Here is a 131,242-nt window from a genome sequence, read left to right as displayed (position 1 = left end):
CCTTTGTCGGCCTCTCATCCGAAATGTACTTGATCTGTCGATTTGAAACTTGGCACGAATATTCACAAGGCATTTAACTTTCCACTCACTTTGACCCCACCGACCTAACCCCAGGCATTGTGACGTCACATTTATGCGAAAACTACCTTTATTCAAACAATCGCTAGGTGACGCACTTCTATGGGGGTGCAACGCGGGGGGGTGCAAGCTGGAGGGGAAGGATAGGCCTTTCCAACAATGTCTCGATCGCCCTTCTGCGATCTCAACTTTGGCTGCAGCGAGGTCGAGAATTTGTGGTCATGAAAGTATACCAGGTGCCGACATAGGCTTTTCCGTTCTTAACTCGGCCGCTTGAAGCGGGTCGAGCTTCGTCGAGGTGCACCCCTTTGTCGGCCTCTCATCCGAAATGTACTTGATCTGTCGATTTGAAACTTGGCACGAATATTCACAAGGCATTTAACTTTCCACTCACTTTGACCCCACCGACCTAACCCCAGGCATTGTGACGTCACATTTATGCGAAAACTACCTTTATTCAAACAATCGCTAGGTGACGCACTTCTATGGGGGTGCAACGCGGGGGGGTGCAAGCTGGAGGGGAAGGATAGGCCTTTCCAACAATGTCTCGATCGCCCTTCTGCGATCTCAACTTTGGCTGCAGCGAGGTCGAGAATTTGTGGTCATGAAAGTATACCAGGTGCCGACATAGGCTTTTCCGTTCTTAACTCGGCCGCTTGAAGCGGGTCGAGCTTCGTCGAGGTGCACCCCTTTGTCGGCCTCTCATCCGAAATGTACTTGATCTGTCGATTTGAAACTTGGCACGAATATTCACAAGGCATTTAACTTTCCACTCACTTTGACCCCACCGACCTAACCCCAGGCATTGTGACGTCACATTTATGCGAAAACTACCTTTATTCAAACAATCGCTAGGTGACGCACTTCTATGGGGGTGCAACGCGGGGGGGTGCAAGCTGGAGGGGAAGGATAGGCCTTTCCAACAATGTCTCGATCGCCCTTCTGCGATCTCAACTTTGGCTGCAGCGAGGTCGAGAATTTGTGGTCATGAAAGTATACCAGGTGCCGACATAGGCTTTTCCGTTCTTAACTCGGCCGCTTGAAGCGGGTCGAGCTTCGTCGAGGTGCACCCCTTTGTCGGCCTCTCATCCGAAATGTACTTGATCTGTCGATTTGAAACTTGGCACGAATATTCACAAGGCATTTAACTTTCCACTCACTTTGACCCCACCGACCTAACCCCAGGCATTGTGACGTCACATTTATGCGAAAACTACCTTTATTCAAACAATCGCTAGGTGACGCACTTCTATGGGGGTGCAACGCGGGGGGGTGCAAGCTGGAGGGGAAGGATAGGCCTTTCCAACAATGTCTCGATCGCCCTTCTGCGATCTCAACTTTGGCTGCAGCGAGGTCGAGAATTTGTGGTCATGAAAGTATACCAGGTGCCGACATAGGCTTTTCCGTTCTTAACTCGGCCGCTTGAAGCGGGTCGAGCTTCGTCGAGGTGCACCCCTTTGTCGGCCTCTCATCCGAAATGTACTTGATCTGTCGATTTGAAACTTGGCACGAATATTCACAAGGCATTTAACTTTCCACTCACTTTGACCCCACCGACCTAACCCCAGGCATTGTGACGTCACATTTATGCGAAAACTACCTTTATTCAAACAATCGCTAGGTGACGCACTTCTATGGGGGTGCAACGCGGGGGGGTGCAAGCTGGAGGGGAAGGATAGGCCTTTCCAACAATGTCTCGATCGCCCTTCTGCGATCTCAACTTTGGCTGCAGCGAGGTCGAGAATTTGTGGTCATGAAAGTATACCAGGTGCCGACATAGGCTTTTCCGTTCTTAACTCGGCCGCTTGAAGCGGGTCGAGCTTCGTCGAGGTGCACCCCTTTGTCGGCCTCTCATCCGAAATGTACTTGATCTGTCGATTTGAAACTTGGCACGAATATTCACAAGGCATTTAACTTTCCACTCACTTTGACCCCACCGACCTAACCCCAGGCATTGTGACGTCACATTTATGCGAAAACTACCTTTATTCAAACAATCGCTAGGTGACGCACTTCTATGGGGGTGCAACGCGGGGGGGTGCAAGCTGGAGGGGAAGGATAGGCCTTTCCAACAATGTCTCGATCGCCCTTCTGCGATCTCAACTTTGGCTGCAGCGAGGTCGAGAATTTGTGGTCATGAAAGTATACCAGGTGCCGACATAGGCTTTTCCGTTCTTAACTCGGCCGCTTGAAGCGGGTCGAGCTTCGTCGAGGTGCACCCCTTTGTCGGCCTCTCATCCGAAATGTACTTGATCTGTCGATTTGAAACTTGGCACGAATATTCACAAGGCATTTAACTTTCCACTCACTTTGACCCCACCGACCTAACCCCAGGCATTGTGACGTCACATTTATGCGAAAACTACCTTTATTCAAACAATCGCTAGGTGACGCACTTCTATGGGGGTGCAACGCGGGGGGGTGCAAGCTGGAGGGGAAGGATAGGCCTTTCCAACAATGTCTCGATCGCCCTTCTGCGATCTCAACTTTGGCTGCAGCGAGGTCGAGAATTTGTGGTCATGAAAGTATACCAGGTGCCGACATAGGCTTTTCCGTTCTTAACTCGGCCGCTTGAAGCGGGTCGAGCTTCGTCGAGGTGCACCCCTTTGTCGGCCTCTCATCCGAAATGTACTTGATCTGTCGATTTGAAACTTGGCACGAATATTCACAAGGCATTTAACTTTCCACTCACTTTGACCCCACCGACCTAACCCCAGGCATTGTGACGTCACATTTATGCGAAAACTACCTTTATTCAAACAATCGCTAGGTGACGCACTTCTATGGGGGTGCAACGCGGGGGGGTGCAAGCTGGAGGGGAAGGATAGGCCTTTCCAACAATGTCTCGATCGCCCTTCTGCGATCTCAACTTTGGCTGCAGCGAGGTCGAGAATTTGTGGTCATGAAAGTATACCAGGTGCCGACATAGGCTTTTCCGTTCTTAACTCGGCCGCTTGAAGCGGGTCGAGCTTCGTCGAGGTGCACCCCTTTGTCGGCCTCTCATCCGAAATGTACTTGATCTGTCGATTTGAAACTTGGCACGAATATTCACAAGGCATTTAACTTTCCACTCACTTTGACCCCACCGACCTAACCCCAGGCATTGTGACGTCACATTTATGCGAAAACTACCTTTATTCAAACAATCGCTAGGTGACGCACTTCTATGGGGGTGCAACGCGGGGGGGTGCAAGCTGGAGGGGAAGGATAGGCCTTTCCAACAATGTCTCGATCGCCCTTCTGCGATCTCAACTTTGGCTGCAGCGAGGTCGAGAATTTGTGGTCATGAAAGTATACCAGGTGCCGACATAGGCTTTTCCGTTCTTAACTCGGCCGCTTGAAGCGGGTCGAGCTTCGTCGAGGTGCACCCCTTTGTCGGCCTCTCATCCGAAATGTACTTGATCTGTCGATTTGAAACTTGGCACGAATATTCACAAGGCATTTAACTTTCCACTCACTTTGACCCCACCGACCTAACCCCAGGCATTGTGACGTCACATTTATGCGAAAACTACCTTTATTCAAACAATCGCTAGGTGACGCACTTCTATGGGGGTGCAACGCGGGGGGGTGCAAGCTGGAGGGGAAGGATAGGCCTTTCCAACAATGTCTCGATCGCCCTTCTGCGATCTCAACTTTGGCTGCAGCGAGGTCGAGAATTTGTGGTCATGAAAGTATACCAGGTGCCGACATAGGCTTTTCCGTTCTTAACTCGGCCGCTTGAAGCGGGTCGAGCTTCGTCGAGGTGCACCCCTTTGTCGGCCTCTCATCCGAAATGTACTTGATCTGTCGATTTGAAACTTGGCACGAATATTCACAAGGCATTTAACTTTCCACTCACTTTGACCCCACCGACCTAACCCCAGGCATTGTGACGTCACATTTATGCGAAAACTACCTTTATTCAAACAATCGCTAGGTGACGCACTTCTATGGGGGTGCAACGCGGGGGGGTGCAAGCTGGAGGGGAAGGATAGGCCTTTCCAACAATGTCTCGATCGCCCTTCTGCGATCTCAACTTTGGCTGCAGCGAGGTCGAGAATTTGTGGTCATGAAAGTATACCAGGTGCCGACATAGGCTTTTCCGTTCTTAACTCGGCCGCTTGAAGCGGGTCGAGCTTCGTCGAGGTGCACCCCTTTGTCGGCCTCTCATCCGAAATGTACTTGATCTGTCGATTTGAAACTTGGCACGAATATTCACAAGGCATTTAACTTTCCACTCACTTTGACCCCACCGACCTAACCCCAGGCATTGTGACGTCACATTTATGCGAAAACTACCTTTATTCAAACAATCGCTAGGTGACGCACTTCTATGGGGGTGCAACGCGGGGGGGTGCAAGCTGGAGGGGAAGGATAGGCCTTTCCAACAATGTCTCGATCGCCCTTCTGCGATCTCAACTTTGGCTGCAGCGAGGTCGAGAATTTGTGGTCATGAAAGTATACCAGGTGCCGACATAGGCTTTTCCGTTCTTAACTCGGCCGCTTGAAGCGGGTCGAGCTTCGTCGAGGTGCACCCCTTTGTCGGCCTCTCATCCGAAATGTACTTGATCTGTCGATTTGAAACTTGGCACGAATATTCACAAGGCATTTAACTTTCCACTCACTTTGACCCCACCGACCTAACCCCAGGCATTGTGACGTCACATTTATGCGAAAACTACCTTTATTCAAACAATCGCTAGGTGACGCACTTCTATGGGGGTGCAACGCGGGGGGGTGCAAGCTGGAGGGGAAGGATAGGCCTTTCCAACAATGTCTCGATCGCCCTTCTGCGATCTCAACTTTGGCTGCAGCGAGGTCGAGAATTTGTGGTCATGAAAGTATACCAGGTGCCGACATAGGCTTTTCCGTTCTTAACTCGGCCGCTTGAAGCGGGTCGAGCTTCGTCGAGGTGCACCCCTTTGTCGGCCTCTCATCCGAAATGTACTTGATCTGTCGATTTGAAACTTGGCACGAATATTCACAAGGCATTTAACTTTCCACTCACTTTGACCCCACCGACCTAACCCCAGGCATTGTGACGTCACATTTATGCGAAAACTACCTTTATTCAAACAATCGCTAGGTGACGCACTTCTATGGGGGTGCAACGCGGGGGGGTGCAAGCTGGAGGGGAAGGATAGGCCTTTCCAACAATGTCTCGATCGCCCTTCTGCGATCTCAACTTTGGCTGCAGCGAGGTCGAGAATTTGTGGTCATGAAAGTATACCAGGTGCCGACATAGGCTTTTCCGTTCTTAACTCGGCCGCTTGAAGCGGGTCGAGCTTCGTCGAGGTGCACCCCTTTGTCGGCCTCTCATCCGAAATGTACTTGATCTGTCGATTTGAAACTTGGCACGAATATTCACAAGGCATTTAACTTTCCACTCACTTTGACCCCACCGACCTAACCCCAGGCATTGTGACGTCACATTTATGCGAAAACTACCTTTATTCAAACAATCGCTAGGTGACGCACTTCTATGGGGGTGCAACGCGGGGGGGTGCAAGCTGGAGGGGAAGGATAGGCCTTTCCAACAATGTCTCGATCGCCCTTCTGCGATCTCAACTTTGGCTGCAGCGAGGTCGAGAATTTGTGGTCATGAAAGTATACCAGGTGCCGACATAGGCTTTTCCGTTCTTAACTCGGCCGCTTGAAGCGGGTCGAGCTTCGTCGAGGTGCACCCCTTTGTCGGCCTCTCATCCGAAATGTACTTGATCTGTCGATTTGAAACTTGGCACGAATATTCACAAGGCATTTAACTTTCCACTCACTTTGACCCCACCGACCTAACCCCAGGCATTGTGACGTCACATTTATGCGAAAACTACCTTTATTCAAACAATCGCTAGGTGACGCACTTCTATGGGGGTGCAACGCGGGGGGGTGCAAGCTGGAGGGGAAGGATAGGCCTTTCCAACAATGTCTCGATCGCCCTTCTGCGATCTCAACTTTGGCTGCAGCGAGGTCGAGAATTTGTGGTCATGAAAGTATACCAGGTGCCGACATAGGCTTTTCCGTTCTTAACTCGGCCGCTTGAAGCGGGTCGAGCTTCGTCGAGGTGCACCCCTTTGTCGGCCTCTCATCCGAAATGTACTTGATCTGTCGATTTGAAACTTGGCACGAATATTCACAAGGCATTTAACTTTCCACTCACTTTGACCCCACCGACCTAACCCCAGGCATTGTGACGTCACATTTATGCGAAAACTACCTTTATTCAAACAATCGCTAGGTGACGCACTTCTATGGGGGTGCAACGCGGGGGGGTGCAAGCTGGAGGGGAAGGATAGGCCTTTCCAACAATGTCTCGATCGCCCTTCTGCGATCTCAACTTTGGCTGCAGCGAGGTCGAGAATTTGTGGTCATGAAAGTATACCAGGTGCCGACATAGGCTTTTCCGTTCTTAACTCGGCCGCTTGAAGCGGGTCGAGCTTCGTCGAGGTGCACCCCTTTGTCGGCCTCTCATCCGAAATGTACTTGATCTGTCGATTTGAAACTTGGCACGAATATTCACAAGGCATTTAACTTTCCACTCACTTTGACCCCACCGACCTAACCCCAGGCATTGTGACGTCACATTTATGCGAAAACTACCTTTATTCAAACAATCGCTAGGTGACGCACTTCTATGGGGGTGCAACGCGGGGGGGTGCAAGCTGGAGGGGAAGGATAGGCCTTTCCAACAATGTCTCGATCGCCCTTCTGCGATCTCAACTTTGGCTGCAGCGAGGTCGAGAATTTGTGGTCATGAAAGTATACCAGGTGCCGACATAGGCTTTTCCGTTCTTAACTCGGCCGCTTGAAGCGGGTCGAGCTTCGTCGAGGTGCACCCCTTTGTCGGCCTCTCATCCGAAATGTACTTGATCTGTCGATTTGAAACTTGGCACGAATATTCACAAGGCATTTAACTTTCCACTCACTTTGACCCCACCGACCTAACCCCAGGCATTGTGACGTCACATTTATGCGAAAACTACCTTTATTCAAACAATCGCTAGGTGACGCACTTCTATGGGGGTGCAACGCGGGGGGGTGCAAGCTGGAGGGGAAGGATAGGCCTTTCCAACAATGTCTCGATCGCCCTTCTGCGATCTCAACTTTGGCTGCAGCGAGGTCGAGAATTTGTGGTCATGAAAGTATACCAGGTGCCGACATAGGCTTTTCCGTTCTTAACTCGGCCGCTTGAAGCGGGTCGAGCTTCGTCGAGGTGCACCCCTTTGTCGGCCTCTCATCCGAAATGTACTTGATCTGTCGATTTGAAACTTGGCACGAATATTCACAAGGCATTTAACTTTCCACTCACTTTGACCCCACCGACCTAACCCCAGGCATTGTGACGTCACATTTATGCGAAAACTACCTTTATTCAAACAATCGCTAGGTGACGCACTTCTATGGGGGTGCAACGCGGGGGGGTGCAAGCTGGAGGGGAAGGATAGGCCTTTCCAACAATGTCTCGATCGCCCTTCTGCGATCTCAACTTTGGCTGCAGCGAGGTCGAGAATTTGTGGTCATGAAAGTATACCAGGTGCCGACATAGGCTTTTCCGTTCTTAACTCGGCCGCTTGAAGCGGGTCGAGCTTCGTCGAGGTGCACCCCTTTGTCGGCCTCTCATCCGAAATGTACTTGATCTGTCGATTTGAAACTTGGCACGAATATTCACAAGGCATTTAACTTTCCACTCACTTTGACCCCACCGACCTAACCCCAGGCATTGTGACGTCACATTTATGCGAAAACTACCTTTATTCAAACAATCGCTAGGTGACGCACTTCTATGGGGGTGCAACGCGGGGGGGTGCAAGCTGGAGGGGAAGGATAGGCCTTTCCAACAATGTCTCGATCGCCCTTCTGCGATCTCAACTTTGGCTGCAGCGAGGTCGAGAATTTGTGGTCATGAAAGTATACCAGGTGCCGACATAGGCTTTTCCGTTCTTAACTCGGCCGCTTGAAGCGGGTCGAGCTTCGTCGAGGTGCACCCCTTTGTCGGCCTCTCATCCGAAATGTACTTGATCTGTCGATTTGAAACTTGGCACGAATATTCACAAGGCATTTAACTTTCCACTCACTTTGACCCCACCGACCTAACCCCAGGCATTGTGACGTCACATTTATGCGAAAACTACCTTTATTCAAACAATCGCTAGGTGACGCACTTCTATGGGGGTGCAACGCGGGGGGGTGCAAGCTGGAGGGGAAGGATAGGCCTTTCCAACAATGTCTCGATCGCCCTTCTGCGATCTCAACTTTGGCTGCAGCCAGCACCAGAACTACTGGCCATTTCCTGATCGTACGAAACGATGTTAGTTTTGCAATCTTCTGCTCATTGGATTTATGTTATTAAAAGGAACCCAATATCGTCATAATTCGGATAAACATAGAAATCAGCATACTGAATACGTTTTCTTCAATGTTTTAAACATTTTAGGGTGTTTTAAATTTATAGGATGTTCAAAAACGTTAGGTTATTGCAAGAACAACGCCAACAACCAATGTAAAAATGATTGTGATTGATTTTCTCAAATGATTCACCCTTTCTACAAACTAAAAATTGTTTGTCATTGTACCTAAGTGAGAAAGCGCAGGTCATCGGCGAGCGAGAGGTGTTTTGCATTAGCGAGTAAGTTTAGACGTTGAATATATGTAGTTAGCGTGACCCGATTGACGTAATTTTTTGCATGACGTCATCCAAAGCCTTGATGACGTCACACACCAATTTTCAGCTTTCTGCGATGTGTATTTCGTAAAGTGTGAAATTTTCGTCGGGCGAAAGGGAAAATGTGTGACGTCACAGTGACGTCATTATGTGCGTGACGTATCCGTACTATGACGTAGTTGATCATATGTAAAAGTCATTGGTGTATGTACAGGCAGGACGTAGTTATGACGTTGGGTCATGAAAGTATACCAGACCCTTTTGTTGATAATGTATATGATATTCTTGTACCGGAGGTCAGATTTGAGTTTGACCATTAACTAACGGTAACGTCTAGAATTGCACGCCCACTTAGCCCAGCCCATGTGGACGTGGTATAATTTGCCGGACTTTTTTGAAAATGCAGATGGTTACGGCTTTTGTAAATAACATTAGAATCTGCTGTCAGATACCCAGCAGGTTTATAGTTTTAGTCGGCAACCATTAAATATGTTTATATTTTGGATTGTATTATATTTTTTCATTTACAGTGGTTTTGTTTTACATACCAGATAATATATGTACACAAAAAAGCTTAAAATTCTATGTTGCTGCTTATGTTCACAATTCATGGTTCCTATTTTGCCTGTGTCTTCAAGCAATCCAGATAAGAACCAAAACCTGTGGCTACATTCATTTCCTACCATACAAAAAACTTCACAACATTTTTTCACAAAATCTTATTATTTTCCCACTTTAAAACACCAGTACAAGAAGTGCAACAAGGACAGAAGATTGATATATATAATTAAGGAGAATTTTTGGGGCAAAACATTTTGTGTCAACTTTATGAGATGATGTAGCATAAAGAATTGGCAAAACCTCAATTAATTTGTGCATATGCAGGATTATACTAACAAAAATATATCTTTAGGGCAAGAATAATGTTTAAGATAAATTAGTAAAGCAAATCTAATTCTGCTTCTCAATCACAAACCAAAAGAACAAAATATCACAATGCTATGTACACAGTCAACGGTTGGAACATGAATATTAATTTCCTGTACAAAACAAACACAAAACATTTCCTTTACACAATGCAAAATCCGGGTTCTAAAGCACAATGAAAAATTTCACAGCAAAACAAAGAAAATCAACGCGAGTCAGCTACAATTTGATAGTTCTATCATCTAAAACACAGCACACAGTATGAAACATTAGGTCTTTTACAATAGGCAATTTAAGCAAGATGGAATCACAGTAAAATAAAAGTCATAACAACGATTGTAAAAATACATTATAATATTTAAAACACATCACAATTTCCAAATAAAGACACAGCATTATTCTAAAAAACTGTAGATTTCCAAGGCACCAAACTGTATGTATGTTTTCCAAAAACAAGTATAGCACATTTAACTTTAAAAGTAACTGATACAATGCAATATAGCAAAATCAACACTTTTCAACCACAGGCAAAATGTTAAGTTTCCTAACACATCTTGTGTAATAAATACGGCAGTACTAACGCGTGTATAAGCAAGACACAGATGTAACATAAACTGTTGTGCATAATAATAGAGATAAAGCTATGGAGGTATAGACAGACCAGAGGAAGTACTTTGCTTGAAGACTAGAGGAAGTGGCATGATTTGTTATAACTGCTAGCTTTGCCAACAAAAGCTTGTTGAAATGCAGTTGGTGAGCAAAATGCGAGACTTGGCAAGCAATTACCAAGACACATTGATGTACCGAACCATACAAATTTAGGGTAAAAGCGAAATAAACATTAACTATATACTACAAAAAAAACTTGCATTATGTAGCACAGACACAGACTTTCACTTATATAAGGCTTAAACTAATAACAACAAAGTAAAATCCTACTAAACACGAACAAAAACTGGAATATTTCCAATTTCTGCCTTATAGTTTTTAATCCACTTGCTGTACTTTATGTCAAATGACTGACTGGTCAAAATGTCTTTCCAAATTCCAGGTGGAAGGTAAATATCTCTTTTTGTTGCATCCATCTCGAGTATTGGTGCAACACATAAGTCAGTTCCTATCATAAACTGGTCATCAAGTAATAGAATCCTCTGTTTTTCATCGGCGTTGGTTCGTTGGTTGAGTGCGTTTGGGGCCATCCACATTGGGGTCAAAACAGGTTTTGTGCTGTTGGTTTCAGCTTCAAGAAAGGCTTTTTCAAAAATGCCATGCACAGTTGTGCTGTTCCGAAGATCAGTATATTTTTGTATCATTTCTGTGAGCTCATCGACATTCATTCCTGCATTAATCATTGTGTTGTAGTCCCAAGGAATATGCATGACTGGAAAAAATGCTACCAACTGTATCCATCGAATAAAACCATTCTGTACAGCCTCTGGTCTCATATGTTTTAAGGCTTCATGCAATGGACATGGGAAAGTTGGAATAAAGAATGGATAGCCACCCAGCCCAGCTGCCAGTGCAGAAGAAACAGTTTCTTTCATGCTTTGTGATGGACTTAACAACACAAACTGATGCCTAATCTGTGAGTCATAAGCCACATCAGTCACTGTACATCTACCAATTTTAAATGCAACATCGGCATAAAGAGTGGAAAAGTGTCCAGGGTTGTGCAGAGGTCTTGAGAGTCGGTAATGGTTAGGAATCCAGGTTGACTGTCCATAAAACATATGGAAGTAATCCACAGGTGCTCTAGTGTTGAAGTTAGTTATTTCGTTAATAAACCAGGATGAGGCATTTTCATTGGTAAGATCAATCACACCTGGAAACAAGGTTTTCTCATGTGTAGTAAGTCGAGTAAGTGAAGGTACAGATTGGTCTTCATCGAATATAAGATAACCACTCATTGCAGCCTTGTTAAAGTGCTTTGTATCATAGTTGACAAATGGAGTAAAAGGTAGCATTATCTTAAAACCCGATTTCTTGGCCACAGAAGTAAAATTATCCATTGATACTTCAACATCATTTCGTAAAACAAAGTCTCCCAGCTTGTCATAAACTTGTGCAATATCACTCAAATGAACGGTGCCCCCAAATTTTCTTAAGGATTGTAAGTGTGCCTCAATTGATGGTGTAGCAAAATCATTGTCATGAATTATAATGTTCCACAAAGGCTTTTCGACCAACCAAGAACATTGACTATGTAATGTTGAAGGCAAATCACTTGGCTTGATACTTCCAATAATACTCTTTTCCACATCACCTTCAAAGTATGCACCATCATTAGTCATGTCTTGAAAGTATTCTGGAACTGTGTGTTTTTGACTTAAAGGCTTAATAAAATGCTCAATGGTCTCCTGATGAGCTGCGTGCAAGCTATCTCCGACACAGACCATGTAATCCATATGAAAGCCATCATTGTCATGGTGCAAACTCTGGTGTGAGTCGTCAGGAGCAGATGATAGGCATATTTGTGGGTTTGTTCCATTTTTGCAGACTTGTTCACTGACCCTTACTGCATGGTGTGTGCTGGCTTTAATCACCACACCAGTTGAAGAAATCCACATTGGCTCAATTACTGATCCACCTTTGTTCTGGAGTATCGTTCCGAAAGGGTTTTTGACCGAAAATCCACCAGGTATATATTGAAGCATCGGGTCATCGCATGAATCCATATTGGCATGTGGGTATGTAATGTAGTTGTGAGCCCCAAACCAAACTACCTTATCATCAGGTGCTACAGTTAGATCTACACAATCCACTGGGGTGGTCGTTGACTGCATTTTCCATTCTACTTTAATGCAGTGCATTTTATCAATGTCATCCTCGTCGCCAAAGCCGAATGCCGTTAAGGACAGGGATGTGTTTTTATGTGCCCAATGCAGACATGAACTGGTTTCAGATGGCTCGTTGCAAGCATGCATGTACTGCAAATCACCAGACACAGCACCCTTGCTATCAAGCAAAAACTCGGCAGCCAGATTGCCTTGTTTGTCAAGTACGGACATATATCTTGTTTCAGCATTAAACTTTGCTACTTTGCGATACTTGTCCCTGATTTCTAGAAAGTGTTGAAGATTGTAGAAGTGCCACACAAGAAGCAACACAGTAATGATGATGCATGCAAGGATGATAAGCAAAGCCCGTACACGCCACCTTTGGGACCTCTTTCGGCGTTGCTCACTGGGTTCCTCTTTGTCACTGCAATAAAAAAGCAAAGAAGATCATAAACATGAATTGGTAAATCTCTAACATTTATTATACTTTACAGTATGAAATTATTAACTGAACAAAAAAAAACAGCTAACTAAAGTATTTAAAAAGTTTAAATAGGTAAACACATTTTGGAAGTATTGAATGGCACAAACTGCATGTGCTTTGAACCGAAAAATATGTAAAACACATTTTACTAACTTTGATTGATGGGAGCTTGTGTCATTATTTGTTGACGAAGGTGGAAATCGAAACTCTAAGTGAGCTCTTCCTCCATTTATCTCCTCACCAATCTCTCCATCTTCTGTAAAAAATTATACAATTTTTTAACTGTAGATAAATTTGCTTAATAATGTGCTGTTTGGACCAAACTTAAAAAACAGGGGATATTAGCAGCAGACAGTGTAGATTTGTTTGATCTGTAATAGTTACATTAGTGCAACTGACTGGTGTCAAGGTATTGGCAGCATAGTCATGTGCCAGTCTGCAGAGTGTGGTTTGTTGTTGTTGGAAGTCACATGGTGAAAGGCAATCTCTCAGCCTGCCTGTTTAAGGCCACAGTTGGACATAACCACAGATAAATAAGTTTCGAAAGCAGGCAACATTTGGATTTGGCTAAGCATAGCATGTACGAGTTACCGCTAATTACTGCTACCACTTAAAACTTACCACTTTCAATCAGATTCATGTCATCCCGATTTGCACTGGACAGCGAAGAAAACTTAACCATGCTTGAACCCGACTTGCCTGGGGCCATTTCGGCAAATAACTCTTTCCAGGTTTTGCGGTAAGACTTGCTGAATCATCAAAACACAAAAACCTCGTGTAACAAAACAACTATTGTGACGCAGCTGCCTGTCTGTTCGAATTTCGAATGACATTGAGAGTGGATGACCGCTCTGTAAATATCGGGACTTGGAAACTTTCCAAAATAATAACTATTGTACCTTAATGTTGTGTATTAAATTTCTCTCACATACACTGACTCAACGGCCTCAGACATATATCGAGTTGCAACAATACACCAATGTTTACATGCACTATTTTTAGTTCCCCCTAGCGATGTTGGTACAGGGTCATTCGTGTCGAAGCATTAATTAATGCCTATTTAAATCAGTCTACCATGATTACTACCAACTTAGACCTTATTGATTTGTCACAGCAGGAACAAACGACTTTAGCATGTAGGCGTTGACCCTGCAAGCTGGTGAACAGACCAATGCGGCATTATGGCAGGAAACACAAATTCAAATTTGCGGTTAGTTATCCTTAAACAGCAGCAGCTGCACCTTCTCAATACGACGTGAGACTGTACAATGAAAATGCCATTATAATCGATTTTTATTTTTCAGACACATTTTATTGTTTATTTTCTACAGACAGAATTTTATTGTTAACAGGAGAAAATACAGCGTAGATTGCACAACGCAACACCTACAACCTAGAATTCGCCCATTTTTACCTCTGATGGCTGTTTGTATTGTAGGCTATAAGCTTTATATCACAGCTCTGTATAAATACTCGACCATATTATAGACAAAGAAAGAAATAAGCAAACAGCGGAAACACACCATAAATATATATTTGGCACTTTTTTACACGCAAATAAAAACAACAAAAATCACAGGCAATGAGCATTAAATTTTAATTTTTATGGGACTAGCAGCAACTTTCGGTAGGCTACGGACCTCGTCCACACGCAAGATGTCATTTCTACTTAGGCAGTTATGTACATTGCGCTTTGCAAGTGAAATAGCCATGTCCACCTGCCTCAGCCAAGCCTTGTCCTTGAACGTACTGGCCACAATCATACACTGGATGGCGCTGTCGCGCGAATCCGTTCCTCGGTATTTTTCGAATTTCCCCAGAGTAACGAGAATCGGGTTTGGCACACGGGAACTGACATGGAAGAATGGGCGAAGTGTGTTTTCCACGCTGACGGCTGGAAGGGATATAGCGCCCTCTATCAGCTTCGTTCGACGAGACGGCTGTCCCTTGCCTGTGAAAAAATTTGCATCAAAAGGACAGGAAATGGTGCGCAGTAAAGATTATCTGCATGAATTGTTGCGAGCAGGGCATTGAGCTTGAGGGTTTTTCACTTCGGACTTGGAGTTGCGGTTTTCACAGGCAAAACATGGGCATGTCCAGCGCTCTGGTTTTAATAGCTACTTTGTAACAATGCCATTTGTTGGACTTTTTAAGGTATGGTATCCGAGAACCAAGTGTCCCCTTGCAATCAAAGTGAACATACCCGGCACTACATTCTCGGGTATGGATTCCACTCGACCATACCTACTTGTAACAAATGCTAACAGGCGGATTACCGACGTTAGGGAAACGTAAATTACTTTTGCGACTTATCAACATGCGGGCTTGGTTTTTGGTCGAAAACGTTATATATCTGCAGGTGATTAAAACTGCTCCAAATCACACAAAGTTATATTTCTCCCTAGGGGTTTAAATATAGCTTAACTCATGTAGTTTAGATAATGTGCCAAAGGAATAATGTACAAAATGCTAAACTAACTGAAATGCTGTGTATTATGATCGCTTTTAGGCCTGCTGTATTCTATCCTTAGCCATAGAAACACAATCAACTAGTTGTAGGGGTACACGCTCAATGATGGGTTTTACATAATTAAGTAATCATCACATGGTTGAGTTACCTTCGCGAATAGATGGCAACTGCTTGCTATGACCTGGTTTTGGGGTTTGAATGAACGAACTCGTCTCAGTGTTTTCGTCATCATCAGGGGTTGTCTCTTCAACGTCACGTGATGAAAAACGGAAGCGTCGCGAAAAAGCTGTACACCATGAAACGTCTCATGTTAAATATTTCAAGTATCAACAGTACACTCATTAGTACGCCAGACCCAAGGCGTTACATCGAATCCACCGGCCACCAAGCACTCACCCCCATATGGCAAGGCGTAGGCTAGGAGAATCACAACCACCGTATGCTGCACATGTCAGCTTCGTAGTAAGGGTTTGCCGGATTGACCGTGATAGTTAAGATGAACATTAATTCACAACTGGGAGCAGCCCTAAAGCGTCTATGCCAGTGGTTCTCAAACTGTGGTACGCCGGAACTTTTTAGGTGGTACGCGAGTAGCTTTCTGTGATACGTAATTTAGGGACATTCTTTTGAAATTGCTAAATATGCTAGTCAGGAAAAAAATGACCCAGTAGTTAGTGCAACCGCCTTACAATCAGAAGGTTGGTTGTTCTAATCCCAGTATATGCAGACCAGCGATCACGGCACACTCAAAGCACATTTTAATTAGAATAGGGTTTACCTGTGTTGGAAAGATTTGGAAAGCGATTTGTTCCAAAGGCTGTTGCGCTGTTGGAGCTTGTTGAATGTTTCCATTCGCGTCTTGGACTTTGCGCAGAGTCCTTAGCAAAAATACAACTTGGATAACCTTTATAATGGACGCATTTGTTTGTTAAGATTCAGACACAAACAAACAACTTTGATGTTATACAAATCACTATTGGAAAGGTATGTCGGTGTAGCTGTTGTTGAAAGTATAGGTTTTGGTTCAAAATTGACGGCAAAAAACTGTTAAACATATATTATTATACTTTGAGCTATTTAAGCAAAATATAAAACTTCAATGTCCTATTTTTTTTCATGAACGGAAACGTTCTGCAATAAAGTTGATTAACTTATTATTAAAGTTACATTGCACAGCAAATTCCTAAAAAACAACTTAGTTCTGAACGCTACCTTGGGCACAATTTGCGACGAACTTATCGTATGACTTCGATGGCGTCGTCTTTTCGGCTTGGCCATCGCCGGGAGACCCAGGCCAGCATCGGTCGCCAGTTGGGACAAATACAGGAGCTCACTGACCTTTGCCCTCGATTGCAGGGGACTTTCCCCGAACCCGTTGACGATCACGCCATGTCCGATAGTGGCGGCTGGCTACATTTAAATACACAGGGAGAAATAGTTAAGACACATTAGCAAGGTTTCATTTGTTGTTGGGAAGGGGAGTTTAGAGCATTTAAACTAAGGATACAAAACTAAACCACATAGTTGAATTTATTAATCAGAAACGATTGGAATATTGGCAATTTAAATGTGTTTTCTCCTTCGCTATAAATTCTATGCAATAGGGCCCCAATGTTAACATGAAAGTCTAATAGTCCCATTATCATACAAGTCTAAGATTGAAATCGACAATCGCATGAAAATTTTGTTGTTGCTTGGAAACTAGAAGATGTTGATGCTGATTGCAGAGTATAGTGGCGTTTTGTTTCTGTATGTTTTTTAGAGAAGCCCGTCTCGATATGACTAATTTTCCAGTACGTCTATTCACGGCTCCCGACGCTATGAAAGAGTATCCAATCACGTGATTTTGCAGCGATGGATAAATGTTTCAGCAATTTGATCTCTTATTGTCTTGACGAGTGTCGATTACTTACAACACGCGGTTCCGCAACGGTTGAAAACAAACATGTGGCGAACAAACACACAAGGGTTTACTTTTACAAATCATGATAAATCTAATCAACTCCACGCTTCTGGCTGAATGAATTTGAAACGTGAGAGCAGATGTCGAAGTATATGCTATCACATATAGCGGTATATGCTGGCCTCGTTACCTCAAAGTTTGACCAGGTTATGGGCTTTTATGTCGGTGAAATTATTTGATCAAATGCACCCGTTTTTTATGTGATTAATGTAATAAAACATGCGCATTCAAAAAAATGTTCTTAGGTCCATCAAACATATGGTTAGAAATTTGAAAGTTTTAAGTAGTTGCTGGAGGCTCTTTTTTGCCCAACCTGTTTATGGTTACCCTATACTGGGTTATTAAATACAGCTACAATACAGTTTATTTTGCTCACCTTTTTTTTTTTTCACGGGGTTCGAACCCAGGACTCTCCCGGGGACGAATCCCGATCAGGATTTTTTATGTCTGTATATGGGTCAGGCGCGCCGGACCATTCGGCCAAGTTCCTGCCCTTATTTTGCTCACCTTGTATGGTCTGCGTTTAAGCGAGCTCAAATACGCCCCCTGCTGGACGAGCACTTTCTCTCTAGCTCTCTCGCACCACTTTCTCGACTTGATGACGATTGTGACCGGCAAGGTGACGTTATTTTCTGTGTGACTGCTGTACAGTTTTGAGGTAAGATAAAGAACGCAGTCGGTTTGTCCGTGTCTGAAAAAAGCAAAAAAATCATAAGGTAGAATGAACTTGGACTTGAGTATATTTCGCTTGGTGAAAGAACGCATAGCAACACAATGCACTAAAACACTCACCATGCCGGAAATTTTGGGGGCACAATCGGGGGATCGTGACTAAACGCGCTGCAGCTACACCGTGTAAAACTTATGTGTAATATCTTGTAAGTTTAAGTAAGGCTATTGATTTATCTAACGTGGGTTAAAATGTTTACAACAAATACCTCGGCTCTTTTAATATAAAGGGCTCACACCAATTAATCACATCTTAGATATTTTTTTGATAATATTGCACACAAACGAAAACTACATCAACTTTGAACTTAAATTTACCTGCACCCCACTTGAATGGGATTGTGGCCTCTTCCGTCTTTGCTTACCAGGCAGCATATATTATTCTGCACAAAAATCTTGAGAACGTTCAGCATTCCACATTCCGCGGCTTCGTGAACTGGACATTTCCATGTGTCGACGTGTGCGGATGCCTACAAATATATCATTAACATATTGATTGTAGTGTGCGTTTGTGCAGCCTTTTGTTGGAATTTAAAGTCTAAAAAGGCTTCCACAACCTTTCATACGTCGGTCTATTAGTGAAAACGTATTAAACAAACTAAGTCGAAATATAGGTGTAGGGAATAAAAACTTACACGACTCCAAAGTTTGGCTGGGTGTTGACCGACCGGCTCTTCAGGCTTAACGGCTCCCAATTTCGGATTGATCAAGGAGTTGGCTAGATCCACGTATCCGAAATGTGCAGCGATATAACATGCCACACGAAACTGGTATCTCGCAATCTGTAAACGCAACATAAAAATCCATAGTTGTCGGCCACGTGTCCTTATCGGTTAGTGTGTTATGGGCCGAATAAACCTGTCTTGCATATTTTGTGGCCAAATATGAAGCAGTTCGTTTAAAATTAATCTTCTTCACTTAGGGCTGCATTTGACAATTTTGTGAAAACGAGTTTTTAATGGTTAAGTTTGCAAAGACATAAATCCAAATGAACTAAAGCATATAGTTAATTTGATTACACAATTCACACACGATTTTCTATTGACTAGCTTATTAAATGTGTTGCAACAAACTTTAATTTACCTGTTCATCTGAAGATGCGTTTCTCAATACTTTCTTAGTGTGGCCTTGCGTCGCAGCCATTAGCAGGGCGCTCCATCCATCCCATACATGCAAGTACAATGTGTCACCTAAATCGACTTTGTATTTCTCAAGTGTATGCGTGTCGAACAGCTCCTAAAAGTACAGTTAAATACGAAAACAAACTGAAAAAGTCGGCAACGGTGTTTACAACAAAAGGAAATCACATAACATCAACTTTGTGTCAAATGTTTTGGACTATGGTATAAACAATGCTGCATTACATTTTTGTATAACCAGGTGTAATTTTTTTAGTTGATGCTGCGTCACCTTGTAATAATGTAAAAATTGTAACTGTATGGGTGTTTGGGATAAAAAAGGAGCTCAATGCTAAGGTCAAACGCAATATTCACCACGCCATTGGAAGTGCAAAGACGAAAGACAGAAACTGGCAAACCGGTTTTCACTGATACTTTGTTTCTAAGTTCACTGACGTACGTCTTAGCCGGATCCAGCTGGTCCCGAATTACTATGATTTCTCTGAAAAAGATTATACAAACTGCATCTTCAAAAAACATTTAACGCTGCTGGGAGAAATATGGATTTAAGTTTAGTTTGCCAAGGAAGCTCTAGTTTTAATTATTAAAAGACTCCTGCTGTGTGACTATCTTTTTTCCTTTTTGCCTATTTATCATTATTTCTGTACACGGGTGGCTGACTCGATGACCTATATGGTCCCTTCGCCATCCACCAGTTGCTTGCCTATTATATTTTATTTGCATGCAATAAACGCGTACGCAACTGAAAATAAAACGATGATGATGATGATGAAGGCAGACTTTATTTCACTTTCATCCAATCTCTATACTTTTGTTATCAATTGTAATTTATGAACATAAACTGAATTAACAATAAATTTCCATGTTAACATTTGCATTCAAGAGTTTTTAAACATTTGCTTATGGAGGCTTTGTACTTACTCGTTAAAGGTGCAGTCAATGTGTAGAACTGGTTTATCTGAATCTTTCAACGCACTCTTCACAGTTGAACCAGATGTGATACCGATGTCAGAACATACCCATGAATCATGCAAAACTGCCCCAGCATAGGTCAACTGAAGTATCTTGTCTTCAACGTGTGACGAATTAAGCTAAAACAAAATAAACCTCAAAGTTTAAATAAGACAAAAACAAAACAATACTCCAGTGTACACTTTCAGCTAGTCACTATTTTTATATGACGTCACAAAAGCACATAGAGAAGATTAGGCGGTCAGTTTCGAAACAAAAAAATAGAACACTTTTCTGTGAATTTTGAGGCTATTACATTTCTGTGAAAAAGATTTATTTTAAATGCTTGACAGGTCAGAACAAGTTTTTGCACAGATGTGGCTCTTACCTTGAAATGATCACGCAAAACGGTTTTAACATCTCCTACTGTTTGGCCCGGCTGTACATCCAACGGCAAACGTACATCCTCGAATGCAACAAAAATTCGCATAGTTTTGAACCCACAAAACAAACAAACTTATATAAACAGCAAATTGGCTGTATAAGTGAATGCAATAAAAGTATACTGTTGACAGGTAAATAAACGTGTGTTGTACAAACTGCTAAGATGAACATAAATAACTGGAATCAGCCCTGAAGCGTTCGTATAGCCAAGCGATAAATGGATATACTCAATTGAAAAACATAAAGTGTTGCCTTATGCCTTTTGCTTATGGAAATGCGTAGGATACCGCCTTGATTCGATATAACGCCGATAATTGACCTGACATAGGCCTACTATATATACATATAAATGTTTGGCTTATAGTCTAAAGCTGACTTTGACTTGGGAAACCAATTTCGGAGATTTTTAGTTTATTTTACAAACACTGTTAATTCAACATAAGCTTTTACCGTCCTAACTTACTAATTTCGGTACCAAATATCAGCAATAACGCCAGATTTGTTGTCTGGCGAAATCTTTCAACGCCTATCCTCGCCGGAACTGCCTATTTACCTTACGAAGGTCGTCGATCCAAGTCTGTATCATTTTATCTTTTGTACGAAACTCTTTTGTATAGATAACCTTGCGGCCCTTAGTGGTTTAGCTGGTCTTTATGTACGCCATACGTATTACGTGGGCGATATTGTTGCTACAAGTCAAAGTTGCTGTGTGATTAGGGCCTACATGGCTGGTGTGCTCATATGTCGTTACGTATAGGCCTACATTTGTTATAACAATTGTTAATCTTACACACCACCAAGGTGGGCCTACAGTTAATCTACCCATTATGTTTGTTCGTCTGTAGCCATTTGAGACAGTCGTATATTAAAACAACGAATAACTAACAAGGTTATTACCTCTGCAAACATCTTGAACGCAAATCTTAACTCAAATCGATCCTGTATTTTCCTGGGACTCATTACACAACCTATCTAAGCTTGTTTTACACATCGTGCCTTGTCAGCTAATGTTTGCTTTCCTACAAACACCCGCGCGTCGCAAAGCGATTTAAATCCCTCCCACCGAAGTTGTTTAGGCTTGTATAGTGACGAAGGTGACACTAGTAACAAACGCGATTCCCCGACAAAGTTTCATATTTGAAACACGAAACCTTGCGTTCTATTGTTCTGCATATACAACCTAAACAGTATCCTTTACCTCGTCGCGCTTTGCAGCCCCCAGTTCTTTGATAGCTTGAAATTGGCTGGAATAGGCATGAATGTGTGTTTATTTTTGTTTGTCACTTTGCAAAGTTCAACTGCAACAAAGTTTAAGCATCTTGGTCCCGGTTTTGCAAGTGAGGATTCTTAAAATTGTTGTTTAAATTTTGGTGTGCAAATAAATCGATTGTGGCGTGGAAAATGGTTTGTAATGTGTTTGTTGAGAACCTAAAAACCGACATAGCGGTTGTATGAGTTAGGTTGAGTTTATTTCGCTTGGTGAAAGAACACATAGCGACACAATTGCACTAAAAACAATCACCAAGCCGGAAATAGCTGCGCAACGTTGAGACGTTATGGGGCGCAAATCATGATTAAACGTATGTTTTGTCTCCTTCAGTTTAAAAATACTGTTGCTACTTTTTTAAACACCGGTGAGGGGCGAAATTATTACGAAAAAATAACTTTTACCTTAAAAAATATTGGCACAGTACATTACTAAAAATACAAGCATCACTAAAAATTATGCAGAAATTTGTGTGGATAATTTTTTCAGCAAATATATCCAGGCCACGTGATCGTCGCGCATGCGCAGTGAACGTTCTTCACCAAGCCGCTGGGAAAAATATCCGAAAGTGGTGTGGTCGCTTTACGGGTTTGCTGCATCTTTTTGTGTGGATTTAGCTGCCATAAGTAAAGTACAAGTACTATTATGATTTACTGAACTATTTGATATATAATACTACAAGTTTTTGAGATGTGGAGCAATAGCGGTGAAAAGTGGCAAAGACACAAAAGGAAGGTTTGAGTGCAAAATGGCTGAAATTATTTAGACGAAAATTTAGAAAAATGTACAAATACTACCAACAACATATGTTAAGAACACCTTTATTTAAGTCTTTCTTCTAAAAAGTAACCAATCTTTTGTTAAACGTCCTACACATTATTGTACAAACAGAAATATGTTGGGTGCTCAAAACTATTAAGAAAGATTGTGCAGAACTGTGATGGTCAAGTCTGTGTGCTTCTTGAGATTTTGTAGTTTCAAAACATCTTTTACTTTTTCATTAAAACCTTAGATGTCACTGAAAAGTTTATTTGTGGTCTAAGAACACAAGACTTGAGAAATACTTAAATTAGTATTTGGATTTCTGGAAACTAGAAAAAAAAACAGGTTATTAACAGTGTTCAAATTAAACCTTCAAAAAATATGCCACAACTTTGTTATTTAAACAATAACTTTTATAACCTTTTATTACAACACATTTGCATTTTTGCAATGATAGTCATTTACTGGCAAACAAATGTGTCAAAAAGTCAAAGCAGGTGGCAATCTTAAGGCATGTTTTGTTGCTCTTTGACCAGTAAGTTTGTTAAAAAGAAAAATCGTTTCTTGGTTTTCTCAAGATTTTATGTACAAAAAATGCCATACAAAAATATACAAACTAACCTAAACCACCTACTTGCTGCCTAATGACCCAAATATTTCAATTTTAGTAGTTAAGTTTGTTATGCTCAGTAAAACAACCAAACATCACATACCAGAAATTGATTTTACTCAATGCCAACGGTTAAAAGTCATAGGAAATGTAAAAAGGTTACAAATCCAAATATGCTCTTTAAACAAAAACAGACACATGGCAGGAAAATTGGGAAAACAAGGAAACTCAATCCTGGGTAATCGATCCAGCTAACGGGAAATAAGTGGACATCAAACAATGTTACTGTGTCAGCGTATTATATTTGGTTTAGTTACAACAGCGGTCTCATAAAATGTGATGTTAAATGGCTGAATGGCGGCACATAGATTTATACACAAAATAATGCAGTACCTTAGTTCGAAGTGCATATGTGTACAGGTGTTAAATGTAAATAAGCACTGGTGCTAAACAAAAAAAGACAAAAGATATAAAAATTTGAATAAGGTTTATCAAAGGCATAAGTTGTTTTTTGAACATTACAAATAACACATGGTCTATTCTATTTGATGTTTAGTCGCAATATTGGCTTTACAATTCTAATGACCCTTAAAACAAGGGTTCTTCAAACTTTTTAGCGAAATCGCCCCCCTTTGATATTGATATGGGCGGTTACTAACCGCCGGTTAGATTCACCCAGCAACACAAAAGCTTCACTTCACAGTTAAAACCTACTTTAATTGCTACTACAACATGCAGGATCTATTTCTGGTAATTCTAATGCAGCTAAGGAATATTTGTTACATCATAGGCAAGATAATATTATACGATTATGCGCAAACAATCGCCTTCTGTTGTTAAAAATAATGGGGCATTACTCGGCAGAGGAGAAACCTGTACATTCCACATCAACTTGCAATGGATTTACCAAATTAAATGTTACAAATACTTGCAGTTTGGGAAGCGCCGGTGGCTTATAGGAAGTGTAAAAGCAAAACCAACTTGAGGGTAAGCTTGTTACCGTTGTATTTAAAAAGTATGGCCCGTCACCATACATAGCCTGAATAAAGTGTCCCTTGTGGCAAGTTATATGTCCAACCTTGCTCACAAAAAAATAAAACAATCGCCAGCAAACACAATGTATTCAAATAGCAACATGTTCAAGCTAAAGCGCCTTGGTCCCGTGTGTTTGCAAGACGAATAAAATCTGCTTGTAAGGGAAAGTTCGCTGAGTCTCACAGTTCTTGTTCATATTTAATGTTGAAAGCCCCCCTTTAAAGTCACCCCCCCCCCAACTCAAAATTGTCACCATCGCCCCTTCGGTGAACGAAATCGTTGAAGAACCCAGCTTTAAACGCACACTTATAGATCAGGGGTCTCAAACGGCATTGAGGGCCAAATACAAACTTTTAAGTAGGGCAAGGGCCACACTACGAAAATTTGTTACAGTGTAACATGACAACAAACATAGTGCATGATTAAAAAGGGAAATGTTCATTAATGCCATTAGCTTTATTAAAAAACAATATTGTAATAAATAACAAACAAATATACAATGTAGAAAAGTGAAAGAGCAAACTGTGCTTTTTTGCTTTGTGTGGAAACTGGCATAACACAACAATGAAAAAAATATGATGCAACAATTGCAATTGCTGATTTTAAGGGCGCTATTTCGAACATGCCATTAAAACATTGCATATACGACTACCAGAAAACACTTGAAGTGCCGCGTGTTTGAGACCCCTGTTGTAGATGTTCCCTGGCAATAATGGCTTTGGACTTAGTGGAAATTAGAAATTGCATTTAATAATTAGGATTATGCATAATATGCGAGAAGTGCACTGTTGTATTGGCAAAATACACTGGGTTAAGTTAATTATTCCTCTGATGTATAGCAAATTATGGGATTTACAAAAACAACTGGCCAAGTAGTATTTACAGTATTAGGGCAATTCGATCCAAATGAAGTTTCAAACAATCCAACTTTGGCACTAAAACATAGTGAAATTTTTGGGGAGAATGGTTTTAAAGTGTATTCTACTCATGAAGTGGTTTCATAATACATTTTAAAAAGCAACAAATCCTTGAATACATTGTTGTGAACTGATTCTATTTACATTCACAAAGACTTGCATAAACACTGGTATACCAGTGACACAAATTCATTGTAAATAATAAATACTTAATGGTGTTCTGCTATATAGTACTGTACATAGAAGCAGAATGTGAAACATATACTGCAGTTTTAAAATTTAATTTATGGCTAAAACAGAAACACACACGTTTGATAAACATGTAAATCACAAAGCCCACTAAACCCTTTTTTCAACATATTGTAATTTAATATTTAGTCTGTGCACAGGAAATAAATGAGTTACCATTATTTAACACTTAAAGGCAATATATATTTCTCTGTGGGTCCAAATGTGCTGTGTATCAGTTCCAATGAGATGTATAAATAGCAATTGTTAAGCCAACTATCACATGCCAAAATTTGTTATTGGTGTTTACTGTTCGAGCCTTCTTGTGCAAGATTGACAACTGTTTTATTGGTTTGATTGCTGTGGGTGTATTAATGAACATGTATTTGAGATTCATAAGCAGAAATCACTTACTTCAGGAACTAGTTGTGATTTTGTTTCGTGTAGTTGTTTTTGTAAAAACAGTCAAAAAATGCTTTTGGATTGTTTTATTTTTCATCTGTTTATTAGTACTTTTGCCAGTGATTGTCAAATACAGGGTTTCGAGTTTATCTGGACAGAGAATGCCCCGCACTGCCAGTCATTTTGCTCTCCAGGGCCCTGTGGTGGGATATCAAAGTGTTTATTTAAAAAAATCGAATGTACCAAAAGTCAGCAGTTCATTGCAAGTTTAATGTAAAAGGTTGATCACACACAAAAAACTTTTGCATGATACTGAAAATTGGTATGTGCAGCACTAAAAACTCATTGTACCATGCTAATTCAAAGTAGCTTGGCTGACAAATATCAACAAATGTTTAAAACTTTTTCTAAAGGCAAGAAACTGAAAAATATTGTTGTGAAAATTTCAGCCGAAGTTCAAAAGAACTGCCACAAAAGCATTGAGAAAATACTTTTCCCAACACCGTTTGACAGAAATCTAACTTTCCATCACATTACATGAAGGAAGTTGCAAATGTGCGATATTTGGGTGAAAACAAATTCACATTAAAAGTGAGAAATGCATTGGCAGATGGGCTTTATAAGGAATATTCTATAAACAACCAATTTACTTTTACATGACCAACAGCTGTTGAAAGAAGGCACAAATGTGGTCGCACAACCTTTTTCGCAGCAACGTGTGACCCGGTCTATTACGTCACAGTTGTTTCGTCACTTGTCAACAAAGGCAGGTCGCAGTGCTCGAAATGAGTTCTACCAGCGCTGCTTCGGTAATCGCTGCTAAATACATTTCAACACATATATTTACAAAGAGAAGCAAAATAAACGAAATTTTGTCAATTGCAGTGCAGTATTGCAAAGACAACCTGGAATGCAATGTTGTCGTTAAAACCTACTTCGTTTAACTTTCGCAAGCGTGAACCATAAACTTGTGAAGGGCGAACTGTACGTGAAAACAATCACGCCAATAACCCATTAACACATACGCACATGTTCTGATAATCGTTCCCAAAGCGAGTACAACATACAACTGCAAAATGGCTGCTTCAAAGATACGACATTGCGATCCGGGGTTGTGCTTCTGACATATTCAATTGGAAAAAATGTTATGTTCAGATTTGCCAAACAGTAACAAAAAAACACTGACAAAGTCACGTTGGAAAATAGATTGTTGACGACATTCTCTTTCCGCAACGCTGGCTAGATAGGTTAAGCAACTATGTTTTTCGCAAAAGTGAAGACCACCTTAACGTAAAACCTATGTGAAGACAAATGACCCAAAAGCAAATCCGATGAAAACAATTGGTAATCTCATTTCGAACCCTGCGATTGATGAATCGTGCGTCAAAACCCACGTGGCGGGAGATACAAACACTGTTGTGACCATAAACTTTTTTATGTTTCTTTTGTGCAAAGCATGTTGTTGTACAAACGTTTATTTTGTAAACGATACTTTAAAGTTACGGACTGCAAAATTATTCAAAACAAATACACAATTCAGCTTTTTGTTCACAAAATGTGAATTTTTCCCACATTTCCTGTATTGAGTTAAAACAACAAAAACACATTTTTTCAAATTCACTGCAAGGTTAATATGGATCGCCATTTTCAACTTTCAACTGATTTTTTACAGTGGTTTTTTTTACAGTGACATTATAAGGGATATATTGCTGCGCAAATGATACACTTGTGATAAGCCCTTCAATCATGCAAAGTTATTTTGGTGCTGCTGACAAACATGTCAAATTGGATGATTACATTTGTGATTTGAACCTGGACATAACAGATGGAGGTTATACTTGCATTCCACAAAGCAGTGATGGATTTTCATATATGTGGGGAGGGGTTAAAGCAACACATGGCATTAGGTAACTTTTTTCAAGATACGTAAGAGTTAAATGTTTTATTTCTAGTGATTAAAGGCATTACATATGTTTGGAGCTATGTTATTCGATCTTTAAAGGCACCATTGGTTTACCAGACTGAATACACTCCTGTCATCTCTTAGAACTAACAATTCAAATTTGGATAAAATATATGAAGGGCAACCAGACACTTCAGTCACTATCATACTTGTTTCTTCTACAAGGCAATAAACCATAACAACATTTTGGGGAGTCCTAGTGGACCACATATTTTAGAATCAGTCCTCGGTAAAATAAATTCAACTGTATTTTGCTCAGAAAAATCCTTTTGATGCATGAAATAATAGTGGAAGCATAAAATGTTGTAAGACCAATTGTGTTAAACCTTGAATATATAACAAACACTGGCATTATTTTTGGTAACTTGGGCTAATGGTTTGTCTCGATTTTAAGTTGCAAATAATTTAACTTTCCAGGTCGGGGAAAGTGTGCTATGAGGTAAAAGTGGCAGACTATTGTGAAGCAACTAACAAAGACCCCACAGACACATATGTTGCGAGAGTGGGCTGGTCAACAGATAGCGCCACCTTGCAACTGGGAGAAGACAAAAATTCATTTGGGTTTGGTGGGACTGGTAAAAAGTCTGCAAACAGGAAGTTTTTAAATTATGGAAGAAGATATGAAAAAGGTTTGTGTTTAAAAAAAATGTTGATTACAATTTTGTGGTTGTTTGTTTTGAGGCTGTTATTTAGTGTTAGAGTACTAATTATGGTAGTTGATGTCGAACTTTTCAGAATAGGTTTTAAGTTACGCTGATGACAACAAAATTTGTGTCAAGTGCAAACCACACAATTCCTACATTTATTCTGCCACATTAAAGTACCACAGTGCTGCACATATCAATAAGCAAAATGGTTTTCTTTTGTTCAGGTGATGTTGTTGGGTGCTACCTTGCAATGGAGAATGGATGGGTTGACATATCATATAGTGTCAATGGCCGTTATTGTGGCAGTGCTTTTAAAATTCGATGGATGACAGATGAGGTATAAACTGGAATGCGTAGAGAAATTGTTATTCTGTATTACTTCTTGAAATCAGAATTGTTTTTGCCCTTTGTTTACACAATTTTAATGAAAAAGGTGGGGAAAAATTAACTTTTGTTTTCCCTAGGCATTGTTTCCTCATGTATTGACAAAGAACTGCAAACTTGAGACTAACTTTGGACAAGCACCTCACCCTTACTTCTCGCTACAGCCAGGATACAAACTAATTGACCACATTCCTGTAGAGCTCAGAATTCCTGGCGTCCGAGCTCCACTGACACAAAGAGAATGTGAAGTTATCATGATGGTTGGTCTACCAGGTGTTGGTAAGTACCCTAATCCTGAATCATTTATTGCATAAAAAATGTCCTTTTTTGCTTTTACCCAATTCTTTGAACCATAATTCGGACCTTTTATTTTTCACAAGAAAAAATGTAATCTGTTTTTGATTTGAATGCAGGAAAAAGTACATGGGCCATGAACTATGCTAAAATACACCCGAGCAAGAAGTATGTTGTATTAGGAACAGATTCAATAATCGACAAAATGAGAGTAATGGGTTTACCGAGAAAAAACAACTTCACAGGTAAAATATTTTTGAATATACACTATAGCTAGCAATATAATCTTTAACTTAATCCTTCAATATAAAACATGTATGTTTAGGTCGTTGGGATGTTTTAATCAAACAAGCCTCCGAGTGCTTTAACATGTTGCTGAAAAAAGCTTCAAATTTGCCAAGGAATCTGATTTTGGACCAAACCAATGTTTATGCTTCTGCCCGGCGTCGGAAAGTAAAACAGTATAGAGAAAAGGGATATATAGTAAGTTTTGTTCACTCCAACAATAAAGTGAAATACTGAAGAAGTTAAAGATGATAAAAAATACGAAGAAGTTTTTTTAGCCCTTCACATTTTAAACGTTGTGAAATGACCTGATTTCTTCTTTATAAGATTATTGCTTGTGACGGATAATCACCTACAGTTTGTGCATATAAACGGATAATGTGTGCAGACAAATGAGGGCTATTTTTTTTTATTAGGTGAATGCCATGGTGTTGGTCCCACGGGATGAAGACATGATAAGAAGATCACAACAACGAACTGTTGAAGAGGGCAAAGAGGTCCCAGAAGCTGCTGTTCTGGATATGAAAGCTAACTTTTCACTGCCAGATGAGAAAGAGCAATTATTTGATAATATCACATTCCTGGAACTGCAACGACCAGATGCTCAACAGATTGTGGAACAGTACAACAGGTATATATATATAAATGCTCGTAAAAGGCATCTGTAGTTTTCAAACCAGACTTTCTTGTACAAGTCATTTTTTTCGAATTGTTTTCTATTTACAACATCATTTTATTAAAAACCATCGTTTTTCAATGTTGTGCTCCTATTCCTGACTTGTTGATTGTTGAAGTGCAACTGTGTGGCTGAACTTTCAAAACAAAAAACGAAAATTAACTTAGTATCTTTGACTGCTGCTGCATGTTTAGCAATGCTGATAGCTGTATAATTTACATTGATTTAGGGAAGCTATGAATCGAGGTCACCACAGCAACCAGCAAAGAGGAGGAATTAATCAAAACCAAGCACAAAGGAACCAATATGATAGAATGTCAGCAACTAGGTATGTTGTTGTGCAGCTCCTTGCATGATTGTTATTTTACTACTTACTATGTTATAGTTTGGACAAATCTTACTCAACGCCGTCTCCTCATGGACCTCCACGAACTCCACAATCCAATCCAAGAAGTTCAATGGATCGTTCCTACGGCGAGAGGTACTCATCAAATTATATTGATATGTGATAATTAGAAGTTTCTCTGCCAACGGTTATATGAAAAGTGTTATTTATTTATACAGACCTTTGGGTGCAGAGGATAGGCATTCTGGTAGTCAGGAACGCAAAAGTGTCCCACAATTTTCAAGATGGGAAAATGAACAAGACACGAAAATGTAAATTTTTTTTCAAATTGAACAAGACACAAAAATAACATTTTTTTCAATTTTTTGTGCCATTTCATGAGCATTTTATTTTTCTTATTTTCTGTTTGTAAAATAGTTTCTTTGCAATTAAAGGCACATGTTACTCAAATTGTTTCCAAGTTCTTGTACTGACAAGCATTCCTTTTTATACAGTGGAGTAAAAAGGACAGAGCCACCGGGGATGGAACCTCCAGAAAAATATAGAAGATCTGCTGGCCCTCCTACTAACACTGGGTATGCAGAGCGAAACCCACAAATTCAAAGACATGAAGCTGGCATGGGCTACCAACAAAAGCAGCAGCAACAACAAGCATTTACTGACAAATGGAATGAACAGGTATACATTTGTTTTGTTGTGATATTACATGTTACTTTGATTTTGCATGTAGTATTTTTGGATTTTCACAGTGGAGAGTAATATTTACAATTACTATCTCCCAAAACATCCATCTCTAACACTGTTTCAATACATCTTTGTGTCACAGTACATCTACATTATTATGTAGCATAAGTTTTGTATCTATTTGTCTTGTGTCTATGTATCTATTTAACTATTTGTGCCGTGCTTTCCAGGTGTCCAGACCCAATGACCCAAATTCAGGCCATCAGAGACAATTTGCTGGACAACAGAGTGCTGAGGTAAATGAAAGTTTGTGTCTAAGTCAATGGCAGCATAAGAAAAACATCTCAAATTGGTATCAATGTGTGAAACAAAACCACCATCTGTCATTTGCTGTATTAGATACCACCACAAAAACAAACTCCAGTCCGGCAAACTCGATGGGGACCAGAAAGAGACACACCACCGAACAAACCAGTTCCCCAACATCCTTCAAATATGAAGACAGAGTATGATGATTATGGCTATTCACAGCAAGCCAGGTCCTTACCAAATTGTCTTGTCTTCAGGGTCATTCCATGTCAAAAGTCCCAGAAAAATGGCAAAAGTTAACCCACCCTCTCAGATTTTCTTCAAATTTCATGTCCATGCAGCTAGTTACACTGATTTCAACAAAAAAATTTTTTTTGAAATCTATCAATGTTTCACGAAGTTATGACATTTTGAAAATATGTCAAATATGTGATCACTGCAGCGACGCGCATCAATGCTTTTTGATAATACCGTGTTTAAAATGTTGTATTTCTTTCTAATTTGTATATTGTGGTCATTTTGATTGGTTAGGTGAACCTTTAGGTCAGGGGTGTGCAACCTTTTTCGTCGGTGGGCCATATAACCAATTTCGGACATCAAGCGAGGGCCACACAATTTTTTTCATGCACCGTATTTACACGTTTTTTACCCTACTGTTGGTACAGCTTGCATTATAATATCATGTAGATATTATTTCCAGACCGCTGCGTTTTGTTTTATTTTGCTTTTAAAATCAACTTTAAAATGTTAGGTGCAAGTAAGTTTCGTCGCCTTTCACAACAAAGTCATTGTTAACTAGACAAAGAGTCACATTTGGTATAGAAACGCAACAAGCACCTAGTGCGCATAGAATACCGTAAGTCTGAATGAATTAAGTTCCATGCGCTGGTTTAGCTTATTCTTGTTACGTATAGCAACTAAGAAGATTTACTAAAAAGCTAGCCGTTTTTTTTTTTCTAAAATGTGCATTTTACTTGCTCTGAATCAGAGTGTTGTTGAGGGCCACACTAAACGGCTTAGCGGGCCGGATTGTGGCCCGCGGGCCGCGGGTTGCACACCCCTGCTTTAGGTCATTCTCAATCACCTTGTTACAGTTTTTCATGTTTTTGAAATATGGGTCAGTAATTAAAGGGGGTTCAGTTTGGGGGTATGCGAATGTGCATTCATGCGTAACGACAACTTTAAAAGCTCATATCTTGAAGTGCACACTAGCTAGAAAGTTAAGTAATGGCTTAAATGAAAGCTCTTACTGAGTACTTTCCTTGTTCTTAATTTTATGATGCTTCTCTGTAATTTGTTTGAAGCAGGGTCATAATAAAACACAGGTTCATTTTTCGGATATTTTTGTGATACTGCTTCTATTATCTATACTTTATGTGCCCTAATTTGTGATTAAAAGTTGTTAAGATGCAAAAGTTTAGTGTAGGTGTCTCACTGGATACTTAATGCCACAAAAAGACATATCCAACACAAAAACAAGGTGTTTTACCAATTGACTCTCTAAGAGGTGAAGAGCAAATGCTTCTGAATATTCGAGTTGCTGCTGATAAGGGTAATGAATGTTGTTTGGAGAACGGATGTATTTTCCACAAGTACAATTACATTAGTTGGTACCCTTCCTTGCAGAAGAAGTGTTGTGATCCTTTTCAAGTTCACAGTTAACCAGTCAAAAATCGTAATATACGTCCTATCACTTGGGAATATTACCCAAAATATAAAAATTACAAGACCAACCTGACACTAAAGATGAAGACAAAATGAAAATAAAATCTTTTGACAACATTATCTCTAAAATGAAAAAAATTAAGAACAGTGGCAGTACGATAGCAGAAAAAATACAAGTCCCCACAATGATACCCAAGCAACTGGTCAAGAGAAAAGACTACCTTAAACGGAAAATCACACCTTTTCAATGTTTAAATTGTAATTTTTATATTTTGGGTAATATTCCCAAGTGATAGGACGTATATTACGTTTTTTGACTGGTTAACTGTGAACTTGAAAAGGATCACAGCACTTCTTCTGCAAGGAAGGGTACCAACCAATGTAATTGTGCTTGTGGAAAATACATCCGTTCTCCAAACAACATTCATTACCCTTATCAGCAGCAACTCGAATATTCAGAAGCATTTGCTCTTCATCTGTTAGAGAGTCAATTGGTAAAACACCTTGTTTTTGTGTTGGATATGTCTTTTTGTGGCATTAAGTATCCAGTGAGACACCTACACTAAACTTTTGCATCTTAACAACTTTTAATCACAAATTAGGGCACATAAAGTATAGATAATAGAAGCAGTATCACAAAAATATCCGAAAAATGAACCTGTGTTTTATTATGACCCTGCTTCAAACAAATTACAGAGAAGCATCATAAAATTAAGAACAAGGAAAGTACTCAGTAAGAGCTTTCATTTAAGCCATTACTTAACTTTCTAGCTAGTGTGCACTTCAAGATATGAGCTTTTAAAGTTGTCGTTACGCATGAATGCACATTCGCATACCCCCAAACTGAACCCCCTTTAATTACTGACCCATATTTCAAAAACATGAAAAACTGTAATAAGGTGATTGAGAATGACCTAAAAGTTCACCTAACCAACCAAAATGACCACAATATACAAATTAGAAAGAAATACAACATTTTAAACACAGTATTATCAAAAAGCAATGATGCGCGTCGCTGCAGTGATCACATATTTGACATATTTTCAAAATGTCATAACTTCGTGAAACATTGATAGATTTCAAAAATTTTTTTTTGTTGAAATCAGTGTAACTAGCTGCATTCACATTTTAAATTTGATAAAAATCTGAGAGGGTGGGTGACATGGAATGACCCTTCAATACAATTAGATATTGTTTTGCTGAGCACTGAACAACTCATGTTGAATCCTTTGGAGTCTCGGGCTATTATGAAGTCACCGTGATTGAGGCACTAATATATTCAGCAATCTTTATGTGTTGTTTAGCAAGGGTCAGTTAATGTTCAATTCTGAGCATAAAAAACTTAGGTACTCTGCTACTGGCTTGGATTTCCTTATCTCTGGCAAACAAGTTTCTGTGCTTGGGTCAGTTTAAATTAATGACACAACTAAATCAAGTTCAAGTGTTACAATGCATTTTAACTATAAATTCCAGAACAAAATAGTTGGTTGCAGCATTCCTCTATAGTTGATAAATGAATTCTGCTTAGCATTACAAATGATTTTAGTCTTTGTTTAGTTCATCCAGGCCCTGTACAAGTCTGTAATTACTTGCAGGCAACCCAGAGAGCAACAAGGGCATCAAATGGGCAATCAGGAATCAAGGGCTGGTAGAGATGGAAACCAACAAAGGGTATTCATTTTTATGTCTAAACACTTGTTTATTCTGCATAAAAATGGTAATCTTTTCAGCTGTTTTGGAAAACAAGACAGTGGCCTGAAAAGACTGCACTATATAAGAAAATAACAATTATTGCTCACCTAAAAACTAATTATTAAAGAAAAATATTGTTGGTTATACCCAGTGTTTTTTTTAAGGTGTTAAATTTCTCCAGCGGTTTCCCAAAATTTGCCAGTAGCCTAATAAATAATTCCTTTAAGCAAATATGGCTATTTTTTGGTATTTGAATGAAACACTTGCGGTCTCTTAAAACTACTTAGCGGTCACCCAAACCAAACCTTAAAAAAACCTTGGTTATACCAAATATTAACAGGGAACCTCGAATGATAGCCTGCTCTCATTCAAACAAACTTTTTTGTTATTAGTTACATGCAAAACTTGGCTCCATTACAGGGCTATTATGAATCACCACAATCAGTTGCCAAAACTGAACCAAGAAACGATGACAATAGGTTTCCAAATAGAGACCAGCGTCAACCATATCCACCACAAAACATGTCAAGAGATTCTAGTTTTAATCGGGGTAGGGGAAATGTTGGAAATGACAGCTACAATGATTCGTGGGAACAAGATGATCGTCCACGACAACCTCCGAGACCAACTCAAAACTTTCAGCAAAATCAAGGTAATTATTTTTTGTAAAAAATACTCTGTTTTCAATATACAACTAGAAAGCACACATAAATATATAGCAGGGGTGGGCCAAACGGAGCCAGAACCCAAGTCCTGTTATTGATGCTGTAGTGCTCGGCCAAGCAGTTGCACCTACTGGCCCGTGCATTAAATTTGCATATTCATGTCCTGCTAACATACGAACCTAGTGTTCGAAAGGGTATCCAAAAACAAAAATAGCCGATTTTCAATGAGGTAGATGGTGAAAAAATGCTGCCTTCTTGGGCTTAGTACACCATTGGTGACTGAAGGGATCTTTGTATATATATTGCTTTACCCGGAACATATTTGCATTACTCCATCTAACGGTGGTTTACACAACTTAGCTGACATATTCTCCACATTCTCAAAAATACTGTATAAATCCCTTTAAAAATTACCAGCTTATGGATAGGGTTCCTGGTTAAGTACTAAATTTGTGGTAACGTTTTGGTGCTCTGGGCCTGTTTAGGCCAAGTATTAATTCAAATGTTAACCCCAAACAATTTGTTTGCTGAATGCAAATCTACCACAAGGATTTCATAGCCACAATAAGCTCATTTCTAACTGGGGATGACCATGGTCAATTAAATATTGTGTTGTTAAAATTTGAATAAAATGTAACATAAATTTTGCATGACAAATCATTGAGTTAATGTGTATGGATTTAGTGCATTGTTCTTAGCTCAGTTTTAATTCGCTTATTTTGTAGGTCAAAGGTTACAGGAACCACCAAGACAGGATTCCTACAGGGGCGATTATCAACAAAACAATCAACAATATCCAAAACAGGAACAATATGATGAAACTTATGAGCAGTATGACTGGCCACAACAATCTAGTAAAACATCTTTACTAATTTTTATGTTGTGCCACTTTGGGAACATTTTCATGCTACCCTTAAAAACATCACAAATATGTCTTTTGAAACAAATTAGACTACAGTAAAATAACTGAAAGGGCAAACATGTTTGTCATTACCAGTTAATTTATTTTGTTCATTTTCATTGTTTAGTGAATTGAACAAACTATAAATAATTTTTTGTGTGTGTACCTATATACCCTATTTGTTCAGATGTAAAGCAGGAACCAAATTATGATCAATCATATGAAGACCCACACTACAATGAAGGTTTTGGAACACAACAATATCATGGTGATGATTACAATGAATGGAATAATTCACCTGCAAGGTAACTTTTAGAAAACAGTTTTCTATTGAAATATGCAAATAGTACAATACTGTATTGTCATGCAATAAAATCAGTGTTGTTAAATCAATAAGAATAGCCACCCCAGTGTTTATGTTTTGACACTCATACCCCACCTTCTAATAAGAGTTCCTGCCACATACTGTTTAGTAACTGCAGCAAGTTTACCTCCTATGCACCAATTGTGTCCTCAATTTTGCAGTGCTTCATAACTTTAAAAGCAAGTAAAATTTTTAAGGCAAAAATAAATTCTTTCTCTGAGCCAAATAAACTCGACTCAAACAAAATTTTTGTTTAAGTGTTGATACAAATGAAAGGTATAATCATTGTTGAATTTTCTTCCCACTTTATAAATCCTAAAAAAACACTTGCAGGAACCAAAATGTACCACAAAGACAGAAGTTCCAAGGTGTACCAGGTCATGGTTCACAAGGTGATTATGGCCAGCAAAATCACGGCCGAGTTGATGAAGGTGATTTTCAACAAGGCAGAGCACCACAAGGTCAAGGTCGCTTACCTGCTGGTCGGCCTGGACCACAAAACAGACCACAATATGACCAACAGTTTGACCAACCCAATAATAGGTAGGAAAACATGCAGCATAAATAAAAAGTTGACGTTTTCAGACAAAATCGGTCTTCCTGAATGTTAAAAAAACACATTCATAAAATTATAAAAGCAGTAATACAGAAAACAGCTTTGGCATTGTTTAATCTGTTCTTTTATTTGTAAAAATGTATAATTTTTTTATAGACCCCTGAACAGCAGGCCACCAATGCGTGACAACAGGCCTCCATTACAAGAGTCACCTTACAATGCTTCAACCACACAACAGCGTGACCTAAATCCACAATCATTTGACGATCAAGGGCCACCACAAAGACGAAAACCACTCCTGGAAGCCCCACCAGACCGCAAACCTCATCTTAATGAACCTAACTTTGACAGAAACAATGGCCGCAGAGCTGGCCCAAACGGACAAGGAAATGATTTTGCACAAAACATGCACAATGATCGTGAGCCACAGTTTAGTGGTAGAGAACGTGACAATCAGTATGACAACTGGAGTGAAAAACAAGGGCCTTATTCCTTTGAGCAAGGCAATGCTCAAATTGATTTAAGTGCTGATGACAAAAAACAACTGCAGTTTTTTGAACAGCAGCAGTCAATGCTCGGTGGCAACCGACAAACTCCACTAAATGATAAGCGTAACTTAAAACCACATGATCCTGTCGAGCCACGTCAAGAAGCAAGAAGAAGTGGAAGAGATGAGATCCGAGGTGAGAGATCTGGAAGACAGGAGAGTGAAAGAAATTCGAGGGACCGATCTTACAATCGTGATGGGGATAGGCCCAGAAGAGAAGACAGAGGGAATCGGGATGAAAGAAGAACCAGGGATGAAGAAGGAAACCGGTCCGATTCGAGATCTAGAGATGATCGTGGATCAAGGGATCAAAGAAGAGATCGAGAAGATTCAAGATCGAGAAGAGTAGATAGAAACAGAGATGAAGCAAGGGTTAAACGTGAAGACAGAAGAGAACGGAGCTCCTCAGCATCCAGAAGAAGTGACAGAAGATCACCAGAGCGAAGATCCCCAAGAAGATCAGATCCAGGTAGAGGAGGGCCAAACAGAAGACCAATTAATGAAGAGCAAAAACCTCCACAGCTTCCTGGTGGAGGAGTACCCCAATTAAATTTTACACCCAAAAATGAACCCCCATTTGCATCAAGACCAGGAGTCCCTAAAGATTTAAGAGCTGGTGATATGAAGCCAGGTCTGCACAGTAGGTTTTGAGCTTTTATATGTGTTCTTTTCATCTAAGTATGTTTTCTTTAAACCGTTAACAGTGTAAATTTGGGAAGCATGTTAACAAAACACCTAGTTTTTGACTAATATATTCTATTTTAACAACAGAGCCTGGTGCAGATCCCGCTACTATTTCCAAACTGGCCAGTGTTGATTTTGATAAATTGAAAGCTAGCTTGGCGAACATTCGCAAAAGCCAACAGCCAGAGGTAAAAACAAAAAATCTGGTGTACCACTTGTGCACTTTTTATGTATTACGATTGTATTAATGCTATTGATGGCTTCTTTAGGTTGAATCTGAGTGGATAGACCCCAATTTTGGCAGTGGTGTTCCAAACGAAGGTGGATTGGAAGGTTTGTGAAAGTGGCTTACCTAATATTCTTCACTACGTCTTTCTGCCATTGAATGTAAAACTAACACAACAAAAAATCTCATGCTATAAATAGTAACATGTATACTTTATCTAAGTTCAGTTGTATTGTAAAGGAACTTGTATTAGAATACTGATGAGACTTTGGTAACTAATACAACGTTATGTTTTGTATTAACTTCTACAGACATGGATATTGATGAGCCTGTCAGGCAAAATCGACCTATGCCACCAGGGGGTCGCATGCCATTTGCCCCAAGAATAAGGCCTGGGGGCGCACCAAGGGGTCCACTTTTACGAACTCCAGGGCCCATGGGTAGGGGACAACCAAGGGGTCTACCTCGACCTGTAAGACCCCAGTTTAGGTATGATTTAAGTTTGTGTAACTATCAGTTGTAAATTTGTGCATAAATGCTGTCTTTTTTGCAGAGGTCCACCACCTGATATGCATTCAAATGATATGGGTCCAAGAAAAACTCTTCTAGGTCTGTATTCTTTAAATGAGGATTTTTGGACAAAAAAATTCACATCCTTTAAATCAGTGGTTTTTAAATCAGTGTCAAAAGTTTTATTATGTCACTATACACAAGATAATTCCATTCAAGTGCTACGGCACTGCATGGGCAAACGGACATCAAAATAGGCTATAAAATTGGATAATACACAGTTGCTAATACCAGGTGAAGCGCATCAGAATAGTGTAACTTTAATAAGATAACCGATTTGTGTATGAAAACCCAAATCACAAGCAAGCTTAGACTCTTTCGCATGGCCCAACGTGAGAGTTTCATCTGTTATAATAAGAAGAAAAAAGCATTTTTGGAAGGGGTGCGCAAGTTACATTTCGTTGTTATTATGGGTTGCAAGATAAAAAAGTTGCGATCCACTGCTTTAAATGCTTGTTTCAAAATCATTGTTAGTTTTTGATTTTTAAAGTGCTGTTACGCTACTTTTTTGATTTAAAATTCAAATGGCTTGAAAAATCCCAAACACTGCTAATAATGAAAAATTTATTTGTTTACCAGCTACTCCTGGAGACGAACCTATACACGATGAGCAAAGTTTTGGGGATAGTTTGGGTATGGGTGATTTTCCTCCACTTGACCATGGAGTTCCCCCACCAAGAATGGGTCATCCAGGTAGGATTTTTAGGGGTCCTGGAGGCCCAAGGCCAAGGATGCGAGGATTTCCTGGAGGAATGCGATTTAGAGGTAAGTAGTTTTCTATACATGCAGAAGTAGTGACAAAAAGCTGTTTGTCTAGTTTTGGGTGGCAACATTCTGTTTTGGTTTACAGGGCCAATACCACAAAATGGGCCACCAGGAATGAGAATGAGAGGAAGAGGGATGCGGCCCCCGAGACCCCGCTTTGGACCTGTGTAAATACAGGTGAGATCCGATACCTTGACTTGTTTATCTGTTTTTCAGATTTTAGGTTTACTTCTGGGATTCAACTTGCTCCAGGTCCAAAACACAAACCACAAAAAACAATTTATTAGTGCTGGAATAAAGGAAATTCAAAAATTATATCTTTTGAAAAAGAAAATGTCTCCTGTTTACTTGCAAACATGCCATGTACAAACCAACATCACCATTTAATTAAATTTCACATAACACTCACTTGATACACTTTTGAAACAGTGACTTGTTCAATCTAACAATATTCAAAAATTACCACAAAAAAATCATTTGTCCCTTACTTCAAAAACAGGTGAATGCCTTGGCTGATAGGATTTGCATATCTCAAAGTACTGTATTGCTTCTCTGTGTTGACAAACCAGTTACTGCTCTACCAAACATTTTATGGGGAGGATGATCATATATAGAACATTTTACTCCAAATTGATCCTTGGGCGGGCAGTTAAAAAAAAACAGAAAACAATACTTGCTGCTGTTATGAGTTACAACTGGAAATACGAACATTTCCAAAGTAAATAGGTGTTTGGACCTATTGGAAGTTTAGCTGTTCAAAGTATGAAACATACCAACTGATATGCATTATATTCAATCCTACAGGTAACATAATACCAAATAACACTATTTATTATTCAAATTGTGTTTTTCAAAAAAACTCTGCTAGATTATAAAAGCTTACTTGCACTCTAAGAAAACATGCAGTTTAGTTTTAAAATGCACACAATATTTAAATCAGAATACTGCTTTTATAACAAAACATCAAATGAAAATGGCAGGTGATTGCTGACCACAAGTCATATTGAAAACCACGTTGGAAATATGCAATCAACTGGTCAAAAAAGTCACAGAAAAACTTTTTGTGACTGACCTGATTGTGTTGGAGTTTAAAATTAATAGTACTGTTTTGGAACCAGTCTCAAAGTGTCTGTTAGGTCATTTCACGAGTCTTGTACCTATGCATTATGACTATGGAGTTCAAAAGTATGAATATTAAAGTATATAAATCCTGAATTCCAAAAACAGTGTAACATTATTTAAACACAACAAAAAAAGACACAAGCAAGAATTTAAAAAATACATTTATTGTTGAAATATTTTAATACAATTGCCCTTCCAAAAACTTTTTGTGCTGAAAGCCCACTGCTTTATTAATGTATAAAACTGGGCTTTGTGGTTGTTAAAAACTATATCGACCGTAAAATCGCAATCATAAATGAATGACACAAACACAAAATTCATATTTGGAAAAGTAGGATGGTAAGTAAACTTTTTCTGATTTGTCTCATTTTTAATGCATGTTGTTACATACTGCATAAATTTTGCAATAATTTATCAATAAAAAACATTAAAAGTGAATTTAGGGTAAAAGTTTTATTAACAGAGAGCTCTTGCCAGGCCTGTTTACTTCACAATTTGTTTGTTTGTCTTCCTGGAGCTAACCAAATATGCTTTGCACAAAACTTAACAACCAAAGTTAAACAAAAAAGCACTCCTGTTTAAGGTTCCACAAAATAGTTAAAATGCCTTGCAAAAGTATGGTGAAATGATGTAACTGTTTGACTTTTTATTAGGCTTTTAATAAAATATGTTGAAATTTACAGTTTTACATGTCAAAGATTATGTTCATTATTAACACACTTTTGTTTTGATGGGTATTGTAAGAGGATGGCAATTGGACTTGTTTAATCACTGATAAAATATTACAAAAGTACTGCAGTTTCAAATTTTAGTTACCATGAAAGTTAGTATGCATATGTATAATGTTGTGTCCATATGGGAGGAACTTTATAAGTCCCAAACTAAATTTAATACAGCATATTTTCTTCAGTTGAAGAGCCAAGAGGTACGCACACATGTATGCCTCTTTTAAAACACTCCTTCAAAAAACTTACGGGGATGTTCAAAAACGAGCACAAAGCTGTAAATTGATGTTGACTGTTCCTGTGAAAAAGGCTTGTGGAGCAGAAACCACAGTGTTGCAAATTTGGGGATTCAACAAACGTTTTTGTTTCACAAACAATTACACAAAGATCATCGTGGATCATTCAGTTTTATGACAAATACAAGTTCGAATTTTGTGAAGCGTTGGTGTTTGTTACACGAGAAATGATGTTTATGCGAATTGGCATAGACCAGTCCTTCCTGTTATTCTCCTTCGTGCTGTGTTGAGCTGACTTGCACGCTCTGGCTTGACTTTTGCTAACATGTATTTTAGTTAGGAAGTCCAAAACGCTCTTCAACGCTGTTTTATCTGCACACAAAACTACAAAATTGAGTGGGAAATTTTTTTAGTAGAACCTTAATTGAGTTTATTTGTTTTGCTTGGAAAAAACACGGTTCACATTTTCAAAACCACCAAGCAACGAGTTTTAATGCGCTTTAAATTGCATCAAGCGTATCTGATTGCAACCCGGACCGTTTCAGCTCAAGGCAGAATCAATAAGTTCTTACTACATATTTTACCAATAGCTTTTAAATCTGACACACACTTATTCAAAGCGTTGCAGCGAAATGAATCAAAGTTCATGTGACTTTTCTAGCCTTGCCATGTGGGGAATGCTTGGTGGCCGGCTAATTTGGTATGACGCCTTCAGTAGACCTGGCGTACTATGGTTTTATATGAGTGTGTCGTGATTGCTGGCATGCCTGAACGTTTTTGGGTTGATACTACATTATCTCAGTTATAAATGTAACAGATCATAAGTTCCTTTAAAAGCGCCCTATGACGGTTAAACCATTTAAGCTAACGTTTTGCGTTCAAAGTTGGCGAAGAGTTCAGGCCAACTGGCGGTAGGAATCAAATTTGACAGTTTTTGACATAATGGTTGGAATTACAGTGGAATTTTTTTTTGCGTAGTCGATCACATGCCCAACGATGCGCTGCACTAAGGCCTATAATAGTATGATCAGTTGCATAAAGTTATGCTGTTTTTGGTGAAGCTAAAATGAGTTGGTGCAACCGCCCAATATCATTTTGGTTCTGCATTTTAATACAAATAAAGGTCGATCTAGTTTATAACTAGTTTTAGTCCAGAAATATCTCGCATCAGCATTAATTACCACAGGTTTTTTTATGGTTGATCAATATATAATAAGCATAACTTTCGCCTTAATCGGCATTTATTTTCAAAAAGTAATAATTTTTGTGTATAGATCATTAAGGTATATATGGTGGAGCTGTGCGCTTCACGGCACCCAGTTCCATGACGTTCTGCATTTGTGCGCATGCGCCCTTGGAAAAGCTACATGCTGATGGGCGAAATAGCAGTTGGGTTGCTTTGGCTTGGGCAGCTCCTCGAATTACGTAACGGTAGTTGTGTTGTACGTCTACTGTGCTCTAAAGCAAAACCCGTGTACCTTACTCTTAATATCGACAATGAGTACGGTTAAGTAGTTCTTTTTCAAGATTTAAAGCTCTTTGTTTAAGAGATAATTCTTGTAGCCTAGCGCTGTGACTGCATTACTTCAGGTGGGTTTTTCCAGTTATCATTTAACTAATAAGTGCGAAAAAAATGGGATAAAACACTTTTTAATCCAAATATGTCAGACAGGAATGAGCAACAACACAGTTTAATTTTATATAGGACCAATGAAAAAGTGGTTGTGTTGTTGTGAAGTTAAATGCCTTACTGAAATTCAGGCAACATCAAATGCAGAACAAACAACTAAACAGAAACATCTCAAATGGACAACTGAGGATCTTGTCGACATCTCTAAACACCACCGTGAAACCGATTACTGCCAACTTTGCCGTGTGCTGCACCGAACCAATGTGGACAACATATTTTATCCAGTATATCAATCGCAATTAAGGGACATACCTCTCTTCGGACTGCCATCAAAACCTCGAATCGTATCGTCACAATGGTAAAACCACACAAACCCACTGATGTATTTTTTACAGTGCGGGTGAACCTTTGTAGGCGAAATCATCTGGATTGTTTCCTCCTCATCCAGGGACAAAATATCCGCAAGCATTGGGTCTAATCCAGTGGTTCTCAAACTTTTTTATTGTCGGGGCCAAATGGTATTTTCTAAGTGTGTAAGGAGCCGCAAAAAAAACGAAACCTTGAGAAAATCACTAAATAAGATGACTTTGAAAGCTAAAATAGCAATGTTTGGTGGTTTTCTGAGGTCTGGTGCGAGCCGCAAAATAAGTAGTTGGGAGCCGCATGCGGCCCCGAAAACCGAGTTTGAGAACCACTGGTCTAATCTTATTAGATCGTGACATTGTCACCATATATTTCTTTGCTGTTTAACTCGGTCAACATATAGCTCCTACACTATCTTCTTGGGTTTGATAGGATTGTTTGTTATTATATTAACCATTTCTTGAACAGTTTATGCTGGTAACAGTACAAGTCAGCAAATATTTGCCAATACGCCGAACTCCAAGTTGAACGTACGCCTCACCAAACAACGTTAAGAGCAATGAAATCCTCTTTTGCACACTATAGGTACAATATGCTTACAATGGTGGTTCAATAACACGATTTATTCATTGTTCCTTTTGAAATCTTAACCTTTGCAACGTAGCCCAATCCTTTAGCCTACTTGTATTTGATGTTTGTAACGTTCTTCCAGTTGCTTTGCCTACTTTACATGGCCCTAAACAGTGCCGGATTAAGGGTCTGTTGGCCTGTAGGCACTTTTTATAAGAGGCCCGAAAATCAGGGTTCCCAACTAAAAAATTTGAATTATCAGTGTTGCAAATCAAAAAAGTGGCCTGGATTTTTGACTGGCCTGTAGGCACATGCCTACTTTGCCTAATGGTTAATCCAGCACTGGCTCCAAATCGCATTGTTCATCATGGCTACTTTTAGAAGTCACTTAAAATATCAGGTAAAGTAATGTATAGGCCAGTGGTTCCCAACCTTTTTTCGACATGACCGAAAAAATCCCAAAATTTGGTTTGTGGTTTCTCGCGACCCTTGGACATGCATTCTTACTATTTTGTTTGTATGTTTGTCTGCAAATCAGGAAAGCTTTTCAAAAATTACTACGGCAGTCAAATATGATTCATTTTCTTTTCAACTAAACATTTCCATTTTGCCCGAACTTTAGATCAGCCAGACCACGCTCAACAGTGAGGTAACACTACTCTTATGACGTCACAAACCGAATTAACTATTATCGCGCCAAATTATCTTGAAATTATGTTTGGGCAACAAGTTAAACCCATTTAAAATAAAAAAAGCTAAAAACGAAGTCAAAAAGTAGATTCTTTTAGTGTCACAAAAATAGGCTACCCAACACAATTTTTAGGCGACCCATAGGTTGGGAACCCTGGCCCGGAGCCCTTATAGACTACTGTTTGTAAACCACAGCGCAAAAAAAAACAATTTTCATGACGTGTCGTATTTACAGAGAAAAGGAAAGCCTGAAGTTCGATTACTTTGGACGGCGTCCTTGTATCACCGAACTTTAGTAGGAAACGAAACTATTTTACTACAAGTTAAACAACGAAGGTTTAGATACGATTGCTCAAACACCAAATGAGCTTTAATGCTACGTTACAATTTACCCATTAGTAGTAAACGCATTTAAGATTTGAAGACAATATTTCGTATTAATTTTGATGTCTTTTTTTAAAATGTAAGGTGACCCATAACATTTAGTGTTTATTAGAGGATCTTTTCCGCAAACAGTAGACATCTTATGTCGAAGCAACAGTGCATTCTGATTAGGAAGCACTGTTGCTTCGTCTGATTTCTGATTAGGAAGCACTGTTGCTTCGTCAATTATTCGTAAGGTGACTAAAGTTCACTATACGCTTTGTCTCAAGAAAATCAACAATCTAAAATCTGCTATTCTATGCCAAAAAGATAATGTAGCGAATAACCCAAAAGTTGCGCTGCCTTTTAATTGGTAGAGAGCGCAACTCTATGCTCCCAGACAGCACAAGAGGGGCTACTATAACGGCCTAGAACCTTTTTTTAACAACTCCAAGGCACGAAGTGCCAAAATAACGAATTCTTACAATAGGGCAATAGCAGCAAGACGAGCACCAGTGCAAAAGCAGTTCCTGCAAATATGTAGTACTTTAGTTAAGGCAACAGACAAAAAATTATCAGTAAAGTTGACTCTTACCGAACTATTACAGTAACATTCAAAGTGATCGGTAGATTTTAAGTTCTGCAAATATAGCATCAATTTCAATACATATCAGCAAACCACACTAGTAACAAACTGCGAGACTTTGAGCAACAAAGCTTACAGGAAAAATACAGTTATTTACAGCAGGGCTTCTCAAACTGTGGGTCGCGACCCCAATTGGGGTCGCCATATATTATTTTGGGGATCGCGAAACATTATGCGTTATCATGCCAGTCACAAACAATGGCATACGTGCGTACATTTATTATTGAAACATCATTCCTGTGTATAGGCTATACCAGGGGCGCACAACCAGCGGCCGTGAACATGTTTATTAGAATACCTGTACTGGTGGCCGTGACGTAAATAAAAACTCTTTTGCCAAATATTTTGATTTTTAAACTGCTCTAAACACAATTTGTGAAACTTAAAAGAATATTACCAGCCTAGTAGCCGTATGCGCCAGACTTTTTATGCCTATTGTGTGCAAACAATGCGAAAAAGCAGATACCACAAGAGTCACAATATAGATTATGACGTCATAAAAGCTAAGACTGTCAATTAGAAATTAATTTAGACTTTTAATTTTTTTAAAAACACAAGCAAGCAGGCGGCCGTTGGTGAAATAAAGATCTGTAATGCGGCCGTCACAGCGAAAATGTTGTGCACCCCTGGGCTTTACCCATCAAGGGGCCGCGTAGAAATTTCTGTTTTAAAATGGGGTCGCAGAGCAAGAAAGTTTGAGTAGCCCTGATTTACAGCAACGACACGTTGGATGATGACGGTGGAATACATGATCCCAAAATGTACAAAACACACATTGGACGACCGGCAACAGTTCATTTAGCACAAATTTCCTATTCGTTACCGAAGAAACAAACATAACTGGTCAATTATACAACACAACATCCAGTCGCTAATAAACAAGAGGCAGCCACGCTTACAAGACGTGACTTCAGTAAAACAATGCCAAGGTTGTGACATCATAACCACTGATTGTGTGATAGATTATGTCATCAGGTTGCACGACATTGCGCCATACAAGTGAGTTAAGGCTACTGGCGGGAAACATAGAAAAACATAATAGTAGGTACAATGGCGACGTAGCACCCAATGAAATTTGCGTATGTGTGGCATCAAAATAATCGAATGCACTAAGTGTGTATTTTACGTTGAAAAAGTGCTCAAATTGATAAAAAAATACGCAATGAGAGTAAGTTCATTATATAAGAGCTGATTGCTTTACAATATAACTTTGGCGGTCACCGCTCAGTTTAAACTTTAAACTTAAACTTTAAAGACAGTTAAAAACATTCTAAACATGCAAACAAATATGCATTTTTACGTCCTTTTGGTTTTCTTTATTCATACCTGCATAATTAGATTTCATGATAAGATTTTCCCAAATCATTTTACTACGAAACTTTATCGCTTATCAATGTTTATCTTTGCGAAATGGGTTTTTTAGGCAACCCGAGTTTTCCGTCCCATAATACCATTTTGCAAGTGACGGTACGATTCGAGGTTTTGAAGGCAGTCCGAAGAGAGGTATGTCACTTAACTGCGATTGATATACTGGACTAAATATGTTGTCCACGTTGATTCCGTGCAGTACACGACAAAGTTGACAATAATTGGTTTCACGGTGGTTTTCAGGGATGTCGACAAGATCCTCAGTTGTCCATTTTAGATATTCCTTGTATGCTGTGTCGTTTTTATCCAAATACCTGCATGTAAGGATTCCAACATTTTTTTCTGACTTTTTCATGGAAGCAAAAAGATAACAGAATAAACAAAAATCAGTTAAGGTGAACATAAATTTATTAAAAATGGAATTGATCTTTAAGCTCATTACTGCGTTTCATACATACTTTGTACGACAGTAAAGGACTATATAAAACTATTAGTACGTGGCATGCGACTCCATCAATTAACTGGGGCGTTTTTGAGACATTAATGCGCAGCTAAGTTCATGATATGTAGAAATTGGAAGTGTGAATGTGAATGTGGATCATTTCCAAGAAATTTATACAAATGGAGTAGGACTTAGGATCCAAGATGCTCTTTCCACAACACTTACTTTAAATATTCCACAAGTTTATTGGGCGTCGAAAAATCCTTGGCATAAATGAATGAGTTCGGCGGGGCAACTGCCTCATAGTCATCGCGGGACGGTCCTATGACCACTGGGACGGCTCCACTAATCAGTCCATTGTAGAAAAACTTTTCAGTTATATAATCCCTACAATTCCAACTGTTTTCCAATGCAAAATAAAACTTGTACTTTGAGTACTCAAATTTTGATTGTCGGTTTTTAAAACAACCTCCACCCAATACTATATCATCCAGTCCGTCGTTGATTAAAGATTTAACATATTCCATCCGGTCAATTGCACCACGAGTGAACCCACAGTTGGATACTGCCCATATAGAAAGATTGGTTTTCTGCTTCACAAAAGCATTAAGCTGGTCTGTGGACATCTTTTTTCCACCACGACTTTTCCATACACTGAATGCATTACCATAGGAGGCATAGATGTCTGCATCCCGTCTAAATAAAAAATACGGTAAAGGATAACAGCGAAACGTTTGCATTGTTGGCTCGACGAGTTGTAAACGGGCCTGAAACTGCTTGGAGCCCGAACCCCGCCCGAACCGAATCCTTTTCGAGAAGACAGTTAGGCTCGAAGGTTTGATTGACAGGCCTATACACTGAATCCTCAGAAAAGACCAAAACAACCAACACAATAGACAATTGGGCTTAAACAAGGCTTTTTCGGCTGTTTGACATTAGGACATGTCAAGCAACTGACTAAACTAGCTAGGTAAATTTATTGAAAAAAAATCCTGACACAGAGTGTAAAGACAGGCCTGAAACAAGTCCGAACCCGGCTCGAACCCGGCTAGAACCCGTCCCGAACCCATCCCGCAACCGGCCCGAACCCGGCCCGAAAAGTCCTGCCCGACTTACATCTCTGTGCGACATAGACTAAAGACGTTGGTTAAAAAGTATTGTTCAAATACACGAGCCCAGCAGTCGCTGTACCTGTAGTTCATTGTCATGTTAAAAACATTGTCACATTCGGTCAGTTTCATCCCGCGATGCTCCCGCAAAGCTATTGGCGATTCCTTACTAAGCCCAACGTAATATTGATCCAATCTCCTGCATATGGAAACATTAGAACTCTTATTGTTTTAAAATAAAACCCGACCAAGTTATCAACTGTGTGAAGTATATTGTAATTCACGAGTCAGCAGAGACTTAGTACGATAGATGGAGACAAAAGTCGCATATAACAACAGGCTGAAACTGTAGTCTGAAGTCATCTACCGAATTACAATTCATAATTACATTTTCAGAGTCAGATGAAAAATATTTCTGATAAGACGAAACGTTGTAATGTTGTATAAGTTTTCCTTTTTATTCAACCGGCAAATATAAACAAAATATCTGACGTTTCGACGTCTCATACGGGGTGTTTTCATCAGGGTAATGTAGCCACCCAACACAGTCGTTCTTATAACACCAAACGGGTGAAGACGAAAGGCACAAAAACAATGACATTACCCTGATGAAGACGCTGTATAAGACGTAGAAACGCAGATGATTTGTTTATATTTGCCGGTTGAACAAAAAGGAAATTTTATGCAATATGCCTGGCAACAGCACAATATATATATTCGTTGCACTGTTTTATTAAAATGTTATAGATTTGGTTCTTACAGTATTGCTATAGCGGTTGGTTTGAAAAATAGTACTCGTTTAGTTTGCAGGCTTTTCCATACCTTGTTGCAGGCATTGTGGTAAGTTGCAATTCGTGAAAGTGAAATACAACAGCTTTTGCGTTTGTTTCATCGATCTGTAAAATTGCAATCAATTGTAATTGCTTATTGCTGTAATGCGCTATTTCTTTTCAACATTACTGTACACTTTTGATAACGGAAAGTATTGCTTCGTTAGTGTCGCAATTGTCAGAAAAATTTTTCCATTGTGCACGTACCTTCGTTCTGCCCAGCGTGAGTTGGCAATTTCCGCACTCGTACGGCAGAGAATCAAATTCAACTTTTTCGCCAAATGGTGCATACCAATTTATAATTATAATCTGGAAATCAAATTAACAAACAGGCGGATGATTATATAATGTATAAGTTAGGGTTATGCCTAAATTTCCATTGGTATTGTTAAAAAGTAAACAGTATAAGGTGTTACATGTTGAAAACTTTAATAGTTTTTTTTTGCTTGTTAGTAGGTATAGCCTACTTTGTTAGTTGCATTTTTTAGGGCCTCATCTAATGGATCTTGCTCTGTTGAAAAGTTGTGTGAAACCCATTGAACGGAATTCGTTGAGTGTATGACCTATACAACAAAACACAGCATAATAGCAAAATAAAAAGTATCAAGAATTAGTTAGTGAGCCGACCACTGAAAACTTAATTAAAAAAAGATTAAAGCATCAAGCCAATAATTGTTAAGCTGCAGACAGTGCACAGTGTTTGCCGTTGTATGACTATACACTAGCTGAATAGCTACAACATAGCAGGGTTTAATTAAGATTATTTGTATCCACAACAGTTTGTGCACATTTTTGCACATTTACTCACGTTTTTAAAGTTCCATTTTCCTTCCATAGCTAGTTTTGTGTATACAAGCACTGCAGCAGTCAGCAGAATCGAAAGAAACACCAATTTAAAACGACAAAATTCCATCTTGTTCTAGCGGTCTAGCTATGTACAGCTATTTCAACGGTTAACAGCAACGATCCGCAATACTACTGGTTCGTTATTTCCAATGTAAGTGACTGCTGGCAACTGATTGAACATGTGTCTTTTAAACTATTAAGCTACACCATCCAGCTACACGCCCAAACAAAGGGTCTACAAAAATTGTCTGTAGGTAAGCAAAAATAAAGAAATCGCAAAAAAGCTTATATTCAACTTAGTCTACATTACGGGAGCCACAAATTGACGTTCGGTGCTTATTGGGTCCTCTTTTTACTGTTCACATATCTATTGACTGCGACTATTTAATTAAACACTCGGTATTTGCTAGCTTTTACACATAGAAAACTGAAGAGCGAATAGCCTACAAAGTGTACAAAGTTCTGAACCGAAATATTGCAGTAGCAAATAAAGAAAAACTGTTATCCTGTTTATATGGTTCGTTAATACGACGTAACTGACTTCGATACTGTTTCGTGCAGTAGGTCTATGTTTTACCTAACAAGTTGCTCAAACTTAAAAACTTTTGAAACAAATGCTAAAGATTTCATCACAAACCATATCTAAATGTTTTGTACCCTATCTGTTGTGTTAAACCCTTTTTTCGCGTTTTTATTGACACAGAAACCGCTCTACTCGTTGTCAAAATTTACTTACAGTCTAGGCTACGTGAGGCAAAATCTATCAAACGTGGCTTATGTATAACGACAATGAATACACACCACTATATCTGTTTAAAGTTTAACGAACGCGCCAATGCCTCAGGTATAAACGCGTTTGTTCCCAATTCGCTTGCGTTTTATTACTAGTCAATTGCTTTTATCGGTAACTTTTTCTGTTGTGCGGCACCTAGTTGCGTCCCTTCTGTGTCTTTCATTTTATCTGACGATGCCACGAGAAACTGTCGTAACGTTGTAATTTTTTACACTTAAACTCCTGCCAGAACAGTCGTGTGTGTAAAAATCTCTTCCAGAATTTTAAACTAACAATCTTACAAAGTCAAACAACCATAGAAATACAAACCGCAACTTAAGGCAAAAACACTATTGAGACAAATTATTGTAGAGGTAATGAATAAAATAGAAAGATTATAAGAGGTTTTTATGATACAGTCAATACTTGACATCTTTGCGTCAAAACTCTCAAACTTTTATTGTGGCATATGAGAAATATAGTATTGTGCTCCGATTAATATACATTGGTCTTGTTACGAGTTTAGAATAATTTACATCAGGTAATGTATACAGATCACCAACTTTTTAAATCTTTTTGCAATAGTATTGGGGTATTTTGTCAGGTTGGCTCATTCCAGCCACCCTAAATCCATCCGTTTATCCCATGTTGTATATTACACAGGCTCTTGGTTGGTTGCACAATAAAAAATATACCTATGGTAGTTTGTGTGTGCCATAGTTGTAGGGAAAGAAAATTACTTCTTTCGAAAATGAAATCATGTTGCAGATTTGAAAATTGCTAAGAAAGCGTAACAAAAAATATCTAACAGGGGCAAGTTCTGTAAATGAAGCGGAATTAGCTTATCGCTCTATGAGTTCCGAACTACGCCAGGTATTCACGCAGGTGTTTATTTTGCTCAAACTGCTTTTGGTGTGACCTGTCAGCTCGGTGAATGCGAGCGGAGTTTTTCAACACTTCGGCGTCTAAAAACATGGCTGAGAAGCACGACTACCCAGGTTCGCTTAAATCATCTAGCTGTTTGTCACGTGCATTTAGATTTACTCGATCAAGTACGGGTTAAAGAAATCACTGAAGAGTTTGTTGCTGTTTCGGAAATTTGTCGAAAATTGTTTGGACATATTTGACAACAAAACTGATTATGTGTCATAGATTTTTTCGTTTTTCGTGTCATAGATTTTTTTTACTCTTTAAGTTTGCTGCAAAGGTTTCGAGGCAACGCATTATCTATTGTAAAATAAAGTATGTTTCGTGACGTCATGACTTCCCCAATCGAGGTGACGTCATCTACTCACAGCCGTCATAGGTCCCCTTTTTAAATCTTTATGCAATAGTATTGGTGTATTTTGTCAGGTTACCTCATTCCATCCACCCTAAATCGATCCGTTTATCCCATCCCAATCAGAAATTTATCATAATCCACAGATAAATCAGGATAGACACTTGTTTATACCCCTGAAATTTGACATCGGCCTTTTGATGACCCACACTTGTATTACGCATTGCGCGAACACGATTACCCTTGGATGTTCCGGACTTAATGATGGTAACGTTAAGATAATCCTTACATGTCCCAAGCCTAAACATGATTACCCTTGGATGTTCCGGACTTAATGATGGTAAAATTAAGATAAATCTTACATGTCCCATGCCTAGACATATCTTTACAGACCTCTTTACCTTGACACATGCAAAAACAGAACACAAAACATTTATGTTTCATCTTGTATTGGTAAGAAGAGTTGAATTTCAACCAATGCATGTACCAAATTCTGGACACCGCAATGGGAACACTGCAGCTACACTGGTAGGGAAGCAGCACGTAGTGCGCGCCCCCCATCCTAATCTCCCGCCCTGGACAGCACTTGCTTAGTTCAACTAATACATGTCACACCTTAGAAGACATCATTGAGTAACAGACTTGCCGAAAAGCAGCTGCCTTCATTTTGCAATTTGGTAATACTTCATGCACAAAACATTTTATTTCAGGCAGTTTTACTTTTGAAAAACAAAACAACAACTTACTCAAACAAGTGATGTATGTCATGGTTTTTGAAACATATTTTGGTGCGCTTTCGGTTCTCCCCCGGACCTGACCAGAAAAACTTTGAAACTAGGGATTTTGTCATTATTTCTCTGACAAAGATTCTCAAAGTTGCCCGCAGAGATATGCACTCAACTTTTTTGGCAAAGTACACCACATCCTGTATTCATTAAAAAATACATTCATTAAAAGGTAAATAAAGGTATGTTCAATTAGCATCAACACTTAACTGTAATCTTTTAAATGTTTTCCAAAAGTTCAGCCTCACATGTAGCAGGTGGGGGCAAAGAAAATAACTTAATGGGTTGGACATCATTCGCTGACAACTGTTTAGACAAAACTCGGAAATCTTCAGACAGAATTGTAACTTTGGCTTACTGCTGTACGATTTTTGCACGCACCTTTCATAAGTACCTACAAACATAACTTTGTAAACCTCAAGAACCATCATCCAAAAAAAACACATACTTGCTTGACACAAAACTTCGCAAGGGCATGACATCCAATCAGGCTGAGGTTCTATGCCATTTTTTGCCATCATCTGTATATTCCCTAGGTTTGTAGGGGAAGGACACACTGTTTTGGTACAATATCATTTGTGCCATTGGTAAACTTTACACATAGATAGTTTTTCATTTTGTTTTGTTATTACTTAAACCTGCAAAATATTAGACACAACACATTAAATGGCATGTACCAGTTCTAGTGCCACTTGATTTTTTTTAAATGGTAGTAACATACATTTAACAATGCTACAGTCCACCTTTAAAATATTAAAATTTTCTTTTAACTTTGACACTTTATGGATACCCACAAAACTTTATGGATACCCACAATTCAGAGTTTATGGGAAATTAAAAAAAATGTGATATGCACATGTAGTATTTACCAACAAAGTACACATCAGCTTGAAACACAAAAATATCACAAACTTTGCAAATATTGGAACCAATTTTTACAGTTGAAGCAATCGAATTCCGTTTAATTACAAAATAGTTGTGCATAAAACTTTTTAAATGTTTAATGTTGTGCTTACAAGAGATGGTTACTAGGGGTGAAGCATATACAGGGCAATGTTGTTTAAGCATATCAGATGTGGCAAGAATGTTTTTGTTCTGATTAAAAGCATAGTGAGCTACTTGCTGCAAAGGTCTAAACCCTGACTTCACAGAACTCTTTAAGAAAACCAAGTAACTTTCAAAAGAAAAGCAATTACACAAATCAAGTGATCCAAAAGTTAAATAATCATCAGGCAAATGTAGCAAGCTATGAACATTGTATGTGATAAAACTTTTACCATACAATTTTTCACTCTCCACAACAAAAGTGTTTAGAAGTTCACGACATTGTACAACATACTCATGATTGACATTTGAAGTCAGTGAAATTCTAATTGCAACAGACAAATGAAGGAAGTGTTTAAATTTTTTGAGCTCAACACAGACTCTTTTTTCAAAACAACACAACCTACATATAAAAGAAATAATCGATACTCAGATGCTTTCCAATAAGCCAAATCAGAGAGTACTCTTAACTTTCGATTAAATTCAGTGGGTATGTGTTTTCGTAAGGAGGATATGTCTTCACACATTGTTTTAATTGATGCTGGAGCCAGTTTCGCCTGAACATGTCTGCAAAAAAAAAGAATTTGATTTTTTATAACTATCAGTATCAGAGCAAGAAATTTATACCTAGCAACACCTTTCCACCGACATAAAAGTCTCTTCATAACTCCAAGGCACACTAAGTGCATGTAATCTAGTGGAAAGTGTGTCACCATTTTAACAGAATCACTTTAAATACTGCATCCTTTGTGGTGGTTTTTGTCAGTTTGATTTATAAAATCAGTGTCTGATCTCAGTTTTCCAGTGCTTCCAGTAAAACAAACATGTCCACTGTGATATTCACCATGGATAGTATACCTTTCACAACTAGCAAAGCCAGAATGATATTTAACACATTTGAGAGCTGCACGGGCTGGTGCATCACAAACATACACACCGTTATTAACCATTTTAAAAAAACCTCATTGTGAATAAACTTCTGTGTTTTTAACATTTCCAAGTCTTGCAAATTTTATTTAAGAAATTCATCAACTGGAGGCATTTCCCTGTTGCAGGACTTATTGGTGCAATAAATGCCTGCACACAATGGCCTCATTGGAAGACCAAATACAGAAACTAATATTGGGTACAGCTTGTAGTCTGGAGACCCTTCAAACAATGGAAGTCCATCAATGTTCACCAGAAGAAAATACTGCTCTTTTTTGTACATACTAACCAAAACTGTCTTAATGATGTTAACCAATTTGGCATGTGTATATATTCGCCTCTGCCAATGCTGTGAGTTACTAAATTTGGACTAAAGGTACCAATGTTGAATAAGAAAGCGGCAATGATTCGTCAAATTTGTGCAAAGCTTGTAGCAAGTTAGTAACAGCTGACTTTGGTACATTTATTTCAGTAAGAACCCATCCTGCAATTGCTGTGGCTAATTATAACTTTTCATTGTTTTCAACAGTAATACCTTTTAATTCTTCCTGCTCATCATGCGATACCTCGGAGTCTGAACTGCCGACATCCACAGAACTAACGGTTGAGACGTTTAGGTCGCAATCACTGTCAGTATCGCTGCTAGAAAAGCTTTCGAAGTCCTGCGTTTCGTTTTCTGCAACATCTTGGCTTAATGTTTTGTTAAGCAAACGACGATTCCATTTTTGCTATCTTGAAAGTTGATTATAAGGTTTGTTAAAGGTCCTTCCAGTCTTCTATTTCGGCATTTTTGGACACAGCAGCACTAAAACTCCTTCTTTCTCAAAATGTCACAATTTGCCGTCAACACGAGTCGAAAAGTCGAAAAGATTAGCCTATCACAATCAAGTATTTTCTCACGTGATTTTGTCAACCAATCAAACAGTGGGACGTTGTTTGCGTCTCAAAGACACAATATGAGCAAGGTTGTTTTCCACACAAACTTTTTCCACACAAAGAAGTCTCAAAATAATACCTAATTGGTGTTTTTTTATGTGTAGAGTCTATCGAAACTAACTTAAACGTAATCGGACCGCCTTTACCAAAAACGTCATTTTCGTCACACAAACGTGAGTTGCAGGTACGGCTAAAACAAAATGTTGATTTCATATGACCAAAAAACGTGCCATCTTAACGCACCAAGTTAGTTTACTTTTTTTTCGTCACATGAAACTGAGAAATGTCAAATAATCAAACTCATAAGCTCCTCGGCAGTTTTAAATCCAGGCCCTACTAGTGTTTTGCGAGTACTTTAAAATTGAAGTTTTATAAAATTTAACAAATAATACATTACCAACATTGCAGTTTAAGTACGGAGTCAAAACAAACCTTTTTTTTCTCAGAATAATAAATCTGGCCATACTTAAAAGATCATTAACTTGGCCATAACAAAGCATACGTAAACCGCACTAGTTATATCTGTGTTATTTGTCAGGCTATTGTCCACTTGGCCAGGTGCGCTATAATCCAGGTATAAACCGGTCAAATCAACAGTTGGCCGGTGATAAGCCAGCATTTTTGATTGGGATGTTGTACATTACACAGGCTCTTGGTTGATTGCACAATAAAAAAATATACCTGTGGTAGCTTGTGTGTGCCATAGCTGTAGGGAAAGAAAATTACTACTTTAGAAAATGAAATCATGTTGCAGATTTGAAAATCGATAAGAAAACATAACAAAAAATATCTAATAATGTACAAAAAATGAGTTTTCTAATTTCTGTACGATTTACAAACCTTCTTAGCAAGAAGATACAGGGCAATAATTGAGTGAACGTTTCGGCAGTTTCTGGTGGCATCATCAGCTAAAATGAAAGCCACAGAAGATAGGCAACTTGGTGCCACACAACAGAAAAAGTTACAGATAAAAGCAATTAACTAGTAATAAAACGCAAGCGGTTTGGGGACAAACGCGTTTATTCCTGAACTTGAGGCATTGACGCGTTCGTTCCCAAGTTCGTTTCATTAAACAGATATAGTGGTGTGTATTCATTTTCTTTGTACTTGAACCACGTTTTTATAGGTTTTGCCTCACGTGTATAGGTTTTGCCTAGACTGTCTTAACGGTTTTGACTATTAAGCTTTTTTGCAATTTCTTTATTTTCGCTTACCAACAGACAATTTTTGTAGACCTTTTGTTTGGGCGTGCAGCTGGATGATAGTTTACTAGTTTAAAAGACACATTTTCAGTTACTAGTCACTTACATTGGAAATAACAAACCAGAAATATTGCGAATCGTTTACAGTTGAAATAGCTGTACATAGCTAGACCGCTAGAACAAGATGGAATTTTGTCGTTTTAAGTGGTTGTTTCTTTTGATTCTGCTGACTGCTACAGTGCTTGTTTACATAAAACTAGCTATGGAAGAAAAATGGAACTTTAAAAACGTGAGTAAATGTGCAAAAATGTGCTCAAACTTTTGTGGATGCAAATAATCTTAATTAAATTCCGTTATGTAAGTTTTTGGCTATAGTGTATAGTCATACAACGGCAAACAGGGTGCACTGTCTGCAGCTTAACATTTATTGGCTTGATGCTTTAACCTTTGTTTAATTAAGTTTTGAGTGGTCGGCTACCTAATTAATTCTTGATATTTGTGTTTTTGTATATTTTTTGTATATCATTTTGCTATGTGCTGTGTTTTGTTGTAGGCCAGACACTCAACGAATTCCGTTCAATGGGTTTCACACAACTTTTCAACAGAGCAAGATCCATTAGATGAGGCCCTAAAGAATGCAACTAACAAAGTAGGCTATACCTACAAACAAGCAAAAAAACTATTAAAGTTTTCAATTTTAAAAATGTTGCGCTTTGGATTTTTTGACATGTAACACCTTATACTGTTTACTTTTTAACAATAACAACGGAACTTTAGGCCGAACCCTAATTTATACATTTTAAGCTGTTTGGTAATTGGTTCGTTCTACTCCAGGGGTTCTTAACCAGGGGGTGCACGCACTCTCAAGGTGTGCGATAACCGTTCCTAGGGGGTGCGGGGATGCTGAATCATTAAGGTTGGTTAGGTCTATTCTGCTTAAATACAAAAACCCAGGGTGGTGCGAAAATTGGTTGGTGATTTGAAAGGGGTGCAGCAAGAAACACGTGTACAGGTTATGAACCACTGTTCTACACTATTATGTATTCAACCGCTTGTTTGTTTAATTTTATTTTCAGATCATAATTATAATTTGGGATGCACCATTTGGCAAAAAAGTTCAATTTGGCAAAAAAATTGAATTTGATTCCATGCCGTATGAGTGCGGCAATTGCCAAGTCACACTGAACAGAACAAAGGTATATGCACGTTGAAAGAATTTCACTGACAAATGTGACACTAACAAAACAACTTTATCTAACGTACTGCACAGTAATGTTAAACAAAATAGCGGCTTAATACAGCAATAAGCAAGTATACAATTAATCGAAATATTTACAGATCAATGAAAAAAACGCAAAAGCTGTTGTATTTCACTTTAACGAATTGAAACCTACCAGAATGCCCGCAACAAGGTAAGAAAAAAAACCAGCAAACTAAACGAGTACTATTTTTAAACCAGCCGCTTTAGGACTACTAATTAGAACCAACACTATAACATTTTCATCAGGGTAATGTCATTGTTTTTACGCCTGTCTCTTTTTCGTCTTCACCCGTTTGGTGTTATAAGAACGACCGTGAGGGTAGCTGACATTACCCTGATGAAGACGCATCGTAAGAGACGTCGAAACGTCAGATTTTGTTTATATTTGCCGGTTGAATAAAAAGGGAAGGTTATGAAACAATACAACGTTTGGTCTAATCAGAAATATTTTTCAGCTGATTTTGAAAATGTAATTATGATTCGGAATTCGGTTGATGACTTCAGTGTTGTTAATATTTCAGTCTGTTATTATATGCGACTGTTGTCTTCACCTGTCGTAATGAGACTCTGGTGACTCGTGATTTACAATATACTACACAGTTTATAAATTGGTCGGGTTTTATTCCAAAACAATAAGAGCTCTAACGTTTCCCTATGCAGAAGATTGGATCAATATTACGTTTGGCGTTGTATGGAATCACCAATAGCTGTGCGGGAGCCTCGCCGGATGAAACTGACCGAATATGACAATGTTTTTAACATGACAATGAACTACAGGTTACGCGACTGCTGGGCTCGTGTGTTTGAAGAATGCATTTTAACCAACGACCTTAGTCTATGTCGCTAGCCATTAGGTTATAGTATTTTTGTCTACATTAAATATGGAAAGGATCTCAAAATATGTACGTGTATATAGACCTGCCCATCCACAAACAGGGTAGTAGAAATCCGGAAGTCTATGCGCGAGTTTGAAAATTATGAATTTATTTCAACGTTTTTCGATATTGCATCTGAGATTTTAATTTGTTTCCAGTTTCTAAGTTTAAACCATCGCTTCGCAAAGGCACGTTACAAACTTTGTACACAACAGTGTAAACGTTTCGCTATTATTCTTTTTCGTATTTTTTATTTAGACGGGATGCAGACATTTATGTCCCCTATGGCAATGTATTCAGTACATGGAAAACACGTGGTGGAAAAAAGTTGTCCACTAACGAGATTGATGCTTTTGTGAAGCAAAAAACACATCTTTCTATATGGGTAGCATCGAACTGTGGGTACACGCGTGGTTCAAAAGACCGAATGGAATATGTTAAATCCTTAATCAACGACGGGCTGGATGATATAGTATTGGGTGGACGTTGTTTTAAAAACCGACAACCAAAATTTGAGTACTCAAAGTACAAGTTTTATTTTTCATTGGAAAACAGTTGGAATTGTAGGGATTATATAACTGAAAAGTTTTTCTACAATGGACTGATTAGTGGGGCCGTCCCAGTAGTCATAGGACCGTCCCGCGATGACTATGAGGCAGTTGCCCCGCCGAACTCATTCATTTATGCCAAGGATTTTTCATCGCCCAAGAAACTTGTGGAATATTTAAAGTAAGTGTTGTGAAAAGGGCATCTTGGATCCCAAGTCCTATTCCATTTACATGAATTTCTTTAAAAATGATTTACGGTTACACTTCCGATTTCTATAACTGCGCATTATAATTGTTTTTGTTTACAACATGTCTCAAAAACGCCCCAGTTAATTATTGGAGTCGCATGTTACCTAATTGTTTGATAGTCATTTACTGTCGTACAAAGTATGTATGAAACGCAGTAATGAGCTTAAAGATCAATTCAATTTTTAATAAATTTATGATCACCCCACCTGATTTTTGTTTATTCTGTTATCCTTTTGATTACATGAAAAAGTCAGCAAAAAATTTTGGTATCCTTATACATGCAGGTATTTGGATAAAAACGACACAGCATACAAGGAATATCTAAAATGGACAACTAAGGATCTTGTCGACATCCCTGAACACCACCGTGAAACCGATTATTGTCAACTTTGTCGTGTACTGCACGGAATCAACGTGGACAACATATTTAGTCCAGTATATCAATCGCAGTTAAGTGACATACCTCTCTTCGGACTGCCTTCAAAACCTCGAATCGTACCGTCACTTGCAAAATGGTTTTATGGAACGGAAAACTCGGGTTGCTTAAAAAATCCCTTTCCTTAAGATAAACAATGATAAGAGATAAAGTTTCGTAGTAAAATTGTTTGGGGAAATCTGATAATCCTGGTATGAACAAAGAAAACCAAAAAGACGTATAAATGCATATTTGTTTGCATTTGGAATGTTTTTAACTTTCTTTAAACTGAGGGGTAACCGGAAAGTTATATTGTAAAGCAATCAGCTTTTATATGATTAACCTACTTTCATTGCGTATTTTCTCATAAATTTGAGCACTTTTTTCTCGTAACCCGCTGTTTTTCTCGTAACCGTTCTGTTGTGCGTTTTAAATTGAAACCAGTCTTGTGCATAAAAGCAATCTTTAAAAGTGCTATTTTGATTTGTTTTTGTGTTCTTACCAGAACGATCCGGCATTTATAAATTCAGAACCATTTGGTTAGCGGTTTTATTCTGGAACCAGAATACGTAATTCGAATTATTTTTTTGGGGGATTAAAATTTTAAAACTTTGCCTTGGTTTGTAAACCGTGGCTTTCTCGGCCTGCAATCATTTTATAAAGTATTGGTATTAATGTATGTTTCTCCGGCTTTAGAAAACTTTGCACTTTATACATCATTGTAATATTTGTTGCAAGCCTTACAAGTTCAACCCTCTTCGGTTCTGCCCTGCAACAAGTCCCAAACATTCCGGCTTCACCGCAAGCTCAAGTTTTACAGTCGACTATTTTTACCTCTCCTACTGTCACAACGGCGAAAACTACATGCGCTTTTTTAAATATCCTGTTTTTTTTACAAATCATAGAAAAGTCTGCTATCGTAAAAGTCACAAGACTTACCAAATGTCATGAGATAAATTTGAACAATTTTCAATGCATGTTTAAATCTTGGTACTAAGTGCATTCGATTACTATGCGGCACATATACGCACAAACTTCATTGGGTGGTACGGGGGTCGACTAAAAGCCTGTCTGCCTGACTGGACTGACTGGACTGACTTCAGCGAGAGTCTTTCACAAAATATTTTTGTGCTGACTTTCGAGATTGTTGCGAATGAGGATGTCCTGACTGCGGAGAGCGTCATCAGAGAAGGGACGACTTGGGTGATTGTCGATTGGTAACTGCCCGACTGCAATGTAGAAGGCCTAAAGTTTGTTATGTCGATTACAGAAGGCCTGACTGCGTAAAGCGTCATCAGGGAAGGCCTGACATGTGTGATTGTCGATTGGGAAAGGCCTGACTACAATATAGAAGGCCTGACTTTAGTGATTGTCGATTGGGAAAGGCCTGAGTGCAATATAAAAACCTGACTTGGGCGATTGTCGATTGTAAAAGGCCTTACTGCAATATAGAAGGCGTGACTTTCGTGAAAGGCCCGACTGCGCAAAGCGTCATCAAAGAAGGCCTGACTGTAGTGATTTTCGATTGGGAATAGCCTGAGTGCAATATAAAAGGCCTGACTTGGGTGATTGTCGCTTGGGAAAGGTCTGAATTTTGTGACTGACTGACTTTGTGTGTTATAGTATGATATTTTTAATTTTCCAATTAATTTGCCATTATATTTGCAAGACTTGTTTCGTACTATGGGGTTGTCGGTGTGGACTTTGACCCCACACAATTGCGTATAGGCAATGAGGCACCACACCATCCCTATTATGGATTTAATATCAAAAACAACCCTTTATTGTCTGTGTTTTTCTTTAAGATTAGAAAGTGAATTACCTCTTTGTATACCTTATAAGGGCCAAAAAGCTTTGAGGTTGAAAAATAAATTTGACTTTAATACAATAATGTGATACTATCTATGACTGTTTTTTTTGGCAACGTTTATACTCTAAAAAAACTCCAATACAGAAAAAAAGCGAAGCAACGGTTTTGTGGTTCTGACACCCAACGCACCGCATGTCACAGAAATTTTTGGCGGTTGATTGCGGAAAAATTAATTGCGTTTTCCTGTAATCATCTATCCAAACATTTACTGTATACAACAGGTTTTCTAAATTATCGCATGCAGTACAACCTTTCCAAAATCGAGATGTTCATGCCACAGTACTGACAAGTGTGTTTCCACATTTACGCGGTAGACATGGCAATCGGAGTTTCACTTTTAGTCGGCGTATCTCCGGCCTAGTGTTGATTTGACCAGTTTATGCCTGGATCAGATCACACTCGGCCATGTGGACCTAATTTAGCGATTGTCGGAGATAATTTAGGCGGTTTTAAGCTTGGTTTGTTATGCGTGGCCACCTGAAAGATTTTTTAAGCATGCTCTTTTTCAATTTTGTCTTAAATTTCAATAGTGTTCAATTTAACCTGCGTTAAAATGTGGTGTATGTTTTGAAACGCTTGGCAAAATGCATGTAAGCGCTTGGCAAAATGCATGGATATTAAAACGGCCGGGGCTCGTTTCAGTTTGATCATAGGACATCTCATATCTGATGTGACGAAAAAATCAAAATGTAGTGCGTTAAAATGGCGTCGTTTTTTTTGGTGAAATTAATAAATTATATCACCATTTGGTTCAAGCTGCAGCAGGAACTGACTTTCGGAGGAAGAAAAGCGCAATGTTTTTTAATAGCTGTTGGGTAACGTTGAAACAAATTTAAAAAGACTGTACAGTTTATCACATAAAGGCAGCGCCAAGTTGTTGTTTGGAAACTTTGAAAACTTTGTGTGCAACCACACTCTTGTCCAAATTGTTCCTTTGTGACGTTAAACAACGTCCTATTGTGTAATTGGTTGACGAAATCACGTGAGTGTGTATTTGAATATGACAGGCTAATTATATGCGACTTGTGCCTCGTGTTTATTACAAAGTTTGGCAGTTGGAGTGAGACGTGTTACAGTGTCACTGTTATGACTTTTTCGAAACCTTGTCAGCAACTGTTAAGACAGCTTGAATGGAATTGACGTTTGCTATACAACAATGGCGAACAGTGTAGTCTGTGATATTAAAGGAATTATTTAGAATCTTCAAGCATAAAACGTACCAGCATAGGTTTGGGAAACCGTGATGTACACCGTCTGTTATAAGTGGTAAGTTCTTTTTTGTATGTTCAAGTTCTTTTAACTAACTGTGTTGAAACAAAATAGACTAAAATAGTTGTTGTGTGTGTAATAAGTTGCAGAATTAGGACGTCTACTTTTCAGCAAGTCGGTTGGGCCTTTTATTTTTCTCATCACATGTGTAAGTGTTAGAAGTCTGAACTAACTTGCAGTCATTCTGTTTACAGATGTTTTATCACACTGTGAGCAAGAGCTGGGGAATGGAATGAGGACGTGCACTACGGCCATCACTGACATTGAATTAAAAGATTAAAAGCGAAAATGTTCTTTTTAATACAAAGTGTACGAAATAAATATGTTGTGTCATTTTTGCCATGCGCCGAGGTAAAGAAATATGTAAATTTCTCGTGTTTAGGCTTGGGACATGTAAGGGTAATCTTAATTTTAACATGTTTATATTTGGAACAGCCAAGTGTTATCGTACTTGCGCAGTACATAATGCAAGTGTGGGCCATCAAAAGGCCGAAGTCAAATTTCAGGGGTATAAACAAGTATCTATCCCAATTTTATCCATGGACTATAACAACTGCCCATGTATGACTGATCGATAATTTAAAGATAAATCAAACTTGGGGTAGTGATAAATTTCTGATTGGGTTTGTTACGCAAACGGTCTAGAAGAGGCGAGAGAAAGTCTGGGAGAAAAAAAAACGAGAACCAGAGATTATGATTACGACACCATCCCTGCTCCGGATTCTACCCTTCCGACACCCCATTATTCAACGCCTGTCGAAGATAAAATAAATTCTATATAAAAGAGTATAAAAATAAAAGAGTTCAGTATAAGCCAGCGAAAAGTCCGGCAGCCTCTCCTATTCTCAAGAAAAAAAAGTTATGGTGGACAAAATGACACCAATGCTCTTTTATTGGACAAGCCTCAAACAAAACCTCATTTTTCCACAATAAACAACCAAAGCTTATAGGATTCAGCTGACAAATCAAAATGTTTCAGATGTCCCTCAAAAAAACTGAAAACTGACTACTTTGGAACAGTACAGAGCTGGTTAAAACAGCAAAATGGATAGATGACTACTCAAAAGAAATCTGCATTACAGAATTTATTAACGAGTCAACTCACAATGCCTTAGTTGTAGCATCCCACATGTTCACTGCTACGGAACATAATCGTTTAGACTGCATCATTGGATTTATTCAGCGATATGTCCCGCTTAATCGAGTTATCTTCTTTTTTTCCGTTTGTCACAAATTCTGCCATTGGTTGCTTCAGTGGCAATTGTCCAAACACAACAGATTTACCTGTTTGATTCTATGTCGAGAACGTCATCCACAGGGATAAAAAACATCGGTCAAACAGTTTTGAGATTCATAAAATCGTTTTATACTGCCGCTGGACTTCTGCATGGCATGGTTTCCTGGTCCGTCATTCGCTTTACCTTCGCACCCCAACAGACCTGTTGTCTGTTGATTGTGATTTGATTGTGACATTCATGTCATTGTCAATGCCTATTGTATTTTATCATAATGCCCACTTGCAGGTTTTTTTTTGAGGTTTGGTTTGGGTGACCGTTAAGTAGTTTTAAGAGACCGCAAGTGTTTCATTTAAATACCAAAAAATAGCCATATTTGCTTAAACGGGAATTTTGGGAAACCGCTGGAGAAATTTGGGGGACCGTTTCGGTCCCCCAAAACACCTTAAAAAAACACTGCCCACTTGCCTCATTCGATTCAACTTGTGCATGGGTTGGGGGTGGGAATCTTTTCTAGTCAACATCGGCCAATCGTCAAGTTTGTAGCAAAGGAGAAAAAACGAATTTTGGGGGCAATAACTGTGATAATGTTTGAGCCCAAGGTGCTGAAATTGTTGTATATTAACATGCTAAACCATTAATCGCGTTTTGTTGGTAAAGGTCATCATTAAATCGGAGCAATTTTTCTTAGGCGACTTCATCGCTGTATTAGTGGCTGGTCTAAATGATCAGCGCCTTGGTGTAAAGAAGGTCTTACGTAAAAGGAGATGTGATACATACATGTGCTGAGTGTGCCGAAGATGGATTCACTCAACATGCGAAGAAGTTTCGTCCGTGTCATTATACTATGTGTGTAAATTATGCAATTAATCTTTCCCAAAACCGGCCACAGCACCTTCAATAAATACCTTTCGTTTTGTGTTGACCAGTTGTTTAATGCAAGCAGTAGGTGGTTGCGAATTACCTTTTTATTTGCTCATATAATATTTAGAATACACTGCTCTAATTTATAAAACGATAAACGACACGTTAATGCATTACTACACAAAGCCTTTCCGCTTATTTTCTGCGCAGTCAGACCTCTCCCAATTGACAATCACCCAAGTCAGGCCTATTTTCAGTCGGGACGTTTCCAATTGACAATCACCAAAGTCAGGCTTTCTCTGATGACGCTCTGCGCAGTCAGGCCTTCCTCAATCGTTGTTTCCAAACATCTCAGACACAATAGGGTTTATGTTTCTCCAAAAATCAAAATTTGTGTCTGGAAAAATTGTGTCTGGAAAAATTCCACTGGAAATGTTTCAGTCTCTTCCCAAACCCTTAAACTTTATGACACTACTGCAAGATTACAATACAGACATTTTTGACAGCAAATACACTACGAAGGGATTGGAATCACATTAAATATTTAATGTGTTTCCTGTTGTACTTGCACCATATATATTTTGTAATCATTTCTGACACATAGCCTTTGATATGCTGCACATTTTAAACTTAAACAACTTTAAAGTTGTTTTTTCATCTTGTAAATGCACAATCTGTTATAATAGGCTCACCAAACATGGTGATACATTGAACAAAAACTACAGAATATCTGGTTGACATTATGGTGCAATTGTATTTGCTGCCTTTATTCGTGTTTAGCAAGAATTTAAGTGTTGGTGAAAAGTGTTGTGTATGCGTGTTTTTACAGAAAATTGCTTATTGAGTGGAATAAAAACAATATGAATATCTTATGATTCTGACTGAAATAGTACATAAACAGGCAACTCATTTGGGTATTTATATACTTGTCCACCTTAACTGCGATGTCTTAAATGCATTTATATGCACATGTATCTTTTTAAAATATTGGAATTTTGTTGAGAGTTTATAGTTTGAGAATTCACAACATTATTTTTTTTTATTTATTTTTTTTATTTTAAAATCTGCAGCAAGTTCAAATCTGCAACATTTCATTATTTTAAAATTTATTCCACACATGTTGGTTGTAAACTGAAAAGGGTAGATTAAATGAGCTAAAAAATTTGAGCTTACCCAGATAACATATATTTGTTGGCAAAACGTTGGGTGAACATCAAATTTTAATCGGGCCAACTAGTCGGGTTACCGTTGGGTAAACGTCTAAATGCTCGTTGGTTCCTCGACGGCGAAACTGTCAGGCCAACCAGTCCCCTACGTAATCCCCAACCGTATTACTCATCGGGCCAATTTTTACCCATCGTTGGCCCAATGCTTTCACCAACGTCCTTTCTACAATGGTTCAACGTTTGTTCTGCACACGGTTTTCTGCTTACAAACAGCACCACACACTTCGCACAATAACAATTTCTGTATTAAAACGAAGTAACGAATGTAGGAAGATGGAAATTGTTATTTTGAGAGTAACTGGGCTTCCCATTTCTTTCTTTTCCTCTCTTTGCGGCCTCCGTCGCGGTCTTTTGCGAAACGTAGCCAGTCTGCAGTAACTGCGTTGATATCGGCATCCGTTGCACTGGCGGTGATGTGATTTCGACGCACCGCTCCTGTAAAAATATTTATGTTATTATGCAACCTCCAGGTGGGTTACCTCCCGAAAAAATAAAATTTTTCACTGAATTTTGTTCTATAAATGTATGATTGTGACAATAGAATATGTGGCATTAAAGTTTAAAGATATTCGAAATGGTTTACTACACTCTTCTAGCAGCAGGCCTTGCAAAGTATGAGCCAGGGCATTTTGTAGTCACTACAAATATTACCAGCTAAAGCATATTTACCCTTTCTGTAATGTAATCATTTCTGTGGACCCCCTTGTACAATTACCCTGTGCTAGAAACGAAATCCTAACTTTTGGAGGTTTTCCAATCCTAGGGTGGGAACCACTGATATGTGAGGTAAGTGTCAAACTTACTTTGAATTATTTCATTGAGTCCAAGAAGGGTAAATGCATGTTTTTTTCCTTTGCCTTTCATGTTGAACTGCAAAGCCAGTTTATTGCTTACACAATGCACCAAGATATGTCTTACAGTTGTGCTGATGTCCTTTCCACCAATACTGCCCAAATATTGTACCTGTTAGATACAACAATAAGAAATCATTACCAAAAAAAGTCAATCACCCATTTTCATTATGGAAATTATTGTACACAACACCCACCTTTTTCACACACAAAAGCTGACTCACTCCTATACTTCATAAATTAACCTAACAAGTGTAAAGCCTTTTGTAATTAAATTTATTCTTACCAGGTTATTTTGAACTGTTTTGTCTTTGTCTTTTAAAACATCTTCGAAGTGTTGCAAAGATTCCATGTCATTTAGTGGAAACGACACATTTGATGGCAACTTTATCGGGTTAGAAGGGTTCTGGGAGTTGTTTTGAAGTACAGCCAACACATTTGCCAGTTGCAGTTTCACATGTTCAATGCCACATAGAATTTGTTTTTGAACAGCTAATAATAGAAAAACTTTAAGTACAAAATACAACTGCATAAACAAAAATACATACATGTGGAAGTATTTTGGGACGCATAAGTTTTTTCAGAAAAGGAGTCATCATTGGAAAATTCAAATGAATCATCAATTCGCTAAAAAAACAAAAATAATCAAAAATGTGTCAAGAAATATATATATATATATATATACACAAACTTTCGTAAGTACCATAGAAAGACCTTTAAATCAGTCGCTGTATATTATCATTTAACAAAATTAATGCATTTCTAACAAGCAACCTGATATTTAAAAATGATGTTGCTCTGGTACTTCCTGCAGTGACAAATTTATAGCCTTTAATTATTCATTCTTTCACTGTACTTGGAAGGAGATTAATTATTTTGGCAACATATAATATTACCCAATAACTGTACATGGAAATTCAGTTTTAACCACACCAGATTTTGTAAATATGTTTGAAAACATGACACACCTGATCACTTTCCAAAAGTTTACGCTTCAATTCTTCTGGATTCTGAGCACTTGAGGTACGTATCAAGGGTGGTGGTAAAGGTGCAGATTGAGTTCTTTTTTTAGAAGGGGGAGATGAGTCATCACTATCAGAGTCAAAATCAGCATAACGAGCCACTGGTCTAAAAATAAAACTAATGATAAACATGGACTGTATGAAAAACTTTCGTTAAAATGATCTGTGATACTTTTTCAATTTTTTCATAGGTTAACATTCAAGATAACTAACAAACCTTTTTATCCGCTTCTTTGACACTTCAGAATCAGAAATATCTGATGTTTGAAGATCTGAGACTTCTTCTGCTTGGCGCAATTTTTCTCGGGCCTTCAAGTATGAATCTAGTCATTGCAGTTTTGTAAGTATACATACAAAACAACAAGCATGCAAGCACAAATGAAATACCTGTTTTGTACATTACCCTTTTTACAGTGCATGAAGTCCAAGTTGAATCAGCATCTACATGGTTTTTGACACACTTTGCAATTTTTAAACTGTTCCTATATGGCGGCCAATAACATAGCTTCTCATTTTCCCTCAGCCACCCCAAAGGTATTATTTCAATCATTGAACAACCACTCTCATCATTTTCTCCAGAAAACTCTACTACAGCATACATGACTATAAATAACCTGTAGATGAAATAAGTTTAACAATGTTCTTCAAATACAACAAAGCCATGCTTATGTGGCAACAATACACATTTGCTTTCAACTTCTGACAACATACACACATATAGCTTTTCATGAAGATCACATACAAAATATGTGCCAAATGTTTTAGAGCTGGTAGGATAGGAATAAAACTCAACAGCATGTTCAAACTTTTTGTATACTAACAAAATTGCATTTTGGTCTTCCAAGGAAACCAAAATGTTGAATATTTTTATAATCTGTCCCTTAAGTTTAAAGCAATTGTTGCCATTACTCACAGAAATTGCAAAAATTGGCAATTGCAACTTCCGGTACTGCAGAAATCCATTGCCAAAAGATTGTGGCAAAGGCCCAGATTTATGTAAGTGATGAAAAGAAATCCGTTTTTTACTTCTGTCAGAAACAGACATAAAATCTTCTGACAACCTTCTTAACACTTGTTGCAAAGGATACTTGGGCTTTCGCACCATGCGTTTCAATTTTTGCAAATAATTTTCAAAAGGAAAAGATGCAAAATTGTCCAGTGCACCATAGGTTTTAACATCATTACAAATATGCAACAAACCATGAACATTATACACCAAATTTTCACATCCATATAACTGAGTAAAATGTTTTACAAATAAATTTAACAAGTTGTTGGCATAATCACACCAACTTTTACACAAAACAGGACTTCGCAAAATAAATATCGCTACATGCAAAAGCATAAAATTTTTGTAAACATTATTATCCAAAACACTTCTTAAAACAATTGGTCCAGTATACAACAGAAATTGGCGAAACTCAGTAGCTTTCCATCTGTCACATTCATTTAAACCCCTAGGTTTTCGAGCAAACTCAGATGGTATAAAACTTCGCAAACCAAGCAATGAAGCTGAGATGGCCTTTACCTGTGAACAACTAATGCGAGTTGTTAAAGGTCCATGACACCAAAGGCCAATTAGGTGTCTTGTCACACCCAAGCATATTAAATGCATGTAATCAAGAGGAAAGTTAGACACTAGTCCAACATTAAGTGATAAAAAAGGAGATACAGATAAATGATGCTCATCATCTTCCATATCAGCAAAGGTCTTGTCAGTACGCAAGGGAGCATTAAAATCAGGATAAGTCATTCGATGATTATTATAATGTCCATGTTGGGTGCATTTGTCACAACCTGCATAGCCATTGTGTTGCTTGATGCACTTTATTAAAGATCGGTCAGGAGAATCACAGATAACAGAAGATAGTTTGACACTAAAATGTTGTTTGTCACAAGTCAAACCCTTTTCTTCAATGGATTTCATTTCAGCAATAAATTCTTCCAGATATTGCTGAACCGGCTTTGGCTTACAAGGTCCATAAAAAAGACCTATTAGAAAAGGACTTGCATATGAAAGATTAGTAATCATTCCCAAAGTTGGCCAAAATTGACTGTTTGTGCTTTTGAACAAAGGCAAGCCATCAATGTTTATTTGTATCAAAAATATTTTTTCTGGGAAAGTTGAAAGCTTACTCAATTCCTTTAAAATACAATTCTCCACACCAAAATGATAGTACTCGCCACCGCAAATTGCCTTCACATCATAAGTTGTGGCTGTTTAAAGCAATGTGCGGGGATCCTTTGGCAAAAATGGATGAGCAACCCTTAAAATACACAAAAGAGAAGACAAGGAAGCATGAGAAATTCTATTAGAAGTAGCCCATGTTGCTAATTCAGCTTTCATATTTAAACAGCTTTCAGAAGAATTGTCATCCTCATCATCACTACTGTCAATACTAAAACAGTTGTCTTGTGTTTCACAAAAAGTTACATCATTACTTGTAACACAATTTAAATCCAAAACATCAATGTTCACCGTCTCATAACTGCTGTGTTCCTTGATAACTGGTTGCTCTTTCTGGGAGTCAAGTTCCGACACCAACTTCCTGACGTTCCGTTTTACTTGACGTCGAATTGTCCACTGTGATTTTACTTTTAACTTAAGCGGCATTTTTAACACTACAGCGTTCTAATAAACGCGAATCTGTAAAAACATTTTTACGTGTAGGCCACCGACGACACTACCAGTCTCTGTCTTTTTTGGCGGGCTTTTGGTCATGTGACTCTGATACGTCATCACAAACATTCGGGCAGGCAATTTTAAGGTTTTCCCGCCAAAACCTAGACGCCAGAGTAATTGGAAAGGTATGGGTTGTAAGGTTGCCAAAGTAAGTTGTTGTAAACTGACATGGGATAAATCGAATGATATTATTGTAAACAAACGTACGTCCCATATAGCTCACTTCCTTATAACTGCGAACCAGCCCCTTTGTGCCTACGTTGGCGTTGCTTTTTTAAACCAACGGTTGGGCTTCGGACCGAACGCCAACATAGGTGATGAAAATATAAATAATTGGTTAAGATTCAAAACAAACAAAACGATTATGCATTTGTCTAACCAAACGTCTTGCTAATAAATTTAAAGAAACCAGGCTGTATTTACTGAAAAATCAATGCGCCAATGATGGGCCAAACACCAAGAGCCAACGCCAACGAAAAATATGTTGGCCAACGGTCTGCCAACAAAGTCTTGCTATCTGGGTACTAGATTTATGGTGTTTAACATAAGCAAAATAATGTGGAACCGACTACAAAAAACTTTAAAACAGTCACATTTTAGCCCCAAGACGTTGGTGACAATTAAAAACAGCAGTTTCGATCAGCACAAGGTGATGCTAAATGAAGTATCACATCTTGTTGTGCGCAGGAAATAGCCATTCTTGTTGGATTTATGTCTTAAATATAGATGAACGCACGTAAACTATTTATATTGCACAATGAAACATGTATTACCACTCAGTAATGATTTATTTCACCACTAACCTAATAACGTATTCCCAGCACACCTACACTAATACACATCACAGTCAGTCCACTCATATTTATTGGTTATTACACACTGGAATACATGGGACCTATTAAACAACAAATCATATATGCAAATTCGCTATAAAATTGCTTAAAACAAGATGTATTTACATTTTTTCACTCTCTCTCTATTGCCCACAATGCATTTTTGGGGCTTCCTTGAGCAGCCGCCATTACGCTTTAATTTGCTTCAAAAATCATCTAACCGTTCAATGGAGTAGCGCAATCCATTGTTTATAGAGATCAGTGCTTGTATGGCGCAATATTGTCAACCTGGTGACATTTCTACTGTATCACAGTCGGTGCTTGTCATGTCAAAACCTGCATTGTTTTACTGAAGTCACGTATTGTAGACGTGGCTGCCTCGTGTTGATAAGCGACTGGATGTTGTAGTCTCTACATGTAGAGGCAGCATGCTTTAATAATTGACCAGTTATGTTTGTTTCTTCGATAACGGATAGCAGCAAATTTGTGCTAACTGAACTGTTGACGGTCGTCCAATGCGTGATTTGGACATTTTGGGACCACGAATTCCACCGTCGTCAGCCAACGTGCTGTTGCCGTAAATAACTGTATTTTTCCTGTAAGCTTTGTTGCTCAAAGTCTCGCAGTTTGTTACTAGTGTGGTTTGCTGATATGTGTTGAATTTGATGCTATATTTGCAGAACTTAAATCTACTGGTCGCTTGGAATGTTACTGTGACTCTGGTCTGATAATAGTTTGGTAAGAGTCAACTTTACTGATAAATTTTTGTCTGCTGCCTTAACTAAAGTAGTACATATTTGCAGAAACCGCTTTTGCCCTTGTGCTCGTTTTGCTGCTATTGCCTTAATGTAAGAATTCGTTAATTGGCTCTTGGTGCCTTGGAGTTATTAAGTGCGAGAAAAGGTTCTGGGAATTTAAGCGTTCGCCCCTGCTGTGCTGTCTGGACGCGTAAAGTTACTCTCTCTACCAATTAAAGGCAGCGCAACATTGGGTTTCTTGGCTACGTTATGTTTTTGGCATGGAATAGCAGATTTTAGGTTGCTGATTTTCTTCACAAAGCCGATAATGAATTCTTACATTAGGGCAATAGCAGCAAGACAAAGCCTACAATGAACTTTGGTCACCTTACGAATAATTGACGACGCAACAGTGCTTCCTACAGTAGGCTATCTTTATTTTTGCTTACCTGCAGACAATTTTTGTAGGCCCTTTGTTTGGGCGTGCAGCTGGATGATAGTTTACTAGTTTGAAAGACACGTGTTCAATCGGTTGTCAGTCACTTACATTGGAAATAACGAACCTGTAGTATTGCGAATCGTTGCTGTTAACCGTTGAAATAGCTGTAGCTAGACCGCTAAAACAAGATGGAATTTAGTCGTTTTAAGTGGCTGTTTCTTTTGATTCTGCTCCCGACTGCAGTGCTTGTTTACATGAAACTAGCAGTGGAAGAAAAATGGAACTTTGAAAACGTGAGTAAATGTACAAAAATGTGCACAAAGTGTTGTGAATACAAATAATCTTAAGCTAAACCCTGCTATGTGAGCTATTTGGCTAGTGTAGCCATACAAAGGCAAACGGTGCGCACTGTATGCAGCATATCATTTATTGCAATCAAGTCAAGTCAAGATTTTATTTGCATTGTCACATCAGAGACTACTAAGCAGAGACTGCACACTGCGATTTTTATTGAGATCCGTTCCGCTTCAACGCGACCAGTAAGATTGCGGCGTTTACAATGGAAAAGGATAGGAAAAAGTTGTGTTGTCGTCTGCTTTTTCGTGTTTACGTGAAGCGTAGGCTTTTGAAATAAATTTTATTGATTGGTACATCAACTTGACTACTTCTGAAAACATATTGAAGAAAGAAACTTTCCGAAGGCGGAAAAAAAACGACACAGGTGGCGATTGAATGTACGAAATTTGCTACCAAATTTTCGGATGTGCATGTATGACAAAAATGAACCATTGCCAACATCTATAGATTATATTTGCGAAAAGAGATGTAATACGAATTGCTGGGAGCTCCAAATGTTCTCAAAAGAATGTAACTAAATTTTAAAATCTGTCATGTATAAATAAAGACCATGCTATGCCCAACACATTTAAACTGCAATAAATTTTATCACATTGCCTTTTGTTCTGGTACTTGTTTTTTTTTAAATATCAATTCAAGCAGCTCAAACTAACCAACCTCATAGGTGTTGATTCCAGCTATATTATTTTGATGATTATCAGGATGAAATTGGAAACAGCGTATGTTCTCAAAGGAATGGCACAAAATTTTAAAATCAGTCATCATCAACTAAAGACCATGTCAGGCCTTACACATTTAATGTAATCATTTTTTTCATTTCGCTTTTGTTCTGGTAGTTGTGTTGTTTTATCAATTTAACATTTTTACACAAAAGTGATTTTAGATGTTGTTTTTGCAGCTTAAACTATCCAATCTCATAGGTGTTGATCCCTGATATTTTAGTTTGATGATCAGGATGAAACTGGAAATAGTATCATGCATTATTTAATCGATATTGCCATCAATTTTAATATACAATTTTTGAGGCATTTGACAAGCTTTATAATATTGCATTTAAAATACAATTAAGGCTGGACTGTTTTCAAATCAACTGCCTACTTTTTTATGTGTGTTTTATTTATTCAATCATTAAAGCAAACTTTTTTGAATTTTTGTACATTGTTCAGTCATATATTTCATCTATTGTTTATCTTTGAATTGTGACATTTTCATTTGCATGAGTCAGTGTCATTTTTTTAAGCAACCACTGCATCTGCATGTAATTTTATTTTCTCTACCAGCTAAAATCTTCCTCTGTTAAGCCTTCACACAAATACCACTTAGTAAACAAATGTATTGTTTAGCAGCAAAAATAAAAAAAGTATAAAAGATACACTTTGGAATTGTCTATATCTGAACTTTGAAGTAGCAAGGTGCATACAAATCTAGTTTGTTACAAAACATAACAGAAACTGCTGATTTAATAGTAACAATAAACTTGTGTTTTGGTTTCACATTTGATGAGTTTAAGCATGTTGCTGTGGTGACGCAACTCCATCTTCTTAAGTTAGAGCCTATCAACAACTTATTACCATTCTAAAGTCACTGTATTCTAGGAAAAAATCACCACAACATTAGTTTCAAAAGAAAAGTTTTACCACAGCCCTTTTAAGTTCAGTTCAACAATATTAAGACAAATAAATCGTTTGGGAGTAGTGTATTTCAGTCAATACATTGTTAGTATAGGAGAAAGCTGTCGAGAAAAACCTGCAGCGCAACTTTAAACTAACCTATAGCCAATTTTGACCGAAAACATGTGGTCATATCAGAAATCTCGCATTCTACCACTACCTTGGGCCTGCATTTCCATGGGCTGGATGGGTGTTTTACCTTTATATCTTTTAAAAAGTATTCTAGTTTGTTTAACAACCATTAATATCCGATTTAAAAGCCTACGTTTCGCGTAAACACGAAAAAACAGACGACAACACCACTTTTTCCTATCCTTTTCCATTGTAAACGCTGAAATCTTAGTGGTCGCGTTCAAGCGGAACCGATCTTAATACTTGCAGAGAACATTTTTATTTTTAAAACACAAATGAAGTTTAATAAGTATCAGATTAAAATACCTAAAAATCAGATTAATTAATTCAAACTTATATGCAAAATTTTAGTTCGATCCGTTACGTACGTATTGGCAAAGATATCGCTCCATTTATGTCGTCGCTAAATGGGCGGTGTTCAGTCTCTGCTTAGTAGTCTCTGGTCACATCTTTATCACAGTTCCATTGTTGAACAGTTAAGTAGACAGCAAGGATATCGAAAAAAACCGTGGGTTATGGAGACAAGTGATTGGCTCGATGCTTTAACCTTTGTTCAATTAAGTTTTGAGTGGTCGGCTCCCTTATTAAGTCTTGATATTTGTGTTTTTGTACACTTTTTCATTTTGCTATATGCTGTGTTTTGTTGTAGGCCAGACACTCAACGAATTCCGTTCAATGGGTTTCACACAACTTTTCAAAAGAGCAAGATCTTTTAGATGAGGCCCTAAAAAATGCAACTAACAAAGTAGGCTATACCTAGAAACGAGCAAAAAAAAATTAAAGTTTTCAATTTTAAAAATGTTACGCTTGGATTTTTTGACATGGAACATCTTATACTGTTTACTTTTTAACAATAACAACGGAAATTTAGGCCGAACCCTAATTTATACATTTTAAGCAGTTTGGTAACTGGTTCATTCTACTCCAGGGGTTCTTAACCAGGGATGCACGCACCCTCAAAGTGTGCGATAACCGTTCCTAGGGGGTGCGGGGATGCTGAATCATTAAGGTTGGTTAGGTCTATTCTGCTTAAATACAAAAACCCTGGGGGTGCGAAAATTGGTTGGTGAGTTGAAAGGGGTGCAGCAAGGAACACATGTTAAGAACCACTGTTTTACACTATTATGTATTCACCCGCTTGTTTGTTTAATTTGATTTTTAGATCATAATTATAATTTGGGATGCACCATTTGGCAGAAAAGTTCAATTTGGCAAAAAAATTGAATTTGATTCCATGCCGTATGAGTGCGGCAATTGCCAAGTCACACTGGACAGAACGAAGGTACGTGCACATTGAAAAGAATTTCACTAATATTTGTGACACTAACAAAACAACACTTTCCGTTGTCAAAAATGTACAGTAATGTTGAAAAGAAATAGCGCATTACAGCAATAAGCAATTACAATTGATTGCATTTTTTACAGATCGATGAAACAAACGCAAAAGCTGTTGTATTTCACTTTAACGAATTGAAACTTACCAGAATGCCTGCAACAAGGTATGGAAAAGCCTGCAAACTAAACGAGTACTATATTTTAAACCAGCCGCTTTAGCAATGCTAATTAGAACCAACACTATAACATTTTCATCAGGGTAATGTCATTGTTTTTACGCCTGTCTCTTTTTCGTCTTCACCCGTTTGGTGTTATAAGAACGACCGTGAGGGTAGCTGACATTACCCTGATAAAGACACCCCGTATGAGACTTCGAAACGTCAGATGTTTTGTTTATATTTGCCGGTTGAATAAAAAGGGAAGGTTATACAACATTACAACGTTTGGTCTAATCAGAAATATTTTTCATCTGACTCTGAAAATGTAATTATGATTTGGAATTCGGTAGATGACTTCAGTGTTGTTAATTTTTCGGTCCGTTATTATATGCGACTGTTGTCTCCACCTGTCGTACTGAGTATCTGGTGACTGGTGATTTACAATATACTACACACAGTTTATAATTTGGTCGGGTTTTATTCCAAAACCATAAGGGTTCTAATATTTCCCTATGTAGGAGATTGGATCAATATTACGTTTGGCGTTGTATGGAATCGCCAATAGCTGTGCGGGAGCCTCGCCGGATGAAACTGACCGAATATGACAATGTTTTTAACATGACAATGAACTACAGGTACAGCGACTGCTATAGATATAAGCTCGTGTGTTTGAACAATGCATTTTAACCAACGTTTTCATTCTATGTCTTAGTCTATGCAAACCATTGTGATATAGTATTTTATGTCCATTAAATATGGAAAGGATTTCAAAATATGTACGTGTATATAGACCTGGCCATCCAAAAACTGGGTAATAGAAATCTGAAGTCTATGCGCGAGTTTGAAAATTATCAATTCATTTCAACGTTTTTCGATGTTGCATCTGAGATTTTAATTTGTTTCCAGTTTCTAAGTTTAAACCATCGCTTCGCAAAGGCACGCTACAAACTTTGTAGCCAACAGTGCAAACGTTTCGCTATTATCCTTTTCCGTCTTTTTTATTTAGACGGGATGCAGACATCTATGTCCCCTATGGCAATGTATTCAGTACATGGAAAAGACGTGGTGAAAAAAAGTTGTCCGCAAACGAGCTTGATGCTTTTGTGAAGCAGAAAACCAATCTTTCTATTTGGGTTGTATCGAACTGTGGACTCACCCGTGGTGCAAAATACCGGATGGAATATGTTAAATCTTTAATCAACGACGGGCTGGATGATATAGTATTGGGTGGAGATTGTTTTAAAAACCGACAACCAAAATTTGAGTACTCAAAGTACAAGTTTTATTTTGCATTGGAAAACAGTTGGAATTGTAGGGATTATATAACTGAAAAGTTTTTCTACAATGGACTGATTAGTGGAGCCGTCCCAGTGGTCATAGGACCGTCCCGCGATGACTATGAGGCAGTTGCCCCGCCGAACTCATTCATTTATGCCAAGGATTTTTCAACGCCCAAGAAACTTTTGGAATATTTAAAGTAAGTGTTCTGAAAAGAGCATCACTCTGGATCCTAAGTCCTAATCCATTTATATGAATATCTTTGAAATGGTCGGACATTACGATCCACATTTACACTTCCGATTTCTGCTTATCATGCCCTTAGCTGCGGATTAAAATTGTTTTTGTTTTAAAACTGTCTCAAACACGCCCCAGTCAATTGTTGGAGTCGCATGTTACTTAATTGTTTGATAGTCATTTACTGTCGTACAAAGTATGTATAAAACGCAGTAATGAGCTTAAAGATCAATTCCATTTTTAATAAATTTATGTGCACTTTTACCGATTTTTTTTTAATTCAGTTATCTTTTTGATTACATGAAAAAGTCAGCCAAAAATTTTGGTATCCTTATACATGCAGGTATTTGGATAAAAACGACACAGCATACAAGGAATATCTAAAATGGACAACTGAGGATCTTGTCATCCCTGAACACCACCGTGAAATCGATTATTGTCAACTTTGTCGTGTACTGCACGGAATTAACATCGACAACATATTTAATCCAGTATATCAATCGCAGTTAAGGGACATACCTCTCTTCGGACTGCCTACAAAACCTCGAATCGTACCGTCACTTGCAAAATGGTTTTATGGGACGGAAAACTCGGGTTGCCTAAAAACGCCCTTTCCTTAAGATAAACAATGATAGAGATAAAGTTTCGTAGTAAAATCGTTTGGGAAATCTGATAATCCTGGTATGAACAAAGAAAACCAAAAAAAAGGAAAAATGCATATTTGTTTGCATGTTTGGAATGTTTTTTAACTTTCTTTAAACTGAGCGGTAACCGAAAAGTTATATTGTAAAGCAATCAGTTCTTATATAACGAACTTACTCTCATTGCGTATTTTCTCATAAATTTGAGCACTTTTTCCTCGTAACCAGCTCTTTTTGATTTTGATGGAAACTGTTTTGTTGTGCGTTTTAAATTTAATGCAATTTTTAAAAGTGCCATTTTGATTTGTTTTTGTTTTCTCAACAGAACGATCCGGCATTTATAAATTCAGAACCATTTGGTCAGCAGTTTTATTCTGGAACCAGAATCCGTAATTCGAATTATGTTTTTTTTGGATTAAAATTTTACTTTCGAGATTATTGCGACTGAGGATGTCCTGACTGCGGAGAGCGTCATCAGAGAAGGCCCGACTTGGGTGATTGTCGATTGGTAACGGCCCGACTGCAATGTAGAAGGCCTAAATTTTGTAATGTCGATTACAGAAGGCCTGACTGCGTAAAGCGTCATCAGGGAAGGCCTGACATGTGTGATTGTCGATTGGGAAAGGCCTGACTACAATGTAGAATGCCTGACTTTCGTGATTGTCGATTGGGAAAGGTCCGACTGCGTAAAGTGTCATCAAAGAAGACCTGACTGTAGTGATTTTCGATTGGGAATAGCCTGACTGCAATATAAAAGGCCTGACTTGGGTGATTGTCGGTTGGGAAAGGTCTGAATTTTGTGACTGACTGACTGTCGTATTGTGTGTTATAGTATGATATGTTTAATTTTCCATTTAATTTGCCATTATATTTGCAAGACTTGTTTCGTACTATGGTCTCATCTGTGTGGACTTTGACCCCTCACAATTGCGTACAGGCAATGAGGCCACACCATCCCTATCATGGATTCAATATCAAAAGCAACCCTTTGTTGTCTGTGTTTTCCTTCAAGATTACAAAGCGAAGTACCTCTTTGCTGGTGATGGAAAGAATTGTCGCGTTAATAATTTTTTAATTGACTAAAGCGAATATATTCCGCCGCACTTCAAACATACACAGTCACTGCGATTTCAGCAAAATTGCCTGCAATGGCACCTAAAATTCTGTTCCAATTTTCCTTACTGGTTAAAGTTTTTTTGGTATTGCTAATTGCACTATCTATGACTGTTTTTTTTGCAACTTTTGTACTCTAAAAAAACTCCAATACAGAAAAAAAGCGAAGCAACGGTTTTGTGGTTCTGACACCCAACGCACCGCATGTCACAGAAATTTTTGGCGGTTGATTGCGTTAAAATTAATGGCGTTTTCCTGTCATCTTCTATCCAAACATTTACAGTATACAACAGGTTTTCTAAATTATCGCATGCAGTACAACCTTTCCAAAATCGAGATGTTCATGCCACAGTACTGACAAGTGTTTCCACATTTACGCGGTAGATATGGCAAGAGATTCACTTAGGGACAAAAAAACCTATTCTCTTTCCATGTTGCGCAAACGGTCTAGAAAAGGCGAGGGAAAGTTTGGGAGAAAAAAAACGAGAACCAGAGATTATGATTACGACACCATCCCTGCTCCGGATTCTTTACCCTTCCGACTCCCCATTAATTAACGCCTGTAAAGAAAAAATTGTTGCCTGTAATTCTGTTTAGCAAGAATTTAAGTGTAGGTGAAAAGTGTTGCGCATGCGTGTTTTTGCAGAAAATTGCTTATTAAGTGGAATAAAAACAATATCTTATGATTCTGACTGAATAGTACATGAACAAGCAACTCATTTGGGTAGTTATACTTGTCCACCCTAACTGCTATGATGTCTTAAATGCATTTATATGCACATGTATCTCTTTGAGATATTGGAATTTTGTTGAGAGTTTATAGTGTGAGGATTCACAACATTATAACGAAAATTTATTCCACACATGTTGGTTGCAAACCGAATAGGGTAGATTAAATGAGCTTAAAAATGTGAGCTTACTGGATTTATGGTGTTTAACATACAAAGCAAAATAATGTGGAACCGACTACAAAAAACTTTTAAACAGTCACATTTTAGCCCCAAGACTTTGGTGACAATCAAAAACAGCAGTTTCGATCAGCACAAGTTGATGCTAAATGAAGTATCACATCGTCTTGTGTGAAGGAAAGAGCCATTCTACTTGGATTTATGTCTTAAATATAGATGAACGCACGTAAACTATTTATATTGCACAATGGAACATGTATTACCTCTCAGTAATGATTTATTTCACCACTAACCTAATAACGTATTCCCAGCACACCTACACTAATACACATCACAGTCAATCTACGCATATTTATTGGTTATCACACACTGGAATACATGCGTCCTATTAAACTACAAATCATATCTGCAAAAATCGCTAAGAAATTGCTTAAAACAAGATTTATTGACGATTTTCCACTCTCTCCCCATTGTCCGCAATGCATTTTTGGGGCTTGATCCTTGAGCAGCCGTCATTACCCTTCAATTTGCTTCAAAAATCACCCAACCGTTCAATGGAGTAGCGCAATCCATTGTTTATAGCAGTGGTTCTCAAACTTTTTTGTGCGCGACCCAAATCTGAGCTTTATGAACATGTTGCGACCCAAGCCTCAAACATCAAAATGTGTATTTTTTATTTCTTGTTACTTACGAATACCTACTTGTCGTTGAACGCTAACTGTTACATTCCATGTTTAGTTTCGCATGATTTATAACCTCCTATCATTCCCCGTGCTAACACGTTACAATCGCCGAGTGCGTAACAGAATATTGGAAGCCTATGGTCTGTATGTTGTAATGATTGGCTCATTTTGCCGAACAACGTGGTCGAGTGAGGCTGTATTTCGCTATGGTAGTGATGTAGCTGGGTGCCATCTAAACTCTCAGAAAACCACTTACTTATGATGCAATACTCCAAGGTTACGATAATAAAGCCACATAAAATGCCAGTCATGACAAGAAATTGAAAATACTTGAAAAATGAAATGAAAAAAGTTCATTTAGGCAGAATTGAATCACTATAGCGCGACCCATTTTTTGACCCTGCGCGACCCATGTTTGGGTCGCGACCCATACTTTGAGAACCACTGTTATACAGGATTATAGAGTTTATAAGTCAATCTTAGAAGTATGACAACTTGCTAAAATGCTCATGTGTATTTTGTGCCAGGATTAGGGGGTAGCAACTCTTCACACTTCAGGGAGACCCTTAAAATGATAAGGGAAGCGGTCTTTCCTCTGGACTTTGAACCAGGAGTCGAAGAAATACTCCCAAATAACTGCATTTATGGATTGAAACCTGACATGAAGTTAAAAGAAAAAAATTAAAGGCGTGGCACGTAACCACTTTCAATGCGGCAAAATCAGTTTAATCTGGTTTTGCCACAGTCATAGTGCAAAGATGGTTTGCGATACGTACACAGAGCTTAAACAAAATCTTACAGCAGAACGTTTCAAAATTATTAGAAATTGTTCAGCTATTATTTGTTTAGGTGGTGCTTCACTGGCAAATAACGATTTGGCACAGTATGTTTTTATTGACAGAAAGGTAGCTCGTCATCCGTCACGGTTTGAAATAATAAAACTACATTGCATTTTAGGTTGCATTTAATGCCGAGTTCAGGAATGACAACGTGGCCAGGGGAAGGTCAACTTTGATAGGAAAAAGAGACGAACAGACCCTTCTGGAAATTGGGCCATACAAAAATGGCTCTTGTCAATGCTGTAACCGTAAACGAATTGACGTGACGCCTGAAATGAAAACGGCAAGTAAAAATGCAGAAGGTTTTTTATCTGGCTTAGCCCATCCATTCCTGAGAAGCCAAAAATCATTTATCTTAATGTCCGGACGAGGAAGAGGGTCATTTAATGAAAGATTACCTTTCGTGTCGAAGTTGAAGAATCGAATTAAGGAGAAAACTAGGAATGAAGAGTTCAAATTCCCGCAAAACACATTCTCAATAACTTTTGGTTTGGTTTGAAGTTTGGTTGTTGAAAATTGACATATTTACGTGGTCGGCCTATTTTCTCGCACTTGCAATGACCTTGCCACATCGTCATTGTAAAAAAATCGATTGCTTTTTGGTTATGCTTTGTAATTGTGCTATATACCTTACTTCACTTTTTAATTCATGCGCTGCCTAAAACCACAGTTTAAATGTTATAGTAACCTGCTTGTTTTGGGTGATGACTTACAGAATCTGAATATATTCATCGATCATCGATTTTATTTTCAACGACCATGCCAACAATTTCGGAAACAAACAAAAATAGTTTTTTCTTACTTTTTGTTGGTTTAGGCGAGATGCGCAAGGGTTTGTCATGAAATTTTGTATCAATTTGAACCGAATTAATATTTTTGACTATTGTAATCACAAATGTGTTGCGAGAAATCTAACTTTTATTCCATGCACTGTTTTTATCACTCTTCGTTGCTACGATATGTTACTGAATTCCTTTTGTTTTCACTTTTTTGTTTTTGTGGTTTTCGCTTCTGTCATGCCCAGCTTGCTGTTTTCCATTGCCACGGCTTTTATTTTATTGTTTTGTTTACTCGCTTCTGTTTCGAATGCAACCACTACACCGACTTGACATTCCTTAATTGATTATACAGCCTTTGGCACCTTTCGCAATCAACCTTGCGTAATTGATTTTCTCGCGACTTGTCTCCAAGGCAACCTCCTAACAAAAGAGTTGGGTCATTGTGGGCGAGCAGTAGTGTCGGTCAGTGCTTGAGTAACGTGGTATGTTTGTGCAAACTCCTCATGTAACTTGGGGAGTCTTGTTTTTATCGATTTATCTAGTGCCACTTTCGCCTAATATTTTAACTTGTGTCTCAACTTTCAGCTTGCTTTTTCGGATAGTACAAAATTTAGAATTGCATTTCTGCCTCTGAATTATAAAAACCGTAAGGGTTAAACGCTTTTTTGATTGATTTTAATTGCAAACCGTTGAAGCAGCTGACTTAACCTTACAACACGGCAACAAATGCATTGATCAGATAAAATATTGTGTGTGTGCGACATAAACTTAACTAAAATTTGAAAAAGCAGTTTGTTTGGCCGTTCATTTTTTTTGGACAGCACTTACAAATATTTAAGAGTGACATTCAAAATTTGTTTTTTTGTTTATACGACACAGCAGTATAAAAAACGTCCATCCAGATTTGGCAGCGGATACGTCCCGTGTTACAGTTTTTTTAAAATTTAATCTTTTACGTGTGATGAAACGGTTTTTGGTGTGTCGTACCATTTCGCTTAGCTTGTTGCAGATGGCAAATATGTTTTTAGTCGTTACAATGAGTTTAGTATTAAAGAATTTATGAGCAATTTATTGCAAAACTTTTAAAGTGGTCTTTGAAAAAAACACCTGAAACATTAGCGGCGCATTTTGTTTAACTAAACTCGATGGTGGGCAGTACGACAGATTGTTTACTGTTCTCTATGTGGCCACAGTTGTTAGATGGTTAACTGAAAAAATGACCGTTGTTGTACTTTCCTCTAATTTGTTGACGACTATCAGTGGTACCAATTCGAACCAAATTGGACTACTCCGAATCTCTCTTTTGATTTCTCCTCAGTTTCTCGTGTTTTCCACAACAAGGAAGTGAAATAACATTGCTACTAGACAAAAGAAACAAAGTGTAATGAGCGCGTACGCACATTGTTATCTTGTTTGTTTTACTGTACAACATCACTGATTATTTAAATCTTTTTTGTCCTATTTGTGCACTTGTAATAAGTTAGTTAATGTTTACTATGGTTTGTTACTGTATCTTCACTGTTATGTTTCTATTGATTTCCCACATTCTTTGTTGATATTTAACATTGTTTACAATTTAATAATATTTAATTTATAAATACATGCACATTTTGTGTTTACTTGAAATTATTTATGTTTGTATTTACGGCTTACCGTAATTTGGCAAATGACACATTCTCACGTGCTGCAACATTTCTTTCCCGAATTAATTATTGTCTCGCACCAATGATTTGGATGTCGACGCGCCCCGCCAAGATCACTTAACTTTAGGACTGCCATACTTCGTGCGAGGTTCTCGCTTGGGCCTCGTGTTTTTGGCAGTGCTCTGTGTGCGCTTGGAAACGTGGTGGCTTTGTGTTCAGTTGTGTTGTATTGGAACCTTGAAAGTCCCACTGTCGTAATCCAACGTTATTGTCTTTGCATATTTCATTAAACATGTTTTAGTTAAGGCCCTCTTCGGTGTGACCATTTCAACTTTGGCTTTAGCGTCAAGCCGTTAGTGCAGGGTGACCTGGTATATACCAAGTTAGGGGCGTTGATCCCGCTATAATAGTGGTTAGGGTTGGGCAAGCTTACTATATTTAGTAAAAGATAACCTCCTTTCCCAAAAATCTTAGGCCATTTTCGGGATCACCCAACTAATTTCGGTTACAAAAGTAGTAACTAAATAATCTTATTTACGATGCCAACTTTTTGACCGAAAAAAGACCGAAACCTAATCCAACATTCGACTTGGGCGGTTTCTCTATCCGTCCAATTGACAGAAATAACAAATAATTTTCGCGACAGCTTTGTAGTTTCCTGATTTCGCCGCTGCCATCTAGCTTACTCAGCAAAACTGCAGCTGCAAGATAAGCGATAAGCGTCAGGTAATCGACATCGTTGCTTAAAACACCGGGAACAGATTCTGAAGGACTGAAGTTGCACAATGTCAATAATGCACTAAAGTTGGTAACTGTAGAAGGCATAAATTCAATGAACATCGATCTAATGTTCGTGACAAACTATTACGTGTTTGGCGGGTCGAAACAATAAAACATTAAAACGTTTTCATTTTTTACTCATTTTACATTTTTAAAATGCAAAACAGGTTGATACGTTGCATTTAGTGCAGTTAACCACCAGCGTCCCAGTCGGAATGTAACTTTCCGATTGTTAGCGCATAAAACTCCAATCCTTGTTACGTCACAATTGGCGTTACATATCAAGCGAATAGGGATTAAAACCTCGCGGCTTTGAGATAACGACTGCCTGTTATTATGTAGCGGTAAACTAAACGATTTGGGCCTATTTAATTTACGCACAACCTTTTGAAAAGGGGGGTCCGGACCCCCAAAAATAAGGCTTTTATTGCTCTTAACGATGTTTGGCGAGGCGTAAGCGAGAGTAAATGTTTTACGATATTTCAATCTGAAACTTCAACTTTACCGTTTTAGCAAATATTGGCCGACCTAAGTTGGTACCATAAACCTCCAAAGAAGTGGTTGCTGGTAACAAAGAATCTTAGCAAATCCTGGAAGTTAGTGTGAAGGTCGACCGAGCTTAACAGCAAAGAAAAAAATCCGAGCTAAACAGCAAGAAATATTATTATGCTAAATCCGAAGAAGATCTGCCCTAATGCTTGTCTTTATTTTGTCCCTGGATTGGGAGGAAACAATCCAGATGATTTTAGAGAGCCTTTTAAAAGCATCGGAGACAGTATTTTTGGCGTGAAATTTAAGTCAAGTAAAGTACAGATATTGAAAAATCGCTGCCAATATGGAATATACACAGACGTGGAATTGACGACCGAGATTAAAACACTTACGAAGGTTCACCCGCACTGTGACAAGTACGTTAGTCTGGTGTGGTTTTGCCATAGTTACGGGGCGACTATGGTTTGTCAAGCTTACAAGGAGCTGAAAGACGATTTAAGCCCCGGAGAATATCTTCTAATCTTCAACAAATCAGCAATTATTTGCATCGGTGGATCTTCATGTGCAGCGGAATCACTGGCAACGGTAAGAGTCTATTGAGTGTTGCAGCTAAACTAAGGTTACCAGACGTGATGAAATTGATGGACATGTCCGGAATTGGGGCGTAAAATCTGTATCCGGAAATATTTTTCTAAAACACTCCCAATATCCGGAATTTTAGCATTTTTCTCTGGGAAACTAAGGTTTCATTTTAATTGCTTTCTGTCCGGAATTGGGGCGTAAAATCTGTATCCGGAAATATTTTTCTAAAACACTCCCAATATCCGGAATTTTAGCATTTTTCTCTGGGACACAAAGGTTTCATTTTAATTGCTTTCTGTAAAAAATCGATTGTTTTTTGGTTATGCTTTGTAATTGTGCTATATACCTTACTTCACTTTTTAATTCATGCGCTGCCTAAAACCACAGTTTAAATGTTATAGTAACCTGCTTGCTTTGGGTGATGACTTACAGAATCTGAATATATTCATCGATCATCGATTTTATTTTCAACGACCATGCCAACAATTTCGGAAACAAACAAAAATAGCTTTTTCTTACTTTTTGTTGGTTTAGGCGAGATGCGCAAGGGTTTGTCATGAAATTTTGTATCAATTTGAACCGAATTAATATTTTTGACTATTGTAATCACAAATGTGTTGCGAGAAATCTAACTTTTATTCCATGCACTGTTTTTATCACTCTTCGTTGCTACGATATGTTACTGAAATCCTTTTGTTTTCACTTTTTTGTTTTTGTGGTTTTCGCTTCTGTCATGCCCAGCTTGCTGTTTTCCATTGCCACGGCTTTTATTTTATTGTTTTGTTTACTCGCTTCTGTTTCGAATGCAACCACTACACCGACTTGACATTCCTTAATTGATTATACAGCCTTTGGCACCTTTCGCAATCAACCTTGCGTAATTGATTTTCTCGCGACTTGTCTCCAAGGCAACCTCCTAACAAAAGAGTTGGGTCATTGTGGGCGAGCAGTAGTGTCGGTCAGTGCTTGAGTAACGTGGTATGTTTGTGCAAACTCCTCATGTAACTTGGGGAGTCTTGTTTTTATCGATTTATCTAGTGCCACTTTCGCCTAATATTTTAACTTGTGTCTCAACTTTCAGCTTGCTTTTTCGGATAGTACAAAATTTAGAATTGCATTTCTGCCTCTGAATTATAAAAACCGTAAGGGTTAAACGCTTTTTTGATTGATTTTAACTGCAAGCCGTTGAAGCAGCTGACTTAACCTTACAACACGGCAACAAATGCATTGATCAGATAAAATATTGTGTGTGTGCGACATAAACTTAACTAAAATTTGAAAAAGCAGTTTGTTTGGCCGTTCATTTTTTTTGGACAGCACTTACAAATATTTAAGAGTGACATTCAAAATTTGTTTTTTTGTTTGTACGACACAGCAGTATAAAAAACGTCCATCCAGATTTGGCAGCGGATACGTCCCGTGTTACAGTTTTTAAGAATTTAATCTTTTACGTGTGATGAAACGGTTTTTGGTGTGTCGTACCATTTTGCTTAGCTTGTTGCAGATGGCAAATATGTTTTTAGTCGTTACAATGAGTTTAGTATTAAAGAATTTATGAGCAATTTATTGCAAAACTTTTAAAGTGGTCTTTGAAAAAACACCTGAAACATTAGCGGCGCATTTTGTTTAACTAAAAAACTCGATGGTGGGCAGTACGACAGATTGTTTACTGTTCTCTATGTGGCCACAGTTGTTAGATGGTTAACTGAAAAAATGACCGTTGTTGTACTTTCCTCTAATTTGTTGACGACTATCAGTGTTACCAATTCGAACCAAATTGGACTACTCCAAATCTCTCTTTTGATTTCTCCTCAGTTTCCCGTGTTTTCCACAACAAGGAAGTGAAATAACATTGCTACTAGACTAGGGTTGCCATATTTTATGACATACAATCCCTGACAAAATTTATCTCGGTTGCGTTAACCCATTTTTTCTCAAACCTTTTCGTTTTTTTCTAAATTATTTCTAGGGCTTACCATTATTATTTCGAGGGCTCGCGGTCCGTTAGCGTGAATGTGTATCTCAGAAAAACGAAAGTAGATTGCAGGATTTTAGCTGGTTATGCAAAATTGCACATAACAATGATCCAAATCTGACATCACAGACAAGACAAAAAAAAACATTACAATTGTGCGCGAACAATTGCATTTTTGTTGGTTGTCATGCAATAAAGCCTACTGTTTAGCACTGGAGACGGTCGATTCTTACTTTCACTTTGATTTAAACTTATTCAGTTGCATAAACTGAGCCAAATAAGAATATAGAATTACTTCCACCTTTTTCCGGATCCCGCAAAATGCCCGAAAGAACCGCGGAGTTTGAGAACCGCGAAGTTAACCTTTTTTGCGACCAAACACTTCTATTCCGGAATAAATTTAGAATATTCGGAAGTCACTCGGACGGCGACACGATAAAACGTCGGATACGATACTCTGATCCTTGTCAATTAACTTTCTGCGTAGGCTTCTGTTTAGTTAAGTTTATTAGCAGTGTTTCATACCGGAACGAAACGAAATAACGTTATCCGTTCTGAGCAAATTATTTATTTCGTTATTTCGTTCTGGACCGATATTTTCATTTCGTTCCGGTCTGACCGAAATAAATTGATAACCGTATTTTTCGGTATTTCGGTCTTAAAGAACATTTCTTTCTGGTCTTTAAGCGAAAAAAGAAAGTTGCAGAAAAACACAAAAAAAATTGTCGGTAGTTGTTATACGTCACATATAACATTTGTCAATGATGGTCAAACGAATGTAAATTGTAAGAGCTTAACGGTGCGAAATTTTCAGCAATTGTTTCATGTCAGATGTTCAGAACGAAATACCGGAATAAAAAATAACGGTATTTCGTTCCGTTCCGGTATTTTTATTTTTTTTATTTCGGTATTTCGTTCCGGTATTTGAGCCAAAAATTATTTATTTCGTTCCGATATAACGTTCCGTTCCGTTCCGGTATGAAACACTGTTTATAAGGCTAAGCTCACTACTCTTACTATTCTTGAAACAATAAGCACATATATAAAACCATTCGGACCGATTTCACACAGACAAAACAAACAATGGGAGCCACAAAGACCTTTTTAAATTTGAAATAAAATGCCACTGTAAAAAACGTTTTTATGTCTCACAACATTCGACTTTTTGTTGTTAGTTAGTTCCTTGCATATTAGGTACATAGTTAAAGCAAATGAAATTTCCCACGTCCCCATGTAGCATCGAATGCTGTGCTTTCTTGAGACGCGGGTTTTTATTTCTGTATTTAACGCGTATTTTTAGACAACTAGTAACAAACAGATATTGTTACGCGCGCACACACACTGCGAAACGAAACAGTAACCTTGTACGTTAACCTACGCGCCGCCACTTTACCCCTTTACGTTTCATGGTATAGCCGCGGTTGTAGCTAACTACTAGAAACTTTCTCCGTTGGAACATTATTTCATAGTAGGCCTATATGTGTATATTTTTTCTTAAATTCCTGACTTTTAAGTACATTTTAACATTTCTCCCTGACGCAGATTTAAACACTAAATTCCCTGACATGTCAGGGAAAATCCTGACGTATGGCAACCCTATACTAGACAAAAGAAACAAAGTGTAATGAGCGCGTACGCACATTGTTATATTGTTTGTTTTACTGTACAACATCACTGATTGTTTAAATCTTTTTTGTCCTATTTGTGCACTTGTAATAAGTTAGTTAATGTTTACTATGGTTTGTTACTGTATCTTCACTGTTATGTTTCTATTGATTTCCCACATTCTTTGTTGATATTTAACATTGTTTACAATTTAATAATATTTAATTTATAAATACATGCACATTTTGTGTTTACTTGAAATTATTTATGTTTGTATTTACGGCTTACCGTAATTTGGCAAATGACACATTCTCACGTGCCGCAACATTTCTTTCCCTAATTAATTATTGTCTCGCACCAATGATTCGGACGTCGACGCGCCCCGCCAAGATCACTTAACTTTAGGACTGCCATACTTCGTGCGAGGTTCTCGCTTGGGCCTCGTGTTTTTGGCAGTGCTCTGTGTGCGCTTGGAAACGTGGTGGCTTTGTGTTCAGTTGTGTTGTATTGGAACCTTGAAAGTCCCACTGTCGTAATCCAACGTTATTGTCTTTGCATATTTTATTAAACATGTTTTAGTTAAGGCCCTCTTCGGTGTGACCATCTCAACTTTGGCTTTAGCGTCAAGCCGTTAGTGCAGGGTGACCTGGTATATACCAAGTTAGGGGCGTTGATCCCGCTATAATAGTGGTTAGGGTTGGGTAAGCTTACTATATTTAGTAAAAGATAACCTCCTTTCCCAAAAATCTTAGGCCATTTTCGGGATCACCCAACTAATTTCGGTTACAAAAGTAGTAACTAAATAATCTTATTTACGATGCCAACTTTTTGACCGAAAAAAGACCGAAACCTAATCCAACATTCGACTTGGGCGGTTTCTCTATCCGTCCAATTGACAGAAATAACAAATAATTTTCGCGACAGCTTTGTAGTTTCCTGATTTCGCCGCTGCCATCTAGCTTACTCAGCAAAACTGCAGCTGCAAGATAAGCGATAAGCGTCAGGTAATCGACATCGTTGCTTAAAACACCGGGAACAGATTCTGAAGGACTGAAGTTGCACAATGTCAATAATGCACTAAAGTTGGTAACTGTAGAAGGCATAAATTCAATGAACATCGATCTAATGTTCGTGACAAACGATTACGTGTTTGGCGGGTCGAAACAATACAACATTAAACGTTTTTATCCATTTTTTACTCATTTTACATTTTTAAAATGCAAAACAGGTTGATACGTTGCATTTAGTGCAGTTAACCACCAGCGTCCCAGTCGGAATGTAACTTTCCGATTGTTAGCGCATAAAACTCCAATCCTTGTTACGTCACAATTGGCGTTACATAACAAGCGAATACAAGGGATTAAAACCTCGCGGCTTTGAGATAACGACTGCCTGTTATTATGTAGCGGTAAACTAAACGATTTGGGCCTATTTAATTTACGCACAACCTTTTGAAAAGGGGGGTCCGGACCCCCAAAAATAAGGCTTTTATTGCTCTTAACGATGTTTGGCGAGGCGTAAGCGAGAGTAAATGATTTACGATATTTCAATCTGAAACTTCAACTTTACCGTTTTAGCAAATATTGGCCGACCTAAGTTGGTACCATAAACCTCCAAAGAAGTGGTTGCTGGTAACAAAGAATCTTAGCAAATCCTGGAAGTTAGTGTGAAGGTCGACCGAGCTTAACAGCAAAGAAAAAAATCCGAGCTAAACAGCAAGAAATATTATTATGCTAAATCCGAAGAAGATCTGCCCTAATGCTTGTCTTTATTTTGTCCCTGGATTGGGAGGAAACAATCCAGATGATTTTAGAGAGCCTTTTAAAAGCATCAGAGACAGTATTTTTGGCGTGAAATTTAAGTCAAGTAAAGTACAGATATTGAAAAATCGCTGCCAATATGGAATAAAAACTGACGTGGAATTGACTACTGAGATTAAAACACTTGTAGAGGTTCACCAGCACTGTGAAAAGTACGTTAGTCTAGTGTGGTTTTGCCATAGTTACGGGGCGACTATGGTTTGTCAAGCTTACAAGGAACTAAAGGATGTTTTAAACCCCAGAGAATATCTTCTAATCTTCAACAAATCAGCAATTATTTGCATCGGTGGATCTTCATGTGCAGCGGAATCACTGGCAACGGTAAGAGTCCATTGAGTGTTGCAGCTAAACTAGGGTTATCAGACGTGATGAAATTGATGGACATGTCCGAAATTAGGGCGTAAAATCTATATCCGGAAATATTTTTCTAAAACACTCCCAATGTCCGGAATTTTAGCATTTTTCTGTGGGACACTAAGGTTTCATTTTAATTGCTTTCTGTACGGTTTTACGGTTCAGATCGTCCTAAAACTGTCAATCAGTCCAACAGTTTAGTGTCGCCAAAGATTTTATTCAAACCGACAGGAATTTTGCGGTAGGAAAAACTCGGAGGCATTAATTTTCGATCTTGTTGATCTACACATACCACTTAATCATGCTTACAAGTAAACTAAAATCACAACCTTTTGATTATCATGCCATGTATATGGCTTTTCCACCACGTGGTGGAAAAAAATAGATTTTGTACAGAAATGACGTGAGATGTTTAAGCTACGAAGATCAAATGGAGTTTTGCACCATGGCTTAATTCGATTTTGCTCAACCATATCAGTGTGATCTTTTTAAGGTTGTCTTAAACGTTGAATTCGAGAACGATGATGTCGCCAGGACTGGGAGAATTTTATACGGGAGTGGAAAGGGTAGGTTACAACACATTGGTCCACTAAAGGATGGAGTTTGTACGTGCTGTAACGGAAGTAAAGGAACACCAAAAAATACAAGAAGTAGAGGTATTTCATCTGGGGTTACGTCTACTTCTTCTTCGGTGCCTTCTTCTTCTTCTGCTTTATCTGGCTCTTCAGTTGATGGTCCAGTCTTTTCTGCAACTGGGAACAACTTTTCTTTGTTTGCTTGTTGCACAAATTTTAACCTTTGTGGCGAACTGCACTGTTGTACGTGTTGTCCGAAAATTGCATGTCCATGTTGTCAGGGAAAATGCTTCTGCTGTTGTTGTAAACCAAATTGTGGGTCGGTTGATAAATCTACGGTTTACGAGGCGAAATTTACTACAATAACAGCAGAACCACAAAGCGTTTTACATCGGGTAGCTACAGTTGTATCGACTGCGACCACTTTTTTTGTTCCTCGAAATAACGAAAGTACAGCTCACTATATTGACGAATACATTTTATGCGAGAACTGGAAAACTGTTGTTAAATCGCTTTTGCCGCGATCGAAAAGTAAAACATGCAAAACGCACTTTAAATGATCTTTTGTTTCTCACTAAATGGCCCCAATGGACAACGTGTTTTTTCTGCACTGTTGGCCACTTAATCGCGTTCGTTTGAACAGATGTATATTTTAGTGATTTCTTATTATTGTTTTTGTGTATTTTAAGACTAAGGGGACCGTTTCTTCTGTTTATGTATTGTTGTTTATTCAGTAGAAACCGCTTATTGGTGATTACTGTGTAAAGGTTATAAAGCTGTCATCATTTCGCATGTAATCAGTTACCGCACGTATCTAATATCTTGTATTATTTCAAAATGATTAGTTATTAAATTATTTACTTTGTTTATCTGATTAAAAAGCTTGCTTTTGTAACGAAAGTTTGAAATAGCTGTATACAGAAACATTTGTTACCGAGCTGTAAGAGAATTTTACGTATTACTGTTTTTTTTTTTTTCTTTTCACAGGGTTCGAACCCAGGGCACTCCCTGGACAAATCTCGGTCAGGGTCAAGTTTCTGTTCATTTTACGTATTATTGTCTTGTTTTTATTTTTTATTTTTTTTCACGGGGTTCCAACCCAGGACACTAATCCCGATCAGGGTTTTTATGTCTGTATATGGGTCAGGCGCGCTGGACCATTCGGCCAACTTTCTGTCCATTTGACCTATAATTGTCTTCGGTAATAGTCTGCCGGTTATTTTTATACCGGTACCGGTAAGTGTTTTTACGCTGCAATATCCGAAACACCAAGGGGCAGTAAAGAGCTGCACTGGTTACTTTAACCAAGACAATTACTACAGATCAAAGTGATCTATTCTAAGCATTATTTTAGGACCTTCTGCTTCTGACTAAATGTGCAATTTACAAAATTAAGGTTGTTTATCCAAGTAATTTCAATGAATATACTTCAAGCGGTTTACAATAAATTTTGAGTCGATTTATTTAACAACTATTGCTCAGAAACAAGTTAAAGGGAGTAAAAAGGTTGCACAAAAATGGTTTCAAATATGACAGCATCCTTACAAACTACAGGAAAATTATGTACAACATAATACAGTACACTAGATTGAAGGTTCGTAAGGCATCTGCTACCTATACATTTCTTTGTTTATATTTTGCTACAATGCGTGTCAAAGTTGCAAAATGCAAACATTGAGTTTTGGTAAAGCTAATAAGAATGTGTTTTACAGACGCTTTGACTAAGCGGAAGGAGGCCTTGTAGTTCGAGACGCCACTTTTTGCAGGCAAGATATTCTTCTATTAAATGTGCTTTTTCGTGGTCGAAAAATGAAGGTGAACTATGTTTGGAGCTGGCAGACGAGCCACAAGAAAGTCCAATGCTTGCCCCCGTTTCGGCTCTATTCATTTCAGGTGACTGTGAACCATTGCAACATTCGCACAATTTGTGTTTGTACGGACCGATTCCAAACACGTCTGCAATATCTCTGTTGATCCAGCTTGTGCAAAATCATCGTTTTTATACTCGACGTTTAAAACAACCTAAATACGAGGGTTTATAGTAGAGTGAACTTTAATCCAAGGTCTTAAAATCTCGAATACCATCTAACCGTGTTTGTACATAAAAACTTGACAGTTTTAAAGGCGAATTGAAGTTTTCTTTTTGTATAAATAATTTTACCGACTTAAATAGCCAGTTGGTATTACCTTTGCCAAATGCTTTTCTGCCAACGAAACTCCGCCAATGCAAATGATGGCAGAACTGTTCCGAATCTGATCAAATTGCTGTGTACCTTGTAGCTCCATATAGGCATCACGGACTATCTTAGCTCCGTGACTGTGGCAGAACCAAACCATGCTGACATGGTTACAATGGTGATGATCCAAAACGGTCTTTATGATGTTTGGTGTCAAAATTTGTCTTGAAACAAAAGTCAGCTATTGTTGGCAAATATTCTGGATTTAGGCTCAAACTGAAGAGTAAATATAGATTCGTTGAGTTGCTTCAAAACGTTTTCGTAATAAGAAGCACTGATCCCTCCTAAGCCAGCCACGTAAAAGACACTGACATTTTTACACAGTTCCGACATGCTGCTGCTGTGTAAGCACTGTAACAAAAACAGAATTGAAGTCAACACTCATGGAAAGTTTGCAGTATTGTAGTTTACGGCAATTTCGTGGATAACTTGTTAAAATGTTCTAGTTTTTTTAGTCCAAATTTGAAGCCCAAATAGAGTATCTTTAATTAAATTTGTTTATGACACATTTTTTATTGCACTCTACAGGTGTTAATCAATCTCAGCTCGTTTTATCTTCTTTTACTCAAACTTTTATTTATGTAGAAATCTGCAGTGATTCTAACCTAGTTAGCCATGCTTGTGTGTTTCACTCGCATCATGGCAGTCCAACAAATGCTTGACTCAGTGTAAAAACCAACGGCATTGACTTTGTCGTAGAGTTGTTTTTTTTTTCAGCAACCATCGGCGTAACGTCCTTTTCTGATGCAACTGTTACGGAATTATTTCGGCAGCTTTGGGAATTCGGCTAAGAGATCTTTCAAGTGGCGATATTAAATTCCAATCAACCCCTTAAGCCTAATTCTGTACCTTTAAAACCAAAACTGCCTCCCTAATTCGGAAACGGCCCGAACCCTGCAATAACGGCTCACCACTAAGCCAAAGAAAGACCACAAACTGGTTTCACTAATGGGCGCCTTGTTTAAGTAAAAGCGATAAAATACACTGGCGTAAAACAACACGTATTTCCAACTTCAATACGCTGCGCTCAATAATCAGTAAACGCCAGTACAACACAGAACAGAAACCAACAGGTGTAACTCGCACGGCGCCCAGAGGAAGACTGACCTTCATTATTTTACTCGCACGTGCGACGCGGCCACGTACGTGGAAGAAACAATCACGTGACGACCAAAGGCACACCCGGGTAACGATACAACAATCAAGCGTAAATTAGTGGCGGGGAAAGGGCGATCATACAAACGGAGAAAAGACAACTATTACAATATAAAACAAATAGGTGAATGGTGTGTAGTAAAACAAGATATATACAGTGTGTGGTAAAACAAGATATATGCCGTGGAAATATGATATGGTGAAAATATGATTGGCAAAACAAACCAATTAAACACAACAATAATAACAGAGTTAAGCGCCAGGATACCCAATAGGCAACGCTTCAAACAAAACGATTATAAGTGCACGTAGGTGTGTGAAAATAAAGGAGTTAACCAGCTCATTATTACAAACGGTGAAAGTGCTAAAAATTCGCCACACAACCAAGTGAACCGATGCGCTGATTCGTGAAGGTAACATATTAGAACCACTCAAAAGCAGCAGGTGAATAACTTAGCGCCAGTGTTGCAACTATTTTCTTTTCATTTTCCCTCGTTTGCGCAGTGAAGCTGATATTGCTGATAGAAAAGAAATGTTTAGCCAGATTGAAGTCTAAAAAACGAGTGCGACACAAAAATAAATAATTGAACCTTTTAAACTAAACATAAAATTTCTGACGAAACTGTTTTCACTGAACTACAAGTATTTTTCAGCTTAATACTTTTGGCATGCTTAAACTCGTGTATAAAATGTTTTGTTTTACAATTCTTCATTGACCTGTTGAAAGCTAATTGGATCCAATTATGCTTGCGAAAGAACGTGTTTAAGTTTGGTGTTCACCAAAATATTTGTACTGTGGATGTTCGAAACATGTCCAAGCATTTGTGTCCAAACGCCAGTATATATTTTGTTCCTGGATTGGGAGGAACTGACTCTTCTTTTTTCAGTCCTCATTTTAACCACATCGTCGACACGATATTTGGTCTGGAGTTTAAACCGACTGTAATGTCAATTTTAAACAACAACTGCCGTTTTGGATTAAAGTCGGACAATTCGCTAAAGAATGAGATGGTTTGTGAAGCATATGCAGAGTTTGATAGAGCTTCCGAAAACTTCGAAAATTTGAGAGTCAGTTCGGCGATTATATGCATTGGGGGAGTTTTTACTGCAACTGAATCTTTGGCGCAGGTAATCTCAACTTTATCTGTTATAACACAAGTTAATGAAATAATGAACCAAACTACTTATTGGACGATTTATAAGCAAAAGTGTTTTCACATTAGTAGGTTTTTCAAGTAATTGGGAAATAGATAAAATTGATTACTTTAGGTTTGCCTCAACGTGGAATTTCAAAATGATAAGTATGCGAGAGGTGGGTCATACATGATTGGAGAGCGTGACGGTAACATTTTCAACATTGGCCCAATCGAAAACGGGTATTGTATGTGCTGCAATAACAAATCCATTGAACCCGAGCTACAAAATACAAACGAAGCGGCAGGAGGAACTGCTCAAGGATTTTCAGTTGGTTTCCCAAGCGCCCTTGGATCCAAAAACCATAGATCAACGGACCAGTCTGCTAGGAAGGCCCATTATATATGGGAGTATCTCAAATGCAAAAATTGGCGAAAAAAAGTGCAAGAACTGCTGTCACTCTCAAAGAAAAGGATATGCGACATCCATTACCGTGAACCTTGTTTTTTTCCGGCTCCAAAACATGTTGGGTCGTCTGACTTTTATGTCTAAATTTTGCATTTCGTAATGTAATATGACTCGGCGTTTATAAAGTGGGGTCCACGAAGCAAATCGGAACCAAAGCGCCATTGAAACTAGCATCATTGTTGTACGTTCTCGCTCGTGGCCGAACAGCTTAATTTTTTCACGCTGCAATTCCCTTTTGTGGTTTGCTCCAGGTAACAACGATTCGCATCAATGCGATTCACAGCGTACTTGCCGAGCTGAGGAAACCCGTTTCTTTTTGTAGTCTCTGCTCTTGTGGGTCAAATGACGACCCTAAACTTGCTTTGTATCCCGGCGTTTGTGCCACGGCGACTCTCAGGAGCAGGAAATAAGCCACAGTATTTTGTTACGAAGCAACGATGCAACACGATGTTACGAAGCAACGAAGAAAACATAACAAAAAATATCTAATAATGTACAAAAAATGCGTTTTCTAATTTCTGTACGATTTACAAACCTTCTTAGCAAGAAGATACAGGGCAATAATTGAGTGAACGTTTCGGCAGTTTCTGGTGGCATCATCAGCTAAAATGAAAGCCACAGAAGATAGGCAACTTGGTGCCACACAACAGAAAAAGTTACAGATAAAAGCAATTAACTAGTAATAAAACGCAAGCGGTTTGGGGACAAACGCGTTTATTCCTGAACTTGAGGCATTGACGCGTTCGTCAATCATTAAACAGATATAGTGGTGTGTATTCATTTTCTTTGTACTTGAACCACGTTTTTATAGGTTTTGCCTCACGTGTATAGGTTTTGCCTAGACTGTCTTAACGGTTTTGACTATTAAGCTTTTTTGCAATTTCTTTATTTTCGCTTACCAACAGACAATTTTTGTAGACCTTTTGTTTGGGCGTGCAGCTGGATGATAGTTTACTAGTTTAAAAGACACATTTTCAGTTACTAGTCACTTACATTGGAAATAACAAACCAGAAATATTGCGAATCGTTTACAGTTGAAATAGCTGTACATAGCTAGACCGCTAGAACAAGATGGAATTTTGTCGTTTTAAGTGGTTGTTTCTTTTGATTCTGCTGACTGCTACAGTGCTTGTTTACATAAAACTAGCTATGGAAGAAAAATGGAACTTTAAAAACGTGAGTAAATGTGCAAAAATGTGCTCAAACTTTTGTGGATGCAAATAATCTTAATTAAATTCCGTTATGTAAGTTTTTGGCTATAGTGTATAGTCATACAACGGCAAACAGGGTGCACTGTCTGGAGCTTAACATTTATTGGCTTGATGCTTTAACCTTTGTTTAATTAAGTTTTGAGTGGTCGGCTACCTAATTAATTCTTGATATTTGTGTTTTTGTATATTTTTTGTATATCATTTTGCTATGTGCTGTGTTTTGTTGTAGGCCAGACACTCAACGAATTCCGTTCAATGGGTTTCACACAACTTTTGAACAGAGCAAGATCCATTAGATGAGGCCCTAAAGAATACAACTAACAAAGTAGGCTATACCTACAAACAAGCAAAAAAACTATTAAAGTTTTCAATTTTAAAAATGTTGCGCTTTGGATTTTTTGACATGTAACACCTTATACTGTTTACTTTTTAACAATAACAACGGAAATTTAGGCCGAACCCTAATTTATACATTTTAAGCTGTTTGGTAATTGGTTCGTTCTACTCCAGGGGTTCTTAACCAGGGGGTGCACGCACCCTCAAAGTGTGCGAGAACCGTTCCTAGGGGTGCGGAGATGCTGAATCATTAAGGTTGGTTAGGTGTATTCTATATAAATACAAAAACCCAGGGTGGTGCGAAAATTGGTTGGTGATTTGAAAGGGGTGCAGCAAGGAACACAGGTTATGAACCACTGTTCTACACTATTATGTATTCAACCGTTTGTTTGTTTAATTTGATTTTCAGATCATAATTATAATTTGGGATGCACCATTTGGCAAAAAAGTTCAATTTGGCAAAAAAATTGAATTTGATTCCATGCCGTATGAGTGCGGCAATTGCCAAGTCACACTGAACAGAACAAAGGTATATGCACGTTGAAAGAATTTCACTGACAAATGTGACACTAACAAAACAACTTTATCTAACGTACTGTACAGTAATGTTAAACAAAATAGCGGCTTAATACAGCAATAAGCAAGTATACAATTAATCGAAATATTTACAGATCAATGAAAAAAACGCAAAAGCTGTTGTATTTCACTTTAACGAATTGAAACCTACCAGAATGCCCACAACAAGGTAAGAAAAAAACCCAGCAAACTAAACGAGTACTATTTTTTAAACCAGCCGCTTTAGGACTACTAATTAGAACCAACACTATAACATTTTCATCAGGGTAATGTCATTGTTTTTACGCCTGTCTCTTTTTCGTCTTCACCCGTTTGGTGTTATAAGAACGACCGTGAGGGTAGCTGACATTACCCTGATGAAGACGCATCTTAAGAGACGTCGAAACGTCAGATTTTGTTTATATTTGCCGGTTGAATAAAAAGGAAAGGTTATGAAACAATACAACGTTTGGTCTAATCAGAAATATTTTTCAGCTGATTTTGAAAATGTAATTATGATTCGGAATTCGGTTGATGACTTCAGTGTTGTTAATATTTCAGTCTGTTATTATATGCGACTGTTGTCTTCACCTGTCGTACTGAGACTCTGGTGACTCGTGATTTACAATATACTACACAGTTTATAAATTGGTCGGGTTTTATTCCAAAACAATAAGAGCTCTAACGTTTCCCTATGCAGACGATTGGATCAATATTACGTTTGGCGTTGTATGGAATCACCAATAGCTGTGCGGGAGCCTCGCCGGATGAAACTGACCGAATATGACAATGTTTTTAACATGACAATGAACTACAGGTACAGCGACTGCTGGGCTCGTGTGTTTGAAGAATGCATTTTAACCAACGACCTTAGTCTATGTCGCTAGCCATTAGGTTATAGTATTTTTGTCTACATTAAATATGGAAAGGATCTCAAAATATGTACGTGTATATAGACCTGCCCATCCACAAACAGGGTAGTAGAAATCCGGAAGTCTATGCGCGAGTTTGAAAATTATGAATTTATTTCAACGTTTTTCGATATTGCATCTGAGATTTTAATTTGTTTCCAGTTTCTAAGTTTAAACCATCGCTTCGCAAAGGCACGTTACAAACTTTGTACACAACAGTGTAAACGTTTCGCTATTATTTCTTTTCGTTTCGTAGTATAATCATTTGGGGAAATCGATCATGAAATGTGATATTAAAGAAAGTAAACCAGAAGGACGCAAAAATGCATAATTGTTTGCTGGTTTTGAATTTTTTTTACTTTCTTTGAACTAATCGGTGACCGGCAAAGTTATTTTGTGAAGCAATCAGCTCTTATATAATGAACTTACTCTCATTGCGTATTTTCTCATCAATTTGAGCATTTTTTTTCTCCTAACCCGCTATATTTGTTTTTGGCAAAAACTGTTCCATTGTGCGTTTTAGATTTAATCCAGTCTTCAAAAGTGCCATTTTAATTTGTTTTTGTTTTCCTACCAGAACAATCTGGCGTTCGTAATTTCAGAACCACTAGATCAGCGGTTTTATTGTGGAACCAAAATCCGTAATTTGACAGTTATGTTTGTTTTTGATTAAAATTTACCTTAGTTTGTAAACCATGGCTTTTTTGGCCTGCAATTATTTTATCAAGTGTTGGTATGGTGCAGGGGTGGGGAATTTTGTTGAAGTACAGTTATACATGGCATATTAACAATAAAACAATAACATGGCATATGGCAATAAGATGTTTATGTACAAATGACTTCGACATTACAGGTAATCTTTCCCTTCCACATTATGACGCCAACATTTGCGGTAGAGCTACTAACACCATACGTTTCAGCTGATCCAAAAGTGCTTAATTTTCAAAACGGTATATCTCAAAAAATGCTAACGGTTAGGGCTATTAGGGTTGGGGTAAGGTATTAGCACTTAAAATTCAATAAAACTAACCCCCAAAAATAGTTACAAATGTAAAAGTTTTATGTAAATATTTCCCAACCCAACCCATTTATAGCCGCTAAATAAATAATTCAGCTCTTTACGTCACCTATCGAAAATTAAGCACTTTTGGATCAGCTGAAACGTATGGTGTTATTAGCTCTACCAACATTTTTGCTATACTTTCAACCACTTGCTATATTTAAGACGTAACATTCACTCGATTGCCTCTCCTTGCAGTAACAAATTAATTGCCATGTAGTGTTAGTTTAAAATTGATTTTATAGCTATTAGCGTGGATTATATTGTTATTTAAATTATTTTCTTGAAAAAAACAAAACAATCAGCATAATGGACCTCGGGTGTTCCAGAAAGAATGGACAATCTCTTATTTTTAGTCGAAATAAGTGATACACCAATATATGCCTTGTTTGTTGCAAACATGTAGCATCAAAGGAAAAATGAAATCTGGAGCGATGAAATAGAAAACCATTTGTGTGCTTAGGGGATTTTTACACGGAACTTGAAAATAAAATAATTTTTAGCCAGCCCGAAAATGTGGTGCAAATTATGCGGCCCGCGATACTAAATAGGTTCCCCACCCCTGGTATAGTGTACGTTTCTACGGTTTTTGAAAACTTTGCACGTTATACATTTACATTGTTGTTATGCACGTTATACATTTTTGCAAGCCTTACAAGCCATCTTCGGTTCTGCCCTGCAACGAGTTCCAAACATTCTAGCTTGACCACAAGCTCAAGTTTTACTTATCGACTTTTTTACCCCTCCTATACATTATTATCCGATGTTTTAAGTGACTTCTAAAAGTAGCCTACCATGATGGTCAATCGATTTTGGGCCATGTAAAGTAAACAATGCGCTTGGAAGAACGTTGCAAACATCAAGTACAAGTAGGCTTAAGGATTGGGCTGTGTTGCAAAGGTTAAGGTTTCAAAAAGGAACAATAAATAAATCGTTAAAGGGCCTTAAAATGTAACAACGTTAGCTATGGGCCACCAATTGAACCACCACTGGAAGCATAGTGTACCTCGAAAAAAAGGCTTTTATTGTTCTTAACGTTGTTTGGCGAGGCGTGAGCGAGCTCAAGTGTAGTTCGATAATTAACCTTCAACTTCCAGTTCGGCGTGTTGTCAAATATTTGCTCACGTGGAATTGACGACTGGGGTTACAACGAATACAAAGGTTCACCTGCACTGTAAAAAGTACGTTAATCTGGTGTGGTTTTGCCATAGTTACGGGGCGACTATGGTTTGTCAAGCTTACAAGGAACTGAAAGATGATTTAAACCCCGAAGAATATCTTTCAATTTTAGACAAATCAGCATCTTACAATCTAGACAATTTTTTTGCATTAGTGTGGCTTTATTTTCAGCGGAATCACTGGCAAAGATAAAATAGTCAATTGAATTTTGCTGCTAAACGGTAAAAATAGTGAAGGGAAACTGGGATACATTGTAACTTTCCTTCTTGTTGATCTACACATGTAACTCTAATCACAAGTAAAAATACTAAAATCATAAGTTTTGGTTTATCATGCCAAAGTGATGGAAATATGGAAGTAAAAATGGCATGAGTTGTTTAACGAAAGCTACAAAAACCTACCTCGGTAGGGGATCTGAGCGGATTTAGAGGAGCAAGCCTCGACAAAAGCTCCGGCGGGAGGGAACTGGGGCTCCTTGTGCAGAGTCAATATCAAAATCTTAGGAGTCAGTGAAATCAGATTGACGCTATCAGGAAAGACGGTGACACTACCATCGTTTACTCGGGCCCGGAGAAAGATAGCTTGATGAGCTACTGGATCATCTCAGATCAAGTGATCATGGTGAACCTGCGTGGCGAACCTTTCAACATCGCAATAGTGCAGGTTTACGCCCCGACGAGCAGCAGTAGTGAGAAGGAACTGGATGATTTCTATGACGATCTAGACAAGGCGCTGAAACAGTGCACGTCACAGGATCAACCGAAGTTTCCGAAATTCAATCCTGATTGTAAAAGGCTACGCGGGCGCTGATTGCAATACTGACCGTGTACTTCTAGTAGCTACCATGAGGCTTAAACTAAAGAAGATCATCAAAGCGAAGCTCCAAAGCTCGATCTGAATATGTTGTGGAAGGACGACACAGTAAAAAGCCAATATCAGACGATGGTACGGGGTTGTTTATTGAATGACAACGGAGAAGACACTTAGAGATTAGTGTACTGGCGCATGTAATGACGAAAGCTGCAGAGAAAGTGGTACAAACGGTCACCCGTTTCGCAAATCATGATTGTATGGTACCGGAAATCCTTGAACTGATGAACAAACGCCGGAAGCTTAAAAGGAAGTCACCGGAGTACAGGCGGCTGGATCGAACAATCCGCGACAAGTATTAATTAGAAGAAAACATTTACAGTCCGAAATGTTGAGCTCCTGATATGCAATAACCCACAGCGGGTGCACGAAGAATGACGGCTAGTAATATGGCGGCAGAAAAGTTGAACCTTCAGCTGTATTGAGGCGAATAACAGTACCATTATTATGGAGAAAGACGAGATCCTGAAGAGATGACAGGGTACATAGGAGAACTGTTTGCTGATGACAGAAGACCACGGCCTAATATTAAGAAGACTGGAGGAAGTCTGATACTTAAAGATGGGGCCGAACGAGCCATACAGAGTCTATCGAGAGGCAAAGCAACTGGCGCGGACGGGATCGCAATGGAAATGATCGAAACTCTTGCCTATTTTTGAGTCGAAACGATAACAGAGCCAGCGAATCGAATCTACGATGAAGGTCATTTTTCAGCGGAGATGTGCAAATCTGTTTTCATCACCTTACAAAAGAAACCGGGTGCCACAAAATGTGAGCAACATAGAACCATCAGCCTCATGAGTCACATCACGAAGCTTGTCATTCGGATTCTAATTAACAGCATCCGAGGCAGAACGACTGGAGAAGTGAAGAGCAGTACGGGTTCACTTCGGATAAGGGTACGCGGAACGCCATCTTTATTTTGAGGATGATAAAAGAGCGAGCAATTGAAATGCAGCGTGATATATGTGCCCGTTTCATCGATTATGTCAAGGCGTTTGATAAAGTAAGGCACGAACCGTTGATTGAAATGCTGGAGACATTGGATATCGACGGGAAGGACATCGAATTGATCAAGAAAATGTACTTGAACCAGCAGGCAACAATTAGGATAGATGGTGCGCTGAGTGAGTAGGTAAACATCGAACGCCGAGTGAGGCAAGGGTGTATCATGTCACCAGACCTGTTCTCTTTACACGGAAATGATAATGGGCCACATCAAAGATCTGAAAAGTTTCATCATTGACGGGGTGAATATCAATAACCTGAGATACGGCGATGACACTGTACTTATCGCCGACACAGAAGAGAAGCTGCAGAACATGATGAACAAGACGGTTAAGAAAAGTGAAATGAAAGCGCTTACCATCAACAAAAGAAAATCGTTTGTGATGGTTTTCTCCAACAAGCCTTCCACGCCGCCGTGCTACATCACAGTGAAGGGAGTGCTGGATCAGGTCAGTCAATTCCAGTACTGTGGCAGCACGTAAACATCGACAGGAAAGTGCGACATAGATATTCGCAGGCGCATTGGAATGCAAAGACTGCCTACAAAAACATGTAAAGCGTTCTGACCTCTCGCTCGATCAGCATTACAACCAAATTTCGGCTCTTGAAATGCTATGTGTGGCCGTGTCTCGTATGGGGCTGTGAGTGTTGGACCATCAGCCAAACGACGGAGAATCGCCTGGAGGAAGCGGAATGTGGTTTCTGCGAAGAATGATGGGCATACCCTGGACGAAGAAAGTGCGAAATGACACGGTGCTGCAGTGGGCTGGAACAACAAGACAATTGATGCGGACTATCGTCACGAGACAGGTTCGATTTCTCGGCCACGTGATTAAGAAGCAATTGGAACATCTGGTGCTTACCGGGAAGGTGGAGGGGCGAAGATATCGTGGTCGGCAGCGTATGACTTCTTGAATGGCAGTCACGTGTCACGGACAGATCGACGCTGGACATCATCCGGAAGTGTATGGAAAAACAGGAACATTTGGTTGTCGCTAACGTCAGACTCAGACAGGGCACCTCTATTTGTTGATTGAAAGTCCACTTCTTCTTCGATGCATTTTTCCTTTGCTTTATCTGGCTCTGCAGTTAGTGGTTCAGTTTTTTCTGCAACTGGAAACAATTTTTCTTTGTTTGCTTGTTGCACAAATTTTAACTTTTGCAGCGAACTGTACTGTTGTAAGCGTTGTCCGAAAATCACATGCTGTCCATGTTGTCCGGGAATATGATGCTGCTGTTGTTGTAACCCAAATTGTCGGTCGGTTGATCAATCTACGGTTTACGAGGTGAGATTTAATAGAGTAACAGCAAAAGCACAAAACGTTTTACATCGGGTAGCTACGGTTGTATCGACTGCGCCACTTTTTTTGTTCCTTGAGGACAAAAGTGCTGCTCATCACATTGAGGAATACATTTTATGCGACAACTGGAAAACGGTAGCTAAAGCGCTTTTACCACCATCGAAAAGTAAAACATTCGAAACACACATTAAATGATCTTTTCTTTCACACTGTAAAGCCCTAATGGGTAACTTGTTTTTTCTGCACTATGTATATTTTTGTGATTTCTTGTTGGTGCTTTTGTGTACCGAGTATTTTTTTACGCTGTGAAATCCAAAACACCAAGCGGCAGCAAAGAGCTGCTCTGTATCATGTTGTACACAGTTTGCCGATTCTTGCAGTTTGCAAGGATGCTGTCATATTTGAAACAATTTTTGTGCAACCTTTTTACAACTTAAATTGTTTCTGAGCAATAGTTGTTAAATAAATCGACTCAAATTTTTTTGTAAAGCCCTTAGTATATTCATTAAAAATCTTTTTGATGAACAACTTTGATTTTGTGAATCGCACTTTTAGTCGGTAGCAGAAAGTCCTAAATTAATGCTCAGAAAATATCACTTTGATCCGCGGTAACTGTCTTGGTTAAACCATAGACCAATTAACAGAGACTGCACACTGCCCGTTTAGCGACGACATAAAAGGGGCGATATCTTTTTGTTTTGTTTACGTGAGACATAGGCTTTTCAAGCGGATTTTGATGGTTGTTTAAACAACTAGACTACTTTTTCAAAGATATAAAGGTAAAACACCCATCCGGCCCATGGAGGTATAGGCCCAGTTTCATCCTGATCATTATCAAACTAATATATCTGGGATCAACACCTATAAAGTTGGTTAGTTTAAGCTGCTTAATAATAACACCTAAAATCACGTTTGTGTAAAAATCTTCATTTTATTTAAAATGAAACACAAGTACCACAACAAAAAGCAAGATGATAAAGTATTTGAAAAGTGTAAGGCCTAGCCTGGTCTTTTTTAATTATTGCATTCATTACAGCAAATATGATCTATATACGTTGGTAATGGTTTATTTTCGTCATACATGCACATCCGACAACTTGGTAGCAAATTTCATACATTCAATCGCCACCTCTGCTTTTTTGTTTCCGCCTGCGGAGAGTTTGTTTGTTCAATATGTTTTCACAAGTAGTCTAGTTGATCTACCAATCAACAGAATCAAATTGAAGATAAAAAAATTTTCGATGACGTCATCACTTACGAAATGACGTCATTTCAATTCTATTTTTCCATAAAATTGCAGTTTATCGGTGTTTTTAGTTACAATTATTAGTTCCAAGTTGTTTTACAAACAATTCCTTACAAAACTTGATGTGTGTTTTTTCGATGACGTCATTAATTAGCTCATGACGTCATAATGATCAATTTTAGTTTCTTATTTTTCTGTAGTAAAGGATAAAATTAATGTTTTTGAGCGTATGAAACTTGTTTTCAATAATGATTTGTGGCAATCTTGACAATTTACGGACTTATTCAAACGTTTACTAAATACCTGTACACACATAATTCATTTACAAGTGTTTGTACATGGGATGTTTATTATGTATCATTACACCACAACATGTGCAAGTTTGAAACACAGTTCACAGAAGTTAGCAGAAAAAACACAATTCCAAGCATTCCCAAGGTACTTTGCCCTGATTCTTCTGTATTTGTTGTCCATTCATGAGGCCAAATCCTACCATTTGGCAATGTAAATGCAGTTGAGGACCAGATATAATCAAAATATTGGTCAGCAACCACAAACTTCCTAAGTCAAAATGCTTCTACAACAGTTGTTTTCTTGATAAATAACTGCTTTCACCACGAATAGTAAAGCTAAACTGACTGATACAGCAGTATAATCAAGCAAACCAAGGCAAATTTACTGCCCAAAACTACCCACTTTCAAGCCCAATTCAGCTGAACACACATCAAATTGTAAACAAAGATCGCCACAACGCCCTTACAGAGCCCTGAAACAAACTCCAAACAGCTGTGTGGTAATCAACCAAGCGTAAAATAACAAAAAATGGCTGCAAAACATAAATTAGAAAAAAACACGTTTTTTCTGAATTTTGACTTTCTCCTTGGTGTAATTAATTTTTTTCAAATACTAACATATCATTTTTTTCGAATAAATTGAAGCTAATATGCATAAGCTTTCAAACGCACCCCAGTTGTAAAAAATATCCGCTCTAATACGATTTTTATCGCTGTTTAGAACCAGGCATGTGTCGGGGCGCATTTATGCGCCCGCCGCAGTTAAATTGGGCGCGTACCAGCAGAACCAATCTTTATAAAAACGCAGTGTACAGTCTCTGCTTAGTAGCCTCAGATCTGGATAGACTAACCAGTGCAGCTCTTTACTGTTCCTTGGTGTTTCGGATTTTGCGTCGTAAAAATGTTTGGTACTGGTATAAAAATAACCGGCAGACTTAGAAGACAATACTATACGTAAAAATGCTCGGACAGCTAGGTAGTTTAAAATTGCTTTTGTATACAGCTAATGAAAATTTTCGTTACAAAAGCAAGAGTTTCAATCAGTTAAACGGAGTAAATATGTTAATATTTGAACAATCTAAATAAATACAAGATGTTAGATACGTTCGCAACTGATTACATGCAATATAATGTAAGCATTATAACTTTTACACAATATTCAGCAATAGCTATTATCGATTTTTACTGAATGAAAAACAATGCATAACCAGAAGAAACGTACGAACAGTAATGTTATCCCCAAAGTCTTAAAACACACAAAAACACTAAAAAAAAACACTAAAATATACATAAATTAGAAACCGGGATTTAACAGCCAACAGTGCAGAAAAAACAAGTTGTCCATTAGGGCTTCACAGTGTGAAACAAAAGATCATACTGTACTACCGTTTTCCAGTTGTCGCATAAAATTTATTCCTCAATATAAGAAGCAGTACTTTCGTTATCTCGAGGAACCAAAAAAAGTGGTGGCAGTCGATACAACCGTAGCTACCCCATGTAAAACATTTGTGCTTTTGCTGTTACTGTAGTAAATCTCGCCTCGTAAACCGTAGATTGATCAACCGACCGACAATTCGATTTACAACAACAGCAACATATTCCCGGACAACATGGACAGCACGTGATTTTCGGACAACAAGCACAACAGTACAGTTCGCTACAAAGGTTCAAATTTGTGCAACAGGCAAAATTGTTTGCAGAAAAGACTGGACATTCAACTGCAGATCAAAAAGAGGAAGAAGGCATCGAAGAAGAAGTGGACGTAATTCCAGATGAGATATCCCTATTTCTTGTAGTTTTCGATGTTCCTTTACTTCCGTTGCAACACGTACAAATTCTATCCTTTAGTGGTCCAATTTGTTGTAACCTACACTTTTCACCAGCCTGGGTGACGACATCGTTCTCAAATTCAACGTTTAATACAACCTTAAAAAGATCACACTGAAAAGGTCGAACAAAATCGAAACACTTAGTCGAGTCAAGCCATAGTGCAAAACTCTTTTAAAATGCAAAAAATGTTCACCAAATTGCCGTTTAATTCAAGCTGGTCAGTTGTTTTGCTTAATATGTAGGCAGCATCGTAAATCACAACCGTACAAAAAATAGTCAAAAACATGTGAACCTTTATAAGGGACACAATAGTGCCCCACAGGAAAATGCTAAAATTCCGGATATTAAGATTGTTATTGAAAAATATTTCCGAAAGCAGATTTTACGCTCCAATTCCGAACATGTCCAGGAAATTCCTGACATGTGGTAACCCTAGTTTAGCTGCAAATCTCAATGAACTCTTACCTTTGCCAATGATTCCGCTGCACATAAATACACAACGAAGCAAATAGTTGCTGATTAGTGCTTGTAAGCTTAACTGGCCATACCAGCACCGCAACTATGGCAAAATACACCAGACTAATGTACTATTCACAGCGCGGGTAAATCTTTGTAAGTGTTTTAATCTCAGTCGTCAATTGCACGTCAGTCTTTATTCCATATTGACAGCGATATTTCAATATCTGCGCCTCACTTGATTTAAAGTTAACGCCGAAAATACTGTATCTAATTCGTTTAAACCTTCGAGATCCAATATTTTCCCAAAATATCTTTTCCAAATACCCCAATGCATACAAAATAAGATCTTGAAGGTTTTATCCCTCAGTTCAAATGATTTTGCTTTGTATAGACACTTCAAATGTGGCTTTTTTTTGTGTAGCCAATGCCAAAATAGCCTTATTTGTTTTACCAAACCAAGCTTGTTGCATCAATTATAAAATAAACAAAAACCATACACTATTGTTTGTAAAAAGTCACAGTTTGTAATTTTGAAGCGTATGGTACCGCTCAAAACAATCTCTAGTTGCTGTTGCATAGAAATTAGCAACATTTACCCCCATTGCAACGCTGTTGCACCGCTGTTGTTGCTCCGCTCAGCGCCGTTGCTCCCCTGTTGTTTGCCTAGTTACGACTCGTCAAACATTCGTTGAGGCCCATACAAACTAACTTGTTTGGTTCAAAGCTAACAGCGTGGTTTAATTTATGGTTTATATAAAACTCTTGTTAGAAGTGTTTTTTTAGGAACTTTCACTTTGCAACACAACTCTTTAATTGTGTTTGTTTTTATTAACGTTCTTCAAATCGCATTAGTCTTAATGGTATGTTTAGAGGTAACTAAAATCATCGTGTCCAAATGTTTTACTTTATTAGTTTGTTAAATTTTCGGTTACATTGAGCAAACACTAAGCCTAAAAATTAATGCCTTTTACCGAACACAAGAATACGTAAAAATGCCTTGGCAGTTTAAAAAAACGCATTTTTTGACAGTTTTTTGTAAACTTTTGTTACAAAAGCAAAACAATTAAATTAGTGAAACAAAGTAATTAATATGCTAATTATTCGTTTCAATGAAATCCAAGATAATAAACACGTTCGGATTATATACAATAAAATGACAAAATACTGCACAACAATCATCAGTAAACTATAATCGATTTCTAATGAATCAAAAACAATGCATAAACAGAAGAAACGTACGAACAGTAACGTTATCCCTAAAGCACCAAGCTCACCAAAAAATAAAAATGAATCACTAAAATATACATAAATTCGAAACAAACATGATGACCTAGTCGCAATTAAATACGGTGCAGCAAAAAACAATTTTCCATTTGTGCCTTAAATGTGTGAAACAGAAGATCGTTTAAAGTGTATTTTGCATGTTTTGCTTTTCGGTCGCGGCAAAAGCAATTTAACTGTTTTTTTCCAGTTGTCGCATGAAATGTATTCGTCAATGTAATGAGCAGCACTTTCATTATTTTGAGGAACAAACAATGTGCCCAGAGATCATACAACTGTAGCTGCCCGTTGTATAGCGCTTTGAGATTCTGCTGTTATTGTAGTAAATCTCGTTTCGTAAACCGTAGATTGATCAGCCGACCAACAATTCGATTTACAACAACAGCAGCAAATTCTCTGACAACACACACAACATGACTTTTTTGGGCAACACGTACAACAGTACAATTCGCCACAAAAGTTAAAATTTGTGCAACAGGCAAACAAAGAAAAGTTGTTCCCAGTTCCAGAAAATTCGGGACCATCAACTGAAGTGCCAGATAAAGCAGAGGAAGAAGGCATCGAAGAAGTAGACGTAACCCCCCTACGCTTGGATGTATTATTCTGCGCTCTTTTCCCGATGTCGCAGCATGTACATACTCCATCTCTCAGTGGACCAATCTGCTGTAACATACCATCTTCACTACCGTAGAGATTTCTCCCAGTTCTGGCAATGTCATCGTTCTTAAATTCAACGTTTAATACAACCTAACAAAATCGAAACACTTAGTCGAGTCAAGCCATGGTGCAAAGCCATATTTGCTTTTCGTAGCTTTTGTTAAACAATATACGTCATTTGTACACAAAACCTAATTTTTTTCCAACACATCGACATGATAATGAAAACATTATGATTTTAATTTACTTGTGAGCATGATTAAGTTGCATGTGTATATCAAGTTTTCCCTACACTGTTTTTACCGTTTAGCTGCAAATTCAATGGACTTATTTACCTCTGCCATTGATTTCGTTGCAATAGAAGTCCCACCAATGCAAATAATTGCTGATTTTTTGAGGATTGAAAGATATTTTTGGGGGTTTAAATCATCTTTTAGTTCCTTGTAAGCTTGACAAACCATAGTAGCCCCGTGACTATGGCAAAACCACACCAGACTAACGTACTTTTTACAGTCTTGGTGAACCTTTGTAAGTGTTTTAATCTCAGTCGTCAATTCCAAGTCTGTGTATATTCCATATCGGCAGCGATTGTTCAATATCTGTTTCTTACTTGGTTTGAAGTCATCGCCAAAAATGCCGTTTCTAATTTTTTCAAAAGGCTCTCTAAAATCATCTGGATTGTTTCCTCCCAATCCAGGAACAAAATAAAGACAAGCATTAGGGCAGATCTTCTTTGAGTTTGACATTGTAATATTTCTTGCTGTTTAGCTGGAATATATTTCTTCGCTGTTTAGCTCAGTCGGCTTGCACAATAACTTCCAGGATTTCTAAGATCCTTGTTACCATCAACCTCTTGAAAGGTTTATGGCTGCAATATACACGTCATCCAATGTTTGCCAACACTCCACTCGGAACTCAAAGTATCATGTACGTTTGATATTGAACAACACTGGATCTCACTAACTAAGGCCTCGCCAAACATTGTTAGGAGCCAAAAAAAACCTAACTTGTTCACACTTGGTTCAAAGCTAACAACGTCGTTTAATTTATGGTTTATGTAAAACCGTTGTCAAAAGTGTTCCTTTTTTGAAACTTTTACTTTGCAACACAACCGAACTCTCACAACGACATGAATATCAAAACGTTGTGATTTTAGTTTACTTGTGAGCATTATTGCGTTGCATGTGTAGATCAACAACAATAAAAATAATCAATGCCTTCAAGTCTTCCTTACCGCAAAATTCCTGACAGTTTGTAAAAAAATCTTTTGCGACACCAAACTGATTGATAGTTTTGGGGCGATCCGGTCCCTTTAACAGGCTTTCGTTGGCCTTCAAAATGCAGAAAATTCACCTATTTGCCGTTTAATTCAAGCTGATCAGTTGTTTTGCTTAATATGTAGGCAGCATCGTAAATCACAACAGCACAGAAAACAGTTAAAAAGTAAAACATTAGTGTCAACAACAAAATGCTAAATTCCGGACATTAAGAGTGTTTTTTAAAAGTCCAGGAAATTCGTGACGTCTGGCTACTTTAGCTCCAACACTCAATGAATCTTTGCCAGTGATTCTGCTGCAAATGAAGCCCCGCTAATACAAATAATTGCTGATTTGTTGAAGATTGGAAGATCTTCTCCCGGCTTTAAATCATCTTTTAGTTCCTTGTAAGCTTGACAACCCATAGTAGCCCCGTAACCATGGCAAAACCACTCCAGACTAACGTACTTTTTACAGTGTTGGTGAACCCCTGTAAGTGTAAAACCCTTGTTTGTATCTCAGTCGTCAATTCCACGTCGGTGTTTATTCCATGTTGGCAGCGATTTTTCGATGTCTGTGCCTCACTTGATTTGAAGTTCAAGTCAAAACAAGCTATCTCTCATTGTTTTAAAGGAATCTCTAAAATCATCTGGATTGTTTTTTCCTCTTCCAGAGACAAAGTAAAGGCAAGCATTGGGGCAGATCTTATTAGATTGTGACATTATCGCAATATATTTCTTTGCAGTTTAACTCGATCATTTGTTAGGATTCTTAGTTATTAACCACTCTTTGAACAGTTTATGGAAGTAATGCATGTCAGCCAATATTTGCCAACACGCCGAACTCGAAGTTTACCGTTAGCTTATCGAACTACCGTACTTGACCTCGCTTACGCCTTGCGAAACAAAGTTAAGAGCAATAAAAGCCTAATTTGCACAATAGGTACAATATGCTTACAAATGGTGGTTCAATTTGCGGTCCATAACTAACGCTGTTACATTTAAGGGTCATTGAACGATTTATACATTGTTTTTCTTTTGCTTTTTTGTTCTTTTTTGAACCTCAACCTTTGCAACGCAGCTGAATCCTTCGCCTATTTTGTAACGTTCTTCCAACCGCATTGGTCTTTTTCATGCCCCCCAAATCGCGTTGGTCATCATGGCAGACTCTTTTAAGAGGTCACTTAAAACATCGCGTAATAATGTTTTACACTATAGGTTCGTTTGTCTTTACGCTTACTTTGAGCACACACTATACTTGTACGCCGCCCTCGATTGCTAGCCGCATGTTAAGGTATCAAAAAATAAAAAATAACTAAATTAAGACGCTCTCGAATGTAAACCGCACACACCCTAGGCTACGTAAAAATAATATATTGGGCAATTGCACTAACGCATTTCAACTTTAAAGATACAGAAAAAAATTATTACACAATTTCTCAGTTAAGTTTTGATATTCATGTGCCCTAGTGCAGCGCATCATTCGTTGGGTATTCAAACAACTATGCCAAAATTTGCGCTGTAATTCCAAACATCAGCTGTCCAACGTGGTTTTACAGCCAATCGCAGACTGTCTAGGACCCAATTGTTTGTCAACGTTAAAGGCAAAATGTTATCTCAAATGGTTTAAAGGCTATTGGTAGCCTAAAATAAATAATAAGAACTTGATTCTGCGCTTTTGTAGGTTGGCCTATTACTTGAGCACACAGTGGGCTGAAACGGTCCGAGTCGCAATCCGATACACCTCATGCAACCTTTAGCGCATTCAACCTCGTTGATCTAGCGACCGTGTCCTTCATGAAGACAAAAAGTATTTTCGGTTCAGTGATTTTGAATTGTAAACCGTGTTTTTCCAAGCAAAACAAATCAACTCATTTTTTAGTTTTGCTAAAATAAGCTTTTTTATGTTCTTTTAAACAATGTGTCCTCTTTTTGGGTGATGGAAGTATGGTAGGCCTAGTTAAAAGGGGTTTTGGACTTCCTAACTAAAATACATAGAAGCGAAAGCCTCAGTGTACCAAGTCAACACAACTTAGTACGATCGAGAATAACATGGACAGGTCTATGTCAATTCGCATAAAACTGCATTTACCGTGTAACCGACATAAACGGTCCACAAAATTTGGACTTGCATTGGACATGAAACTGAATTATTCACGATGATCTTTGTGTAATTGTTTGTGAAACAAAATCTGTTGTGTTATTGTAATTTTGCTTTTGTTACCGCATCTTTTATTGCTGTAACCGTAATACTAGCGTCCTTTACATTTTACGCATGATTAATTATTGATACCCATGATTGCTTCGTACCGCATTTCACTACCGTGTGAACTTTCTACTTTATTCGAATGACGGCGTGACCGTGTGAGTGGCGAATACAACAATATTGTTTATTGGATCCACAAAATTTCAACACTGTCGTTTCTGCTCCGTATGGCTTTTTCACAAGAACAGTCAACATTAAATTACAGCTGTGTTTATTTTTGAACATCCCCGAAATTTTTTTTAAGTAGTGTTTTAACAGGACATTTTAAAGTCCCTCCCATATCGACAGAACATTAGCCTACATGTGCATACTAAATTTCAGGAATCCTAAATTTTAAAACTGCAGTCGTTTATCAGTGATTAAACAATTCTAATTGACATCCTCTTACAATAACCATTAAAATAAAAGTGTGTTAATGATCAACATAATCTTTGACATGTCGTATGTAAATATCAGCTAAAGCCTAACAAAAAGTCAAACAGTTAAATCATTTCACCATACTTTTGCAAGGCATATTAAGTATTTTGTTGAACCTTAAACAGGAGTGCTGTTTTGTTTAACTTTGGTTGTTAAGTTCAGTGCAAGGCATATTTGGTTAGCTTCAGGAAGACAAACAAACAAATTGTGAAGCAAACAGACCTGGCAAGAGCTCTCTGTTAACAAATAACAGCTTTGACTCTAAATTAACTCTTATTGTTGTTCTTTGATAAGTTATTTCAACTGCAGTATGTAACAACATGTATTGAAAATCAGACAAAAGTTTTACTTACCATTCCACTTTCCCAAATGTGAATTTGTAACGTGAACCAGTTTCAATTACTTTCGTTATTCACTGTTACGTTCGCACCTTTGTTCTCACGCTTATATATAGTTATTATGGGTCCCCTTCCCCGAAGGGGCACAAGGGGTGTTAACAGCCTTACGACGTCACATAAGCGTTAACGAATATTGCAGATGTCACCTCTAGTGGTCAGAATTTAAACATTGGCCTATTTGGATAAAATTTACAGGACTGCTGTTTGGGTCATGGTGGTTTCATATTTTATACTTTTAAGTGTAGAACCCCATCAGTAACCCCCTAAAATAAGTGACATTTTTTAACAGTGTCGGAATTTAAAGAAATGTGGACAGCTTGTACAGTTGTCATTTATTCATGTCGATTGTTGTGTTTAACCCTGTAACCCCAACATTTATCCCTCTGGTCCCCTAAAATGGGTGAATTTTTTAAACAATGTCCGAATTGGATGAAATTTGCACAGCTTATAGAGTGTGCCATTTATAGTTGTCGATTGTTGTTGTTTAACCCTGTGGCCCCAACATTTACCCCGCTAACCCTCCAAAATGGGTCAATTTTTTAAACAATGTCTGAGTTGAATGACATTTGGACAGCTTGTAAAGTGTGCCATGTATAGGTGTTGATTGTTGTGTTCAACCCTGTAGCCCTATCATTTACCCGACTACTCCTCTACAATCGTGGGCAGTTTGCCATTAATAGGAGCTTGTTGTTGTGTTTTAGCCTTTTTTCTCCTGAAAATAGAACATAAATAAAAAACACTATGAAAAATGTATGAATAAAATGAAATTTGAATAGTTTGTAGTACTCCATACAGCATGTTAACTAATGCACAGTACCAATCACTGTGTTTGACCTTACAAACCCAAACTTTCTTACAGTTATCTCTTGAAATGCATTATTTACAACTTAGCATGTGTTATTTACAACTTAGCATGTGTGACATCAATGAGTTTTGCTTGCAGAAACAACCAAGGTTATGCAAGAAGGGGCTAATATAGCACCCAATATAAAATAAATGTATGAAATGTAATAATGTTTTAAAATAGGTTATGGTGTATAAACAAGGGCAATATGTGCTAAGCCACCCTTCTAGTTGCCCCTGTTTTCCACAGTAATGTAATTTATCTACTAATTTATGTGTTTTTATGTTTTATAATGTCGGTTTGTTTTGTTTTCTTGTATAATTTGCTTAGACATTTTCCTTTCACGTTTTTCCTTTCACTTCTCGTTTTTCCGTTTTTGTTTTCTTGTGTTATGTTTGCACCCTTTTTCAATCATTTTTTTATTTTAACACCTGTAAAATTCGAACGCATCCCCGCTTCAATGATTTCCCGTGGCGCGTTGTTATTGGATATTTTACTAGATGCGTGTAACGTAGTTTTTCCTCGTGGTTGGAAAATCAGTTCTCCAAGCTGGCCCCGGTAAAGTGTGCGCGATTTTTGCTGCCGTTGTACTACCCTTGTACCGTTGTTCCGTATCGTGTCGTGTCGTGATTTAACAGCAGAGGTTTTATTCTTCATAATATATATTATTTGGCCAGTGGTGAAGTCACCGTTGTAACTTGGTTTTAGCGATAAATCGTTTGTGCAGGATCTTGGACCGTTTTACGATTTAAGGAGGTAGCCTCCGTTAACAATTGAGGTACCTGCAAGTAATAAGGTTCCTTAAACTATTGCGTATAACTGAAAATCCATTTACGAGTTTGAGGCCAAATTTTACTTAATGGTTGCAGAGGTTGATATTAAATGTCCATCAGATTTTGAGGACGTTTACAAGTTTTGTTTCTGTGGGATGACAGTTTAAAAAATAAACTTGGGTCTTAATACACACCTATGCTGTTAATAAAGCCCAACATTTTCATGTTTTTTTAAAAAAAGTCTAGAAACCAATCGATACATTTATACCTTGCTTTGGTCAAAATAAAGTTCAAACAAGCAACGTAGTTAACTTATATCCTTTTTGCAAGCAATGGCTGTCAAGCAAAACCGTAATAAAATCTATTTAAAGTAATTTTTTTCAGATGAAATAATCCTTTAATTAAACTAAAATGACCCCATTACTAATATATCTTAATAAGTTTTCATTTCGACAACACAGCCTTTCCATTTTTGTTGCCAAATTTTTAAAAAAGTTATAAAAAGTTAAAAACAAACACTTTCAAATTTGGATTGGTCGTAATAACAATTACACAAAACTTGCAGGTCCAAAACTTTGTTAAAACTTGTAAGTTACCAAACTAATTCCGTAACAACTTTGTTCAGAAAAGTAGTGTTAACTTTTATGGACGTTTTTACGATAATTATGCAGTGGCTTTTCAGCATAGAAATTTTTGGAAGGGCCATTATATTAAAATATTATAACAATAAATGCATTTTTAAATTTCTGCTTGTGTCTTTTTGCTGTGTTTAAGTAATGTTACATGGTTTTAGGAATTAAGGGCTTCATGTACTTCAATAATTATACATAATAACTTCATAGTCAGAAAGCATAGGTACTCATAAAATGACCTAATACACTCTTTGAGGCTGGTTCCAAACAATATCATAAATTTTAATTTGTTTTTGTGCTTGGTAATAAAAAGTTTATCTGTTACTGTTTTGACCAGTTGATTGCATATTTCCAACTTGGTTTTTAACATGACTTGTTGGCCACCAACAATAAATTAGCAACATTGTTTGAATCGCTATATTAGGACTATACGTGTTTACGATAGAACGAATGCAAATGTATGCAGAAGCAAACATACAACGCGGCACAATAGCAAACAAAGAATCGTATTTGGTTCATATGTATGCGCATTCACGCACTGACAACACCTCAAATTGCGAGATCCAGCAAACTATATACAACATGATAAAATACACAAGAGATTCTTAGAATAACAATAGCCCATACGTTTTGGTACCAAGCTAATCCACCAAAACTGCTCAATGAACAAAGTCGAAACAAAATTTTTGGTATAGAGTAAACGAATTTTAGTTTCTGAGGAAATTTATGAATGCTTGCTTCGATACACATCTAAGACTTGAGTTTTCGAAAAGCTAAGCGAAATGGGTTTCACAGACACTTTGACTTAGCGGGAGAAGCATTTTTGCCTTGATACGCCATTTTTTGCATGCCATATATTCTTTAATCACATGTGCCTTTTCGTACTTGAAACTTGATGCTGAACTCTGTTTGGAACTGGCAATACAAGCGCTAGAAAAGCCAAGTACGACGTTTGTTTCCGCTTCTGTTATTTCAGGGGATTGTGAACCTTCGCAACATTCGCACACTTTGTTTCTGTACGGACCGATTTTTAACACTTCTGCGTTGTCTCTGTTGCCGACCAGATGAGAGGCTGCTTGTGAAAAATCATCGTTTTGAAACTCGACGTTAAGCGTAACCTTAATACAAAATAGACATTTAAACTAAGATTGGCAAACTTCTTGCAAGTGTCGCATTAAAAAATCTGTGATTTTGTTTGGCTCCATCAAGATGTTTATAGGCCACCCAAGCTAAAAAAAATGCTGTGGAAGATTTTAAAGAAACGCATTTATTAACAACACGTATTCCAGTTGTAACAAAAAACAAACATTGCATAGACCACATGCAGAACAAGCGCTGCTTTATCCCTAGTTTGGTTGATACCTTTGCCAATTCTTTTTCTGCCAACGAAACGCCACCGATACAAATTATGGCAGAACTGTTCCGTATCCGGTCAAATTCCTGTCTATCTTGTAGCTCCTTGTAAGCATCGCAGACCATTTTGGCTCCGTGACTGTGGCATAACCAAATCATGCTGATGTTTTCACAATGCCGATGACCCAAAGCGGTATCTTTGATATTTGCAGTCAAATTTTTATCCTGAGACAAGAGCCAGCTTTTGTTGGGAAATATTTTGGTTTGGGGGTCAAACTGGATCCCAAATATGGTCTCGTTGAGTTGTCTTAGTACGTCCGTGTAGTTGGAAGTACTTATCCCTCCTAAGCCAGCCACGTAAAACACAATGGCATTTTTACACATTTTCGACATAATGCAGCTTTATAAACACTGTAACAAAAACATCATGAAATTCAATGCAGCCATAAAATTTTAAACGGTGTTATTAACAGTGTAAAAAAAAGTAAAGTAAAAAATAAAAGCAAAGTAAAACCTTAGCACGGACTAACGTGGCTACCTGCTAATTTCATCAGTAATCAAGGCGTGTTGTCTAAAGGCGTTACTACCTCCAAAAGTGTGTATGGAGCAATAATTAAAACTTTAATTAGGCTTTTATGGCTTTACGATATTTGGCGAGGCGTGAGTGAGATCAAGTGTTGTTCAATATCAAACGTAATCTTTCGAGTTCGGCTTGTTGGCAAATATTGGATGACTTGTATATTGCTACCATAAACCTTTCAAGCAGTTGTTGGTGGCAAAAAATCTTTCCATGCTTGACGACGTAATTAAACGAGAGCCGAAGCGTAAAGCGCATTTGCTTTCCGTGAACCTTGTTTGAAGGGTTAAGTGAGCAAATATAAAGATATGGGTAACTTTGTGCTTTTTTAAACTCACTTTCACTGCTGCATGTGGTGTACGTGAGCAAATATTTTATGATTCATCTCCCAGTGGTTCGTTATGTCTGCCGTTCGGTAACTGTTGTAATGTTGGGAGATTGAAGAGATTGACGCAAGACCTGATGCAAGGAGATTGCAAGAAACGATCGTTTGATTTAATTAGGAATCGAATCAGCTTCAAATTTGAACAAACATCAGCGGTTTTGCTGGTGCGTTTAAAGGAACTTTAGTTAATAAAGACCTTAGCAAGTCTATCAAATCATTGATTGCAACATTATTAGATCAGCCCTGCGACAAAATTGGCTTGGTATTTTTTGCTCACTGTCATGGAGCTAAAATGCTCGAAGAAAGCATTCATTAAATTAAAGAGAACATTTCTGAAGAAGACGGGGAGAAAATTCAAAACAAAATGGCGGTCATCACTTTGGGTGGAGTGATGTTTGCCGAGGCCAGTATTGCAAAGGTAAAAAAAGTTTGGTACGATGGTACGACGTCTATATTTTGAAACATGTTTTTCGCATTTAATTAAAAACCAATAGTGTGGATACGTTACAGAGATGCACCTGTATATATGGATTGTTAAAACGAACTTAACATTCCTCACGTTATCTCGCTTGTCGAAGCTGGAGAGTAACGTTGAGACGAAAATTTGGGTGAAAATTGCTCATGTATGATGTGTCGACCCATGAGATGGATAGAGTTATTCATAACTTTTGCGCGTACTTGTACATATTGTTGCCGTTTTAACGTGTTCTATAATGTTGTAACTTTTTTTACATTTAATGTGTGCTGTTAGTTGAGTTTTGGTTTAAAATGCATTTTTCACAATTTGAAACAATATTTTTGTTTTATACAGAGGTTTATATTTCTGTTGTGCTTAAAATCATGACAACTTGCCCAAACGCCCATCTTTATTTTGTTCCTGGATTGGGTGCCAGTGACCCTTTAATATTCAAAGTTAGCTGGAAAATCATAAAAGAAACTGTGTTCGATCTCGAATTTGAACCGGGCGTTGAAATAATTTTGCCAAATAACATAACAGCGTCTTCGGACGCGATGATGACAAGTTGAAAAAAAAAATTAAAACCATTGCACAAAAACATAAGCAATGTGGCAAAATCAGTTTAATTTGGTTTTCCCACAGCGATGGTGCAAAAATGGTTTGTGATTCGTACGCAGAGATGAAAGAAAATGTTCCAGCAAAGCGTTTTCAAAGCATCCAAGAATGTTGTGCTATTATTTGCATTGTTGGTGCTTCACTGGCAACTGATGATTTAGCGCAAGATGGGTATTTAATGCATAGTTTAATGCAGCGGTTCTCAAACGTTTTTGACCGCGACCCAAATCTGGGTTTTATGAACATCTCACGACCCAAGCCTCAAACATCAAAAAATGTAATAATTAACGGGACGGACTGCAATTTTCGTCAAAATGGCTGCAGGCTTAATGAGGTCGATTCGTTCGATTGATTGAAGTGAATCCCAAATCTAAAAATGTTTTCTTGTACGAATACATACTCATCCTTCAACGCTAACTGTTACATCTCCCGTTCAGTTATGCAAGATTAACTTGTCCTATGATTTCCCGTGCTATGACGTTACAATCGACATGTGCGTAACAGTAAAAATAGAAGGCTATTATCTGTATGTTGTAATCAGGGAGTCGAACCGCTTGTCATATGGGTTCAGGTTCGGTTCGGGTTCACTTGGTTTTGTTTTTAAGGGTTCGGGTTCGGTTCAGGTTTTTAAAAATGTTTATTTTCGGGTTCGGGTTTTGTTCCGGTTTGGGCAAATTATCCGGTTCGAACCGGTTTGCGGTTTTTAAACCGGTTCAAATTTTTATTTGTTTTCATTTAATTCTAAAATCATCTGTCTGGCCTTATCAAACTTTAAAAAAAATTTGCCCGTGCACTGTTATTTTTGACACGCCCTATAAGTGTTATCTCGCGTATTCTTCACTGCGCTGTTTCTTAAAAATATCACAAAATATAAAACAGACTGCATTTTTTACTGGTTCGGTTCCGGTTCGGGTCCAACGCCAAACAAAATATGGGGTTCAACTCCGGTTCGGGTTTTTGGAAAATCGTAATTAGCGGTTCGGGTTCGGTTCGGGTTTAATGAAATTAACCGCTCAAACAGGTTCGCGGGTTCGGGTTCAGTTCCGGTTCGACTCCCTGGTTGTAATGATCGGTTCATTTTACTGTACAACGTAGTCGACTTTGTGAGGCGACTTTACTACTACTACTACATTAGGTAAATTCGTTTGTGTTTACTTAATGTAGTAATAGTTCGTTTGGGCAGAATTGAATCACCATAGCGCGACCCATTTTTTGACCCTGCGCGACCCATGTTTGGGTCGCGACCCATACTTTGAGAACCACTGGTTTAATGTATAATAAACGCGTTGTAGTTAGTCACCCATCGGTGCTTGACTTATTCAAACTACAATGTGTTTCAGGTTGCATTCAATGTGGAATTCAGGAATGACAACTTTGCAAAAGGAGTTTCCAATCTGATAGGAAATAGATCCGGGAAAATTTTCAAAATTGGACCTTACAAAAACGGTTCTTGTATGTGCTGTGATCCTGGACGTAGGGACATTCGACCTGAACTAAAACAAAGGGCTAAAAGCTTTAAAGGATATTTCAAAGGCTGGTCCATCAGTGTTCAGGGTGCCTCGGCGTCTGCAACCTCCCATGCACTCAAAATCCTCAATACTAGGATTCAGTTCCTCATTGTCATCAGTTGTCTCAAGTAGTTCAGTGGGAAACAACGATGAAAAAGCTCATTATATCGACGAATATCTTACGTGCAAACAGTGGAGAATTATGTTAAAGCAAAAACTACGAATTGGTAGCTTAAATTCCTGTACAACTCACTCTTAAAAGCATATATTTTGTACATCACTGTAATAGTGATATGGTCAGATTGTTTTGCTTTTACTCACTTTTTTTAAATAACCGATCGTTCTTCGCAATGCCTAATTTGAATTGTAAGTTAACTTTTGTAACAATAACAATTTAAAAACGTTGTGATTATATATGACACAACTGAAGGTTTAAAGATTTTATGTAAATATTTTTACGCGTTAGATGGTGTTAGTAATTTGTATCCTAGTTTACGTGTTAATTACGCGCATATGTTGCTGTTGTGCTGCTTTGTAAGTATTCTTGCTCAGTTTTATACACTTGTGCTTTCTACGTTTTGCATATTTACCCCTTTTCAGTTTATAATCTCTCTAGCGCCACCACCAGCCTGTGTGCCCTAAATCAGGGGTCGGCAACCTTTTTTCTACTGCGGTCCGTTTTTGATACTGAAAATTTATCGCGGTCCGGCCTTCAAAAACTACAAATATTTTTCCAGAAAAACGCATCATTTTTTTATCATCCCCGGGATATTTGGGCAAAATATTTGAAAACATTTAACCTGAAAAATTATACGGCCCGGTAACGAACTCGTCGCGGACCGGTACCGGGCCGCGGACCGGCGGTTGCCGACCACTGCCCTAAATTAAGGCCTTGCGTTGTTTTGGCAAGTGTTAGTAGTGTGTCTTATATTACTCTTACCAACTTGCAATCTTTTTCGTTGAAGAAAAGTTTATTTACAAAATTATACTGGAAAATTCCCAATTGTACCTGAAAAACTGCTAAATTGTTTTCGAATGGTTTTGTTGCAAATGTTAGTTGCACCAGTAACGGAGATATGTTTGTATGCGTACAGTTTGCAGTGAGGAAGCGATGTGTACGTTTTTAAAAGATATGGTTAAACCAAAAGTTTTGTTGTTATTTATACTAGTGTCAAAGCGTTTTGGAAAAAAAAATCTTTCAAATTCCACATTTTTTAAGTTTAATTTGCAGTCTTGTTGAAGTAACTGTGACTACTTTATTTCTGGGGACTGTGACTTAGTAGATAGTTTCCTAAGGCGCACCAAGTGTACGGGCCGACATATAAGGGGACGCAACGTTGTGTTTTATGCATTAATTTTTGAATTGAAGTAAAAGCTGTGAATACAGTTTTTGTCCGGGGCACCGACTAACGATGAATGGACATGCTCCAAGTTTAGCCGTACAGACACGATTTTTGCGGCAGCTTACAGTGATTAAAATGTAAAAAGGCAAAGACAGGGGAGGAGTTGAAACAAGGTGCAGTGAACACAAGGTGTGCCAACACCAAGTAGCGGTAAAGAGCTACAGTGGTTACTGCCACCAATCGGACATCGGAACAGACAAGGCTTTGCCATCTAAAAATTTTTGCCTAATTACCAGACCGTGACCGTCTACACCAGTGGTTCTCAACCTTTTTTCATTCGTGGCCCACTTTCATTGCACAAAAATTCTGTGGCCCAGTAATTTTTTATGAAAGTATAAAAACTATAACTATAAAATAGGTTCAAACCAAAAAACACTGCAGAACATGTTTGAAACAGATTATAAGTTCAAAATAACTTAATGCAAAAAAATCACAAGCACTTTCAGTTATGACCGAGTAATATGGATATGCTGCTATTATCTGGCTTTATTGTAATCACAAAGTAGTTTGTTACATCATAAACAGACCGGGTTGCAGAAAAGTAACTTTCTACCGTAAATAGATTAATTCAAATTAATTTACACTTCTTCTTAATGCCATGGCCCACTGGTTGAGAACCGCTGGTCTACACGGAATATACAAGTTTGTTACCATAGGCCTACTAATCCACCAAAATGAAATTTGTTGTTAGATAGTAAACCATTTTTATCTCTTAGGAATATGTTAAATGTTTTTTTTTTTTTATTTACATCTAAGACAAAATAATCCCCAGTTGAGAACTTTTGCACTTGACTTTAAGTTTTCGTCACAACTAAAGGAAATGATAGGAAGAATACAAATGCGACACAAAAAATGGTGTTTGTTCCATGTATACATTGAGCGCACACTAACAACATCACAACGAATTACGAAAGCCAGCTAACTTTGGACAACATGATACGATGCACAAGGATTCACAACGTTTCTGTCTAATTTTCCCCTTGGCCGCTTTTCAATAAAACGGACGTTGTTGTTACCAAACTAATTTAAAAATACGACTGCCGTTGCTATATATAGCAACCCTATAGGGTAAATCCTTTTTTGTGACTATGGAAAATGTTGAATGCTTTCTTACATATATATCTAAAACTTGAGTTTTCGTAAAGTTAACACGAATTTATTTTACAGACGCTCAGCGGAAGAAGGTGTCGTACCTTGATACGCCACTTTTTGCATGCCATATCTTCGCTAATCGCATGCGCTTTTTCCTGGTCAAAATTTGAAGCTGAAATATATTGGGAGGTGGCATACAGCCCATAGCCACGTAAAACACAATGGCATTTTTATACATTTCCGACATACTGTTGCTGCTGTACAGGCACTGTAACAAAAACATCATGAGATTTAAAGCAGCCATAAAATTTTGAACGGGGTTATTTAACAGTGTCCGTGGTTTGTAGCAGTAGGTTTGATACCCGTAATTAAAACTATCATTGGATGTAAATCGGCTTTTGTTTGAAAAAAACTTCGGTGTTTGGTTCAAAACTTTTTTGAATTCGCCAGAACAAAATGCCTTACGGGTGTTAGTGGTGGCGATTTTTTATGAAAGTTGGGCCTAACCAACAACGTAAACCGTCGTTGATTTTTTTGCATGATTCAAATTCTTTTGACATTGTAAGCTTTTAGAAAATGCCTTACTCAGTCAATTCTTAAGGCGCACAAAAGCTTTGATCCACATTACAATTCCATTCAATTCCTTTATTTCGTTCACGCGCATAGTAAGCAGTTATGTAGGCTACATTCAAATGACAACGACGAAAACACAAATGGATCAGCTGGAGCCACAGTGGCTAGGGTTGTTATCAAACAAACATTTCGAATTTTTCAAATAATCAAATAATTTTTTCCTTTCAAATCAAATAATTCAAATAATTTTAAAATAGAACGATGTAAGGCCCAGAACCATTAAAGAATAACGATATTTCAAAGTTATTAAGCAAAAACGGCAATGTGGTTGTGCTCCTTGTCATTAAATCTATGCTAAACCTTTTTTTAAAAAAATGGCACAGACATGCTTTAGTTATTCTCCGTAATTTGGCTGAGCCATGTATTCTCCTCAAGTATTTGTTTCACATTATTTTAACAGATTTCTCGTGGACACTTAGTTAATTAAACTTTGGTCTTTAACATTTTAATCACTTGTTTGAATGACCTTAAATGTTACTAGGTGTAATTAATACCAAACTATAAGCTCAAATATAAATTATCATATGCTTTAGTCCAAATTATTTTGGGAAAAGGGTTATATGAGGCTGAAAACATATGTTGTAGTGCTTTGTTTACGCTCTATTTTATAAAAATGTCACCAATGTGTCCAAATCAATTGATTTTGCACCTAAATTCAGGTTTACTGCACAGGAAAAAATTGTTTGATTATTTGAAATTGAGTAAAAAATTATTTGATAAATTTTCAAATAATTAAAAATTTCAAATAATCAAATAATTATTTGTTTGATAACAGCCCTACTAGTGGCCATTGCAAATAGCTGACCCTATCTATTTGAACGGTTAAATTCGGTACTATTTATGCAGAAATAAACAAGAAAAGAAGGCAATAAAGGTCACAATAACGTTTGTTCTGCACATGTAAATCTCAACTCATTGCGAAGCGTTGTGAGTATAAAACAAAGGTTCGACTTTCGGGGTTATGAGTCATGACACGAGTCTCACGAGGCAACAGCAATTTCCTCGCAGCAATACTTGATTGATTACTTGTTACAACTTAATTATTTAACAAAAACAATAAAAAAGTACCAGCTTGTCATCGATAACAATTATTAATTGCTGATGCAAAAACCAATTGAAATAACAGCGAAGTAAAACCTTAGCACGGACTAACGTGGCTACCTGCTAATTTCATCAGTAATCAAGGCGTGTTATCTCAAGGCGTTACTACCTCCAAAAGTGTGTATGGAGCAATAAATAAAACTTCAATTAGGCTTTTATGGCTCTGCGATATTTGGCGAGGCGTGAGTGAGATCAAGTGTTGTTCAATATCAAACGTAATCTTTCGAGTTCGGCTTGTTGGCAAATATTGGATGACTTGTATATTGCTACCATAAACCTTTCAAGCAGTTGTTGGTGGCAAAAAATCTTTCCATGCTTGACGACGTAATTAAACGAGAGCCGAAGCGTAAAGCGCATTTACTTTCCGTGAACCTTGTTTGAAGGGTTAAGTGAGCAAATATAAAGATATGGGTAACTTTGTGCTTTTTTAAACTCATTTTTTTCATCTCCCAGTGGTTCGTTATCACGACAAGTTTGTCGTTCGGGTTGTACATGATGACTGCTAGTAAGTTGTGTAGGAATTTTAAAACTGTATTAGTTTTGGGACTTGGTGGATTTGAAGAGATGGACGCACGACCTGATGCCCGGAGATTGCGAGAAACTATTTTTGGATTGAATTACAAATCGGATCAGCTTCAAATTTTAACCAACATCAGCAGTTTGGCTGGTGCGTTTGGAGGAACTTCAGCTGATGAAAATCTTAGCAAGTCTATCAAATCCTTGATTAAAACTTTATTGGATCAGACTTGCGACAAAATTGGCTTAGTGTTTTTTGCTCACAGTCATGGAGCTAAAATGCTTGTGGAAAGCATTCATGAAATTAAAGAAAAATTTTCTGAAGAAGACGCAGAAAAAATTCAAAACAAAATGGCGGTCGTCACTTTGGGTGGAGTGACATTTGCCGAGGCTAAGATTGCAAAGGTAAAACAGTTTTTACTGCTACGACGTATATATTTTAAAACATGTTTTTCGCATTGAATTAAAAACGTATGTGGATACGTTACAGAGACCTGTTTATTACTGTTTTCTGCACCATGGTTGTACACTATCTTTTTTGTTATGTAGGTCGTACTTAATGTGGATTGTGAAAATGACTTTCGATCAAAAACAGCAGCCACAATTGGTATGGGGACACACAATGAACATTGTCTTAAAATGGGACCGATCAAAAATGGCCAATGTGAATGCTGTAAAAAACATGATGAAAATATCGAAAAACCTATTGTTGAACCTCAACCAACAGGATATACTTTGCTGAACTATTTTCGAAACATTCCTCGTGCTCTTGGCATGTTTTCTGCCTCGGCTAAACCCGAAGGACATTTTATCAGCGAATATCTCGCTTGTCGAAAATGGAGAGTAAAGTTGAGACAAGAACTAGATGTCAGTTTGGGTGAAAATTGCTCATGTATGATAGAAGACACTTTTAATGACTCAACAGATGTGTAGAATTGGTTTTGATTTTGTGAGAGTATTTCACTTTCGTATTTGTTTCTGGTTGCATATAACGTTTAAGTTTTGAGTGTTATTTTTATTCACTGGGTGAAGTTAGTTGAATGTTTGCTTTAAATGTCCTATGTTATTGTTAACAAAATGCTTTTTCTGCAGAAGTTAATAGTTATGTTCTTCTAAAAATAATGGAAACTTGTCCAAATGCCCATGTATATTATGTGCCGGGATTAGGAGGCAGCAATCCTTTAGAATTCAAAGGAAGCTGGAAAACTATGAAAGAAACTGTCTTTGATCTCGAATTTGAACCTGGGGTAGAAGAAGTTTTACAAAATAACTGCACCTTCGGACTTAAATCTGACGAAGAGTTAAAGAAAAAAGTTAAAACCACTGCACAAAAACATGAGCAGTGTGGGAAAATCAGTTTAATTTGGTTTTGCCACAGTCATGGTGCAAAGATGGTTTGTGATTCGTACGCAGAGATGAAACAAAATACAACAACAAAAGATTTTGCAAACATCCAAAAATACTCTGCTATTATTTGTATTGGTGGTGCTTCACTGGCAACAGATGATTTAGCACAAGTATGCTTTTATTGTACAAGACGTAAATGATGCGCTGTAGTTTG

General features: G+C 38.1%; 9 protein-coding genes, 1 long non-coding RNA gene and 2 pseudogenes across 14 annotated transcripts; 6 read left to right on the top strand and 6 right to left on the bottom strand.

The window, feature by feature from the left end:
• Positions 1-9,723: 9,723 nt before the first annotated feature.
• LOC145213677 (alpha-galactosidase MYORG-like) lies at positions 9,724-13,930 on the bottom strand. The gene is made up of 3 exons (XM_080082041.1): positions 13,529-13,930; positions 13,061-13,163; positions 9,724-12,847 (listed from the first exon to the last, which is right to left on the bottom strand). The coding sequence occupies exons 1-3, from the start codon at positions 13,614-13,616 to the stop codon at positions 10,585-10,587; spliced, it is 2,454 nt and encodes an 817-aa protein (XP_079938167.1). The 5' UTR covers positions 13,617-13,930; the 3' UTR covers positions 9,724-10,584.
• A 443-nt stretch (positions 13,931-14,373) lies between these two features.
• LOC145213221 (protein ANKUB1-like) lies at positions 14,374-20,684 on the bottom strand. Its single transcript, XM_080081453.1, has 11 exons — positions 20,548-20,684; positions 20,130-20,299; positions 19,563-19,689; positions 19,153-19,305; positions 18,705-18,851; positions 18,388-18,539; positions 17,848-18,031; positions 16,590-16,787; positions 16,156-16,255; positions 15,526-15,663; positions 14,374-14,858 (listed from the first exon to the last, which is right to left on the bottom strand). Exons 1-11 carry the CDS (start codon positions 20,647-20,649, stop codon positions 14,497-14,499), a joined length of 1,833 nt encoding a protein of 610 aa, XP_079937579.1. The 5' UTR covers positions 20,650-20,684; the 3' UTR covers positions 14,374-14,496.
• A 6,799-nt stretch (positions 20,685-27,483) lies between these two features.
• LOC145212566 (uncharacterized) lies at positions 27,484-42,333 on the top strand. Of its 3 annotated transcripts, none has more exons than XM_080080733.1 (26): positions 27,484-27,731; positions 28,205-28,416; positions 28,659-28,771; positions 28,899-29,097; positions 29,232-29,357; positions 29,438-29,595; positions 29,814-30,028; positions 30,303-30,401; positions 30,459-30,554; positions 30,638-30,730; positions 30,914-31,097; positions 31,334-31,399; positions 31,503-31,642; positions 34,673-34,748; positions 35,190-35,421; positions 36,160-36,288; positions 36,523-36,640; positions 37,033-37,242; positions 37,412-38,433; positions 38,574-38,674; positions 38,756-38,819; positions 39,024-39,201; positions 39,266-39,321; positions 39,862-40,047; positions 40,133-40,224; positions 42,080-42,333. In XM_080080733.1, exons 1-25 carry the CDS (start codon positions 27,571-27,573, stop codon positions 40,216-40,218), a joined length of 4,320 nt encoding a protein of 1,439 aa, XP_079936859.1. In that variant the 5' UTR covers positions 27,484-27,570; the 3' UTR covers positions 40,219-40,224; positions 42,080-42,333. The 3 variants fall into 3 exon arrangements, with proteins under 3 accessions (XP_079936859.1, XP_079936858.1, XP_079936860.1); XM_080080732.1 differs by having other exon boundaries at positions 37,412-38,442; XM_080080734.1 differs by lacking the exon at positions 30,638-30,730 and having other exon boundaries at positions 37,412-38,442.
• Positions 31,649-32,751, top strand: LOC145212567 (uncharacterized). Its single transcript, XR_013856739.1, has 2 exons — positions 31,649-31,955; positions 32,482-32,751. It is a non-coding gene; the product is annotated as an uncharacterized LOC145212567 (long non-coding RNA).
• A 3,825-nt stretch (positions 42,334-46,158) lies between the features above and the next one.
• LOC145214346 (4-galactosyl-N-acetylglucosaminide 3-alpha-L-fucosyltransferase 9-like) lies at positions 46,159-54,488 on the bottom strand. The gene is made up of 10 exons (XM_080082852.1): positions 54,272-54,488; positions 54,034-54,217; positions 53,785-53,963; positions 50,950-53,721; positions 50,609-50,704; positions 50,349-50,450; positions 50,134-50,207; positions 49,394-49,510; positions 48,428-48,898; positions 46,159-48,074 (listed from the first exon to the last, which is right to left on the bottom strand). Exons 4-10 carry the CDS (start codon positions 51,052-51,054, stop codon positions 47,783-47,785), a joined length of 1,257 nt encoding a protein of 418 aa, XP_079938978.1. The 5' UTR covers positions 51,055-53,721; positions 53,785-53,963; positions 54,034-54,217; positions 54,272-54,488; the 3' UTR covers positions 46,159-47,782.
• Positions 54,462-56,946, bottom strand: LOC145214345 (uncharacterized; annotated as a pseudogene). Its single transcript, XR_013857022.1, has 2 exons — positions 55,495-56,946; positions 54,462-55,434 (listed from the first exon to the last, which is right to left on the bottom strand). The product of XR_013857022.1 is annotated as an uncharacterized LOC145214345 (transcript).
• A 3,403-nt stretch (positions 56,947-60,349) lies between these two features.
• On the top strand, positions 60,350-61,700 carry LOC145214597 (glycoprotein 3-alpha-L-fucosyltransferase A-like). The gene is made up of 2 exons (XM_080083158.1): positions 60,350-60,797; positions 61,150-61,700. The coding sequence occupies exons 1-2, from the start codon at positions 60,496-60,498 to the stop codon at positions 61,427-61,429; spliced, it is 582 nt and encodes a 193-aa protein (XP_079939284.1). The 5' UTR covers positions 60,350-60,495; the 3' UTR covers positions 61,430-61,700.
• A 6,271-nt stretch (positions 61,701-67,971) lies between these two features.
• Positions 67,972-71,338, bottom strand: LOC145214761 (uncharacterized). Of its 2 annotated transcripts, none has more exons than XM_080083364.1 (7): positions 70,005-71,338; positions 69,835-69,940; positions 69,564-69,723; positions 69,144-69,222; positions 68,882-69,087; positions 68,548-68,707; positions 67,972-68,179 (listed from the first exon to the last, which is right to left on the bottom strand). In XM_080083364.1, the coding sequence occupies exons 1-7, from the start codon at positions 70,216-70,218 to the stop codon at positions 68,028-68,030; spliced, it is 1,077 nt and encodes a 358-aa protein (XP_079939490.1). In that variant the 5' UTR covers positions 70,219-71,338; the 3' UTR covers positions 67,972-68,027. The 2 variants fall into 2 exon arrangements, with proteins under 2 accessions (XP_079939490.1, XP_079939491.1); XM_080083365.1 differs by having other exon boundaries at positions 70,021-70,104.
• Positions 70,232-72,817, bottom strand: LOC145214760 (uncharacterized). The gene is made up of 2 exons (XM_080083363.1): positions 72,097-72,817; positions 70,232-71,884 (listed from the first exon to the last, which is right to left on the bottom strand). The coding sequence occupies exon 2, from the start codon at positions 71,647-71,649 to the stop codon at positions 70,249-70,251; it is 1,401 nt and encodes a 466-aa protein (XP_079939489.1). The 5' UTR covers positions 71,650-71,884; positions 72,097-72,817; the 3' UTR covers positions 70,232-70,248.
• A 1,044-nt stretch (positions 72,818-73,861) lies between these two features.
• On the top strand, positions 73,862-80,237 carry LOC145214170 (3-galactosyl-N-acetylglucosaminide 4-alpha-L-fucosyltransferase FUT3-like). The gene is made up of 7 exons (XM_080082653.1): positions 73,862-74,602; positions 77,118-77,213; positions 77,631-77,750; positions 77,894-77,967; positions 78,480-78,596; positions 78,968-79,438; positions 79,820-80,237. The coding sequence occupies exons 1-7, from the start codon at positions 74,498-74,500 to the stop codon at positions 80,094-80,096; spliced, it is 1,260 nt and encodes a 419-aa protein (XP_079938779.1). The 5' UTR covers positions 73,862-74,497; the 3' UTR covers positions 80,097-80,237.
• Positions 80,238-106,684: 26,447 nt separating this feature from the next.
• On the top strand, positions 106,685-107,422 carry LOC145213220 (uncharacterized; annotated as a pseudogene).
• A 14,848-nt stretch (positions 107,423-122,270) lies between these two features.
• On the top strand, positions 122,271-125,350 carry LOC145214683 (uncharacterized). The gene is made up of 2 exons (XM_080083263.1): positions 122,271-122,774; positions 124,769-125,350. The coding sequence occupies exons 1-2, from the start codon at positions 122,721-122,723 to the stop codon at positions 125,066-125,068; spliced, it is 354 nt and encodes a 117-aa protein (XP_079939389.1). The 5' UTR covers positions 122,271-122,720; the 3' UTR covers positions 125,069-125,350.
• The last annotated feature ends 5,892 nt before the right edge of the window (positions 125,351-131,242 follow it).

This window comes from Phallusia mammillata, chromosome 2 (genome assembly GCF_965637545.1).
Source record: "Phallusia mammillata chromosome 2, kaPhaMamm4.hap1.1, whole genome shotgun sequence".
NCBI classification, from domain to species: Eukaryota; Metazoa; Chordata; class Ascidiacea; order Phlebobranchia; family Ascidiidae; genus Phallusia; species Phallusia mammillata.
The sequence above is the reverse complement of the archived record's forward strand: the minus strand, read 5'-3'. Positions and strand labels throughout refer to the sequence as shown.

What these genes read in the sequence shown, in the direction of transcription:
- LOC145213677 (XM_080082041.1), bottom strand. Translation starts at nt 13,616, where the DNA reads ATGGCCCCAGGCAAGTCGGGTTCAAGCATGGTTAAGTTTTCTTCGCTG. An exon ending in CATGAATCTGATTGAAAGTG is followed by an intron (nt 13,164 to 13,528) that starts GTAAGTTTTAAG and finishes AATTTTTTACAG; the next exon opens with AAGATGGAGAGATTGGTGAG. An exon ending in ACAAGCTCCCATCAATCAAA is followed by an intron (nt 12,848 to 13,060) that starts GTTAGTAAAATG and finishes TTTTTATTGCAG; the next exon opens with TGACAAAGAGGAACCCAGTG.
- LOC145213221 (XM_080081453.1), bottom strand. Translation starts at nt 20,649, where the DNA reads ATGCGAATTTTTGTTGCATTCGAGGATGTACGTTTGCCGTTGGATGTA. An exon ending in ATTGACTGCACCTTTAACGA is followed by an intron (nt 19,690 to 20,129) that starts GTAAGTACAAAG and finishes AATCTTTTTCAG; the next exon opens with AGAAATCATAGTAATTCGGG. An exon ending in TTAAACGCAGACCATACAAG is followed by an intron (nt 16,788 to 17,847) that starts GTGAGCAAAATA and finishes ATTTAAATGTAG; the next exon opens with CCAGCCGCCACTATCGGACA.
- LOC145212566 (XM_080080732.1), top strand. Translation starts at nt 27,571, where the DNA reads ATGCAAAGTTATTTTGGTGCTGCTGACAAACATGTCAAATTGGATGAT. An exon ending in TTCGATGGATGACAGATGAG is followed by an intron (nt 28,772 to 28,898) that starts GTATAAACTGGA and finishes TGTTTTCCCTAG; the next exon opens with GCATTGTTTCCTCATGTATT. An exon ending in TGACTGGCCACAACAATCTA is followed by an intron (nt 36,289 to 36,522) that starts GTAAAACATCTT and finishes CTATTTGTTCAG; the next exon opens with ATGTAAAGCAGGAACCAAAT.
- LOC145214346 (XM_080082852.1), bottom strand. Translation starts at nt 51,054, where the DNA reads ATGGAATTTTGTCGTTTTAAATTGGTGTTTCTTTCGATTCTGCTGACT. An exon ending in GAAAATGGAACTTTAAAAAC is followed by an intron (nt 50,705 to 50,949) that starts GTGAGTAAATGT and finishes TTTGTTGTATAG; the next exon opens with GTCATACACTCAACGAATTC. An exon ending in TAAAAAATGCAACTAACAAA is followed by an intron (nt 50,451 to 50,608) that starts GTAGGCTATACC and finishes TTTGATTTCCAG; the next exon opens with ATTATAATTATAAATTGGTA.
- LOC145214597 (XM_080083158.1), top strand. Translation starts at nt 60,496, where the DNA reads ATGGAATATGTTAAATCCTTAATCAACGACGGGCTGGATGATATAGTA. An exon ending in AAACTTGTGGAATATTTAAA is followed by an intron (nt 60,798 to 61,149) that starts GTAAGTGTTGTG and finishes TTATACATGCAG; the next exon opens with GTATTTGGATAAAAACGACA.
- LOC145214761 (XM_080083364.1), bottom strand. Translation starts at nt 70,218, where the DNA reads ATGTATGCTGTAGTAGAGTTTTCTGGAGAAAATGATGAGAGTGGTTGT. An exon ending in GTCCCAAAATACTTCCACAT is followed by an intron (nt 69,088 to 69,143) that starts GTATGTATTTTT and finishes TTCTATTATTAG; the next exon opens with CTGTTCAAAAACAAATTCTA. An exon ending in AAACAGTTCAAAATAACCTG is followed by an intron (nt 68,708 to 68,881) that starts GTAAGAATAAAT and finishes TGTATCTAACAG; the next exon opens with GTACAATATTTGGGCAGTAT.
- LOC145214760 (XM_080083363.1), bottom strand. Translation starts at nt 71,649, where the DNA reads ATGATTACTAATCTTTCATATGCAAGTCCTTTTCTAATAGGTCTTTTT.
- LOC145214170 (XM_080082653.1), top strand. Translation starts at nt 74,498, where the DNA reads ATGGAATTTAGTCGTTTTAAGTGGCTGTTTCTTTTGATTCTGCTCCCG. An exon ending in AAAAATGGAACTTTGAAAAC is followed by an intron (nt 74,603 to 77,117) that starts GTGAGTAAATGT and finishes GTTTTGTTGTAG; the next exon opens with GCCAGACACTCAACGAATTC. An exon ending in TAAAAAATGCAACTAACAAA is followed by an intron (nt 77,214 to 77,630) that starts GTAGGCTATACC and finishes TTTGATTTTTAG; the next exon opens with ATCATAATTATAATTTGGGA.
- LOC145214683 (XM_080083263.1), top strand. Translation starts at nt 122,721, where the DNA reads ATGGCGGTCATCACTTTGGGTGGAGTGATGTTTGCCGAGGCCAGTATT. An exon ending in CCGAGGCCAGTATTGCAAAG is followed by an intron (nt 122,775 to 124,768) that starts GTAAAAAAAGTT and finishes AATGTGTTTCAG; the next exon opens with GTTGCATTCAATGTGGAATT.